Consider the following 144,179-nt stretch of genomic DNA (forward strand, 5'->3'; position numbering starts at 1 on the left):
CCACCATCCTATGGATAGCCTCCGCGATGTCGTCAACGCCATTTCCATTCCTTCTCCTGATGTTGGTAACCACATTTTTCAACTATTAAGAATCAGTTCACTTGGTTAAACAAAACCACCCACAATGAACTGATGCTTTTGTCTTAATTGAGAAGGAAAAAAAAATAAGGAGAAAAAAAAGTTAATATGAATGTCTTAGATCAACACAAGGAAGGTTTCTTGATAGTTTAAATGAATGTTGCAAAGTTTACTTTTATTTGTACAATAATATTTTAAGTTGTACATTGGAGGAATTACTTTTGCAAAGTGAAACATCCTAAACCAAAATGTTAATTGAGGAGGGATTACTATTACAACTCAAGAGTCCTAGAGTAAGAATACGTCTTTTCATAGACAAAATAGTAGAAACACGTCTTGATATAATGTATTTAATTGATTGTGTTACATTAAAATCTCCCTTAACAAAGAAGATTGATGGTAAGAAAATGGTGAATACTCTTACATTTCTAATTGTAGTAAAACTTGAGATGACTTGCATTCTATGTTCGAGGAATGACTTCTTCACTTAAGTTTCTAGCTAATATGCTCCATTATGTATGTTCTTGATGATTGAAATGGTCTTAGAAAATTCAATTGAAAATTTTCTTTAATCTTCTCTTTATGTACTTCGTTTTTTAATCATCGTATTAAGTCATGTTCATGGATATTTCTTGATTTGCGTTTTGAGTTATATTTGAGCAAATCTTTGTTTACATACATTTTCTTACCTAATATTTTAGCTAAAATACAAAATACAATTTTGTTGCATGCACTAGTCATTAAGGTTTAGGTCGAACATCTTTTATTGATAGTTTGACATCCAATTCGCATGTTTATAGGGAGTATGTTAGGTTGTCGATTGTGTAGTGCATTTGTATGTCCATAGTACTTGAAGTAACTCTTTAAACAAATTTCATTTGAACTTATTCGTTGGTTTGATGATATTCAACTAAGCTCATCATATGTCAAATATTGAGGCTTTGAAGCTCTTAAGATTTTTTTCATTTAATTTCCATTATCTATTATAATCATGTGAGGGACTTCAAATCAACATATGATCTTCCAAACAAACTTATGAACCTATTGATAGTATGTTTGGATTGTAGTTAAAAAAAAAGTAAATTTCTTTGAATGAAACAAAAAATCGCATTGAATGGAAAAGCATCATGATATTGCTTTGAAATCAATCGGCATTTTGTACTGAATGAAACATAAAAGAAAAATGTCAAACATTTGGTGTGACTTTCAATGATGTTTGGGTTTTGAAACGTGAAAACAAGTACACCTTGAGTTGCTATCATTGGAAGGGGTTCGATCTTGATCCACTTAATCAGTTAATCTATTATAACCACCAGGAGGAACCAACACTATCCTTTTGCTAAAGATAAGGAGCCAATGTCCCATGTGAGTGAAGGACCAATGTAAGATGATATAATGTAGTTCTTTTGATGTCGAGTGTGTGAGGTTCATGTTGTTGACAATTTAAGAATTTATTCACAAATTGCACACAATTTTTTCTCAAAGTTGGTTATTGAACTCTAATTATTTGAGAGACCATGGCTCCACCACTAAAGTGTAGACTACAAATCCCTTTTTGCAACTCTTGTAAGACGCATTCAACTTGATTGGTAGTTATACATTCGAAAACTCTTGTATACTCTCTTGTCACACCTCTAACAATTCCTTTAATAATGGATCCTATGATTACTATTTTTTTGTAGCATATGACAATTTAAAGCATATGAAATTTTCTTCCCACCAAAAGGATGTCTAGTGTTTCTCTCCTTCTCACTTTTTGTAGCTCATGAAGTCATTCTAGCACCATTAAAGTTACCAGGTATACACCAATTTTCAGTGTTAGAATTGTTTATTTTGATAATTAACTCCTCTCACATTATTTATCACTTTTCTGTTACCCATGAAGCATACACATATTGATTACGACTATCTTCTTAACTACTTTTTGTTACATTCTCTCAATCTCTACAAATCTCTTACATCGTTTATTCTAAGATAAATGTCCATTCTTTCCATATAAATAACTTTTTTCCAAAAACATATAAGTTAATTTCATACACTAATCAATTTATTTATCATCATATAAAATATAACACAATTCATATAATCAACTCTCTTAAATTTTTTAAATACATAAAAATTAAAGTTCATGATTTATCACTAAATATCAAATTCTTCCCTTTTAGCTTTTCCCAAATTCTCTCATATTATTAAAAAATAATTATATGTACTACATCATTATTTTTCTTTTTCTCACTTTTTCACTTTGCAATCTCTTCTTAATCTCTGTCTTCTAATGCCACGAATTTTCTAAATTTATTCTATCATGACCCAAAATTCCTTGCCAAATTCCATAACTTTTGCTTTTGGTTTCACATAATCACTAATATGGTAAGAAATCCTATCATTAACACACTTTCTAAACCAATACTAAGCATGGGTGTTGAAAGTAATTTTAAATCGATTGATGTAGAATGTGAATGCCATATACAACTTTTTGATATTTTATGCTGAAGCAGAACTATGTAAATTGGTTGCACTACAATTTTTTATATATTTTGATTCAGAATTAATGTTTTTTCTTTGTCAGCCATAATTAATGTTGATTCCCTTTGCTCTTTTTAAAATTTCTCACAAGACATTTTAATTTTAGATAAATTGTTATACGAATTTGATCTAGATATTTTTTAGAAAAAATTGTAACGTCCTATTTAATTATTAAGCGAAATTAAAGGAAAACGTCACACAATATAAGTACTGTAGCGTAGTCCTGGGGGCCTTAACGCAACCCCGACAAAATTCGGGTACACCACGATGCCAAGGAAAGTTGAATACGAATACAACGTAGAATGTAGCGTAGAAATACGGAAAGAGATACATGGGCCATAGCCCTAAATAAAACACAAGAAAAACTCCAGCCCAGATGGCTAAGCAGCGGAATCACCATTCGCTTGTTGACCATGAGAACCTCGCCCAACTGCTCCCATCAACCAAGTTGATGATCATCGCAAGGAAAAACGACCACATACAACACAAACATGTAACGAAACGGGTAAGCTAGAGCCAATCAACATATTCAACATGCAATCAAATATATTTTCCTCATCTCATCCACATAGCAACCAAACATATTATGACTCTTCATTCAATACACTACGACTCGACTCGACTCATCCGGATACGTATAACTCGGTCGGATTCAGCGGATGCTTGCACTTGTGGTGGATACCCCTGCTCGACCCTGAGCTGCTCGATCCTGAGCTATGTGATACCAGTGTTACAATGAATCAAAATCTCTCCCACCATAAGGTTAGCCCTTAGTGAGTTTCAGGCCTCCTGCTACTCCCACCACAAGAGTCAGTCCGCTCTAAGTGAGACTAACTGGCTCCTCGGAGCGTCAGGATGCAACCTTACCTTGAATCCTTACCTAGTTATACAGATGGGACACCACCATGAGCACCCACTAGCAGGGGCCATGGAATTACGTCCCGACCACTGAAGCGCGACCCCGGAGGTCTCACCTAGAGACCCCAAGGAATTACACGCTGACACGGACCAACGTTCATAAATCAGCAATAAGAGATTTTTGAATTATATTTTTCAATTCCATATCAACCCTTGAAGTTTAATCCTCATATCAATCACATCTCAAATCCATACCTCTGATCATCACCACCCCAATGAGTCTGGGGCCTAGTCTCATGTCAATATCATGTTCCTTTAATTTCAAACCACACATTCATTTCTCACGTTAAGCCTCATACCAACCCATTCATCCACAATTCATGAATCATGCCAAAAATATACTTCATGCTCCATTACATACATGTTCATCATCATACAATCATACTCAACCAACATGGATCACTCGGGAAGCATTAAACATCCAAATCACAGCACTGTCTCGCCCAGCATCTCGCTCAGGCTGAGGGGTCTCGCTCAGGCGAGACGTGCTCGCTCAGGCGAGCCTCCCCCTCGCCTAGGCGAGAGCGCCAAAAACTAGGGCATGGGCAACACGGGATCTCGCTTAAGCGAGATCCCTCTCGCTTGGGCGAGTTGCCTACTCGCTCAAAAATTGAGCGAGCCGCCCGGGCGACTTTTCGCGCAAAAAACTTAGGCGAGCTCCCTGTTTCATCTCGCCTAGGCGAGATGGACTCGCTTGGGCGAGATTAACAGGTCTCGCCACTGTTCTTCGCTGTACCGCCATGTTTTCCGGCCAAACAACACATGCAAGCTATTCACACGCATCAAAACAAAGGATCAAACCGTACAACCAACAGTAAAATCATACACAGATCAAAGGATGACTCAAAACTAGAAACTCTAGCTTCCCGTACCTGGACAAGCTAGCTGAAAACCTCGACACCCAAACTGTGGAGGACGAACTGCTTCTAGGAGCGAACTCAAAGCTGGAAAACAGTGCAAGAATGGGTCAGTTCGGAACCCCAACAACAGCTCACGAAAAACAGACCAAGGGAAGGAGACTACGAGTCCGAGGCACTTACGTGAGCTAGGAACGGCCAAACGGGAGGCGGACTGTCAACACGGTGGAACCCTAACGGGGAGAGTGCGGCTACGACGGCTGGTTCTGAAAGGAAAGCACAGACCTTCCATTAGGGCAACGTAGCAGGGCTTATATACACTGGGCCAACCCTTAGGCCCACTTAGGGGCAGCCCACTAACTTTAGGTCAGAAAAGAAATGGGGCCTTACAAAAATCACAATTTTTTTTTTGAGTTTTTTCTTTTAGTAAACAAATAATTTTATCTTCAAAAGTCAACGTTATAATATAAGGTGAACAAATTTTCTGACAATTTCAAAATATGATTTATAAAGCTTTTAAATGCCTAAAATTTAGATCAATGATATTTAAAAAAAAATCCGTGACAGTTTTATGGTCTATTTGTTTGTAAAAATTTAGCATGCAGACGAATTTAAGAGAACAGATTTACGAAGGTGAAGATTGTTGGTTTGCAAAGATTTATGAGTGAGTGAGACAGATAATTTGCGAGATTATGATTTCATCAAATTGAGTAAATTTGCAACGAAAAGTAATATTTTACCATAATATCTTATCTCCACACCACGTTCTCAATATATATATATATATATATATATATATATATATGATATTAAATAATATTAATAATAATAATATATCAATTCTTAATATAAAAACAATTTAGTAATTTTATATTTTAATTTATTAAAATTATTTTTTTTTATCTATCATATCAATTAAATCCTTTTCAAACTCTCACAAACTTTACTTCTAAATTCATTTACTTTCATCTCCAAATCCTTTCAAAAAAAATACACAAAATCATTTACTCAAATCCACTCATATCCATTTAAATTCATCCTCTCACTCTCTCTAAAATTCATCTTTTAAAGTGAACATAATCTTAAAGTTAAAAATATAGTAAAGCAAAACCAAACAATGAATTCACACATTATAATTTGAACACGACACCCTCCCAAAACGAAAAGATGAGATCATATTCGTGATGATTTTTAATTAAATAAAAATACACAAATTACACAATAAAAATGTGAATTGAATAGATGCATGGGACTGATTTTAAGTTCACATCATTAAATATTCAGAATTTTTATATCATTTATGCTAATGTTATCCATTTTAAAAGGGAAATTGTCTTTATTGCAGAAAAAACTAATTAAAACTTTAAAAATGTATAATAATATAAAAAATGGAGAAGAAAATGTTTCATTTGTAGAAGAGTATATAAGTGAGATATTATTTCTGATTGGGTGTTATGAAAAATGAAAAATGAAAAAGAAGGAAACACACATACCCTGGAAAATGGAAATTGCAGAGTGTTTGGAAGGAAGCAGACACAGTGGCCTCCATTATTGCAGAGTGTTATGAACGGTTAAGAATCAGTACATTTGGTTAAGCGAAACCACCCACACCTTTGCAATATTTAACACAATTACAGCAAACAAGCGGTAAGCTCACTACCCAAAAGTCCTAAAATATTTAAAATATTTTTAAAACTTTTGTTCTGATACCAACTGTAACATCTTGGTAGAATATTACTTATTTAAATAAAATAAACGATTTATCGAATAAGTTTCTCATTTATTATCAAATTAGTTCCCAAACACGCGAAAAATTTAAAACTTCAAACCTTAAGAATCATGATATAAGGTCCAAAATATTCAAAATCAGTCTTTACAACTCTAAAGTCAAAAGCAGTAAAAACCAATAATTAAATTACATGAAAATTTAATAAAATAAGTCTTTATAAATTTCCATGTAATCTGCTCCCACTCTCCGCCACTAAGCATTTACTGGCTCACATATAACATCATCTGCTCCCAAATAATAAGTTACCCGATCATCGTCACTACAAATAGATAGGGTGAGCTATGCACATAGATAAACAGGAATATGAAATAAACCCACCCAAAAATATCATAATGATTTATCTTTTTAAAATAGGGAAACACCCATTTTTCCACTCTCATGACCGTTATGAGATTATGCATGTATTCTTGATCATGGAACTTTCCCGTGCTTACACGAACCTCCTCGCTCGTGGTTCAACCTACGAGCCTATCCCGCTTGTAGTCCTGCTTCACGGACTCTCTCGCTCGTCATCCAAACTTCTCGCTCGGACTCGGCCCCGCATACCCGTCTTTCCTACTATGAACTCCCTCGCTCATAGCATTCTCAAGTTCGAGCATGAAATGAACTTCGTCGCTCACTCATCCCAAACAAAAGTACCTCTGGTGAACTGATCTATTCATATTCCGCATGCGGTCCATCCAATCACGAACTCCTCGCTCATGACTAAAATCAAACACATCCTAGATCACCTGTGGACTTAGTCCTTCAAGCCTGACATCATAAACATCAAAGAATCGTACAATCGCAGCCATAACCTCCTGGCATTACTAATGGGCCGCCGGGCAGAAGATCACACCTATTGCATGGTGCCACTTCAAGCATCACCAGGCGCCACGCCATAATTAGGGCCACTGTTTCACCTCTATCGTCTGGCGGAACCAACCCAACCGCCAAGCGCCACTCATGTAACATCCCGTCAGGATATTACTAATTTATAAATAAATAAATGGAATAAATAAAACCACATGTTTAATAATACCTCATTTTCCCAAAACGCGGGAAAATTTAAAGCTTTATTAATTGAGTTGATAAAAACTTAGAACGTCCATTACATAATTAAAATCCAATATTATTAAGTCACCCATCCGGGTTTACAAATATTTCCAAAATAGAGTAATACAAGTAAAAGTTTCCCCAAAACAATCCCCTCTCCGCGCCTAAGCTGCACCTGAGCCACCTGCATCACCAGCATCTGCTCCCGTGTACCGCGCACACGATCATCGCCACACACACACAGATAGGGTGAGCTTAGCAGATAAAACACATATATATACAAAGCTATAAACATATATATATAAATCAGTATTCATACCCATCACATCACTTAAATTAACCTTCCACATTGTCCTATATTTTTATTCCCTCAATTCAATTTCCAATACGTTTATTCGTGTTCTACTTCGTCTGTTAATTACTTCAAGGTGACTTGTTGCCATACCTATCGGCCACAACCGATAGAGCACGTGCGGGAATACATGCTACGGATCATACACCGCAACGCCAGGTAGAGTTCCCATATACGAACAAAGCCCGTATCGTCCCAAGACTACCAAACTCGTCAGCCAACAACTGAGGAGGGCAATCTATCTGGACCCATCCGTACTGGCCACAACCAGCACACTCACACCGGCCACACTCGCCAACCCGAGCCACAACTCAAAGGTTTCTCGTGTTCATCCGCCATCCCGAGCCACAACTCAAGAGATGCTATTCCGAGCCACAACTCAAGGAATACCACGTGCTTAACCCCTATCCCGAGCCACAACTCAAGGGATACGTTCCGAGCCACAACTCAAGGAACTCCAGCAACCTCACCTCTAAAGCACTACCAGAAACTTTGTAGAACACCCTACGAAGTCCATCAACTAGGACTCACAACAGCTAAATCGCCTAGCGGGGGACACGTACCGCTAGGCGCCACAGCTTCCAGACCGCCTGGCGGGTGTCGCGTACCGCCAGGCGCAAAGCGCCTCAATTATACAGACTTATCAGCTACCGCCTGGCGGGTCAAGCCACACCGCCAGGCGCCACCGCTTCATACCCACCACTGTTCTCACTACCGCCTGGCGGAATACCTCTCGCCGCCAAGCGCCTCCTGATAATCAGACCCACTGTACTGCTGCTACCGCCTGGCGGGTTGAATCCCGCCGCCAGGCGCCATCTCAGAACGTCGTCTCGTGCTGGTTTACCTGCACTCCACCCCTAGGTTATTCCCCTCACTTGCTCTGTACTACCTGAATCACCCGTTTTTGATGAATATGTTACCCCAATACTAGTTTTATTCATTCAAGTCCTCTCATCCTATCTTGCCTATGCATTACACTAATTAAGGTTATTTAGAAGATCCCCCCCTTCAACCACATATTATCCAAGTACACATTTTCCCCTAGTCTGACCACAACATGATTAATCCTTCCATTATGCTCACATGAAATCCTCCTCTATTTGGTACCCAGTCTGACCAAAAGCTCTCCCTTCCCTATGTATTTTTCAGCCTTAAGACCTATCTGTCAACATTCTCTTCTCATTGTCCACCCCATAATTGACCCCATCTTATTAGACATACTTAAGTCTACACTCTCCAAATTTTCCAATTCATCTCGTAGTTAAATTTGTTCACACCCAATATAGTATTACCCCACCGCACGAATTCCCACTCCTTCAGCCCGAACCAATCCAACCAAAACTTCAGTCTACCACTGCTGTAACGCTGCCGCCTGGCGGTAACTAATCTCCCGCCAGGCGATGTGCCAGACCCGAGAGCCATCCTGTTCTCTTTCGCCACTGTTAACCCTCACAACCATCACCTATCATATATCTCAATACAATTCCTCCTATTTTGGCATAACAACTCCAACAATTTCAGCCCCCCCATCTCACTACCACCCTACCTCGCAAGGATCACGACAATTTCATTCCAAGAGCACTCCGCTTTCATCTCCGTCACATTAAATCACTGTTTCATTCATTCCTACCTACTATCGCGTAAACTGCACACCATGTAATATCCAATTCATCTATTGTTAATCACCAACAGCTTTTCCACCGATTAGATTTAACCCAGAACTCCAGAAAACCCCAAATCAGGAAAAATGGCCTCGCGCTGCCTGGCGGTTCAACTAACCCCGCCAGGCGCTTCATCTGAAACCCAGAAATTTAGTGTAACTCCAAGCGTCGCCTGGCGGCCGGGAATGTGCCGCCAGGCGGTTCCCCTCCTAGAGTCCCCAAAACTCACATAAACAGATGAGTCGCCTGGCGGTGATTCATCACCCGCCAGGCGGTTTCTGGAAAATTTCCAGAAACGCAGAAATTCAAGCACACAACAGTAGATAGACATTCAATTATCAAACATCACATGTAATTATTCTTTTTCAAACAAAAATCGTGGAGTCCAGCTCCCCTAACCTGGTTCTCTTCTTAGGCTTTAACCCTTGAAACTTGAATAGTTCTCCTTTGCCCACTAGCCCTTCTTGGTTCCTCTCTTTTCAGCCTCTCAATCTCTCCCAACCTCACAAGCTTCCAGAATTTCCGTGCTCTCTATGTAAGTCAGATTTTTCAGATTACAAAACCCTTCTTTCTACCTCTCTAGAACCTTTTAAAGGTGCCCTAAAACTATGCTAATACTTTAAAAACAAAATTTACTTATTGAATGGAGTTTATTACCATTTACCACCCATTATGGCTCCCTTCCAGCCACCTCTCGGCTGCCTTACCATTAGGGCTTCTTCCCAACCCTTTCATATTCAAATCAGACCCAAAAATGCCCAAAAATATAAAAATTAATGTGAGCTCTCCAAACCTTGAACCCATAACCATGCAATTGCCAAATCAATATCAAACCATCATGCCAATTCATATTTCATGCTAGAAATCACAATTCAAGCATCATATCATAACAGAACATGCTTTCATAGATTGAAATAATAATAATAACACAAAAAGTATCATACATAGGACTCGAACCCTAGTCCTCACACACAATAAAGTACTCTCAACCACTTGAGCTAGTACTTTTTCATGTCATACCAATCATCATTTAATGTCATAATTATTACCCCTCCCGTATTTATTAATTAACTAATAATTTAATTAATTAAATTCTACGGGTCTTACAACTCACGTTCAGTGGTCACTGCCTCTGATTTAGGTATCTATCCCACATTCATTCAAGGGTTTATGCAATTTTCCCAACAATTAAGCAATTGCAAATAATAACACATCATACCAATCATACACTTATCATAGAAAACCAAATCCAAGCATCACAACATCGCTAAAATACCAAAATCCGAGAGAACTGGGCAAGCCAGCTTGTGTCGCCTGGAAAACAGCACCTAGCCACTAAGCGGTGTATAGAAAAACCCATAAAATTGGGTTCTGAACGCATGATTCGCCTAGCGGGCCTTCAAGGCCTGCTAGGCAGTTTTTGGAAATTCCCAGAAACACGACGTGACTTAGGCGAAAATGACATGCAATCGCACTCCTTTCATCAGAATTAACACGTAATCATACAAGTAATATGTAAAACACATAATAGAACTCCCTTAACCTGTATTCCTTGCAAAAATAGACAATGCTAGAGTTCTTTCAGCCCACTCTGTTGTTCTACCCCACCTTATACCCACTTAATGATCGCTCCTTCAGCTAGGGTTTCCTCTGTCCTTTCACATTCATGCCAAAACTATTTTAGCAAAAAGAAAGTTTAATTTGAAGCCACCAAGATTCGAATCAATACCCATGCCAATGACAATTCAATGCACAACCATTCAACCAATTCATGTTTCGTGATAATTCTTAAGATTCTAAGATTATATTATCACTCCACATGACCAAGCATATTATTAAAATACTAATAAATTAAATAACACATAAATGGCATACTTAAGACTTGAACTATTACTTTTTCACGTCACATCAATTAAATTTTAATGTTATAAAGGCTCTCACTACCCGTATTTATTAATTAATCATTTAATTAATTAATTAATTTTCACAGGTCACACAAGAGCTAATCTTCCAATGGCTACTTAGGAATAGGCAATTTTGCATGCACATTGATTCGCATCAAGACAACATGTTATCACAAATAATCTATTATGCAATTGGTGTTTTGTCAAAAACCTAATATTTCTCATTTAAGAATCTTTTGGTGTGGTGTATATGTTCCAATTTCCCCACCAAAAGGGATTAAGATGGGTCATCAAAGAGGATTAAGAGTATATGTTGGATATGATTCGCCATCAATAATAAAATATCTTGAACTATCAACATGAAACTTATTCATAGTTTGATTTGTCAATTATCATTTTGATGAATAAGTTTTTCCAATATTAGGGGGAGAAAGAAAACAATTCGAAAAAGATATTGATTGGAATGAATTATCATTATCTTGTCTTGATCCTCATACAAAAGAATGTGAACTGGAAGTTCAAAGGATAAATCATTTACAAAATTGGTCAATCAATTACCATATGTTTTTACTGAAAAAAAGGGTAACTAAATCATATATACTAGCTACTAATGTTAAAAGTAGAATTGATATTAATTCATAACACGCCTAAAGCGTGGTAGGACTGTTGGTTGCAAAGACATGCTTGAAGTGTGGTAGGCCTATTGGTTTCAAAGATACTAAAATGAGAAAAAAAGTTAAAATGCAAATTCTAAATGGATTTTTGAGCAAAAACAAAATGAGAATGGTGAAATCGTTAGATACAATGCACGGTTAATTGCTTAAGATTTTTTACAAAACCTGGTATTGATTTGTGAAGAGACTTATTCACTAGTATTGGATGCAACAACATTTTGATATTTTTACTTATCCTAATTGCACAAGAAGGTTTGCATTTACATCTAGTGGATGATGTTATAACCTATTTGTACAATTCTCTTGATAATGATATTTATATGAAAATCCATGAAGAATTTAATTTGCTTAACAAGGCAAATTCTAAAGAGGATTATTCAATAAAATTGAATAAGTCCCTTTATTGATTAAAGCAATCAAGATGTATGTGGTATATAGAAATGATCATATATGTCCTTGTATTTATAGAAAAATATTAGAAAATGAATTTGCCATAATTTTTGTTTATGTAAAGGACCATAAACATCGATGGAACTTCTAATGAGCTCATAAAGGCAATTGATTGCTTAAAGAAAGAATTTGAGATGAAGGATCTTGGAAGGACAAACTTTTGTTTGAGATTAGAAATTGAGTATTTAAATAAATTTTTTTTCATACATCAAGAGGCTTATATAGTGAAAGTGCTTAAAAGGTTCTAAATGGACAAGTCACATCCATTATGGAATCTAATGGTTGTGAGCATTAATGTATCTTGCTAATTATATTCGACATGATATTGCCTTTGTTGTAAATTTGTTAAGCATGATATAGTTCTTCACCTATAAGAAGACATTGGATTTGAGTAAAACATATACTTCCTTACCTTAAGGGTACCATGAATATGAAATTATTTTATCCAAATGATTCATAGTCAAATCTAATGGGTTATTCATATGCATGTTATTTATCAAATCTAAGTTTTTTACACGTGGTAGCACAATAATTTCATCGCAGACTATGAAACAAACCATAACAGTAACATCGTCAAATCATGTATAATTTTAGCATTACCTGAGCTAAGTCGTGAATATGTTTGGTTAAGGTCTATAATTCAACATGTGCGACAAACTTATGGTATATTCTTGAAAAAAATGGAATCAACAACCATATATAAAGACAATAGTGCATTGTTCAATTGAAAGGGTGATATAGAGATCCAAAAGACTTGTTCATATGAAAATTTGACAGATCTATTTACAAAGTCTTTTACCAAGGAGAATTTTTGAACAATTCACAAGATTGGACTTTGTCATCTTAATGATTTGAGTTTACATGAGGGGGAGAAATAGAATATGTGATTAACAATATTGTATTAAAAAATACAAAATGTATACTTTTTCCTTCACTAAGTTTTTATCCCAAAGGGTTTTTCGTACTAAGGTTTTAACTAGACTCATTCTCTTATCAATGGACACACAAGGGAGAATGTTATGAATTAATAGTCATCCATTGATTTGATATTGTTACTCATAATGGATATGATTTATTTAATTGCTCATATGATTAATTATTCTCTTATAAGGTTTAAATATTTGTATATTAATTATTTGATTTGTATCCTTTATGGGTTATATTTTGTATCTATTTTGTATCTATAAATATGACTCTTCTAAGTAATAAGACACACAAAAGTTACTTTTCATTCTCTCTTCTTCCTTTTTCTCTCTATTATTAGTTTTATTTTATAATAGTTTCATATTTTTTAATGGGCTAAATATGTTTTTCGTTTCTCATGAATTTAGTCATTCAAACCAAATTTTGTTGAGTTTATTTGGCATTTTAAATGTGTTTCATGATAGCATTTTAGTTGTTTACACTGTTTGGCACATTTTCGGTTCAGTGTTAGCTACGAAACACGTTGAAAACGTCAAGTGAACTTAACAAAATTTAATTAGAATGACTAAATTCACACATTTCTAAAGTTGAGAAACTAATTCCACTAATTCCAATTCTAACAACAAATTAAAGGATAAAAACAGATTTAATTCTTATTTATTAATTAAGCTTAAGATAAAAGTAATGACCAGCCAAATTGGTTTACATTGTCGATGACTCTAATCACTTTATACAAATATTTAACATTAAAACTGTAACGATAATAAAAGATAATAAAATAGAGAATGTACTCTAAAAGAATATTAAACATTAAAATTGCATGTATACTATTTTCACCTCAAATTATTGATGAAAAGTGACCCGTGATTAATTTTCCTAAAGTTATAGTATTTTTGATTTTGAATTGTTGTCCCATATTGATGTGACGTAGTGTGGGGTCCATGGGAAGCTATCCTTAGGAAGAAATTTGCAATAGCACACATGAATGTAGATATGAAAGAGGATGGTAAGCATGGATGGGAAGAAACTAGAAATGAGAAAGCAAAGGGGTAGAGTGCTGGGCATTGGGATGTTCATTTATCATTAGGCGAAGAAGGAGACAAAGCCTGAGGAGACAACAGTAGCCACAAGCCTTCACAAACAACCATCCAAGACAAGGAATGGACAGGTTTAATGAGTTCTTCAGCAGAAGCATGTGCCTCTGTAACTCCCACTTCACTTCTTTTTCATACAACCCTACGTGGTTAGGTTTGTGCCCTTTTGGGACAACAAACACAGCCCCATCTTCCTCTTGCTTAAAGCTTCTTTTTTTCACTGCCAAACTCCCAAATCAAAGTCAAGACCAAGAACCTTAATCCTTGCATTTGGTGGGGGTTGGCCAATTAAGACCAGTGAGATGTGCCAGTGGAATATAAAGACCTCTGATTAAGACATGGGCCATCACTCTCATTAAAAACAAAGTGAAAGAAAAGGGTGTGACCCACTTAGGATTGAAAAAAGTTTCCAAACTACGCTGTGGTACTATATGCTGCTTCTGCTGCTGCTTAGATAGCTCCCCACTTCTCTCAACCCCACCAACACCAAACCTTAGGTGCATAACATTATGCAAAAAAATATAGTATATACATGGTTTTGTTCGGTGTACATGATCCTGTCACTTTTTCTCTTGTTTCCCAAGGAACTCTCATAAAATTTCACAGTATCTAACTTTTAAATCGGTTTTATGGAGCTTATCATACTTAGAATCTACTTCTTATAACATTAACCAGAGTCATAGATTAGATTCTTTACTAAAGAAGTTTGTTTTTCGTTGATTTTATTGTTCCACTCATTATTATTCTGTCGTCTGAAAATGTATACCTATTGAGTTAAAGAGATTCATCTTACAAGTTAATTTTGTAAAACTAATTTAGACTTAAAAGAACCGGCTCATATGTGTATCAGTGGAGTGAGTACCGTAATTGATTAGAGTTGTTTTATGATTTTAACATTTGCTGCAATCCTGTCTGATGGTTTCTGATGGTTTAGGGATGTTTTTTGTTCGACCATTTTCATGAAGAGAAACCATGTAAAGGACTTTTGGATTATTATTTGATCATAGTTTGTTGATTACCTATGATTTCTGACTAGTTGATGGTAACTTTTTTGTACTGTATAGAAATTAAGCTCTGATATAACATGATGGACATTTGATGGTCACTGTGAAGGGCTTGAAATGCACATGCTTATTGCAGAAACGTATAGATTCAAAGTTGTACCCGCTATCCATCGCCCTATAATTGAGGAAAGAAAAAAAAAAAAAAAAGAAAGAAACGGAGGTATAGCAGTGTGTGAGAGTATGAATTATTGGATCTGCAACATGTCCTTGTTGTCATGCTACATTTGAGATCCAACCAGTTACGTTGGATGAAGCGTTACCATCAAGTAGTTAATGTAACCATCCTGTAACTAATTAAGGAACCAACCGATTAAGCCATTGTGGGGCACTGGTACTTGTTCCATCGTACTGTTCTCTCGTTGCGTTTTCTCAAATGGGCCCAACATTTTGATTAATTATCACGTCTTAAGGATGGAAATGGAGTTAGAATAGAATGATAGGTGAAAACAGAATGTAAAAATATTGATGATGAGGACAAAGTAGTATAAATACCTAACCTAACCATGTGAAGTGCGATTTGATGAGTGATGTATATGTCATGTTCATATCGGGTACTTGTGATACACATTGATGAGTGTAGTGTTGGAACACGTGGTTGACTTAGCTTTGGAAGACAGGGAGAGTAGAGAGTATTGAAACTGAGACACAGAGGACCCCAGAGTCTTGATACCTCCATATATATCCAGGTTTGTCATGGCATTTCCCAATCGGAAATATGAGCATCAAACCATTTTCATAGCAGTACTGAAACTGGACAAAATCCAACTTGTAGCTAGCTTGCTTCTGTGATTTCAAAACCACCCTAATCTATTTCTCAATTATCGTTATCCTTTGTCAGAAGAAAAACCAAATAATTTTCTTTTTATGACATTTTTAATATTTTATACATTCTTTTTGTTAGTATATTACAGAGGCATGGATTAATGGGATGAATTTCATACAATATGATGGATATTTCCCTGTTTTCACTGAGCTTTCGTTAAGGTTTGTTTGTAACAAGAGTTGCAAGCTATTTCCAAGTTGTCAAAAATAAAACCGAAGGTCCGGTCCGGTCCAAATGTGCAGCTCAAGGTCCAAAGATGCTGCACGCTAATATTAAATTGCAGCGTAGCGGCGCTCCACTACTGTTTGGCGACCTTGCTTTGTAGTTGTAGCACCAAATTAAGGGTAAGATCATTAATTAGCTTATCGTAAGACAACTTCCCCGATAAGCAAGCCCACATGCATAGCCAACAATTCATCCATGGCAGTTGCGTAACAAGCGACCGAATAAACAAAAACTGTGTTTTCTCTCTTCCTTTATTATGTTTTGGCACCTCATCTGATATGTTGCGTGCAAAGCAGCAACATTTCTATCCTTCAATGTTCAGTATTCAATGATCAACTACACATGACCGCCCGCACAACAGACCATATAATAACATGATAAAAAATTAATCCAACAATTCATTCATCTCTTTATCGAAGAAAGCCAAGGTCAGATTTGCCTAGATTTCAGATTTAAAATTCCTGATTTCGTCATTGACAGAGAGTAAAAGTAAAATCATAAAAAACGAAGCTAGAAAAGGAAAAAAAGATGCATAGCGCGCTAAAAATTTAAACAAAGCGTGCGACTCTTTTGCTCTTTTTTTTTTTGTTTGATGTTTGTGAATGGAATTCAAAAGAGGAGTTTCCTACGAAGCGCGGGTAGCTTGTCGCTGTTACAATGAGGAGAAAACGAAGCGAGTTCTCGAATGGTTTCGCCAACCAGATCTTTAAACACGAGACGTTCGATGTCTAACACCACATCCCCCATCTCCACCGCCCATTCTCCCCACCCCCGCATCTCCTCCGCCATGTCCTTCTTCAACACTCCGCATATAACCTTGAACAAGTCCTCCGACTCCGATTCTTCCCTCTCTCGGATCCTCCGAAACTCCGACCAGATCTTCTGCCTCTGCTCGCCGTACGACACCGCCTTCCACGGCGGCAACTGTTGGTTCCGCTCCAGGATCTCCTGGAGAGTGTCGAAGATCAACCGCCTCTGCAGCGTGGAAGCCTTTGAGGTATCCTTTCCTTTCAGGCATTGCTGCTTCTCCAGTAACAGAAAAATGTCGCTCTCTTCCGGCAAGTAACTGCACGCTCGAAGAATCTCCGATACGTACACGAAATCGCAATCCTCCGACGCTGCCTCCTCGCTGCTGCACAGTGCCGCACTCCACATATCATCTTCCGACTCCGCCGCTTGATCTGTAATGTAATTACACCGCATTATGTTATCATATCATTAACTAACAAACACCAGATTAATTTATTTAAAAAATGAAACGGATAAAAAGTGTGCACAGTGTATGTTAGATAAATAGTGGAATTAAAAAATTGAGAAGATTCTTTGGGACGGTGAGAGTGTGGAAGAGGCGAGGTGAGTCAGTCCCTCCCACGTGATAGTACGATTAAAAACAGGCACCGCACCGCACCGCAGTGCAGTTTTGAGGTAAGTGACTGAGCCAACTGAGTGATGCCATGTCAACATCCCTGGGATCAAATGATTGGTCCACATTGGTTGGGATTTTGGGAGAGCGAGAGGACAAACCATCTACTGTTCCCGTACTTGTAGTTGGAAACAAACCAAAGCAAAAACAAAACGGGAGCAGCTTAAAAAGTAAAAGACCTCGACAAACATTAGACATTTTCTTCCATTAAGTTACGTTAGGATCTTAGACATTAGACCTTCTACATGATGACATGCTCATACTTTGGATATGCACACACAAATAATACGTCACCACAAAATCTAATTCCATTCAGTAACCAATTGCAACACAAGCTAACCACTTACTTACCTTTGTAGTCAATGCAGCGTTTGGTTATCGGGGATGGTGAACACCAGTCGTCCTTGTCAAAGGAGGAGTCCAGAACCGATACTGGACTCGGTTGCAACTCGTTGGCTGCTGTTATTTCTGCTATGCTGTTCAGCAGCTTATCACACCTATCCAGCAGATCTTTCCCTTCCTTGTACTCTTCCAACCTGTACCTCTGCACCACACGCACCACACTTCAATCCAATCGAGACCAATCCCACAAACACCACTAATTAATTAACTCATTAAAAAGCTGCTTACGTACATACACACAAATTATACAACATAACGGTTTCTATTACTACTCACTGGTTTAGTATAGTATTCTACCTCTGTATCGGGATATGAAGAGGTGCTGAAGCTGTTCTCTGAAACTGTGGACAATTCATCCTCTGCTCCACCCAGCATTTTCAACTTACGCTCCACATTTCTTCTCATTCTAGGCGATCCACATGGCACCTGCTGATTGCCTACATTCCTTCTGGGGCTCGCCTTGGGAGAATGAACTGGAGAGACAGACACAGACCCCCTCCTCGAATCAACGCCCACTCTCCTCTGCGCTTCCACGTTTTGCTGCTTCCTCCTGTTTGGACTCGAGCTTAGTGCTCTGCTGCTTTGACTCATTGAACCCCGTTCGTTTTGTTCAATCCTCCGGGTCTCGTTCCCAACTCGGGGGCTCCGGCGAGGACTGGACCGGAGGGGAGGAGAATCGTTCCCGGTCCGGTTCACCGATCGGACAGGTTTCATAACGACAATGGGAGATTGGTTGGATTTGTCGTTGGAATGCAAAAGCCCCTTGAGCTGCAAGGCCTCGAGGATGTGTTTGAGAGTGTGGAGATCCTTGGATGGCTCGTTAATCCCTCGCATCCGCAACCTCCGCTCAATCTCCCCGTACACCGAAGCGGTGTGTTTGGGCTCAGGGAAGAAATCCGCCGAGTCGTAGAAACTCTTCTTGGCCCTTTGCCTGGGTGGATCTGCAGCTCTGCCATTGCTCAATCGGGCATCCATGGCAGCATTATTATTCTCGAGGACCACATTGGTGACCTGAACCGCGCTTGGGAAATTGTTTGTGTCCAGAAAACGACACTGTGGCAGTGGCAGAGGCAGAGACAGATCTCTGGACACTCTGGACTCCGAAGCGGATCTCTGCAGCTTTGCTATGGGCCCTGGCCCGGGTTCTGAATCGGGCAGAGGCTCCAGGCCCATGAGCTTGGCAATGACGCTGGTGGAACGACGCTGCTTGTCTCCATCGTTCTCCGAGGGGATCTCACGCCCGTGAAGGTGAAGCGTTCCTTTCGCATCCACCATGGCTCTGCTGTCCAGAGACAGTCTCGGAGCCTCTCGCGAGAACTTCCACGAGGATCGCGTGCCTTCTTTGAATTCCAGAACAGGGAGCGCAGGAGAACTCGCCTTGGGTTCGGATTGTACCACCTCCCTAGCCGGCGACTTCACGGAACGAGCCGGCGAGGCAGTGGCTTTGTCAGGCTCCGGTGAGGCCTGCGAAAGAGAAGAGAAAGTCGGTTAAGTGGTTGACAGCATGAAAGAGGAAGTTGTGGTAGAGAGCGAGAGACGTTACCGGAGGGAGACGTTTGGGGGAGTAAATGCGTTTTCCGGTGAGTATCTGGTGCCGATCGAAGATCTGAAGAAAACCCGCCATGCACCCCATCTGCTTGTGAATGTGTTTCTCCAGGTTCTGGTCGCGTACTATACCCGTCGTCATCTTTTTTTCTTTTACTTTGTTCAGTGTTTAGGATTGAGTTCTGGCACAGCTATGTCACTCTCTATGAGTGTGGCTTTGTGTTGATTGTGAAACTTGGTCCATGTTTTCTTTTTTCTTTGCTACCACTCCGACCACTGTCTCTCTACTCTCATGTTATGAGATGGGATGCTCTTTTCATCACACATTCCCTTCCTCGCGCTTTTCTGCTCTATAAAACGGGGTCGCCACAATTAAACGCCAACGAAACAGGACATAAGCCTATTTTCGTCCTTCCACTTTATCCTAAATGACTACCGTGTCCTTCGCCTTTCTTCTCTTTCCAACGCATCTCAATCAAGTTATATTACTATTCAACTAAATAATAATTTCTCAACACGTTTAAATCAATTATAATTTACTTGTTATTATTTAATTCAAAAACTAATTTCAAAAGTCCAATAGTATTATTTTTGAAATAGATTATGTAGAAAATTCTACCATTCAACTTACCTTTAGATCATTCATTCATCTGCTTTGATTTCGTATCTCAACACATTATAAGCTCCCATCAATCTTCTATAGTGTGATAGATGAATCTTATTTATTTAGAATAATAAATGTCCCACTTATCCTACCAGAGACTTTTTGTTTTATTAAAGTCTTTTAAATGTGAAAACAAAATGTGCAAAAATTAAGATTCTGTGCATGTTGTAACAAGATTCTTCTTTTATACAAAAATCATCATATTGATATTATAAACTTTAATTTTCTGTGCATAGTAGGCCATTCTTTTTATATTAATCTCTTCAAAAACAGTTTTTAAAGGAAGTTATACAGGAGATGAGTTAATTTTACTTACTTTTACTTACATGCTTATTTTATTTATATTTATAAATTCACAATATTATAATATTGAACTAATTGTCGTCGTATGTAAAATAACTTGTTAGGGACAGTATATCACTGACAGAAAGAGTTCAAACATAACACAACTCAATTTGAGATATTTTTATGCATTTTTATTTACTTATGCTAAACATATCACATAACTCAATCTCAATCAGAAATATATTATTTTGGTAATATTTTTTTTTCTCTATCTTACATATGATTGTTTAAAATAATATTATCTTTAAAGTGTGAGCACAATCTCCAATAGAAAAGATGTGAAAATAGTTATGTTTTTTTGACTGGGATGAGTTGATAGTTAATAGTAAAATGTGATTGTATGAATAAGGTAAGCATAAGACAGAAAAGTTTACAGTGGTTTGTTTTTTACAGTTAAGTAGTGGAGAAAAGGGTTTTACTGAAGGAAGCAGGTGCAGTGCACCATAGCCACCGTGGGCAATGCTCTCTGCCTGCGTGTCAGGTGCCAACTCCCTTGTTTTTTGCGCCTTTCCACCAAAGACTCTCTTTCAATTCCAACCCTGTCTCCTCTTTCTCTTCCCTATGCTCCCCCAACTACTTCTAACCATTCAATTCTTCCTTCCTCCAAACCTTCAATACTTCAATATTTCACTATGTCAATATTAGTTTAGTAAAATTTGATGAAAGCTTTCTAAACCATTTTTGTAGTCTCCATCATTTTGTTTGCGGTTGTGTTTATGATCAGTCATGAATAACATTTGTCCATGTTGTCCTCTAACGTTAACAGATGCACATGAACAGAGAGTTAATTAGGTTGGTTTTGAAAAGTTTGAAATGATAATGTTCTGTTCTGAACCTAACATCATCCTGGTGTTATGGTTATGGCACTACCATATTCATATTCTTCTCTCACCGCTTCTTCTTCTTCTTTCTATATTTTCTTTTTGCTTTCTGGTGCAAACTTTTTTCCAAACTTCAAGAAAGAAAAGCGGTGAATGAAGCCATCATAGCTTCTCCATTGTATACATGGATAACTGCAGAGGAGCCACTTTGTGAGAGCACTTGCACGATTTTGAAAGTATACACAACTACACTATTTTATGCTTGATTCCTTCTTCTTTTATCTTCTTATCAGATAACCTTTCTTAAAAAAAAGTTTGTGCAATTTCAGATTTTCTTCTTTATTTCGTCGGTAGAAAAATTGCAGATTAGCATTTTTATTATATGATTTGTGCAATATTCTTGGGACTCTTTAAAACTCTGAGAATAAACTATTTGAAGTATTACTCTTTTGTTGAATAGCTTTAAAGGGATAACATAACTTAACTGGTTAATGAAATATTAATATTGATTAGCTAGTCTTTAATTTCTAGTTAGTAAATTCTAGACATTTATCTGAAAAAAAAAAAAGTTAAGGGTTTACTTAATAAGACTTTGTTATAGCTCTGAAGCTACTTAAATGTTCCATGGAATTATTATATTTGTATGAATTGTGTCTCCTTTAAATTTTTTACTATTGAGATTTTTTTATAGTGTATTGATTATTCTAATTTAAAGAGGGTTTGCATTACTGATTTTCGTGTTTGTATAATAAATTCATTATACATAAACATGGGAGTTCTATAAGACATTGACTAAGTCAAACGGTAGTCAGAACACATAAATAAATTAAGATGAGAGTTTCAAAAATTATGGAGGTATGAGATTTATACAATAACTTCAAAATATATTATACAATCCACTCAAACAAAGTATAGACCTACTCTAGACATTTTCAGAGAATTGTTTGTTATCCCTTTTTATAAAATCCATTTTGTAATTCAATGATGCATTATTATTATTTTCTTAAAATATCCTTAATTAAATATTTAAAATGAATTAATTTTTTCTCAACTAGTTTAATTTGAAATATGTAAGGATAATTTTGAAATAATATAAATTATTGACAACTTATTTCTTACTAATTTTTGTAAAAGGATGTGAATTAGTTGAAATGATTTTATAAAAAAAGATGGAGGGAGTATAACTTTTGTTAGCACATTACTTAAAACACTTCTTGAGTAAACATGTTTGACAAAATTTTATTATAAAAAAAAGAGTGAACGTACATATTTAATTCATTTTTAACATATGTATTCTCACTAATGTTAATATATATATATATATATATATATATATATATATATATATATAACAATGAAAAATAAAATAAAATAAAAAATTTTATAAATATCTCAATAAATTTAAAAATTTACTATATTCCTTTGTTCAAAATAACAAACTTTAAATGAATTCTAAAAGTGAGTATTCGCTCGAAAACATAAAATATTTTAAAATTAAATTATATGAATTTGAAGTGAATAATCTAGAAAGTATTTTAGATTAAAAGTATTTTTTATAAGATATATCGATTATTTTATTATTATAAAGTTTAAGTTATAAATAGAAATCATTTTGAGTTTCGAGTTTCATTTTATAAGAATTATTATCTCTTCAAATAGGAAACTTTTCTTCTTCTATATATTCTCTTTCTAACTCTTGTATCTTAAATATCATAATATGTCATAGGATTCTTAACATCGAGGTCTATAATTCTGCATGATCGATTTCTTAAACGTAGTAAGTTTATCTTTTGTCTTCTTTGGAGTCTTTTTAGTAAATTTGTTGCATGCAGGGTATTGAGAGCTTGCATGTGTCATGTAAATGCTTAAAATGAATCTTTGTTCGACAAAGATTATTAGGGTGTGATCAGATATTTGGTTTGAGTTTTCTATGTGTAAATATTGTTTTTTGTGTGAGTAGGAATCCCTAGAAACAATGGAACTATAGTTTGAATGACTTATAATTTAGATAAAGGAAGCTAGTTAATTTAAATTATTGGTGTGGTTTTGTTGTGATGAGAAAATTGATTGATTTACGATATGTGTGATGAGATGATAAAGATAATTACTAGTTTTGTTATTCTTATGTTAAGTGTGCAATGATGTGAATGAATGATTGTTTAAAATTGACGAACCATGTGAGAAACATGTACCAGTTTGGGTTGAATTCATTCTTAGGTTTGATTTTGACTAATGAATATCTATTTGGTATAGAAATGAGATAAAAACTCTCTAGGAGTCATTTGGCACAAAGTGATATATTCTGCATGATTATGATTTTATGCAAACTTGTTAGATGAGTGAAATACATGTGTTAATGAAAATGAAAAATTGTGATTATAGTGAAAAAAAAAGGTGAGATTTTCGCTTTAGTGGAAGGTCGATGGGCAAGTAAGTTCTATGCTGAGCGAAAAGTTACTTTAGAAAATCCAGACAACTATAGGGGGAGTCAGTCATTTGGTGACCTAAAGACCCGTTGAGTGAGTATACCTCCTGGAGGTAGTCATTGAGTTAGTGATAAAGGCTGAGTGAACGTGTTATTTTATGAGGATAATGTTTACTCTCACTAGACAAGCTAGAGGGCTGCTTGGCGAAAGGTTGAGGATTTTGGAATGGAAATTGAGATATCTTTTGAAGAGAATAAGTGTGATGGCTAAGTCATAATCTATCATATTATTGAATAATGGTATGTATGTGATATGTATGAGGTATTTCCAAGGAGGAAATGCTCGTTTGACTTTAGGTGGTTCATTGAATAGAATGTTCATTATTACATTATTATCTAGACTCTACTAAATATTCTAACTCACATAGAAGAATATATTTGGACTGTGAAAGTCGATAGATATTTCTATAATGAGATTTTTTGTGAAAGAGAAACCATTATGGCGGACTATAGTAAATTAACCTTGTCATGTAAAGAGGATTTATGTCCAAATGTCTTTTGGGCAGGGTAAAGTCCTAGTGGTAGCGGCTAAAATTTTTGATGTTTGATTTAAGACACAAGTCTTTTGGAAGTAGCCATATGGTGTCAATTTATAAAAGTTTCATATTTTGGATATAGATGATGAATTGATTGATGTCTTTGGTGTAGGCTCTTAAATGTTTTAAATATATTTACTTACCTTAATTTTGTAATTGTTGTTTTTATTGCTATGATTATGTATTACACAAGAGCATATGATCTTATATGTGAAATAGTAATAACTTAGACAAAAAATGACAGAGTATATATATATATATATATATATATATATATATATATATATATATATATATATATAATATTTTTTTAAATGATTTTATTTTTATTTTATTTAAAAAATTTTACTTAGGAAAATGTAAACTAAATCTTATATTATCCATATTATGTGCTTTTGGTGTGGTTAAATTGCATGATTATTTTGAGATTTTTTTTAAAGGATTTAGGTATAATCATTGAGTTTTCATGACTTTTTTTTCTTTTCTTTATATTCAACATATTAGCTTTTAAATTTCTTAGAATTAGTTAAGGTTAATTTTTAATCCAATCCTTGTGCAAGTGATTTTTCCCCCCAACTTGCATTGTTACTAATAAGGTTTATTTTTGCCTAACTAATTAAGGTTAATAACTGGAAACAAACACTTGATCCACAAATAAATTAGAGACGAACTGTATTAGAAAATTGGATGCCAACTACAAAACTCAAACGAAATTTAAAAGAGAAAGAAATTTGCACTAAAAGAACTAAGAAGTTTTTTATATGTGAATTTTCTCTGAGCTAATTACTTGTGTTTGTTTTCCTTTTATGTTAAATAAAAAATCAGACACAGAATCAATAATTTGTTTCTTAATTTCTTACAACATGATAAATAATTGATATGTTTTTGGAATGTCAATACTACTACTTAAATGAATTTTTAAAAAAATAAAAAAAAATTATAATATTCTGTTTATGTTACATGTATAATTAGTACACACTTGTCATGTTGTGAATCATGCTTATAAATGCCACATGAATAATTCCATAACATTTAAAGCAGTGATAGAAAGTGACATGTTTACATTTTCTATAAAACGATAGAAGTAATATTGCAACCAGACACCTCATTTTGCACCTTAGAAATGATGCTCCCCAAACTCTGGGCAATTCTTTTGAACAAAAAATTAAAAAATGAATTAAATTAAACTGGCTTTTATGGAAGCCTAGACCATGATAGGACACAGATGTCTACCTCCAACAAATGCAGACACTGCTAAAATCTCTTTAACACATTCTTACACACATCTTTTCATTTCTCTCTGTCTCCATTACCAAATCTATATCCTCTGAACCATCACATTATTCCAAATTAACAAGTATTATTATAAACTTTGAACATCATTTCTCTGATCTAAATTCAAGATAAACACTTTGTTTTTTTATCAGAAAAATAAAAGGAATAATGGTTTGAGATGTTCTGGTGCAGGTACAGGCCATTGAATGAAGTTAGGAAATGAGAGAGTAATCCAATTAAAACCAAGTGAAGTGGGATGAGTTATTTCATTGCTGTCCTCATCACAATTATGACCTGTGCCCTATTCATAACAATTGATCCAGCTACAACTAGAAAGTGATAGTTCAAGTCCTGATGCTGCTGCTTATCAAATTTAATTTCATTTCTGAAAAATAAATTATGTTCTGAGCTCAGTGGACACTCCATTGAGTAGTCTTGTACCCAAGTCCAAAATTTTGGACTTACTTACATACTTTCCCACAATTGTATCATCAGTACTGGGTTTTGGTTTTTCTTTCTTATGGTTTTAGAGCAATGATTTAAGTTCTCATCTAACCAGCTTCCATTTTTGGAGCCTTTCAACTATTTCCTAATCAATGTCTTGTATCTACCAACATTAAATCATTTTAAATTAACATAAAAACTTGTGCACACATAATGTTTGTAAAAAGAGATTCAGTAGAACTGGTGCAATCTAAAATGCTATGCTATCATAACTCATAACATGATGTTATTCTGGCAAAATCTTAAGTACCCATCACATCTAAAATTGATCAACAGATGCTTGCAAATTGGATTCCTGTTTGGGAAGAGGAAAGTTGCGCACATCAATAATATTTGGCTTAACCTATACAAAAGGCTCGAGATACTAAGTCCTCAACTTGAGCACCTATATTTTTGTTTGCTGTGAAAAAGTTGTATTTGATTTGACTGAGGAAACCAAAAAATTGGTGTTGATATATATGCATACATTCACTCCAGTTTTTATGTATACAGCAAATAAAATTTAGAGATGTTGGTCGGTGTTTGCTCAAAAGAGAAACTTTATACATATTTTAAAATCCTGAAGCTACGATATGATGGAAATGTTATCTGGTGAGAGGAAGAAGAAGCCTTGATTGAGTTATGGTTATAGAGGGTGTTAAAATATTGATAAAGATAAGTGAAAGTGGTGACATTATTAATATTATTATTATTGTTGTTACAAGTAAATGCTGTCAAGCTGCCATCCCATGTGGTTTGTCCTATTGCAACTTTTCTGATTGATCCATGTGACTCTATATAAGTTCCCTATCTTTCACAGCTTCACCCTTATTGGTTACATTTATGGTTCACAGTAACAAAACACTAAATTGCATTGTTCTATTCATGTTCATAAAACATTGTAGAAAAAGACATCAAGTGTCTGTCTTTATCTTATTATTATAAAGACAGTGTTAATATGTGTAACCCCTTTTGCTTCACTTTTGGTCTTTTCAAAAGCACATTCAAAAGAAATGGATCTTCTCATTCAAACACCATTTCATTATCTGACTTATGGTATGAACATATGCAGGATTGGAGTGACAGACTCAGAGTTACCCTTCAAATGAAACGCGTGACTCTCTAACATAAGTGTGTTTTAGCCAAAGTAAAAAAAATATCTGTCACTGGAGTATTACACTGCTTAACACAAAAAGGGAAAAAATGGTTGTAAAAAAGAGAAGAAGAAGAGTGGTTTGAAGTTAAGAGAGAAAAAAATGAGGGGTCCCCATCATCCTCAATTTCCCATGCCATGGTTATATGAATGTGGTAACTGTTAAGAGAGCTCACTTCCCAATCATAAAACTCCCATGTTCTGTTTCACACACACCACCCTCTTCCAATGCACACATTTCCCTGCATTTCAAAATCCTCTTCTTACTATTTCCACTTTTCTTGAGGTGCCAAAACCGACTTTTCAAGCTCTATTTTGGATTATAATTTCTAAATCATCATCTGGGTTAATGAAAGTAATTAACTTTTCTGCCACTGCTTAAACTAGTCTTTGGGGATCCCAAATCATGTTCAAGCACAGAAATATAAAAATATTTTAGTTCCTGTTCAAAAATGCTCCTGAAGGCATCATGAATTTTCACTCACTTTAGTGTAAAATCCATAGAGTTTTGTATATAATGTAAATAATTATATTAACATGTTCTGATTAATAAAAATTACATTTTAAAACTAAAAATGGGACAGAGTATTTTTTTCTCGAGTATTAAAATAGCATTTTACTCGAGTATTATTTCACAAACTAAATAACCCTATAATTCCCTAATTATATTTCTCTTTCTGTTTCTTTTCTTCCTTTCTTTTTATATTCTACCACTTGAGCTCATTTAAAAAGACTTATTGCTCAAAGAACTATATAAATATGATTTATATATAGCCAGAATATTTAGTATTGTGAGATTTTTCATATAAATTTATGTAAAAATTTGTACGAAATGAATTTTTTACGTATTTTTTTTACAGATTTCATAAATTATCACAAAATATTAACATCATTGTTTTTCTTTAAAATGTGAGAACATTCTTTTAAGATACATATACCTACTCTTGACTTCTTTTCACCTATTCATATTTATGAAACAATTTTATGATGATTAAATAAATATCAAAGATGGCCATAAATTGATATTTTAATAGTTTATATTTGCATGTATTATTAAGTGAAAGTGATTTTAAGAAAATTAATTTCATTTGATGTTTAAAGGATTAATTTTTCACACTGTAAACTTAAGAGAATAGAATTAAACTATTCGTAATTCGTAATTCCGACTTCTATGTTTAAATGAAGTAACGAGGATAAATGAAAATGTAAGAATAAACTGAAAGTTTAAACTTTTGTATGATACTAATCCTATTGAGAGTGATTGATTGTATTAAAGGATTATGCATTTAAGAGGTAGGGTGTGTGGGTGTATTTTATTAGGAAAACAATACTGTAATTTTTAATTTTTAACTCTCATCTTTTATTACTATCTCATTTAATTCATAATGAGTCATTAATTTAAAAATAAACATTTTTTTAAAAACATTTATCATCTTTTTTTTTAAAAAAAATTAATGATTTATATTAAATTATGTCAAACTGAATCATTAATTTAAAAAAAAAAAACATTTTTTTTTCAAAAAAAAAAATATATCATTGTCTTTTTTAAAAAAAAAAAAATTAATGATCTATATTATGTTACGACAAAAAATAAAGAATAAAGAATGAGAAAAAAAATAGAAGGTATAACATCACTTTTCATTTTATTAATACATATATGTTAATTAAGAATATGATATATGATGGGAGGAATGATGATATATTAATATTGTATAAAAAGGTTATTGGGAGAAACGGATTATAGGAATGGCTGATGAATGATGAAGAAAAGATCGTGATTGTGATTCCTCTATCTTAGGCTCAGTACTTGGACCACTTCCAAACCTGTTATTCCCTCCCCACCCACATGGATTCTCTCTTTCTTTTTATCTACTATATATGCTTCTCCATTTTTGTTCTATTCATTTTCATTTCATTCACCTCTTTTGCAACCAATTCAAAATTCTCCATCTTCATTCAAAAACAGACATTCATTTCAGTAGGTTAATTATTCTACTTCATGTGTGAAATTAATGTGCATGCATATCCCTTCAAGTTTTAATTGGTTGGGATCATGATATATTAAATTATATATATATATATATATATATATATATATATATATATATATATATATATATATATATATATAACTTCACTCTAGTCAGTTTAACAATTATTCAACTTGTGATAAGTCTTTTCAGATCAGAGAATCCAGTGAATCCAGAACACAAATGAGGAGAATTATTGTGTGTAATAATTAAGGTGAAAGAAGTTGTAATGCAAGAGAGGAAAAAGTGCTTTTGTGTAGAAGCTCTTCTTCTTGTGCTGGAATACATGGCACCCTTGTCATGTAGTGAGAAGATTAGTTATCTTTGGCATGTGGAATTTGATTCTATTAATTACCCTATTCATGTTCCGACTGCTATAAGATATTTATATATATATATAGGAATATAAGCACGACCTAATCTAGAACAAGGGTCAAGTTTTTTATATCCCAAAAAGAGACCACTCCCCTAACATTCACATGCCATTGCTTTTCTGTTTACCTCTGACCAAAAAACGGGAAATCAAAGATCCCAAGTCCAAAAGAAGATGATGAGGGACGGAAAGAAGAAAAGATGAATCTATGCACATGATATGCGGGGAACAGTTTAGTGGCTTCTGCTATTGTTAGATCTTCTTCTCCACATAATTTCCTCGCAAACTTGTCACGCTTTACAACCAAGTTAGAGAAAAACTGTACAGATAAAAAAAAGTGAAAAAAGTTCACAGAAATGATAAACTTAGGTAATTTGTTTAGATTAATAGGTAGCTATAGACGAATGTTATGATTGGTCTAGTTGGGTAGATAGATCAGTTATTGATTAAGAAGAAAAAAATAAGATGCAGGAGAAGAAAGAAGAAAGGAGGGTGTTGTTGTTGGGTGTGGATGAGATCACATATAGTAGGGTTTTAGGTATAGGCATGACAGTAATAATGGAATAGAATTTGGTTTAATTATAGTATGATGCAGTAATGTATCTAAAGAAGGGTATGGTTTATTATTAGACCTTGACATGTGTGAATATTCTAGTTTTCCTTGAAGGAAAGGGAAGTAGCCAATAAGATGAAGGAGTGGGTTGGGTGGTTGTTCCAAGTAGTTGGTGCATTAAAAATAAGCAGATATAGAAAAAGAGTGTGAAGTTGGATTAATTAATCAAGCAAATGGGGGGAGGAGAAAGTGAAAGTGATTGGAGGAAATGAAAAGAAAATGATGTATAACGGTTCTTTTAGTGTGTGAGAGTATTGTTGGTTGCTACCGAGAGGGGGTATGTCTCCATCTTCATTTGCTTGGGACGCGTACCCATTTGCCAAATGCAGTGCCTTTTCTCATCGATAACGTAGCCATTCTCACATGCAACACCATATTTCATTGGAGGATTCAAAACATGGCTCCATGCTTCATGCACACTCCATAGTATGTGTGTGTATACTCAATACTCATACAAATACAACCACTCGTGATTATGGTCAAGTACTTTCCCTCTTACTATAATCATGCATTGAAGCTTTCCAAGAACTTTTATTCTAAAGTATTCTGAATTCAGAATGACATTTTTTTTTTTTTACTTCCAATGTACAGATGCTGACGACCATGATGCAACGGTCTCTTTATGGGTCATGTTTCTTGTACCAAATGGGATATTCATTCTCCTCTTCTTACTCTTTTCTTGTACAATTACAAAATACAAAGAAATGCCAACAATCTGTTCTCTACAAAACATGTTACCATCACCTGCAAGTGCCATTTGCAGACCATGTATTTATTTATTTATTTTTATTTGATGATCAAAACTTGATTAAATTGAAACAATTGATGAAGTGATTTTGTAATATTATTGTTTATTAAATGTGCAAAAGGGTTGGATTAAAATGAAAAATTTGAAGGCTAATTAGGTGGCGAGGTTGCCGGCCACTGCAACTTTATTTATTTGTCTGGTAGTGTTATGTTACATGCAGGCGAGGCGCACTAAGGTGTATAGATAATTGGAATGCAGAAGCAGCAATAGCTTAGGTTCAAGGACAGAGCGTGATGATGTTCTTTCTCTTTGCACACTTATGCACCCCACAATTATTGCTCACCTTTTACTTCATAGATTGACCAATATTTTTTTTTTTTTCATTTTTCACACACTCTGAATTCTATTATAAAGTTAAAATTATCTTTGTTATCTTGATGTATGATTTCTGTGGCAGCAGCAGGGAGTAATTGGTCAAACTTGCCTAGATTCTATTGCTAATTAAATTGCTGATTGAATTAATATATAACATTGTCAACTACGTTGCAGTTCGTCTTTAATATGTTTTGCTGAAAAAATAACACTTTTCTATGCATAAACTCACTGGGAAAAGACAACAGCATAGTCCAGGCGTTTCAAATTTTAAACTAACCTGGGATGTAATGTGTTTGAAAATATGTTAGAATTTAATGCGACCCAATTTTTCTTTTCTATAATCCACCAATGTATTTCCTTTTCTTTTCTGTAATGAGCTTGGAATGAATGAACCTAACCTAGATTTACATCCTGACCTTAATAATTAGGATTTTTTTACTAAGTTTTTAGTGTTTATATGTTTAAAAGTATATCTATATTTTAATGTTTTAAAATATTTTAATTTTTTTAAAAATAAAGTTCCGTAAAAAACAGGACAAAAACATCAGTAAGAAAATCTGGACTGGTGATTGGAATTTGGAAATACCAGTAAGTCCCCGTTTTCCCAGACACCAAAATTGGAAACAAGCTTTTTGGTTGATGTGGGTTTGCAAATTTTCATCACCAAACCAAACATATGTTTCGTAAATTGGTTCTAATTTCAATTAGAAAATTGAGCTTAGTAAACTTTGATGGAGTTGAAAAAAAAAAAAACCTCGTAACTTTGAAGTTTACCGAACTTTGAAGTAAATTTATTTTTTAATTAGATAAAAAGGTTAAAAATTTAAAAGTTAATTTAAGTGTTTGAACTAAAATTTAAACAGACCGTAAATAGTTAGTGTTAAACTTTGTTGGGACTGTAATTATATTTACATTTGAGAATGCAGACAATAAATTGAAATGACCCCTTTTAGATTATATTGCATTAAAAATGTTATTCTTGGTTTTAGACAAGACAGGTAGGCAAGAATTTAACAATGGAGCACAAAAAAATGTGTTTTCTCTGTGTAAGAAAATTATGTGTGGACTGTTACTACCTTGAGAGGCACTATTAGTGGCAGTGTGATTGACTATATGTCTTATTCCGTGGCTACTATTTGCCTTAAATCCCATTTCCATCACATGATGTCACCTCTGCAACACTCACATCGCTTCTATTGTGATGTGATTGTATGTCATTATATCTGCATGGACTTGGTCACACACAATTTTTGCCTAGTTAAAGAATTTGATCACTTTTCTTTTTTCATTTTCTTTCCAAACTGTGTTCAGGATCAATGAACAATGAAGCAGGTTCCAGTCAAAACGAGAAGTGAAGATTCATAATTACTATGCAATAGAACAGCTGCAAATTTACTGTGTTGTGCATGAAAGGAATAAAAGGTTAACATTTGGATCATAATAGCAGCTGAAATTCATCTGGAAGGGCTGCAGAGTGAGAGACAGTAAAAATAAAAGGACAAATAGATAAAGTATTGTTAACTTAAGATGGACAATTTCTTCCTGAGCCCCATGTTTTCCATATACACCCCATAAGTTTGAAATACCAAAATTACCCTGCGGTGATAGTTTTAGGGAATGGAAGTGTTTGAGTATTGTTATTGTGTTTTCTCAGTGGAAGTGGAGTATTTGAGATGATTGTTGTTGGTTGCCCGTGGTAGTCTTCGGTAATGGTGGGAGGTGACAGGTTGCATAGGTGAGGATTTTGGTTTAACTTTCCGATTGTGATCATGGAGATTTCTTGAATTATCCGAAAGTGTTTTTTCAATTTTACACATTTGTAAAATTGTTTATTCCGAAGTATAAATTTTGTAGTTTAGATAGTCCAGAATACAAATTTAGTTTTTAAAAGCTTTTAAAGATTTTATTTCTTTTTGTGCATGTCATGCATATTGAATTTAGAGATGGATTCTCAATATTGGAACATAATATGAAATAATAAAGTATGTGACAAGTGTAAATGAATTGGTTGGAAAAGATTGTGTTAGGCCTTTTATAACAAATGAAGCATATATAATTTCATTTATTTGAATAATAATTTCAATGCTTGATTTAATTATGTTGTGGTATATTTGTAGGTATTTAGTACACGCGATAACTTACTTTAGTGGGTTGGCTTTGTGCTTGAGATATTGAGGTTTTTCAAAATTAATGGACAACAAAAAAAGGAAGATATTTGTGTTATTAAGTTGTGAAAGGGATGGTAAACTATGAGAATGATTTGGAGAAAAATATAATTCGTATAAGAAAATGTGGTAATCTTTTTAAATTGTGAAGTAATCCTATTCACAATTGAGAAAGTTAGACATTGAAAGTAGCACGTTGCAATCATAATGAATTGGTTGAGTTGAGATATTAGTTCATCACCCCTGTACAAGTAAATTAAAATTAAATGAAATATTTTATGATTGTTGTCATGACAAAAAGTCTAATAAAGTCGACAAACATACTATAGTCACTCTCCAGTTCACAAAAGCAATAAGAAGAGGAACATTGCGTGGGAGGAAAGAAAAAAAAAAAAAAAGGTTGATTTAAATTTCCAGTATGGGCATTTTGATATTTTCACATCCACTATGGAAGTGCATTTAGAAAGCATGAGGTTGCAGTAAGAAACTGCCCTTAAGATGGCTTAGAAGTAAGATGTTAAACAATCTTATCCTAACAAATTTAACTGTGAATATTGCAAGCTTTCTTTGCTTTCTTAATTCTCCCAGTGATCAAAACTTAACCGAAGAGGCTGGTGCAAAGTAAAAGTTATGGCAGGGCACACTAAGAGTTTGACTAAGATTATTGGAAGCAGAAATAATAATAGTTCTCCGTTGATTACAGTTAATGAATGTGAGTAGACATTAACAGTATTCATCATAATGTAATGTAATGTGAAAGGAAGGAGCCGTAAAAGAATTAGTGAGCATTTTGTTCACTAGCAGAGTGACTTTAATGTAGTTACATGTGGCATGGCATGTCATGGCATCCTATTTGCAAGGCAATTCACACAGCTTTAAATCAAAGTATCCAACATCTACATGCTTGTGTATCTTGAGGCCCTTCAAACCATCTATCCCATAAGAGGTTTACAGGTCCATGGACTCTGTCAGTAGAGAAAATTCATGATGAGAACTCACTTCACTTACAACTCTACCACCAAAATTAAATTCAAAGTAAACATGTACGTAATATAGCCATTTACTCTGGGAGTAGTGGATCAGGCCTACTCTCCATGCTTTGTAGCAAGCTGCACTACGTCAAGTGAAATTGTTTAGGCTCAGTATATTGCAGCACACCACAAATAAGAGAAACATCTTAACATAGGCAAGTCCAACTACTCTGTTTCAAATTTTTTGCATACTTACAAAATTATACTACCATGACCTTTCATCAGGATATTATTCTTATCTCTTCTTTCACAAAGAATACAAACAAGTAATGAAACAGTACTTACTCCGTGCATATGGTGGATACATTTTCTGTTTTCTCAAGCTCTTCCAATTCTTCCTGCATAACATCCCAGGAAAGAGAATGAATCCAAATGAAATGAAATGACAAATGCAGGAAAATACTTGATTTTTCAAAAGGGGCTTGGCTTTGACTAAAAGAAAACATTCAGCTTGGTAATGTGCCATAACGTTGATTTAATAGATTTAGGGGGAAAATGTAACATAACCTCTCATGAAACATTCACAGATATAAGGAGAATGATGGGAACCATGAGCTTGTTTGGTTTGAGAAAACATTTGTGGTTTTTACAAATAATTACAAAACTGCTCACTTTAACTTTGTTTTCTTTCATAAACATTTTCATGGGAACAGTAAGTGATGCTTTATGTCAGGAACCTTATCAGATTGGGAAAACAATATGATTGACCATAGATTAAGGAAAGTGATAAGTATTACAGAGAATGAATTTAGTTTTATGTCAGGAAGGTCTACAGCAGAAGCTATTTTGTCATCTACATGGGCTAATGAAAAGATATGAAAGTAAAAAAAAAAAAGATACTTATGCTTGATTTTATTAACTAGGGAAAATAAATGATCGAGTTGAAAGTGTTGTATTATAATGCTTTGGAAAAGAAGGGTTATGACTTATATCTAAATTATACAAGATATACACGATAAGATAAGTAGCGTGAAAACTCTCAGAGAAGAGACTAAGAACTTTCCTGCAAAGTTTGTATTAGGCTTAGCCTTCTGTATTCAATCTAATCTAGGATGAGCTTACCAAGGAACATGCAAAATATTATCCCTTAATACATACTATTCATGCATGATATAGTTCAAATTTTAGAATCAAATGTTAACTTTAAACTCGAGCTTTCGGAACATACTTTTGGAATATAAGGATTTTCAGTACAATAAGAGTAAAACAAAGTATATGGATTGCAATTTTAAAAAAGACGAGTACAATTTACAAATAAAAGTGGGAGATGTCACATCACAAGTTTCTAAGTTTAAATGTCTAAATTCAATAATACAAAATGATATGGAGATTATTCAAGACGCCACACGCAAGATGCAAGTTAGGTGGTTGAAATGAAATAAGGTATTGAAGTTTTCTTGTACTGTTAAAAGTATAATCCACATGATCAAAGGGAAGTTTTCTTCTCTTATATATATACAACTGGCTATGTTTGTAGAGAATATTAGACACTATAAATACAAGTAAGAATGTTAAGATGAATGTATGGTTATACAAGAAAAGATAAAATATAGAACAACTGATGTTATTAAGGAATAGATAACAAAGAATTGATTAATGTGGTTTAGACATGTACAAAGAAAATATGCCTGAGGGGATAGTAAATTACATGGTTTCTAGATCCGGAAAAAAGGTTTGGCAATCAAGAAAGACAACTATAGCATATCTCACTAAGTAATTTAGGTAACATAAAACACATAACACCATTCGGCTAGGTTAGAGACCAAATCTTCACAAATATTATTTGTCATGAGATCCCTCATAAGAACCTCCTCCAGTGTCCTACCTGGCCTCTTTCTGCCCCTCATCACTAGACTAAAAATCACACAATGTACTCTACTCAATGATGCTTCTAATGATATTCTTTGTATATGAATAATATTCCTAAGAGTTTGGTTTTTTGACCAAGTTCAATAGTGTTGTGTGATCAATAGAACCAATCTCACTTGATAAGATAAGGTTATTGTTATTGTTGTTTGCAAGGGGGGTTCATAAATTCAACACATGACAAATAACTTTTTTTTACAACATGAGCTATTTTCATTTTAAGTTTTGTCATCTCCTTATAATTCTGAAAGAAACCAAAAAAAGGAAGCTGAAATTTCAATTAACTGCACACATTTCTCAGAAGAAAAGCTCATATTGTCATATCATTCTAGATATATTTTAACTATGAAAAAAATGTCATGGAAAGAACCCCAATATGATATCTATTAGAAGACACATACATTTTTCATCAAAATTGTGTTCTTCTCAACTTAAAAGCATATGTTGTTGTCAATTTTAAATACAACCGTGGTAACAAGGAGAACTGAAGATAATTTCAAATAGGGCAACAACTTTTAATTGCATCAAAATATGTTAAACCGAGGAACTGAATAATAAGGAAAAAAATATAAAAGATCAGAAACTAATTTTATAATTGCTATACTGCAATCTTCACCTGTAAATAACAAATGAAATGTTATTTAGGAACACCTCAACCATAGAATAGACAGCTGCCATTGCAGCCATTGCATAGGATCAAAATCCCTCTCTCAAAGTAAAAAAAAAACTTAACTAGAAAGGTTGACACACTAGAATCACCAAGAGAGAAACATAAAAAATTGAAAGTCTTTTGCACTAATTTATCAAGCATGAAATAGAACATAAAAAAAGCAACACGCAGATTCCTTATATCTAAACAGAGAATCTTCTAAAGTGGTCCCATTGAGTCCACAAATAACTTGAAATTTGAAATCTAAAAAACAAACTAGGGAGCAAACTGGGACTAAACGAATACCTATCTATTACCCTAGGAGAAAACAAAATCAGAAAAAATACACGCAAATCATCGAGAAGTAATCATTTTTTTAATTCTTCTTCAGTAAGCTGTTTTTCCTGTTTTGAATTTTTCAGCAGTGCACTAGCATGCACACTATAAACAAACCGCAGTGGGAAATTGTTAATTCTACAAAGTTTCCAGCACTAACTACATTTTCAAAATTGAAGAAAATTATAAAATAGAAGAGAGAACAAAGTGTACTAACTTGAAGAAATTTGGAGTCTTGGTCGAGACGCTTCAATTCAGCAAGAATCCGGTGTCTGCCTCTCTTATCAGTTCCTCCTGCACCAGCAGCTGGAACAGCAACTGCTTCTTCATCTGCGGACGACTCCGTTTCAGACGCCATAAGAAAGCGTCAGCTACCACATTCAGCAAAACACCCCACCTTGCTTGCAACCTCGTCTGTGCTTAATATGACACAGATCTGAAACACTACACAATAATAACAATATTAACAGTAACAATTATTCACATTATTGTTATTACAGAGAAAAAGGAACTCTTAACTCTTAAGGGCTTATGCTACTTTTCTCTAATCCTATTCCTCACGAAAGCCCTTTCTCTTTCTACATGTGCACCGCGCTCTCTTCAAAATCCAAATTATATACCCATCAAAAAGCGAGCCTTTTTTTCTCTCTCTTGCTGTCATTTTCATGCCCTTAAACTCTGCTTAAGTGATAACCATTAGGAAGACACTGTTGCAATCAAAGATGTTTTTTTTTTTTTTTCTTCACACTTGGATAACAATGATTAAGAACAAGTTCAATGCTTCTATTTATTCTTTATTCCCTTTATTTAATTATTATGCGAGTTTTTCGTTTCCTAATTCTATTTCTTAATTCTGTAACTGTTCAGATTTCAGACTCTGATGCTTTAATTTTATTTTGTTTTCTCTTTTCAATAAACTACCCTCTCTATCCCTGCATATTTTTTCATGCTTATCTATTAATGGGTGTAACACATAAAAGTACAATTTTTTTTTGTCTTCTATAGTTATAGAGAGAAGTAGAAACAAAACTTTGGAGGCTTGGTGTGGGTTCTGATGGAGAATGGGTCAATGGTTTTACAACAAACGTGGTCCACTTCAAATTCCTTCAGCTTCTGTTGCTGAGAAACTGTGCCGTGCAATGGAAATAAAGTTTATAGCATCTTGGTTCATCTTTGGAGTTTCGTGAAGAAGAGTTACTTCTTGATCCAAGTATGTTGTTTAGAATGCCAGTGTGGAAAATTCAGGAAGTGGAGATTATGTATGCGAGTCTGGTAATGTGTGTTTGGTTGTACAGTGACAGCGAAAATAACATTCTTTATGGAAAATTTAGATGTTAGAGAGAGTTATGGTGTTTTTAAAATTAAAAAAAAGTAATTTACTCTTTTAATCATACTACATATAACTAATCACAACACAAAAACATATTTTAAAAAATAGAATAAAATACTTTGTTGATTCTCCTTTTTGTAACAAAATTTCAATTTAGTCCTCGTATTTTTATTAGTCTCAATTAAATCCACATTTTTGTAAACCAGTACCAATTAGGTCTTTTCCGTTAGTATAAAACTAACACCGTTAAATATGTGCCACGTGTCAAATCCTCATTTTTTTGAATTTTTTTATTTTATTTTTTTTGAATTTTTTTTTCAAAAATTTAATTTTTAAAAAAAAAATATTTATGCCACATGTCACGTCTGTAGTGTGTCACGTGTCAATCTAATATGGCGACACGTGTCAAATTAGTGTATAAATCTCAATTTGGTCCTCATATTTGTTAATTTGATTTGATTTCAGTCCCAAACTTTTTAAAAACTTTCAATTTCAGGCGGTCCAAATTTAGACCAAATTTTACTTTTATATAAATATTATGATTATTTTTATTAAAATTAATATTTTATTAAATATTTTAATAATATTAATATTATTTAATATTAAAATTTTAAATATATTTATTTTAATTTTTTATAAAATTGTCTTAAAAAATTTTACATTTGAATTTATAAAATTGTTATTTTTAAGCCAATTCTAAAAAATTGTTGATATATAATGTTATACAAATATTTCGAATATAAATTTATAAATCTATATATTTATAATTTTAAAATAAAATTTAAATAAATTTTAATGTAAAATATAAATTTAAATAAATTAAATATTGTTAAAAATATGTAATAGAAATATCATTTGTAATAAAAGTATCATCATGACATTTATATAAAAAATAATTTTGGTCTAAATTTGGAGTGCTTGAAATTGAAAATTTTTAAAAAAATTTGGACTCAAATCAAATCAAATTAACGAATATGAGAACCAAATTGATATTCATACACTAATTTGACATGTGTCACCATATTAGATTGACACGTGACACACTATAGACATGACACATGACATAAATATTTTTGTAAAAAAATTTAAAAAATTTTGAAATAAAATAAAAATTCAAAAAAAAAATTCAAAAAAGCGAGGAGCTGACATGTGGCACCTACTTAATAGTATTAGTTCAATACTAACGGAAAGGACTTAATTGGTACTGATTTACAAAGATGTGTACCTAACTGAAACTAATAAAAATACAAGGACCAAATTGAGATTTTGGTAGAGAAAGGAAGATAAACGAAATATTTTAACCTAAAAAATATTCACTAATCTCACACTTAATCTATTTCTTTTCATCAAGTTTTCTCTTTCTTAAACTTCACCCTTTTCACCCTTTATTAACGATAAAAGTTATTAAGAATGTCAATTAAGCCTGAGTGCCTTGTAGAAGAGATTGTAAATGTATTTTCTGCTAATCTTGCTTCTTATTAAGTAAAGTAGGTGATCATTGAATACCCACTAAAATATTTCTAAACGTAGTTTTTTTTTTTAAAACAGAAACAAACATCTGCTTGCATAAATAATACTTCTTTCAAAATGTAAGAAAAATAAAAGTTTCAGTTCAAATATAATTAAATTTGATTTTTTTTTTCATTTTTTATTTTGTAATAAAAATATCTTTCATTTTTTAATATTTTATTTTCAACTATTCATTTAATTTTATCTTAAATTTTATGGAAAAACACCTGACAAAAAATTATTGTGTAAATATAATTATAGTACTAATCAATGGATATTAACTTTTTAGCATACAAATTAGTTAATTTTATAAAGTATTTGAGAAATACCTATAGAGAAGCTCCATCCTAAGACGGTACCCGATATACTTTATGGATTTCTTTGTGTTAACATTAAATTAAAAGAAGTTAGAAGGCAACCTACCCATACATTAAGCATGTGTTAGTTAGAAGTGATTTACTATTTAGAGAATTGAAAGCATCGATTTACACAATAATTTTTGTGTTTTTTTCTCTAAATTAAAGGACATAGGAAGCACGGAAATGCAAGATTTGTGCTTCAACCCATCTCACTTATTATGAAGATATTTGTAAATGAATTTTGTTATTTGTCAAAATTACCTTTCTTAGTCACATGCAGAACTTTTTTTTTATTCGGTGTTTTTGTTTTTGTTTCAACTATAATATTTGTTCTGAGATATTCCTAGACTACAATTTAGCTTTCTTTCTTACATAACTTTTACCATTAATCTATTCTTAGAGCTGTGGTGCTCATCTATTGGTGTTTATTTTGGTTTGTCAGTATTTGTTCAGGTAAGGGAAGCTAAGGTTTGCATGTTTTTACAATATGTTTCTTGTTTTAGTTTGGTTTTGTATTTGTGATGCTTAGATGTTACATGTGATGGTCTGAAAGTATACTGTTTGTGTTCTTGGCTGGGTTTCTGTTTGCATGCAGGAGGAGTAGGAGAGAACCTACTATTCTTGCCCAGGCGAGAGTCCTCTAGCCTAAGTGAGAATAGTAGAGAGATATCATTCGCCTCTGCACAAGACGTCGCCTAAGCGAGATTTCTCGCTCAAGCAAGAGCATCTCGTCCAAGCGAGAAGTTCTAGCTTAAGCGAGAACTCGAAATGCTGCATTACACCCTTTGTTCAAGTTTTCGCTCAGGCAAGGAGGGTCTAGCTTAAGCGAGGGAACCTTGTTGCTTGGAGACCTTTTAGCTTGAGCAAGAATGAGGCAGATTGGCTTCGTATGTGACTTTACTTATCGATAGATGTAATTACTCTTAAAAGCATGAATTTGTGTGATGTATGTTTCATGTGATGTTGACATGCTTGGTATGATTTGAAATAAGTGTAATGGGTTGGTTGGTTGGACATTGGCAATAGATTATAATGCTTGAGATGGCATGTGAAATGTTGTTGGTAAAAGAGTTTCATGGGAAACTCTTGGTGATGGTGTGGTTAGTGTATACCTTGATATAAGAGATGTCTAGATAAAAGAAGGTATCCTGAACTCTAATAGTCGTTCACACTCATATAGAGTAGAATGATTTATGGGGTGAGAGTGGTAGGAGGTCCCAATCTTTGGCAGGATAATGGCCTTAGATGATCATGAGATTAACCTTGGGGTGTGGTTGGGTGATAATCCCTTGTGTCTAGACTCTGCAGAGTTTAGAAACCAGCACATGTGCACACTTTCTTTAGAATTTTATATCAAGAGTATAATCCAAATATTTGAGTCAGAAGGTCTTGCATTTGTTTGCTATCACATGATTTGGGTGCTTACTGCTTTGTATGTTTATAACCTGATTTAACATTTACTTTCTCAATAACATCATTAAAAATCTTTTACTCTGGGTTACCCTTTCTTGTTGTGTTTGTTTCTTGCTTGGTTTTCCTTTTTGCGATGATCATCAAATCCTTGGTGTGAGCAGATGTGGAAATTTCTAGAGATCGTTCAAATGGTGGTGATGATGTTGTCCAATTTAGGGGCATTAGTTATGGCTCTCTTGAGCAACTTTTGAGGCGTTGATGCCTAGGTAGTTTCCTGCTTTGTGAGCAATTCTTTTGCCAAACAGTTTCTTTTAATCCCTGTTCGGGGCTTCTTATTGTGCTTTTGGGTATTGCTTTCAGTATACTATGAATAACTGTTATGGTTGATTCCATTATACTTTCTGTCGGTGCTCTATTTTATATTATAAACATATGACGTTTTATTTTATAGAATTATTCTTTTAAATTGGGACGTTTAATCAACAACAAAAAAATGTGACCAAATTCTTTTGTATAATAATCAATAATATATAAATATTTAATATCAATAAATAATAATAATAATAATAATAATAATAACAAATAATAATAATAAGGGTAAAAAAATTAATATTACATTTTAATCTATTAAAATATCTTTTTTATTCTATCACATCCATTAATTCTTTCACAAACTTCTATAAATTTTATCTCTAAATCCACTCACTTTACCCTCTAAATCTATTTAAAAAAATTTACACATATCCATCCACTCAAATCCACACAAATTCATTTTCATATTCTCTTCCAAATTCATGTTCTAAAGAAAACACAACCTAAATGAATAGCTTAGACTAGTCTGGGTGTGAAAAAGTGATGGAAAAAAATACCAATGGTGAGAAAGAGAAGCTTTTTTTAGGAAGATGATGAGAAGTTAGATGCAGTGGTATATATCAAAATCCCAAGCATGTGATGTTAAAGTTTTTTCTTTAATGTTAATTGAGATTGTTTGAAGTTGACGAGTACAATTATTTTAATACTCATCTTTAGTATTTTTTAACAAAAATGTTGTTTAAGATTCTTTTATCAATGGGTTGAAAATTTTTCCTAACTAACATTGGGACAAAAATCATAATTGATAATGATTAAAAGTGTTCTCAATCAACATAAGAAAACAAATTTTAACAAAGATAAAGAATATAATGTTTTGGCATAAAGCTTTAAATAGGAGAAGAAACAAAGACGGGATAGAATGATTCAAAATTAATGCTATTTAAACTAGAAAATTTCCTCTCTAAGAAGCTATCTTCTTATTTATGGTCTCTAAGATTTTACATAGTATATTTCTAAATTAAAAAGTATAATACTTATCCAAAAATATAATAATTATAAGATATCATATGTCTTATAAATTTTAATAACATGATAAAACAAAAACATTCTAGGAGCTTTGAATCCATTGGAACCAATAACTTTGTTGTATTTTCAAAACTCTCCAATAAACTTACATTGTGTTCACTTGTGAAGATTTACTATTCAAAGGAATTAGGGAGGCATGATTTGAGGATGGCAAGTGTGTTCACTTGTTAATATTTGAGAGTGAGAAAAATAAAGAAATATGAGGATTTCTATGTTCTCAACAATCCTTTAAATCATTCCCATTCTTGGCTCGATGATTCCTCATAATCCTATTAGAATGATAAAATTTCTTGCTTCCCTAGATTATCCTTTGACTAAGGAAAAAATTTGTGAAGAAACTTTTGAACAAGATCATCCCAAACAGTCAAGCTATTCTCAATGACAGAATGCAACCACACCTTCGCAATACTTGTTAAATAAAAAGGAAACAAACTTAGTCGAATAATTTCATCCGGTACCTGGTTAATTTTTACTGTGTTGCATATCTCCAAGAATATAGCCAAATTATTCTATGGATTTTCATGGGATAATCCATGAAACTGATTGTTTTGCACCAAATGCATAAGAGTAGACTTCATCTCCATATCTGTTGCAGTTACTATCGGCCTAACAATGCTATTGAAAGTTAGCAGCCCTATGTACGATGAATAATCCCATAAAGTGTGTTGCTTTTGACCTATTCTAGCCATTTCTACCTATTATTCTTGTTCTTATAGTTCAATGTGAGAGTATTATGAGAAACATGATATGCTTTCTGCTTCTTGTAATAAAACTTCACGTGCTTCTTTGAAAAGTGTTCTCCTTATACCATTGTTCCTCCGGATTGTTTGTTCAATCTAAAGATCTTATCGTAATTGATAAGTCAAAATCCTACCTCTCATGCACAATAAAAAAAACACTATGAAGTACAAGTTAAATAGTTAAAAAGAATACAAAGATTTTTTTATAATATAACCAAAAACAAATTAAACGGAACATAATTAACTAAACCAAACTTTAGTCTCCGCCAACAACACAAAAAGCTTGTTACGAGATTGGTAAATGTACTAAATCACACAATTAATAAAGTGGAAAGTGCGAGTACTGTTTTTCAAGAGACTAATGTGGTTTAAGAAAACTTATGTTTATTTACTAATGAAGCTTAAGAATTTTCAAAAGAGGAAACATATTAATGAATGTGAAATAATTCTAAAACTAGAAAGCATTACAATTCACATAATAAAAACAATTAATTTGATTTAAGAAAATATATGATAAAAGCTTCATTGGGATTGAGTTTCATGATTTAATTTAGAGCAAAAACACCAAACAATATACTTCAAATTCCTTCACTAGCATTCATACCTTTTGTAACAAGCCCTAATTTATTACCGACGAGTCTAAACTTGAATAATTAAAACTATGTCTAGCAATTTTTATTATAAGTTCACAATAATGATCAAGTTTATAATGTTATGAATGACTAAATGTTTCACATCTATGCCTAGCATGTGAAATCGATTAGCAGTCCTATCCAATCAAATTTTCCAAACTCTCTTTCAATCAGTAAGTACTCCCACATATGCAACCTTATGAATGAAGGAGTTAGTTACTCCTAATGCATGAAGAGTTTGGCTCGGTGAAGGTGATTCTATGGTGAGGGATGAATGATTTCTAGAAAGGTTGGGCAAATTTTGGAGGAAGGGGACTAGAGGAGATCCTGAGAGGAGCTATAACAAAGTGACTCTCAAGAAGAAGTTTTTTGGAGTGATCTCGACATAATTTCCTTATACATTTAAGAGTGATTTTACAAAGGGTGGAGACCTCATTATATAGGAGGGAGGTCTCCTTTTGGACGAGTAAAAAGGGAGGGAGAATTCAAATTGAATTCTCCCATGTGCTCTTTAATCTGTAGCCGCATTAGGTGGATCAAGTGCCATACGAGACTCATATTTTACATGTTTTGCAACATGTGCAAATTACTTTAAATGTGAGAGCTCTTTTAAGACAAGGTGGACGACCTAGGGTTGAATTTGGCTTTAGAAAGCACAATTAAAGCCTTAGGTGTTTTCACGTAATCCAAGCCCAAGACAAGTCCAATTATTCAAATCAAAACTCAAATACATGGCCCAAAATAAAGTTTATACTACTGGACCTAAATACAAGCCCATTAAAAAAATTAAATCTTGACATGTTCCTTGACCCATGTCATTAATAATTTGAGTCCATTGGGCCCACTAGCCTCAAAGTCTTTCCAACTTTATTTTATCTTCCTTGTCATGTTTCTAGTGATAGGACCTCTGACTAGACCTAAGTCATCAAATAATGATCAATTTTTTTACACTACTTACTCAAGTTGCAATCCACTTTTAGGAATATTTTGATCATTAAAATAGTTAAATTTTGTATTTGTTAAGAAAGAGCTAAATTCAAGAATAAAATAGTAGATGTAGAGTGTGTTTAAAAATTCATTGGGTATCAAAATACACTACAAGAATGTGATCGATTAGAGTCGAAAATGTGGCGTGAGTTTGGCATCAGACATTATTTGAGTCGGCTAACGTCGGTCTAGCCGACATAAAGGTAAAGTTTTTTATATAAAAAATTAATAAAAGTGTTAAAATCTATCTGGGAGAAGAAACAATGGCTATATTAAATTTTATAGTAAAAATGAAATACACAACTTAAATAGAAAAATAAAAAAACATTAAAATATTATGAAATCTAAATCAAAACTAAAAATAAAATCAATATTTTATCCTACCTTAGAGAAAAATGAATAAGACAATTTTTTTAAAATAGATTACTTTCCCTTTCCTCTTCTTTCAAAGACGCTTTTCACTTTACCCTTTTTCCAAACCCTCCCATTTTCTGAACCCCCTTCTTCTTCAATCGACCTTAGATCCAGTCCTTATTCTATTTTTTTTTCTTCAATTTGTCAAGCTAGAAACAAGTTCCAAGCAGGGCCCTACTGATCAATCCCTAAATGGCGACTTCTTCTCCTCGATTAGCTTTGTGTGCTGCTACTTCGGATTGGAGGAGTCACTGATGACAATGGTGGTGGTAGTGGGCGTCAATATGAGTAGCTCAGCTGTTTGAGATGGTAATATTAACGACGAGAGCGAAAGAATGAGAGGGCTCGTTTTCTTCATCATCGGTAGCCAAAACATCATCTTCTTCGATGTCTTAAATCAACGCTTTGTGTGGTGGAGTTACTGCAACACTAGGCCAGCGTTAACGCTTTGTATACCTCCTGCCATATATATGCAACAATGGGGATGATTCTCAAGCACTAATTTGGGATTTTCATATTCTTAGGATTTGATTATTCATCTTCTCTTGTTTTATGTTCTCTTGTGATTTGGAATTTTTAAATTTGGGGTTTGATTCTATCTCTATTTTGTTTTTGTTGAAATTGATTTTATCCTTGATGATTCTTGGCTTTTGAACTGGAGTAGTTTTATTTTAGCTTTAGTGTTATAATACTTGATGTATTTCTACTTAGTATATGAAACATCAATTTTTGCTTATGACATCAAGTGTGTTATGTGTTTGTTCTCCTATTTGTGGCTTGGATCTTGCTATTATTCTTTTAATTAAGTTGTATAGTTTAGAATGTAATGCAACTCTATGGAGACGATATATTAGTTCTTTCGTTATATATACTGAATAATTCTTCTTGGTTTGCGTACAAAATTTTAAATTTTATTGTGCATAGGCTAAGCCAACGCAATTTAAATTCATCATTATATTTCCTTTTTTCTTTGCGTCGGTCAAGCCGAAGATAATTAAGCAGCTACACTTCGTCCTCATTTAGTCGACGCAAGAAGGCTTTGCATCTAATTTTTTGGCATGATTCACGTTTCGTCTCTAGACCGACGTAATTTATTTATTTGCGTGGACTTCCGCTTTAGAGTGTCCCATTTTACCCAACACAATTTGCCAACATTCTTGTAGTGATAGAAGTACCACAAAATTAAAAAAAAAAAAAAAGAGGTGCAACTTTAATAAAAAAATTAATAAAAACTAAAAACAAAACAAAAAAAATATATATTTGAGTATATCATTCATTAAAAGAATAAAAAATAAACAAAAAATTATAAAAAAGCATGTTTGAGAACACTACTTGAGTATGGATAGTTTGATTGACACAAAAAAGAATCGTGTTTGAAAATTCTCTTACTTTATTTTAAAATCGTTTTTCGAGACACATTTTCAATTTTCCGATAAGTTTTAAAATTAATCCCTTTTAGTAAATTTGAAAACCATTGCACAAATTAATCCTATATTTTGAGCTTAGTTATATTTGATATGATTATCATTGAAAGTCTAAATCAAGTTGCTAAAGAAAAATACCTCACCTTTTCAAAATTGATAGAGTTGGTTAAAGATAACATGAATTGAATTGAATTTATCTAAAGAAAAATTACTTATACACCTTATACACCTAAAGTAATGATCAGCACTTGATACACATTTAAAAAAAGAAAAGATAAGAAGTCATGAGTTTATGGAATAAGATATATAATATAATAAATAGATATATATATCATATATCAAGGGAAATGTACAACGGAAGTCTTGCAACAACAACCATCAGAGGAATGAAATTCTCTTCCTAACACCCTTCACCTTATTTAAACATTTCCCTCTCAAACAATCACAAAATCACTCCATTTCTGCATCAGTGGAAGTTTTTACATCAACAGTAGGCCATTCATGATTCATCTCAAAACTCACAGCCTCAGTGGCAGTCTCAAGCCTCTCTCCATCACCCCACAATGCATACGCAACCTCACCATGCACCGCATCATCTCCAACTTCCAACTCATCTTCCTGCAACCTAAGTGGAACAATGGTCTTAACAACCAAACACACAATGCTGGTTGTGGTGACATTCAGAAGTGTTACAAACACAATGCCAAGAAGCTGAACCCCCATTTGCCTCAACCCTGCCTTAGGCCTCCCTCTGAATATGCCATAAACAAGGCCCGTGTAGTGCACCGAATCCTCTACCCCATAGAAGAGACGGCAAAGGTCAGGGTCAGCAAAGAAACCAGCCAGAATACCACCTAAGCAACCGGCCACTGCATGAGTGTGGAAAACCGCCATGGTATCATCCACCTGTTTCAGGAGCCTAATCTCTTTGTGAAGAACCATCATTGTGTACCACGGGATGCTTCCCGACATAATTCCCATTATCATTGCTGCCCAACCTTGCACCACACCTGAACTCAAACATATAAATCATGTTATGACAGTGTACTACGTAAAGGTTCACACTTTCATAAAATATGTGGTTTGGTTTGGTACCTGCCGCAGGGGTTATGCAGACCAAACCAGTGATCATTCCTTGAGTGGCACCAATCACTGAAGGTTTTCCAAAGAAGAGGATATCAAGGAAAAGCCATGTCAACAAACTCATGGCCGTGCAGACATGGGTGTTGAGAACGGCCAGAGATGCATCTATGCTGGCTGCGTATGGATCTCCACCGTTGAATCCGGTCCACCCCATCCATAGTAGACCAGCCCCAGCCAGCATCAGAAGTATGTTGTTTGGAGGAAACCTCTCTCTATCCTTCACTGTCCTTGGCCCTACCTGCATACAGAATCACGTTCTCCACTTCATTCACCATGTCTTATCATAAACTCTTGCTACATGGTTACGAGATAATGTATGAAAGATGAATTTTTTATACATACCCAAGATGCTGCGATGAAACCAGCAATCCCAGAAGAAAGGTGAATAACAAAGCCACCGGAGTAATCAATGAGGCCCATTTTGAACAACCATCCAGCGGGGCTCCATATACTGAAGGCGCAGACGGTGTAAGAGAAGGTGACCCAAAGGGGAACGAATAACATCCAAGCGTAGAAGTTCATTCTCCCGAGCAACGCCCCGGCGATGAGAATCAACGTGATGGCTGCAAAGACGACCTGAAAGTACACCATAGTGGCGTTGGGAAAATCGCCGGAAAAGGCTTTGTCCCGAAGGAATTGTTGGTCTAAAGCCACGTTTGGACGTCCCAGAAATGGAAGAATCCTTTCACCAAAGGACATTTGATAGCACCACCCAACCCAGCAAACAAGAACCACCGCGAAAGCGTAGAGGGCCATGAACGCAGAGTTCAAAGCCCATTTCTTCTTGACTATGCTGCCGTAGAGGATGACCAGGCCCGGAACACTTTGCAGGCCCACCAGAGTGCCCGCCGTTAACTGCCACATGTTGTCTCCCTTGTTCATCCATTCCGGGCTTCCTTCATCCGGCAACAGGTTCGACGGTAGGTGATTCATCGTTTCTAAACACGCACTCTTCTCACTCTTCTATCTGTATATTCTGATGACAGTGTTAACTTTGTACCTATTTTGCTGCGTTCATTGTTGCAACGGAGAATCCAATGCCTAATTTGTCATACCACTGGAAAGCCCGTGGATTCTTGTAACTGAAATCTTTGTAATGTTCGATGATGAGTTTTAACGATCTATATACCTCAAATGAGAAGGCTTAAGCATTTCTTAAACCATTACACATAATACACCATTAATATATTTTATTTCATTAGATGCAACTTATTAAAATTGGTATCTTTTATCTGTTTTGGGTTCATACGGAGAAAAATAATTAAGTTATTTTAAGAAGAATGTACAAGTTATATTATTTATTTGTATTTTGTACTATAGTTATTCTAATATATTGTAACTCACATTAAAATAATATAAGAATCAAAATTTTAGTTTTCAAATATAAGATGACAATTAAGATTAGAGCATCTTTATTTCAAAATATATTATATGAGATTTTAATTTATTTATTTTATTTGTTATATATAAAACTTCTCGTAAATTTTAATTAATATTAACGGCAGATATTTTTAAGATAAAAGTATATTTGTTTATTTTTATAACCTAAATTCTTAAATTTTATATTAACCCTACATAATTTTAGTAAAGAAAAATTTTAGATCTGAGCTTCTTTCTGTTATCCTTATAATTAATTGGTGTTTTATCGTAGTTTACCCAGGTTTTATATTTATATATAATATTAAAATTAGATTAATTAATTGTAAAAGTACATACCCTAATAATCACGATATATTTGGAAAATAACTTTTATATTTTTGTTTTTTTATCAAGAATATAGCGCGTCTTGCGCGGGCCGACGCACATAATGATCAATCATAATATACCGTTCGAATTAATATATATATATATATATATATATATATATATATATATATATATATATATATAAATTTTCGTGAATCTTTAATTATATTTTTTAATTTAAGTTTAATTCTCGTATTGTTATATTTTTCATTAAAATTAAAAATCAATAAACTCATTCGATGTTAATATAAAAAAATATTATTTACGAACTAGTATTTCTCTACAAGTTTAAAAGTATTTTTCTGCTTAAAAGTATTTTTATTTAATTTTTCTTTTTACATTGAACAAGTAATAAAGTATCTCACCTAAACATATCAATGGTTACAAAAAGAAGCATACACTATAAAATCATGGGTATTGATAATCCTCCCTGATTTGGTTTTGGTGTAATAATTGTTCTGAATTCTTACTAATTGGAGAGGATAAAAGTGTGATAAACTCAATTAAGTTAGTGAATTTGGTGTAGGTTTCCTTATGTAGTAGTAGTGAGTGGTTAGAAATGAATCTGATTTAATTTAATGGTACTATTTTGTGTGAGCCACACCAAATTCAACCGCCACATTAAGGTTACGCTTCCTCTTTTTGTTTCTTTCGCTTCCTTACCTAAGCTTGATAATCCCCACTTTCTCCCTTCATTTTTTCTGGATAACATCTCTGTTTCCATGATAAACTAAAGCTTCTTTTGAATTGAACTTTTTTGTGGTTTTTGTGTGTAGATTGGTTCAATGGCTTCGGTAATGCTCAGTGGAACTGAAAAGCTAACTCTGAGAACCCTAACCGGAAACGGGTTGGGTTTCACGGCTTCAGATTTGCACGGTAAGGCTTTTCCCAGAGTGAGTTTTGTTGCTACTAGCAGTGCTAGAATCCCCAACTCTAGGAGCATGGTGGTGCCCAAGTGTAGTGTCTCGGCTTCCAGGCCAACCTCGCAACCCAGGTTCATTCAGCACAAGAAAGAGGCGTTTTGGTTCTATAGGTTTCTCTCTATTGTGTATGACCATGTGATTAACCCTGGCCATTGGACCGAGGACATGAGGGATGAAGCCCTTGAACCCGCCGGTCTCAATGATCTCAATTCCAGGAATATGATTGTTGTTGATGTTGGTGGCGGCACGGGTTTCACCACTCTGGGTATTGTCAAGCACGTGGATGCCAAAAATGTCACCATTCTTGACCAGTCACCCCACCAGCTCGCAAAGGCCAAGCAGAAGGAACCACTCAAGGAATGCAAGATAATCGAAGGGGATGCTGAGGATCTCCCATTTCCAACTGATTATGCCGATAGATATGTATCTGCAGGAAGGTAAAGCTTGTCTTTAGCTGTCTTGTCTATGCTGTTTTAATTTGTTCTTATATGATGATATTGTGTGATGTCAAGTTTTCATTGCTGTGCTACAGTTGCATTGTCGTTATTGAAGAGTTCAGTTCATTCAGTGACCTAGATTGGAAATTAATTTACATTTTGGTCATTTTATGTGTGTATAGATGTATATTACTGTGTTTGGTTCCACATCTCAGATGTGATTTCTCATGTTTTTGGATGTGATTTTAAGAAGCAAATAGTTATAGCTTCCACATTCCAAATGTGATTTTTACTTCTCAATGGATTTCAAATGGTGGTTATCTGTAAAAGAGGTGATTTGCGTGCTTTTGTTTCTCAGTATTGAGTATTGGCCGGATCCGCAGCGTGGCATCAAGGAAGCTTACAGAGTTTTGAAACTTGGAGGCAAGGCGTGTCTAATTGGTCCTGTGTACCCAACATTTTGGTTGTCTCGTTTCTTTGCAGATGTTTGGATGCTCTTTCCCAAGGAGGAGGAGTATATTGACTGGTTTAAAAAGGCAGGGTTTAAGGACGTCCAACTGAAAAGGATTGGCCCAAAATGGTATCGCGGAGTTCGCCGTCATGGCTTGATTATGGGTTGTTCTGTGACCGGTGTTAAACCTGCATCTGGGGATTCTCCTTTGCAGGTATTTGTCTTCTTAGGTTTTCAATCTATATATTTGTCTTCGTTTGCCCTTGTTTTCTTCGGGGATTTGTTGGTCATATATTAACTTGAACTCCTAGATTATGTGCATCTGTTTTTGAAACGATACACCATTTTATGATTTACAAAACATAAACAAAGTAGACACTTAACATGGATAATTAGCTGATGTAATCATTTGCTGAGTATGATGATCAAACTAACAAGGTTGAATTTACTGCTTGCTTTCAGTTTTGATTTACATGCTTAGTTAGGTCAACAAGTTTCACACTTTCATTCATCGAATAAGTTGAAGTGTAATAATATAATAGTCTCTGTTTACAAAATTCTTGTACAGAGGCAAGCAAATGTTCTGGTTTTCTTTAACTGAATGTCATCTTTTATGTTCTTTGAGTAAATACCATGAATACTTTGGTTTAGAGTCTGGATTTCCAATTAAGGGCTAACCTACTTTACCTTTTTCCTATGCAAGACATAGTTTTCTTGGTTAGCTGCAAAATTTCCATTCAAAATAATATAGTTATAGGATTTAAGGTTTGATTGAATATGCGATTTGTTTTCAAAATGTTTACATTATTATCCCCTTGACTTTGCAAGATGGCAATGTATTAGTATATTTCAAAAGTATATTTCCATATTGTAGCTTAACTAGAGGAGTAAAATGCAAAATATTATGATTGACTCGGTTTCTTCAATTTGCTGCAGCTTGGTCCAAAGGCAGAAGATGTTGAAAAGCCCGTCAATCCATTCGTCTTTTTAATGCGCTTTGTTTTGGGTGCCTTGGCAGCTACATGGTTTGTGTTGGTTCCTATTTACATGTGGCTCAAAGATCAAATTGTTCCCAAAGGTCAGCCAATCTAAGAGATATTGGTAGTTAAACCTTTTGATACTCTTAATCAGTGTCTAGCTCAAAGTTTCATCCAATTTACGTGCAACTAAGAAACATCTATCAAACGTCAATTAGTTTCTTATGTAATTGAGCTCAATTTTTCTCGGTGCTCTTGCAAGCTATATGATAATTTTGGGTGTCAGCATATTAGTCAAAGCATATTAGTCAAAGTCTAAGAATTAGATGGCAGACTCATGAGATTCCACTGTTTCCAAAAATCATGTTCGTTCCACAGCAAATTATGATTGGAACAGTTTGAAATATGGGGGATCGTGGCTAAATTTTGAAAAAACAAAGAATTGTTTGGAGTTCTGTTCTGGGTCAAAGGTTTTTGTTTTCCTATTCGCATACAAATAAATTGCCTGAGTCTTCACCTCTTTCATTCATGTGAACCCATTTGCACAATGACTGATTTAGGATCTTTAGGGTTAGAACCTTGTAGGAAAATTGAAAACTAGTGAAAAACTGGATTGGAAAGTGGACAGAAATGAGTTTTTGAGAGTGAAGAAAGGGCAAGAGGTAAATATGAAAGGTGGAAGGAAAGAACCACTCTTTCTAAGGGATACAATACGCAAAAGGATAAGAAAGTCTTTTGATATAGCCTAGGGTTCTTGAATCATTCAAGAACTTGGGAAAATCATTTTCGATAAAAAAGATAAATTCTAATGTTTCTAAATAAAACTCAACTTGTTTTATTGATAAAAAATGATTGAACTTATATGGAAGCTTTAACTATGAGAATTACAAAAAGATTCCTTAATTGTAATTACAATCTACTTAAGCTAATAATGATCTCATTACTTAATGTTGATTAAGTTAATAATGATCTCATTACTTAATGTTGATTGTAATTGAAATTGTGGCAATTAAAAGCATCCAGCTATCTTGGTCTTTGATAGAAACTAGGAAAAACTGAAAAAGATAGTATGTATTATTCAGCAATTTATGGAGTAAAACAGTAATGGGCTATAATTCTGCAGCAACACAATAATTCCAGAGTCATAGACTCCTCCAGAGAATATCTCTCCTTCCACTCCAAAAGACTAACTAACTCCCCTCCACCACTCTCCTCTCTCTCATATACCCAAACCCACCAAAATAGAATCTTTTACACGTCAGCCCTGCTTCCTAACTAATTTCTCACTCCTTCCCCATTTGGCCCCACTTTCTTTCTTCTGGTATAAACATTCCATATCTTGGGCCTACTGTCAATAATTGTGCCTTGTTGAGTAACAGGCCCATGCTCCTTTCTCACTGTATGACTCTTATTTGGAGTCCTATCATTACCCTCCTCTGCAACTACAGCCTTGTCCTCAAGGCTGAATAAAGGAAATTGACTTTGCAATAGCACTTCATCTTTCCATGTTGTCTCTTCCTCGGTTCTTCCCTTCCACTTCACCAACCATTGCTTGATAATAGTACCCTCCTTTGAAATTTCCCGAACTGCTAACACTGCCTGGGGCTCTTCCATCCCTTCTTCCTCTATGCCCAATTCTGGTGGCAAAACAGATTCCACCACATGGTTCCCAATGGCCTTTTTCAGTTGAGAAATGTGAAAAATTGGGTGTACTCTGACTGATTCTGGCAGCTTCACCTTATACGACACTGCTCCAATTTTCTGAATTATTGGGAAAGGTCCATAATACCTAGGTGCCAACTTTTGATTAATACGGCGAGCTACGGTCTGCTGCCTATGTGGCCGCAATTTGACAAACACCCACTCTCCCACTTCCAATTGCATGAACCTACGTTTTTTGTCTGCAAATTTCTTCATCTGCTGTTGAGCTCGCAACAAGTGATATTTCAATTGTCGAATGGCCTCATCTCTATCAACCAAGTCAGCTGCTACTGTTTCCACTCGCGTTTCCCCTTGTGTAAAACGCACTAATGGAGGTGGTGTTCTACCATAAACCACTTCAAAAGGAGTTTTGCCAGTAGATCCATGAAACGTAGTATTATACCATAGCTCCGCCCACGGTACCCAATATGACCAGCTCTTAGGTTGTTCTGATACAAAACACCGCAAATAAGCTTCTAAACATCGGTTAACTACTTCCGTTTGACCATCAGTTTCCGGATGGTAAGCTGAACTCATTTTCAATGTTGTTCCCTACAACCGAAATAATTCTTGCCAAAATAGGCTCATGAAAATTGGGTCTCGATCACTAACAATTGATAGTGGAATACCATGAAGTCTCATAATCTCTTTAGCGAACAGTTCAGCAATCTTTCTTGCAGTGTAAGGATGTTTCAGCAAAATGAAATGACCATATTTAGACAATCGGTCCACCACCACCAATATCGCCTGAAACCCTTTTGATTTGGGCAATCCTATAATGAAATCCAGGGAAACATCTTCCCAAATCCTGTCCGGAATAGGTAAGGGTTGAAGTAATCCTGCTGGAGAAGTTGCCTCATACTTCTGGCGTTGGCAGACCTCACATGCCTTAACAAATTCTTGAACCATCCCCTTCATACCAGTCCAATAGACATTGCCTGCAATACGTTTATAGGTTCTTAGAAAACCCGAGTGACCCCCGGCTGGTGACGAATGAAACTCCGTTAAAATGGTTGGAATTAACGATGACTTTGCTGATAACACCAATCTGTTTTTGTAAAATAACACCCCTCGATGTATGCTGAAACACGCGATCGATGAGTCCCCTTGCTGCAACTTCTGCACCACTTGCTGCAAGAAAGGGTCCGATTTAACTTCCTTTTGGACATGTTGTTCCTGCAACCATATTGGAAAAGATTGAATCTCCTTCAATTCACCATCTTCAAACATTCTTGACAGTGAGTCGGCAGCCTTGTTATCCGGACCAGGTTTGTAAATCACCTCAAACTGATATCCCAACAGCTTTGCCAACCAATTTTCTTGAGCTGCAGTGGTGATCCTTTGATGTAAAAGGTGTCCCAAGCTTTTCTGGTCAGAATACACCTTGAAACTCCTTCCAATCAGATACGGTCTCCAATGTTGGACAGCTAAGACTAACGCCATTAACTCTTTTTCATAGGTTGATTTATTTAAATTGGTAGGTGACAAAGCTTTACTGAAATAAGCTATTGGGTGACCGTCTTGCATCAACACTGCCCCTATCCCTGCTCCGGAGGCATCACACTCGATTGCAAATGGCTTGGAAAAATTAGGCAAGGACAATAGAGGAGCGTGAGTCATTACCTTTTTTAATTCTTCAAAAGCCAACTCTGCTGCAGGACCCCAATGAAATCCGTCCTTCTTTGTCAATTCCGTGAGAGGTCTAGCAATCTTACCATAATTCGCAATAAATTTTCGGTAGTACCCCGTCAAGCCCAAAAAACCTCTTACACCCTTTACATTATGAGGAATAGGCCAATTCAACACACTTTTAATTTTTTCTGGGTCCACTGCCACTCCCTTTTCAGAAATTAAATGACCCAAATATTCCACTTGCCTACTCCCAAAAACACACTTCTTTCCATTTACCTTAAGGTCTTGTTCACGCAGCAACTTCAACACTATAGTTACGTGTTTCAAATGCTCCCCCCATCCTTTGCTGTACACTAGTATATCATCAAAGAATACTAGAACAAACTTTCGTAAATATGCCTTGAAAATATTATTCATGGTTGATTGAAAAGTGGCCGGGGCGCTAGTCAACCCAAAAGGCATCACCAAAAATTCGTAGTGACCCTCATGTGTCCTAAAAGCCGTTTTATGAACGTCTTCCTCCGTCATACGTATTTGATGATATCCCGATTTCAAGTCTAGTTTTGAGAAATAAATCGCTCCATGTAACTCATCTAATAACTCCTCTACAACTGGAATGGGATATTTATCAGGAATTGTGACCCTATTCAATTCCCTATAATCCACACACATGCGCCAAGATCCGTCCTTCTTAACAAGAATGACAGGGCTGGAAAACGCACTTGAACTATGTCTAATAATTCCCTGCTTCAACATCTCCCCAACCTGTTTTTCAATCTCCTCCTTATGGTGATATGGGTATCGGTAAGGACGCACACTAACCGGCCCCGTTGTAGGCTGCAATTCAATGGAATGAGTAACAGCCCTGCATGGTGGTAGTCCTTGTGGCTCGTGGAAGACAACCGCAAAATTTGCTAAAATTTGTCGAATATCTCCAACTTGTTTATCAGACAACCCTTGTTTCAAATTGGACTTTTCATCAAGACTATTCCCTTTAACCAAACTCTGGAGGGAAGTCACTGTTTGCCCTTGTTGTCCAGATTTCTTTTGTTTCTGACCATGTAACTCTATCTGTTTGCCATGCCAAACAAAACTCAAAGTCATCTCCTCCCAATCGAAAGTGACCTTCCCAAATCTCTGCAACCAAGCAACTCCTAAAATCATGTCTACATCTCCCAACTCTAACACATATGGCGCTACTACAGTAGAGAATTCTCCTAATTGAATTTCCAGCTCTTTACATTTTCCCACAGTTGACACCTTGTGCCCATCTCCCAAACGCACCCCCATCGATTTCCCTTTGTCGACTTTCAACTCCATTGCAACCACCACATGAGGAGAAATAAAATTGTGGCTAGCCCCACTGTCAATCAACACCCCCAAAGCTACTCCATGGAGACGGCCCTCTAAACGCAAGGTTGAAGGACGATTCCGACCCCCACACGATATTTCGACTTCCGCAAACAGCCCCATAGACCCACATTCCAAGGTACGATCAACTTCCTCCTCTCGCAGCTCAATCGCGATAACCTCCCCCTCTTCATTAATTGTTTCGTCATCTGCTAACACCACCAATCTCAACTGGCGCTCCGCACACTGGTGTAAAGGGTGGTATTTCTCACCACATCGGAAACAAAGCCCCTGAGCCTTCCTGTTCATCAGCTCAGAATACGGTAAGTGCTTCGTACCACGATTGCGATCGGTGGTCGGAGTGCGGTCCGCGGATACACGACTACCCTGCGGTGTCACAGATCTTGATTCGTGGGGACTCGAACTACTCACCGAAAATGATTTGGATTTTGTCCCTTGTGTTGGGTCTGGTCCAACTCCTAACCTCATTGGATATGGGCCTTGGCCTGACCCAGATCCAAACTTGTCCACTTGACCCGTACCCCAATCCCGATTACTTTTCCAAACACGTGTTCCTCCTCTTCTTTGAAATCCATCACCCTGTAATTCGATTTCCACATCTCTAGCCAGACGCATGGCTTGTAAACGGTTCACAGGGTTGAAAGTGCGAACCCTCCGTCGAATCTCTGATCGCAGTCCTCCAATAAAATAGCCCAGGTATTGCTCCTCTGGTAGCCGCGATACTTGAGACGATATGTATTCAAACTCTGCCAAATATTCTTCAACGCTACCCGTCTGCAACAAATCTTTTAATTCCTCAAAAGGATTATTGCTGGTACGACCCCCATAACGACCTATCAACTCTCGTTTCAGCTGGGCCCACGACAAGTCCTTCTCAGATTCTTGTAGAAGGTTGAACCAATGAATGGTTGCACCTTCCATGCTCAACTTGGCTAAACGAACCTTCACCTCCTCGGTCGAGCCTTGCACCTCAAAATATGTCTCTGCCCGTGTAATCCACCCCACAGGGTCAATGCCGTCAAAAGACGGCAACTCAACCTTCTTCGCCGACATCTTATACTCGGCTCCAGACTCCATTCCCAAAAATGGAGATGTTTGACGATCCTCACGCCGTTCTGTATGCAACTTAGCAAACTCCTCCAAAATGGATTGGCGAAATTCCGCCAATGACTGACGTACTGATACTTCCATTGCTGCCATTTTCTCCTCCAATGCTTCGACTCGGTCAGACATTTTTGGTGGCATGGACAACAATACTAGCTCCCCTCGTAATCCGGCAGGTCGGACCAATGATAGAAACTAGGAAAAACTGAAAAAGATAGTATGTATTATTCAGCAATTTATGGAGTAAAACAGTAATGGGCTATAATTCTGCAGCAACACAATAATTCCAGAGTCATAGACTCCTCCAGAGAATACCTCTCCTTCCACTCCAAAAGACTAACTAACTCCCCTCCACCACTCTCCTCTCTCTCATATACCTAAACCCACCAAAATAGAATCTTTTACACGTCAACCCTGCTTCCTAACTAATTTCTCACTCCTTCCCCATTTGGCCCCACTTTCTTTCTTCTGGTATAAACATTCCATATCTTGGACCTACTGTCAATAATTGTGCCTTGTTGAGTAACAGGCCCATGCTCCTTTCTCACTGTATGACTCTTATTTGGAGTCCTATCAGTCTTCCAAAGGTTGTTGTCGATTCGGTTCTTATTACAATTTAAAATAAACTAAACTAAAGTTCATTAATTAATTAACTCCAAACATAAATTTAGATAGTCAATTTTACAAATGATTGAGTTATTATTTAAGAAAACTAATTACTTAAAAACTGAAGCAAAGAAGAGTTCTCCGTCCGAGTCATGATGTAATTCATCACTTTCTTGATATTTTTTTTCTTGAAATATGGGTTTATATTCAAATAGTAAGGACAACACTTGATGAATAACTTATGTTTTTCTTGTTCTAGTTCTTGTTATAGTTCTAAATCCTTCAAATAGATTGTTACTCTTGCTCATGATCACACCTTGTTTATTGTCACATCCCATCATTCATTTTCAACAGGACTCTTCGTTCTATATTGGTGAGGACAGGTGTTTTGAGTGTTGTTCTTGTGCGGTGTGGTACCTAGTGTTGGTTTCCATTTCGTTTCTTCTGGGCATTTGCTTTTCATTTCCCGTGATTGATTTTATTTTAAGTATTTATATTATTTTCATATATATATATATATATATATATAATATTTTTGTAGAAAGTAAAATCTACTATATTTATTACAATCTCCTAAGATTTAAGATTTTTTTAGCTTTATATGGTTTTAGTGTATGATAATCCTGAACTTTCGACATTATTGGTTTTGGTTTTAGTTCTCATTCTCAATTTTTTTTTTATCAATTTGGTTCTAGCAATCTTACATAATGAAACAATGATTTACTCTTCATAAGGAAATGAATTGAAAATATAAAGAGCCAAATGGAATAATAATAAAAAGTGAGGAGAAGATAACTTTAAACTTTCCTTGCACATATGAGCTGATTTGGAAAACTGATTTGGAAGGAAACTCACGTATACAATTAAGGTAAAATTATATTCGATTGTATATTTTATTATTGTCTTTATAATTACTGGCATAAACACATGTGTATATATTTTTTTAAATATGAATGATAATATGTTAGTGATGATATTATAATATTATTAAATTAATATATAAAATAAAATTATATTTATTAAAATAAAGTGAAATAAAAAAAATTATAAAAAAATAATTATTGATGAATATAAAAGTAAAATGAGAAAAAATAGAAAATTTCATAGAAAACATTGTTAATCTTAAAAATTTAACAAGTTATTATATTGTCTGGATAAAATAAAAGTTATGAAATGTGAACATAAAGAATAGAATTCTATTTATAATATATAAATAATATATATATATATATATATATATATATATATATAGTTATATATATAGTTATCGTTTAGATAAATAAGTAAAATAAAATGAAACGAAAAAGTTATTTAAATGTTATAATTTTAAATTTTTTATTTTAATAAATTATTATTTTAAAAATCTTTTTATTTATTAAATTTTATAATAATTTATTTTAATATATTATCATTTTAAAGATGCTTTTTTTATGTATTAAAATTTTTAATAATCTATTTTCATTCTAATTTACATTTTTAAAATATTTTATATAAAATATTCTTAAAAAATATTTTTATTAAATATTTTCTAAATATTTATATGAAAAAAAATATCACCCCAAATCAAATAAATTTTAATTTTTCTCACCATTTTCGTTCACTCTAACATTCTTTCTCTTAATCTAAATACATCATTCAAACAAGTAATAATATAATACGACACATTAAATAACTTTAAAAAAATCAAAAAGCGGCTGTAACTATATGACTACAACTAAATATATTCATTCTCAACAAATTTTCGCATGTCATATGGTTTGCACCCTTTTTCCCTGACGTAGTAGAATTGAATTGGGAATGAATAAATTTGGGACATATTTAAATCTAGTTTCTTCTTATTCTTCACAACAATGTCTCAACAAGAGGTTTAGTTCTTTTTGTCTTCATTACTGGTGTGTTTGAGTTGAACTTGTTTATTTTCGGTTGATTAGATATGGTTTTCTTCACAATAGACACTAATATATGAGCATATTTGATTTATTCCTTTACGTGATTTGATCAATATTAGGGTTGTTAAAAAATAGTTGAATCAAACCAAATTAATATTGAATTGAGTTTAATTGTATAAAAATATGAATCATTTTTAAGAAAATTTCAATGAATTATTGTATTCATTTATTTTTAAAAACTTAATTGTTCCTAAATTAATGTGATTGAATTAAATTCAACTATAAATTATAAGATTTTTAAAAATAGGATGTTCACTAGTAATAATTAAAACAATTTATGCAGTTCAAGCAAATTAGAGAATTTCAATTTAGTTTATTCACTCAAATCATGGTTCATTTTAGTTCAATTCTCTCAAACCACTTTATAGTTTCCTTCAATTCTTGCATTTTGCTGAGTTGTTCCAGATTTGGTTTTTGTTAGCCTTCAAATTAACATTATTAGATGGAAAGGTGGGTTGTATTACACTTCATGAATGATTTTTTTTTCTTTTCTACTAAGCTTGTAATGATGTACACCTCCTCAATTTTCTGGGCCTTCTATGAGGTGTCTGATATAGTTGAGGAAGGATTTCTTGAGAATTTTTTTTTCAAAACTGTTGTTCATTTATTGGACAAAAGGAGACTTCATATGCACTCTTTTATAATATTTGTTACATAATCTTAGGTTTCTTTAACTTGTAGTCCGTTGCAATTACAATGTGTTTACAACGAATACATATTGAGACCCAAAAATAGCATGTCTGGTTAAATAAATGTTTTCATGCTATAAACATGAGTAACTTAAAACTTATTATACCTAAATCATATAATTATACAATTTTTACTTTTTTCAACTTCTCTTTCTAACTTTTTATTTTCTTATAAGATCCAATAAAGTTAATGATCAAGATAAAGACGTATTATTGTTAGGATGTGAAATGGGTAAAAAGTTAAGAAAAATACAAATATGATTTTTAACCTAGTATATCTGCCACAAGAAAATGCGGTTGTCCTTTTAAATTGAGAGAAAAACCAATTTCTAATGCAGATGAGTGAATATTGAAGGTAATGTTTGAATATCATAACCATGATTTGTCACAAACTTTAGTTGGTCACCCTTTGTTTCTAGGAGGTTAAAATCCACTGAACATTCATTGCTTGTTGATATGACTAAGAGTCAAGTGAAGCCTACAAACATTCTCCTTACCCTCAAAGAAAATAAGTGTAATGTGACAACAATCAAGCAAATATATAATGCAAGATACACTTACAAACGATCATTGAGTGATTTGAGAACTGAATTATAGCACCTGATGATTATGTTAGAACGTGACAAATACATCCACTTGAGTAGACGTGTAGACGAATATGAGGTTGTAAGTAATCTCTTTTGGACACATCTTGATGTAGTAAAATTGTTGAATACATTTAATATTGTTTTCTTAATGGATAACACCTATAAAACCAACAAATATCGGCTGCCACTACTTGAGATAGTAGGTGTGACGTCAACAAGGTTAACTTTCTCACATGCCTTTGTATTCTTATCAAGTGAACGACAAAATAATTTCACTTGGGTTCTAGAGAGGCTAAGAGGATTATTTATGACATGTGAGGGTCCATAAGTCATTGTTAGCGACAAAGACCTAAATTTCATGAATGTTATTGGCATTGTATTTCTTGAATGTTATCATATGCTATGTTTTTTCCACATTCAAAAAAATGTGCAAGCCAAGTGCAAAATGCTAGTCAATTTTTTTGGGGTATAGGATGTTGTCATGGAAACATGGGAAAATGTTGTGGATTGTGAACATGAATCCACCTTTAGTGATTGTGCTTATCACCTTCATGTTTGTATTTCATGGCCTTTATGCTTTGCATATGTCAATAATTCTTGGATCATTCCATATAAGAAATGCTTTGTAAAGACATGGACAAACTGACTAATGCATTTAGGAAACACAACATCAAACATGTATTTTTGCATCTTATTTTATATAGTTATTTTTGTTAGTTGTTTTATGATATTGGTCATGTCATTTGCATCAAGGTTGAATATCCTTACTAGAGGCTGAAGAATGTTGACAAAAGAAGAAGATTGATTAAAAGATTTGGATGATGATAAAGATATTGAAGAAAATACTTGAAGATATTGAAGACAATATATTTTATGTTTAAAGATTCTTATTGTAATAGACTTAACTTTTTCTAGTTAGGTGCAAGATTGTTAAAATAACAGCCACCTTGCAACTCCTCTAAGAGAAACTCAATTTTCACAAAAATCAGTATGGTAATCGATTACCAACTTATAATAATCGATTACCAACTCAAAAAATTCTATTTTTCAAAAACCCACTTAAGATAATTGATTACCACGAATGGTAATCGATTATCACTGGCAGTTATAACTTTGCTCTTGAAAAACGACTCGAAATAATTGATTACCATTTCTAGTAATCGATTACCACTGGCAGTTATAAAAATATTTGTTCAAATATGTACATGAGATAATTGATTACCATTTTGGGTAATCGATTAACACTGCAAAACTTTGTTTTCGAAAATCACTGAAATAATCGATTATCTTAAGTCGTAATCGATTATCCTTGGCAGTTTCAGTTAAACTCTTCATTTCTAACTCAACTTCTGAAAATCTCTTTAAATAGAACTCAGTTTCCAAACTTCAAACCACCTTTTTAAGATTCAGAGTTCTTGTTCTGTGACTGCAAAATGTTGCTCTGTGAGATTCTTAAAAATAGCTTTGAAAAGCCTAGTGTGAGTGAGTGATAACTTTTTCTAAGTAAGTTCTTAGAAGATTGAGTGTTATGTTGTTGCTAGGAAAGTTGTTCATCCTTTGTGTGATTCAGGGGGGGCTTTTGTTCATCTCTTGTGGTTGTTCAAGAGAGGTGTTTTCTAATCCTTACTCTTTTATAATCTGTTGTAATTTGATTATTATAGTGATTGAGTTAATCTCTTTGTTTAAGAGATTAACAACTGGACGTAGGGTCTTTTGATCCGAACTAGTATAAATATCAATGTGCATCTTCCTCCCTTAAACTCTTTATTTATCTGCACTTGCATTTAAAGTAACCGTGATTTTAAGTTAATCAATTAAATTTTCAGAAATTTTTTTAAAACTTTTTAAGACTTATAAAAATCCAATTCACCCCTCTCTTGGTTTTTGACCATTGTTTAGTCATTCCGCTACGCGATACCAACAGTTGGTATCAGAGCTTGATTTGATAGTTATTTAAATTTTTCGAAAATGGTAGGGCAAACCAAACTTTTGCTGAAAGTGCGTATATCAATAGACCTCCACTTTTCACTGGTGAAAACTACCCTTTCTGGAAAGTCAGAATGCAAATATTTTTAGAATTTGTTGATAGGGGTATTTGGGATGCTGTTTTGAATGGACCATTTGTTCCTGTTAACATTGTTAATGAAGTGCAAGAACCAAAGCCTTTTGCTCAATAGACTGTTGATGAAAATAGGCGAGCTCAATATGATGTTAAAGTCAAAAACATCATATCATCTACTCTAACTCTTGATGAGTTCTACAAAATTTCTGTTTGCATCAATGCACGCGAGATATGGGAAATCCTTCGAGTGACTCATGAAGGAACTGATGATGTCAAACGGGCTAGAAAGAACTCTTTGATTCAAGAATATGAAATGTTTTGCATGCAGTAGGGAGAAACCATCTATGATGTGCAGAAGCGGTTCACACACATCATCAACCATCTCAATGGGCTAGGTAAAAGCTTTGATAGTGATGAACTTAACATAAAAATTCCTAAATCCTTGAATAGGACTTGGCAGCCAAAGGTGATGGCCATCACGGTATCACAAAATCTTGCAACAATGACCATGGCAGCTCTCTTTGGAAAATTGAGAGAGCACAAGCTTGAACTGGGAAGATTGAATGATGAAGAAGATTAAGGAAGAAAGAAGAATATTGCATTCAAAACTGAAGTTGTCAAAGGTAAGAAACAAAAAGAGGAAGAAGATTTTGATGATGATGATAAGAATCTTAGTCTCATGATAAAGAAGTTCACAAAGTTCATGAAGGCCAAAGGCAGAAATCAATTCAAGAGTAATAAAAAGGAGAATCAAGGAACCTCCTCAAACTTTAAATGTTATGGATGTGGAGAAAATGGTCATGTAAAAGCAGACTGCCCAAATTCAAAAAGGAGTGATGAAAAGAAAAGCAGAAAATATTATAAGAAAAAGGGTTAAATATGTTTTTGGTCCCTCAAGTTTCAGCGAAATTTGGAATTAGTCCCTCATCAAAACTTTTGACCAATTTAGTCCTTCATCTTTCAAAATGTATGAATTTAGTCCTTTTAACCAAATTTTGTTAAGTTTATCTGACGTTTCAAGCGCATGTCATGATAGTATTTAAATTATTTACACTATTTGACACATTTTTGCTTCAATGTTAACTTAAATACTATCATGAAATGTGCTTGAAACGTCAGATAAACTTAACAAAAGTTGGTTAAAAGGACTAAATTCACGCATTTTGAAAGATGAAGGATTAAATTGGTATCAAGTTTTGATGAGGGACTAATTCCAAAATTCGCTGAAATTTAAGGGACCAAAAACATATTTAACCCTAAGAAAAAAGCATACATAGCGTGGGAAGATAATGCCTGAAGTTCATCCAACTTTGGTGGATCTGATGAGGAAGAAGCAAACTTTTGCTTAATAGCCAATAATGATCACTCTGATAGTGAGGTAAGCTCCTTTGACAATGAAAATGATTATGATTCTCTTTATGATGCCTTTCAAGAATTGCTTGCTAAATCTAGTAAACTAGATATTGCTCACAAAAATTAAAAAGTGATTTTAAAGAATTACAGAGCAATCTTGAAAAATCTCTTGAAGAAGAAAATGTTTTAAAAGATAAAATCTTAATTTTGGAAAATAGAGAAATTGAGACAGTTGAATGTGCATCTTGCAAACGCTATATGTTTGATTTAATGATTTTAGAAAATCAACTTAAAGATGCTTTAGAAAATAAATCTTTTGAAAAACATGTTATTGAGAAAAAGAATTTAAGTATAAAAAAATATATTCCTAAAAATAAAATTAAAAGGACTCGGAGAGTGTGGGTAGAAAAAGGAATTGGTCATTCTAAAAATACATGTATAGCTACCTGTTTTTATTGCATCAAATAAATGCAATATTAAACATTATGATGTTCCGAATGAGAAGTATACTTGGATGTCTATTGTTAGATAATTAGTATGTCTCTCTAACCCCAAGGACTCAATAAAGTTAATGGGGACCTAAAGAAATTATTTTTTCTTATTTTGTAGTTAACTTCCAAATCCAGAAAATCAATGTGGTACCTTGACAGTGGATGCTCAAGACACATGACTGGTGATAAGAGAAAGATCAAGAATCTCAAAAGAAAGGATCAATGATTTGTTACATATGGAGATAACAACAAAGGGAAAATAATTGGAACTAGAGATGTTGGTGGAGGGGATACCTTGGAGATCAAGGATGTGCTACTTGTAGAAGGACTCAAGCACAATCTCCTCACTATTAGTCAACTATGCGATAAAGGTCTCAAAGTCATCTTTGAAAGTGATTACTGCACTATTCACCAAAAGAATTCTAAGAAAATTGCTTTGAAAGGTATGAGACATAACAATATCTATTTAATTGATCTTGATTATGCATCATCTAGTAATATAATATGTCTTGTTGCAAAAGAAGAAAATCCTTGGTTATGGCATAAAAAGGCTGCTTATATTCACATGGAACACTTGAATAAATTGATTTCTAAGGATTTAGTAATTGGTTTACCAAAAATAAAGTTTGAAAAAGATAAATTATGTGCTGCTTGTCAAAAAGGAAAACAAGTAAGATCATCTATTCATTCAAAAAATATTATATCTACTTCAAAGCCATTAGAACTTTTGCATATGGATTTGTTTGGTCCCTCTAGGATTAAGAGTTATGGAGGAAATTATTATGCTCTTGTTATTGTTCATGATTACTCTAGGTTTACTTGGACATTCTTTCTTAGTTTAAAAAGTGAAGCCTTTAAAGCATTTAAAAAATTTGCAAAATTAGTTCAAAATGAAAAAGATTTGAAAATCAAGATTATAAGTAGTGATCATGGTGGGGAATTTCAAAATGAGTCATTTGAATATTTTTGTGATGAAAATGGAATTTTGCATAATTTCTCTGCATCTAGGACACCTCAACATAATGGAGTTGTAGAGAGGAAAAATAGGTCCTTAAAAGAACTAGCTAGAACAATGCTAAATGAATATAATGTGCCTAAGTATTTATGAGCTGATGCTATGAGTACTGCATGTTATGTTTTAAATAGAATGCTTATTAGGCCTATTTTAAAAATTACTCCTTATGAATTATTTAAAGATAGAAAGCCAAATGTTGCTCACCTTAAAATTTTTGGATGCACATGTTTTGGTTTAAATAATGGAAAAGAAAATTTAGTAAAATTTGATTCTAAAGCTGATGAGGCAATATTTCTAGGATACTCTCTCCCGAGTAAAGCATATAGAGTTTTTAATCGAAGAACTTTGAATGTTGAAGAATCCATGCATATTGTCTTTGATGAAGTTGTAGACCTCGAGGAGAATCCTCTTGAGTTAAATAAGAAAATTGCAGGTGATGAAGAATATATTCAGGAGGCTCTTGATGAAATGTATTTAAATGAGAATCCTCCTCCTCAACCTGAAGATCATGAACAATGCTGGAAGTCACCAAGAGGGATATCTCTAGACAACATCATTGGTGATATTTTAAAAGGGGTAATCACTAGAAATATGAATAATTTTTGTATGAATGTAGCTTTTGTTTCACAGATTGAACCAAAGAATGTTCAAGAAGCTCTTCAAGATGATCAATGGTGCATTGCAATGCAAGAGGAGCTCAATCAATTTGAAAGAAATGAAGTATGGGAGCTGATTCCAAGAAATGAATCATTTCAAGTGATTGGGACAAGATGGGTGTTCAGAAATAAGGTGGATGAAGATGGAAATATTACTAAGAATAAGGCTAGGCTTGTGGCAAAGGGATATCGACAAGAAAAAGGTATAGACTATGATGCAACCTATGCCCTTGTTGCAAGGTTAGAAGCTATACGTTTACTTCTTGATTATGCCTCTATTATGAAATTTAAATTATATCAAATGGATGTCAAAAGTGCTTTTCTAAATGGTTTTATCAAAGAAGATGTGTACGTGGAACAACCTCCTGGTTTTAAGGATTATAAATTTTCAAATCATATTTATAAATTAAAAAGGCACTTTATGGTTTAAAACAAGCACCTAGATCCTGGTATGAACGCTTAAGCACATTTTTGCTCGAAAATGATTTTGAAAGAGGTAAGATAGACTCAACTTTGTTTATTAAAAGGGTAGGTGAACACATTTTATTGGTTCAAGTTTATGTTGGTGATATAATTTTTGGATCAACTAGTAAATCTCTTTGTGAAGGTTTTGCAAGTATAATGCAAAGTGAGTTTGAAATGTTAATGATGGGAGAATTAACCTTCTTCCTTGGATTGCAAATTAAGCAAATGGAAAAAGGGACATTCATATCTCAATCTAAATACTTAAGGAAGTACTTAAAAATTTTGAAATGGATAATGCTAAAGCAGCAAGTACTTCTTACTATTTGGATAAAGACGAATCAGGTATTAAGGTAAATCAAACTATGTTTAGAGGTATGATAGGGTCTCTTTTATATCTTACTACAAGTAGACCTGATATTATGCAATATGTATGTGTTTGTGCTAGATTTCAAGCCAGTCCTAAGGAATCACATCTTATAGAAGTAAAAAGAACTTTAAAATATCTTAAAGGAACTATATCTTTTGGACTTTGGTATCCTTCTGGGGCCTCACTTAGTTTAATAGGGTACCTTGATGTTGATTATGGTGGCTGTAAAATAGATAGAAAAAGTACTAGTGGTACTTGTCACCTCTTAGGAAGCTTATTAGTTTCCTGGCACTCCAAGAAACAAGCTTGTGTGGCTTTGTTAATTACAAAGGTTGAATACATAGCTGCTGGAAATTTTTGTGCTCAAATTCTCTGGGTGAAACAACAATTAGAAGATTATAATATTTTTCTAAATCATATACCTTTGAAATGTGATAATACCAGTGCTATTAATTTAACCAAAAATCCATCATACACTCTAGGACAAAACACATTGAAATTAAACATCATTTTTTAAGGAATCACATAAGTAAGGGCAATTGTGAGATAGAATATGTAGATACAAAGCACCAATTAGCTAATATTTTTACCAAACCTTTAGCCAAAGATAGATTTTGAGAGATTTGGGAATTTTAGCAGTGTCTTAAAAATGCACCAAATTGAACCAAAATGCACAAATTCGCACTTTATAAAAATTTCGAAAAACAACGTCAATAATCGATTACCACTTATGGTAATCGATTACCAGGTCATCTTCCTATTTCTGGGTTCTTAGGTTATGAGCAAATAATCGATTACCACTTACGGTAATCGATTACCAAGCTTTTCTGAACATTTTATTTTTTAGATTATAAGCAAATAATCGATTACCACTTACAATCATCGACTACCCAACATTTATGAACATTTTATTTTCCAGATTATGAGCAAATAATCGATTATCACTTACGATAGTTGATTACCCACCTTCATTGCCCAATTTTGGACTATGAAATATGAGCAAATAATTGATTACCATGTTTGGTAATCGATTATCCTTCGTCGTTGTGCGTTAAACTTTCCTCAATTAGTTGTTGTAACAGCTAGATTCTCCATTAAATCACCAAATCAAACCAGTTTTCTTCTCTCTGTTATATAATTCTTCTTCCACAACCAACTATTCACTTAAAAACATCCAAAGTCACTTTCCCCCTTTTCAAAACCCTAAAACCCTAAAACCCCTTTTCTGCAAATATATGGCAGAACGCCGTAAGAAGATTCCCACTCATCGACGAGGTGCTCAACCTTCATCCTCTGTTGATTTTCCTCCGAGATATGCCTCCATTGATGGCTGGATCTCTGATAAAAATAGACGCCTAGAGTTTCTCACCCTCTTCAAAGAAAAACCACTACAAACACCCAAGTTTATCAACAATGGCTGGTTCCGAAACCAAGGATTCTCATGCCCTGATCTCTTCGAAGAACAAGGTATTCGATTCTTCATAGAAATACAAGGTGTTTACTATCCCGATCTTGTTCGTGTTTTCCATTACAACCTCAAATTCAGGGGAAACATTGGCTATACAAAAGTCAAAGGAGTAGAGATCATTCTTGATGATGATATCTGGACCAACGTAGCACGAATTCCTCCCTATATTGAACGCACATTCATCTTGTCTACCCACATCGACGACTTCAATAGAATTCTCACATACAGTCTCTTTTAAGGCAGCCTGATTTTCACATCAGCAAAAAATTATTGGCTGGCCCTCTCACAATTGAGGCAATGCTGCTTCACTATCTCATTGTCTGGATTTTGTGCCCACGTGGCACCAATCATGCTCAATGCAGTGAAGTCGGTCTATTAATCATCTATTGTTTAACGAATCATATTATGATTGATTGGTCAATGCTGTTTATGGAGACCATGCTTAAGGCAAGGGTGCTTACTCAATATCCTCTTCCGTACTCTCTTCTCATATCTCGCATTTGTGAGTACAAAAAGGTTCCAACCGAGGGGGAACTCTATCAAAGCACCTATCTTTCTAATGAAATCTCTAACTCTTCCCTTAAGCAAATGAAGATTGTGCAATTTGGAGGTGGATATGTTCATAAAGATGATGTTCCTAACTATGAAGATGATGAAGGAACTCCCTCCACATATCTTGTCCCTCGTCAAACCAATGATGGTTCTTCAAGCAAAGTTGCAACAAGATCATCCACCTCCTTAGAAGACCATAGTCTTGGTCTGAATCAAAGACTTGAAGATTTCTTCCTTCTATCTACATCTCGCCATGAAGAAGTTCTTAGGTCCATTGGAGAAGTCAATACTAGACTCTCCAATTTAGAAACAAAATTTGATGCATTCACTCATGATGATGACACGAGTGAAGAATTTTAGGAAAGCTAGTTGTTTAATTTACTGTTATTGCTTCTTGTGTTATGAATTTTTCTTTGAATAACAATTCTCTATGTTATAATTGTCTGGTGTATTCTTACTCTCCTTCATGAGCCCTTTTTTATCTTCTGATCAAAATAGGGGGAGAAAAATTTTAAAGGGTTGTCTCACTATTTCTTTCCCATAAGTTGTTTAAATGCAGGAATTTCAGAAACTTTAAACATATTATTGATCATCATAAAAAAGGGAGAGATTGTTGACAAAAGAAGAAGATTGATTAAAAGATTTTGATGATGATAAAGATGTTGAAGAAAATACTTGAAGATATTGAAGACAATATATTTTATGTTTAAAGATTCTTATTGTAATGAGCTTAACTTTTTCTAGTTAGGTGCAAGATTGTTAGAATAACATCCAGCTCGCAACTCCTCTAAGAGAAACTCAATTTTCACAAAAATCAGTATGATAATCGATTACCAACTTATAATAATCGATTACCAACTCAAAAAATTCTATTTTTCAAAAACCCACTTAAGATAATCGATTACCACGAATGGTAATCGATTATCACTGGCAGTTATAACTTCGCTCTTGAAAAACGACTCGAAATAATCGATTACCATTTCTAGTAATCGATTACCACTGGCAGTTATAAAAATATTTGTTCAAATATGTACATGAGATAATTGATTACCATTTTGGGTAATCGATTAACAATGCAAAACTTTGTTTTCGAAAATCACTGAAATAATCGATTATCTTAAGTCGTAATCGATTATTCTTGGCAGTTTTAGTTAAACTCTTCATTTCTAGCTCAACTTGCGAAAATCTCTTTAAATAGAACTAAGTTTCCAAACTTCAAACCACCTTTTTAAGATTCAGAGTTCTTGTACTGTGACTGCAAAGTGTTGCTCTGTGAGATTTTTAAAAATAGCTTTGAAAAACCTAGTGTGAGTGAGTGATAACTTTTTCTAAGTAAATTCTTAGAAGATTGAGTGTTGTGTTGTTGCTAGGAAAGCTGGTCATCCTCTGTGTGATTCAGGGAGAGCTTTTGTTCATCTCTTGTGGTTGTTCAAGAGAGGTGTTTTCTAATCCTTACTCTTTTATAATCTGTTGTAATTTGATTATTATAGTGATTGAGTTAATCTCTTTGTTTAAGAGATTAACAACTGGACGTAGGGCCTTTTGATCCGAATCAGTATAAATATCAGTGTGCATCTTCCTCAATTAAACTCTTTATTTATCTGTACTTGCATTTAAAGTAACTGTAATTTTAAGTTAATCAATTAAATTTTGAGAAATATTTTTAAAAACTGTTAAGACTTATAAAAATCCAATTCACCGCCTCTTGGTTTTTGACCATTGTTTAGTCATTCCGCTGCGCGATACCTACAAAGAAAGTATTAGGAAGTAGTATGTGAGTGTTCTGTTCTTGTTGGGATGCAATTCATAACATCATCATCCTACAAAAAATAAAGGCGCCGTTTGAAAAAATCTAAATCTTATCAATGACGCTTAAAAGATTGGTTGGATATGTATAAAGATATATTTTAGGACTCATTGTTGAGGAGTTTGATCAAGTTAAACATATGGGATTTGATAGTGAATGTTGTGGCTGCGTTTTGAGAGCAACATATTGTTTACTATGTGCTTGTCAATTAGCACAATATGACCTTATGATGAGTCCTCTATCTAACATTCATATCATGTGGACTAGATTGAGCTTTTTAACTATTTCATCAAATGAATCGCAAGCAGAGTTAGTTATGCATTGAAAAAGAACTAGATCTAGTTCTCAATCATTTCAAAGAAGTTGATATTGTTGGAAAAGTGATAATCAAACAAAAGTTACTTGAAATTTCTTGTCCTACTATGACATCAATGATACCTCCAATATATAAAGTTAAAACCAAGTGTGACAATCATTTCACCAACAGGGAGATGAAAAGTGTTTGTCTCTTTATGCCACCTCTCAATAAATGCCAATATCAACCGCTTATCAGTGTATTCGTAAGAAGTATCACGTAGAGGCATCAATCTAGAAATCATCACAAAATTTCGAACAACCACATGACATGCTCCAACGTTATTTAATTTTTTTTCATGGTAGACCAACTTATCTCCCTCAGTCGTAGATAAAATATTTCAACATAGAATTGAAACAAGTCATCAACCATCACAAGCAAAATAAATATTGAACTACTTTACTAACCCGACCCTCCCACAATCCAATGCAACATGATCGACATTTGTCATTAACAAAGAAGTATCTTATGGACCTTCAAGAAATCCACCTACTTCATGTTCTTCTTAAACAACATCCTCGTGTTGCTCGACAAGACCTCCTACTGCTCAATAAAATCCTCCTGCTGGTCATTAACATCAAAATGAGCTAATGGTACAACTTCTCCAACATCACCATGAGGACCCATTTTACAAGCAGATACCATAGGTCTTCTTCCAACTTCACCTTGTGCAAAACTTTCAGCCCAGTAGGTAGAGGCACTTTGTGTTCTAGCCTTGTCGATATGAAACAAATTCAAATAAACATTAAAAATAATACACCTAACAAATAACTAAATTTAAAAAGAATAAATATAAAGACAAGAACACATAAAATAAATAAAATTAAAAAAAAAATAACAAAACCATAAGCCATTTTAAAAAAAATTAAATGTGTGTGCGTCTGTGTGTGCGTGTGCCTATGCGTGTGTGCGTATGCGTGTGTGTTTGTGTGTGCGTGTGCGTGTGTGTGCCAGTTTCAAAATCCTTGAGAAGTCTTAACCGAATTTTAAAATTCAGTAGAAAACTTAATCAGATTTCGGATTCTAGTTAAGGTTTCTCTTGGATTTCATGTCAGTTTTTAAAATCCATGAGAAGTCTTAACCGAATTTCAAAATTCAGTAGAAAACTTAATTGGATGTTGAATTCCATTTAAGGCTTCTCTTGGATTTCGAAATCTAGTGCTTTCATTGACATGTTTTGAAATCTTGTATCCTGCTCTTAAATCAGATTTTAAAATTCAGTAGCCTCATAAACTGGATTTTGAAATTCGCGCTTTCTTTTTGAAATTCAGTTTTAACCCTCTGAAATCCTATAGCCTCCTAAGTTTTAACCCTATAAATCCGGTGCTTGGACAAATTTGACCTCGTACTTCTAAATTTATCAACCAAAACTAACCATTTAAACCCTATAATTTCAACTTCATCCCCAAAATATCAATAACAAAAGTAAAAAAAAAAAAAAAAACTTACTTCTGATTGTGCCAAGAAGAGATTACGTGGAGTAGGGTTGTGATTGTGGGGTGCAGAGAAAGGTTGAAAGGTTGGGATAGGTGGTATTGAGTCTTTTGTAGCGCAAATGAGGGGGTGAAGGTTGCTGGGGAAGAAATAAGAAGAGTTGCAACTAGGATAAATGTGAGAGAGTGAAGGTTGGTGAGGGAATAAATAAGGAGAAAAAGAGTGTTTTTACTTTGTCTGTCAATGTCAAAGGAGGCCATAATGGGATTTAGAAATTTGAGGGTTGTAGAAAGAAAAATTAGAGGTGCATGAAGAAGGCCCATGGAAGTCATATAATTTTAAGAAGGCCCATTGAAAATCTCAACCAAATGAACATAGAAGTCAAAGAAAAGTCAAAAAGAAAAAAAAAAGACAAGTGTGAAGAAGCATTAAAAACGTTACAAAACATGGAATGTATACACTCATTTTCTCGAACAAATAAGCTAGAATTTCCTTTATTTTATTTTGAATTTGGAAATTATGATCTATGTTAGTTTAAATTTTCTACCAAAGCTTATATGTTTATAAAATTTGAATTTACATGTAATTCTATACATAATTACATTTTAGGCTTTGGATTTTGGCACCTGAAGAATTTAAATAACTAACTATTTTTTTTATAAAATAATTGTTGGATGTTGAATGAAAATGAGAATTTTCTAGAGTTCTTTGAAAGAAATATTTTATCTTAAACCAAACCAATAAAAATTAAACTCTCACACATACCATCCCCTATCCACACAATAGTTTCGAATCTTTGTCAATTATTTCATTCTTAGGTTTTCACCATATTTTTACTACCCTTCATACTTAAATTATATAATTAATCCAAGTGCTCCAAAATAAGACCAACTATCACCATCCAACCCATTAATAACAAGTTCTTCACCTCCCTTGAAATGGAAGATTGATAAATTTATAGACTTTTCCATGTGATAAAAAGCCATAAAGAACACCATTTCCAACAATGAAACCATTCACCCATATAATGAACAAAACATCATATGAAAAATGGTTAAAATCTCTTAACAATCCCATCCCATATGAAACTCTCAAACAATGAAAACCCAACATTTATTATTGTGTGAACATTTATAACCAAACTCAATTCAAAGCTAAAAGAGTACTCCATTCACTAACAATGAGTCATTAAAATCCCTAATATATCTAGAAAAATAGAACAAATGAAAGAAATAGCTATAAAAAACAACATTAGGCACAACACATTACCTATGGAGCACTCTGCAATCTTCGAAAAGAAGAACAGAACCAAAGTGTAAACACATAAAAGACATTTCTCTCACAAGTTATTCACTCTTTAATGTTTTGTTTGCATTGGGGTGTAGGGGGAAAAGTATGGTTGGTTAGAACAAGAGAAAGTAAGTAAAAATGAGTGAAAATATTGTTGAAGATGTGATTGGTGTAACTAAAAAATAAAATAATGGTATTGTATAAATAATTATTAACATGCAATTGGGTGTATTTTATTAGGAATAAATATAAATTATATTTAAATGATGAATAATTACGAAAGAATAACTTTATGTAATGCAAAAGTTATTTAGAACTATTAATTTACATTTTGAATTATATATATATATATATATATATATATATATATATATATGAGTGTGTGTGTGTGTGTGATTATAATTGTTGATGATACAAGGCAAAGAGATAAACAGAGATAATGAAGAGGAGAAAATCATATTTGTCTCATCTTATTCAGGACCATGAGTGCCCATTATATACAATAAAGGAGGAAAGAGAGAAGGCATAACATAATGAAAGATATTGTGAGACCACTAACAAAATGTAAAAACAGAATACAAAATAGAATATAAAATATCCCAACAAAAAGGTATTGTAGCAGGATATTCACTAATAGTCCCCTGCAAACTCAAGGTTCATGAAAATAATCAAGAACTTTGAGTTTGTCACGCAATTGACAGAACATGTTTGAGAAAACGGTTTTGTGAGAATGTCGGCCACTTGATCACTTGAAGGAATGTGAGTGATAATTAGGGTTGATCTAGAACCTTTTCCTACACAAAGAAGATGTCCAATTCCATATTTGTGGTGCGGGAATGTAAAACAGGATTGTGGCTTAACGCAACCGTGCTTTGATTGTCATAGTATATGGTAGGAGTAGCACAATTAATATTAAGCTCTTTAAGAAGAGATTGCAGCCATAGTATTTCTGAAGTAGTGATAGCAAGATTGCGATATTCAGCCTTAGCAATGGATCGTGCAACAACTATTTGTTGCTTGGACCACCAGGAAATAAGATTGTTGCCAAAGAAGATACATGCACCAGAGGTGGATTTCCTGTCATCTATATCAGATGCCCAGACTGCATCACAAAAAGCAATGAGATTGTACTAATTAAATGAAGGAGCAGGCTGAAGATGCAAACCATAGGATATTGTCCCTTTGAGATAACGTAATATCTTTTTAACAAATTTCCCATGTTCAAGCAGTGGATGGGACATAAATTGGCAAAATTTATTCACACTATAACCAATCTCAGGTCTTATGATAGTAACATATTGCAAAGCACCAACAATGGAGCGATATAGAGTTGGGTCTTCCATATAAGCAGAGCCATATTTGGAGAGTTTTAAACCAATCTGAAGGGGAGTAGAAATACCTTTTGCTGTTGACATTCCAGCTTTGTCAAGCAAATCATGGATGTATTTACATTGAGAAAGAAGAAGAGAGCCATCATGGAAACGTTTGAGCTTTATTCCCAAAAAATAATCTAGAGAACCAAGCTGTTTGAGAACAAAAGTTGAATGTAACTAAGAGATGACAAATTGCAGCAACAACTCAGATGAACTAGTGAAAATGATGTCGTCTACATAAATAAGAACATAAAGGCAGTGGCCATCCTTGCGAAAAGTAAATAAAGAGGGATCACATTTGCTATGAACAAAACCAAAGCCAAGCAAAGTAGAAGTAAGGCGTTCATACCATGTCTACAGAGCCTGTTTTAATCCATAAAGAGATCTGTGAAGTTTGCAAACTAGAGTAAAGTTGGCAGATTCAAAGCTAGGAGGATGGGCCATATAAACATCTTCATGGAGAATGCCATTGAGGAAGGCATTGTTGATATCAATCTGTTCTATAGACCAGTTAATGGTAAGAGCTAAAGTAAGAACCAACTGAATAGTAACTAGCTTGACAACAAGAGAAAAGTCTCTAAATAATCACACCCAAATTTTTTTATGAAAGCCCTTGGCCATTAAACGAGCTTTGTACTTATTAATGGTGCCATCCGAATTTTCCTTAACACGAAAAACCCATTTACAATCAATGGTACTGCGTTCTGGAGGAAAAGTAGTGAGGGACCAGGTATAGTTAGTCATTAAAGCATCATATTCAGCTTGCATCGCTTGACGCCAATGAGTAGAAATTAAGGTTTGTTTGACAATTCGTGGTTCTGCAACCGTGAGAAGTAAGGTGGGGAAACAACGAGGTTTAACAATTCCATACTTAGATTGGGTTCACATAGGGTGAGTTGAGTGAGAAGATGAAGAATCACCATGAGCTGGAGGAAAAGACACAAGACTAATTACAGGCTGAGGGATAAGAAGTTGAGAAGCAAAGGTATTAGGTGGAGCAGGGTCATCAGGAAAAGTGTCAACAAGAAGCTGAGAAGTGTAGTTATGAGGTGAAGCAGGGTCATTGGAAAGAATGTCAACAAGGGATTTGTGAGTAGCATGCTAAGAGGGAGAGTCAACAACAAAGGGTGTGATGCCAAGAGGAACAATGCGAGAAGGAGAATTAGTGAGAACAGGAAACTACACTGAAGTAGAAAATGGAAAGGTGTTTTCATCAAAAACAACATCTTTAGAGATAAATATTTTGTCATGAGAATCAAGACACTTGTAACCTTTATGACAAGATGAGTAACCCAAGAATGTACAAGTAATGGAATGAAATGCATTTTATTGGTGTTGTAAGGCCGAGTATGAGGATAACAACACAACCAAAAGTTTTGAAAAACTTATAATTGATGTCGTGATGAAAAAGGGTGGAACAGGGAACAAAATGAGGTGCCGTAGAGGATGGAAGACGATTAATTATGTAAACAGCAGTGTGAAAAGCATGATCCCAAAAGGTCATAGGAAGAGAAGCATGGGAAGGAAGCGTGAGACCCATTTTAACTATATGACGGTGCTTTCTCTCAATAACACCATTTTGATGATGTGTGTGTGGACAAATGAGACAATGATGAATGCTGACGGAAGTAAGATATTTAGTGAAAGTCCTGAATTCTCCCCCTACCCCCTAAACTATTTGAAGTTCTTTAATATAATGATTAGGTTGAAGTTTAACAAAGGTTTTAAATTGCTTGAAAATGGTTAAGGTCTCAGACTTATGTTTTAAAACGTAAACCCAAGTATAGCGACTATAAGCATCAACAAAGGAAACGTAATACTTATAGCCCATGGAAGATTGAACATGAGAAGGACCCCAAAAATCATAAAAAAGTTGTAAAGGATGATTGTAATTAGTGAAAGAGGATTGAGAAGGAAATTGATGAGACTTTCCCATACAACATGCTACACAGAAATCCATAGTTGTATTAGGTGATGAAGAGATATTATATTGTTGAAGAATTTTATTTAAAACAGAAACAGAGGGTTGACATAATCTATTATGCCAAATAGAGCATATGGAAAAGGAGCGAGAGGTAGAAGGATGATTGGTGAAAACAGTGGAAGAGACAGTTGAAACAATAGGTGAATGTGAAGAACTGGAGCGTAGGGAGAGCAGAGGAAGAGAGGGAAATTGGTAGAGCCCATCGAGAACAACCTGAGACTTGACAAAACAAACAATGGGGTGAAATTCAAATTAAACATGATTATCATTGGCAGATTTACTAACACTAACTATTTTTTTGTTAATGGAAGGGACATGTAAGAGATTTTTAAGATGAAGGGTGAGATGTGTGTAAGACCCGGGAAAAATTAATTAATTAAATAATTAATTAATTAATAAATGCGGGTAGAAGACGCCTTTATGGCATTAATTTTTGTTTAATGTGACGTCGAAAAGTACTAGTTCAAGTGGTTGAGAGTACTTTGGTTGTGTGAGAGGACTTGGGTTCAAGTCCTAAGTATGTCAATTATGTGTGATTATTTTTTGATTTTTTTAAGGATATGTATGAGTATGTGATTAGTGTTGAAAAATATTGTTGATTTGTGAGTATCACCAAATGTGAATTGGCATAGTGGTTGTGCTTTGGCCTTATGAGTGGAAGGTTACGGGTTCAAACCTTGGTGGGCAAAGAATAAGCTTTATTTTTGCTAACTAATAGTTGTGGTATGAATGTGAAGGGGTAAAGAGAAGCCTAGCAGAATGGGATGCTTCTGGAGTTGTTGTGCCATTGGATTGTGTCGATCGTGTATCTGAAGCGTTTTGGTATTGGTTTTGGTGAATTGAGAGCGTGTACAGAGGCAAAACCCTGCAAGTCTCGCCCAAGTGAGTCCATCTCGCCTAAGCGAGAATTGCAGAGCTACGTTTCTGGTTTAGAGGACTTGTAGCTCGTCTAGGCGAGCTGTTTTAATGTTGAGCGAGTGATACCTCGCTTAGGCGATGAGATCAGGTGTGTTGAGCGCGATCTTCCGCCCAGGCGAGGGGGTTTTAAGGTTTGAGCGAACCCGAGTCTCGCCCAGGCGAGATGACCTCGCCTAAGCAAGATGTCTTGGTCCTGTGTGGTGTTGTGCTTGTATTTTAGCCCAGGCGAGATGAGAATGGATGTTTGGGCGAACGTGTGGCTCGCCCAGGCGAGAGGATCTCGCCTAAGCGAGATGGCGTGTTTTGGTTGTTGAGTTAAACTCGCTCAGGCGAGGTGGGCTAGCCTAAGCGAGATTGAGGGTCTAGCTTGAGCGAGGGGTCCCTAGCCTAAGCGAGTTTATGTGATTAACTATATTTTTATGTGCTTGTGAGTGTGTTTGGTTGTTATACCATGGTTAGATTGTATATGCATGTGTGGTGGTGTGTGGGCTTGAAGGGCTAAGTCCATTAGGGGTCTGGGATGTGCTCGGTGGTTGGACACATGATGGGCATGGAACTGGTTGAGTTTTTGTCAGCTATTAATGGGCGAGGAGTCCTTAGTATGGTGATTGCATGTGTCAGGCGCACGATGGGCAAGGAACTGTGATGTTCCCGTCGGCTACTATTGGGCGAGGAGTCCATAGTATGGTGATTGCGTGCGTGTCAGGGTCCAAGTGTGAGACTTGGATGTTTTTACTACAAACGAGGAGTCTGTAGGGCAGGACTATGAGCGGGATAGGCTCATAGGGTTGGACCATGAATGAGTCAGTTTCGTGGGAGCACAGGGAAGTTCCAGAACCTAGTTCATGCATATGACTCATGAAGGACTATGAGGTCATGGTTGGGTGTTTTGGAAATTTTGAGTTTTGTACTTATATTGTTTTGGGTGGGGAAGCATATTTACTTCATATATATCTGTTTATGTTTTATTGTGCATAGCTCACCCTATCTCTGTGTGTGTGGCGATGATCGGATAACTTGCTATTCGGGAGCAGATGATGTGACAGGTGGGCCAGGAGATGCGTAGACTCGGAGCGGGGGCTATCTTGGGATATTTTGTAGATACATATGTATATGTTTACTGTTTTGTTTTTAAGAATATTATGTAAATCTGGCTGGAGCCGTTGACTTTTATTTTAGTTTTTATGAATCATGGATTCCTGGATTTATGGATTTTAATTGTCAAAGTTTAAAAATTTCCCGTGTTTTTGGGAAATAGTTCATAATCAATGTGGAATTTAATGAAATTCGAATTTTAATTATTTTATATCAGTAATACTCTTTAGGGATGTTACAATATGGATGAGTAGAGGGGGAAAAGGTTGCAAAACCAGAGAAATGTATAGGCAAACCTTGGCCATTGCCTAATAAGACATGGTCATCTCTAGTAGTCGAAATAGGATGCATAAGATGTGTAACGTTAGTGGTGATATGATTAGTGACGCCATAGTCAATAAACCAGCTTTGAGACTGTTGAACAACGGGTGAGGGTGAGTGAGTAACATAGGCACGAGGTTGTGGAGAAGGCATGGGATGTTTATAAGGTGGTGCTGGTGAAGGAAATAAGGGGGGGCTAAGAAGTAGAGCCTGGATAGTGATAATGTTATGTCGGTTGGGGATGAAATTGGGAAACCATATAATTAGGGTCAAAGTGGTGGTAGCAGTGAGTAGCAATATGAGCAAATTTGTTGCAGACCTGACACTGAACCTGTCCTCGTCCAAAACAACCACCTCGACGACCACGTGAAAAATAATGACCTCGGGGAGAGGAAACTGGTGAAAAATTTTGCGAGGACTCAGATTGCGTGAGTGAGGTGAACGGTGGGTGCAACAACTATTTTAGAATTTGCATGAGTGAGATGAAGAGAAATAGTATCACCATCACGCTTGAACTTCTCAAGACGAGCTTCTTGAGCAACGAGAAGGGAGGCAATTTCATCTATCGAGAAGAGGTTAGACTTGCTGTGAATGAGTGAAAGAAAGGAGTCATACTCAGTTGAACGACCTTCAATCAAAACCTCAAGGTATTCATTGTCAGAAATTAGTTCATTAGTCGAAGCGAGAGAATCAATAAAGGCTTTAATTCATAACATAAAGTCATTAATCGAAAGATCCCCTTTCTTGAGAGTACGTAGCTTAGTCTGGAGTTGACGAGCCTTAGCTTTGGTTTGAGAAGTAAAATGTGTATGGATCTTTTCCCAAACTTGAAAAGAATGCTTACAACCAATAATGTGGGTTAGGAACGAGGCAGAAAGAGACGATTGCAACCATGAAAGAAGCAATTGATCTTGAGCCTCCAAGTTGGTGTAGTCGGGATTCTCAGTTCCTGTTTGACAATCGGAGAGGGAGAGAAACTGAGAAGGTATTTGAGGGCTGACGAGGAAACGATGGAGACGGTGGACTTTGATGACAGGCTCCACTTGTTGTTTCCATAGTAATAAGTTGGTGTCAGATAATTTCTTAGAAATAGAGTACGAGAAAATGATAGGAGGTGTCGAGCCATGAAAGAAAGAAGCTCAAGACCCTTAGCCATAAAAGGACGTGTCAAGCTCTTGGTACCATGTTGATGATACAAGGCAGAGAGATAAACAGAGATAATGAAGAGGAGAAAATCATATTTGTCTCATCTTATTCATGACCATGAGTGCCCATTATATACAATAAAGGAGGAAAGAGAAAAGGCATAATATAATGAAAGATACTGTGAGACCACTAACAAAATGTAAAAACAGAATACAAAATAGAATATAAAATATCCCAACAGAAAGATATTGTAACAGATATTGTAGCAGGATATTCACTAACAATAATGAATTGGAAGGTTAATGTTTTTTCTTCAAATGAATATGAAAATAAAAGTGTACTAAAAAATGTGAGATATTTTAATGTTATTTAATTAAAAAAATTGGTTTTATATAATTATTTCAATTTTTTAGATTTATGATGCGTTTGTTTACCAATGATGAAAATATATTAGTTTCTAAGCAATGATCAACAAAATTTGCACAAATTATAAGAAAGTAGTTACATACTTAACATCCATGAGATAAAAAGAAATTTAGAAAATGGAAAGTATCTTAAAAACTATTTGATAATTCAAATTCAATTATTTGGAGTGACATAATTGATCAAGGTAGTTTTCATAATCGATTATATACATTATATTAGTACAACTAATTACATTAACTAGCATAATCAATTATCACCTTCTGACATTGGTGCGAGTCAATGTCTCGACATGAAGGCCACTATCACAACTAAAATGTGTTGTTGAACCATAACTCGTATAAACTCAACAACATTATAATTATAATGCTCTAATATTATCATCGAAACAAAACTTTCCTTAACAAATTTTATGACAGTTTTATTTAGAAGTGGTATGAAGTTCAATAAATATAATGACAACTCCAACACTCTACAAGTTACACTACAACAATGTGAAAGACAAAGGTATAAAACGACATCATCACCTTTTTTTCTCCCTTTTTCATTTTTTCATCTTACAACAAGAAACAACTCTCCTTCACTTCACTGGTATCTCTTTCTTTTATTCCATTCACTTTAAAGTAATAAATCTAATGTGAACGATAAACACTTTTTTTACACTCTTCATAAACAACAAATGATGGAGTCGAAATATAATGTTAATCAAAATTAAAATAATAAATCATAATTTTTACCACTATCACAAAATGTTAGTTTATCAATGAAATTTTATTGATAAAAGAAATTGTTGGTAAAACAAAATTTATGGATGAATTTTATTAATGATTTTTAAAATTTTAATTACTATCAATATATCGACAATATCTGTCAGTAAATTAGAACTTTTATTAACAATGGAAATATCAATCACAAATTGATCTGTCAATAATTTATAGAACATATTATCAATGAATATTTTCATAGGTAATTTGGATGCCAAATTTTCTACTTTAAGATTTGATAATATCGTGGTAAAATCCATTGGAAGTAGATTTTATTTTAAATCTGGTGGAAAATTCATTGGTATTTAAATTTTTTAAAACTTTGTCGTTGAATTTATCAATAATTCAATTTTGTAAAATATGTCAATAATTGTATTATTTTTTTAAAAAATTATTAGTAAATCTCACAGTGAAATGGACAACAATTTTTTAATTAAATTTGAGAAAATATTTGGTATAAATTAATTGAAAGTTGGTGAGAAGAAGAAGATAAAAAAGAAGAGGAGCAAGAAAAGGAAGTAGCGACAGTTATGGAGATGATGGCAACAATAGTAACAACGAAACAGTGTAGACGGCGATTGTTTCTTATACATATTATTCGATTAAAAACATATGTCTTATGTGTATTTAAAGTAATTTAATGTTAAAGATATATAATAATATTACTTATACGGATGTGACTATCATGATTATTATATAAAAGTATAATAGTTAAATTAATAAAAAGTTTTGTATGGGAACAAAAATTAACATTTATGAAAATTTACTTTTTAGAAGTATCTACAAATAGTTTGAAAATTAAATTTTGAAACCTATTTTTCTCTACTTGAAGTATTAAAGTTTTGTACATCTTCAAAAATTAGTGTAAAAGTTTAATTTTTTTTGGTAATGAAACTTTTCTTATTATTATAACGACGTTATAACAGTAACATGTGTTGCTGTTGCAAACCACGTGTCTATAAACCACAAAAAGACAAAATGCATGCCAAAATTGAATCTTCTGGAAATACAAATTCACGCTTTTTATGATCTTACGAAAACAACTTCCGAAATTCTCGTACGTTAAAATTAATCTCCCGAATTAGTTATTTATTTTATAAATTAAGAATTTGTGTTTTAGGAAGAGGAATCCAACTATGTATCTAAAAATGTTGTCATTTAAATTTGTCAACCAAAAAACAAAACGTGCAAAATCAATTTGTTATCTCTTTTCGTAGTTTAGATAGTCACCTTTTTGTATCATTCATAAATATAAAACAGAGATCACAATCCAGATAGTGTCATTTGAATGCTTTCTTCTTAATAAACACCGTTTAGTGTGAAATAAGTAATTTAGTCACTAATTAATTTAAAGAAACTCATTGTAAACCTGGACATTAGCGTCTGTACATACTATAAAGTTTTTTAAATCGAGTAGAGTCAGTTTTTTTGGATAAAATAGTTCAATTGTAATGAATTTGTAATAACTAAATAATATTACTTGAAATTTAATAAATATGTAAAAGTCATTAAATAACAAACACTGTATTCATAATTTTATAAAAGTATAAACAAATATTAAAAAAGAAGCAATTAATATGTTTGAGAAAATGTAAACAAGATAATGGGGAAGGTGTGAATAAGAATAGTATGTAGAATATTCCAGAAAATGACTCCTATTCCAAGTGATATAATTAACAACTTTAGAAGCTACATCCTTATAATATAAATACGTGTGTATACTAAGGTATTCAAAGCTGAATTGATTATTAATTTGGTGAAAGTAGTTATATTTCGTAGTTCAATGTTTAAATGAACACAATGTTTCAGATAAAAATAATAAAAAAGTTCAAGTCCTACATGACTTTTTCTTCCTCCGTTTCTATATCTCATCTGGTCTCAAAAAAAAAGCGTAAAACCATAATTTGTCTATTTTTTTAATCATATTACATTTTACGCAATGAAAATTAATAACTATTAGAGCACAATTTGCTACCAAATTTTTAAAAAGTAAACATCACCTTTAAAGCAAATTGTATTTTTAAGGTTCATGTGAGAATATACACAAAAAGGGTTTAAAAGAGAAAATATAAATTTGTTAGTGAATCATAATTCAAATTGCGTGTCCGAACGATGAGGGTTTTAAAATAAATTATAACAGAAATAAGATAGAGAGAGTTCTAATAAAAAAAAAATACTTACGAATACAGACATTTACGGAATTTAAAATAGTAGCACCTAATTATAAAATAAAATATTAAAATTAAAAAACAGGTAATGCTTTATTTGAAAATATAAAAGAAAAATGATATTCACTAAATAGACTAAATATTTGCACAGATTGATATTATTTTCATCAAAACTTTGAAAGAACGTAAAATATTCGATTAAAAAAATAAATAAATAAAAGACACTGCATGTTAAATTCAAAGTAAACACCGCAATAAAATCAAGTATTCTAATATTGTGTTATAAATAATATTATCATACATTTTATTTGGATGTTTGAAAAAAGTTAGTGTCTCGTGTCATCCTTAATACCTATTACAAGAGAATCGTTAATTATTAACGAATAAAATTAACAGTAATAACAAAACTTTTTGGTGATTCAAACTTATAAAAAATTAGACTTAAATACTTTTTTGTCCTAATTTTCGTAAGTTTTGTCTTATTTGATCCTCATTTTTTCAAAATATTCTAAAAAGTCCTCATTTTTTTAATTTGTAGTTAATTTGGTCATTTTTGTATACGCCGTTTAAATCTTTAAGGGAAGGTGAAAAGTAACTGCCACGTGTTACTCTGTGGTTTTTTTAATTTTTTTCAAATTTTTTAATTTTAAAAATAATATCCATATGTCAAGTCAGCATTGTGACACGTGACAGTATCTTGTGGCTTATATTTAATTTGGTCCTAATTTCCATTAATTTTTTTAAATTTAATCCTAATTTTTGTTATTTTTGTTCAATTCAGTCCCAATTTTGTCTCTATCCAAAATTACCAAATTTATTTTTTATATAAATGTTATATTGAAAAATTTATTTTTATTAAAATTCACATTTATTTTAAATATTTCTTTCAATTTTTTTATACCAAACCTAACTATATTTTTGGAGGGAAATTATTATATATGTTTGATTTTTGGTACATGTAAAAATTAGGATTAAAGTTAGTTTAAGATTAGAGGAAAAATTCTTTATTGTTTTTAAAATTAGAAGGAAAATTCTTCATTATTTTTTAAATGATTCAATACAACATTTATATAGAAATTAAATTTGGTCAATTTGGAGAGGAGCAAAATTAGGAATGATTTGAACAAAATTAACGAAAATTGAGACTAAATTGAACAAAATTAACGAAAATTGGGACTAAATTGAATATAAGTCATGAGATACTACCATGTGTCACAATGTTGACTTGACACGTGGACAACATTTTTAATATTAAAAAAATTTACGAAAAATAAAATAAAATAAAAATAAAAAACCATGAATTGACACGTGGTAGTTACAGTTCACCTTCCGTTAACAATTTGAACGACGTCTGCAAGAAAGACTAAATTAACTACAAATTACAAAAATGAGAACCATTTAGAACATTTCGAAAAAAATGAAGACCAAACGAAACTAAGATCACGAAAATTAGGACCAAAAAAATATTTAAGCCAAAAAATTTTCAATAATTAAAAATCTGTTAGAAAAATTCTGGTCGAAAATTTTTATCAACAAATAAGAAAATTCATAAATAATTATTGACAACTAAAAATTTATTAGTAAATATCAATATTGACTATCTAAATCCATAAGTAAATATTCGTCCACAATTATCATTATTGGTCTTCTTCTTCTCCCTTCTTTTCTTTTTTTTTCCTTTTTCGTATCCCTCCTTTTTTTTCCTCTCCTTCGCCGCTACCACCATGTTCTCCTCTTCCTCATGTTCTTCTTCTTCTTTCTCCTATTCCTCCTTCTCTTTTCTCTCTCTTCCTCCACCCCCAACTCCTGCCTCTGCAATCGGTACTAGCACAAACTTTGAATTCTCCCCCTCCCCTTTTTCTTCCTCCTCATTCTTCTCTTTTTCTTTTCATTTTCTTCACACTCATCCCACTTGATTAATGAAAAATCTCATCAGACATAATAAAAAAATTGTCGCTCCTTTTACCAACAAATTAATTTATTGATAAAAAAAAAATTGATTTAAGTAACAACTATAAATTATAAATTATCGATGAATTTTAAGACATATAATTACCAACAAATTTTATATAAATATGTCAAAACCCAAATCAGGAAGTGTGTCACTCTTTTTATCGACAAAATTTATAAATAGACAAATCTGTCAATAATATCAATTATAAATTACCAATAGTATTTGTAGTCAAAAGTTACCAATGAAATTTACTCGCGGATACATTATTGAGAAAAGTATCTATCAATAATACAAATTTTAATTTATCAACAAATTTTAATGATAGATTTATGGAATGAATACTTTTGTCCACAATTGAAATTTTAAAATATGTCACTAAAATTAGCATGTAAACTTGATTTTACTATATTTTTTTTGCCAATAAAATTTAAGTAATAATTACAAGAAATCTTGAAATGACTATTTATTGTATTGTAAAATAATATTAAATATGTTTTTACTTCAAAAACTTTCACACAAAATAATAATTGGATCTTTTTTAAAAATTTATATTATTTGTTCTCTAATCTTAAAACTGAATGAATATATTTTTTTCATAAACGACGACATTAAAATTTTTTTAACATACCTGGGAATCGGTTTAACTTTGATGTACAAGGACTAAAAATATATTTAACATTTTAAAATATTAAATACCTGTTCTAAAATTGCAATTTAGTAAAACGTATAAATTACTAATATCATATCATACAAAATGATTTTTTATATAATTTGAAATTAATTTTTTAATTTATATGTGAATAAAAATAATCCGATTTTACGATTTTGCATATTTTAGAAATTAAATATTTCTTTATTCTTTGAAGACTAAATTAATGAAACCGTCTGACGACGCATTTAAGGATGAAATTGATTGAATTGTGTCTCATGTTTTAGAGTTTGAATTGTAATAATGTTACTTTGAATACGAAATAAATTAGGTTGAAAGTAAAATATCTAAATTGTGTTCCAAAGGTGTTACTCATTACAACCGACAATATATACATAATTAAAAAAATATCATTTATAATAATAATTTAAAACTATGATGCATTAATTGATCGAGAAAATCAATAAATAAATTTTACAAAAAAACAATTTTAATTTTGTTATTACTCTTGTCTACCTTTTCAGCGTAAATAATACTATCAATTTATCCTTCAATTATTTTTACGAGTATTGTTGAAAAAAAAATGAAGAATAAAATAAAATTATTGTTAAAATAAAAAAATGACCATTATTATAGAAAGGATGATTTTTTCTTCTAAATGGGTATACATAATGACACTAATCAAAGGTTGACCTAGAGAAGATAAATAAATACTAGTTATGTAGACATGGATTAATTAGAAGGCGCTGCAATTCCCCAACCGTACTTGCAAGTGTGCACATATATGATTCCTTCTGTAGTTGGGAGTTGGAACAAGAACGAAAGAAAGAAAACACACCATTTGAAACATTCATACATTCAATAGTCGATTTCTATCATCCTTCTCGAATAATTCTAGCCTTTTGAATTTGATATTTTGGTTGATCCAACGTGTTTTGACTATTTCAATCCACAAGAAAAAAAGGGCCCACAACACATCTATAAAACCAAAATCAAAATCATCCAACCTTATTGTAACACAAACATTGCATGCTCTTCCACCACCCTCCATTGCCAATAACCTATAAGCAAACTACTGTTACAACTTTCTGCTTAATTTTCACTTCGGTTCAGCCTACCCTGTTGCAGAAAAACAATGGCAAATGCATGGACAGAAGATCAAATTGCTATATTCCATGAAGCCTTTGATGTTGTTGACAAGGATTCTGATGGTGTGGTTTTTGCATCATTAACCTCTATATATATATACGTACATATTTCTGTGTCAGTTGTAACGTACATGGTTTACGAAAGCATTTTGAATTAACTTTGATTTCCAATGTCTAGGTTTCATTACTGTGGAAGAACTGATATCCATTGTTCAGTCATTAGAAGGAAACACAACAAAAGAAGAAATTCAAGAAATGATTAGTAAAGTCGATATGGATGGAAAAGGAAGTGTAAATTTTGAAGAGTTCTTGAACGTTATAGGAATGAGAATGAAGGTAAATTCTGGCATTGTTAACTTGTTTGTTCCTGAAAAAGGGAGTGAGAAAAATGTTTGTTTATTGATAATTGACTGCTATAAGTAAAGATCATGAAACCATTTTAATTGTCCTTTTGTAAGGAAAATCTGACCGAGGAGCTAAAAGACGCGTTCAAAGTGTTTGACAGAGATAATGATGGGTACATATCAGCTACTGAGGTAACATACCCATGCAACTTATAAATCTGCATTTCTTGCGTATTAGAATCACCTACAGTTTTTATTTTTCTCTTACTTGCAAACCCATTAGACTGTGAGTGAAAATGAGACATTTTTTCTTTTCTTTTTTTACAGTTGCGACATGTGATGATGAAATTGGGAGAGAGGCTAACAGAAGAAGAAGTTGAACAAATGATTAGAGAAGCAGATTTGGATGGAGATGGTCGAGTTAGCTATGAAGAATTTGTGAGATTTATGTCACTAAATTGATCCATTTCATTCGAAGATTTGGAAGTTTCTCAGGACAAAGTGACACCGTTGACTTTTCTTTAGACCATTCTATGTTCTTTTGTATTTATTATGACACTATTAATACCGTCAATATGTTGATCCTCTCCCTCTTTCAACCTTGACTCCGTCATCTATATAGCACGTGTCTTATGTCTCTATTTTTCAAACGTTTAGCAAAATGTGATGCACGTGTCACCTTTTCAACTCATAAATATAAAGTAATTAAGGTAACTTCCTAAGATAGGTGAATATATCATAAATTTTGGATACGAGAATTAGCGCTTGACTAGTATAAAATGACATTTTCAATTCTCTTATACGTGTTTACCATTTTCACCAAAAGATAATACGAATCAAACATGTAAAATTTATGTTAACGAAGTGTCATTGTCGGAATTACTTAGAACCCAGTTCTAACTTTCATTATGTTTTTTAATTAATCACTTTACAATTTTAATGTGAGAAGAGAAGTTTCACATAAAGGGAAACTTTGAAGCAAAATTACAGATCTCGATCACTTTAAAGATTAATTTACAAATTTGGATCAATTGACTGAAATATTACACTAGATGGATGAAGTTGTTATGGTGGGTAACGACACATAAAGTGAAATCGTTAGGAGTGGCACCGTCTGCTTTTAAAATTTTTAAAAAGCAAAAAATATTATAAATGGTCACAATTTCAGTAGTAGAAGTCGTTAGAATTAAAACCGATTTCAAGTAAAACCATTTTGGATCCTGACGGTTTTGGTTTTTAAATATTTTTCAGTTATATTTAAGTTTTTTTATTACATAGACGGTTTTGGTTTGTAGTTGGCTAGTCTTGACAAAACTATATATTATATTGTTAGAGTTTCTTTTAGGAAAAAACTAAAAAATGTAATACTTTCTTTTTATTTTGATAAAATATTTATGCAAATTTCTAATAAAAAAAATATAATAATTTCTTTTAGACCATTTCTACATAATAGCAAAATAAGTCGTTACCGATATAAAATAACGAGATTTGTTATATTAATTTTGTTTAATATTTAGTTTATTATTTTATTTTTAATATATTCTTAAGTTGATTAAATTATAATTATTCCTTGTAAGGCCCCTTTAAAAATTTTTTAATTCTTTTCTGCCCTAAAAATAGTGGGCTGCCCTTGTAAGTGGGCCTAAGGCCGGCCCAACAGATAAGGTCCCCAAGTCTGCCATAAACCTAACATTTCTCTCATTCTCAGAAACTGTCCCCAATCCTAAAGAGCCGCAACCGCACTTCTGCTAGGGTTTACCTCTTCACCGTTCCAAGTTCGATCAAGCTGTTCTCACTCCACGTAAGTTATCTTTCAGCTCACACTTCTTTTCCATGAGTGTTTGTTCGTTATACAGTAAGGTTTCACCGTGAGCTTAGTTCCTAACTCTGTTCCACTGCCTTGTTCAGCTCGCAAGTCCCCTCCTTGAGTTGTCGTGCTCCGTTGGTTAGAGTCGAGGCACCTTCTAGCTACTTCCAGGTAAGGGAAGCTAGACCCTCTTCATGTGGTGTATTTTGTCTTGTATCGTTGTGGTTTGTGGATTCCTTGAGATTGTGTACTGCTATGCGTGTTTGGACTGGCTGGAAATCTCTGTTGGGTGTGTGTATGCGTTGTGCAGGTGCAAACAGTGGCGGACACTGATAGTCTCGCCCAGGCGAGATGTGCAGGGGCTCGCCTAGGGCTTCCTGCGCGAGTGGTCACCCAGGCGACCAGAGTGTGATTTTTGAGCGAGCAGACAACTCGCCCAGGCGAGAGGGGTCTCGCCTAAGTGAGATCATGCGTTGTTCCTATTCCTGTTTTGGTGCCCTCGCATAGGCGGAGGGGAAACTCGCCTGAGCGAGACCTTTCAGCCTGAGCGAGGTGCTGGGCGAGACAGTGCAATGTGGGATTGTTTTCTTGGCTTTGTATGGATAATGATTGCTTGGTTTTGAGTATTGTGCTAAAGGTTTGATATGAATGAGTATGATTGAGTGATACAAGTCATGAATTATGAAAAATGGGTTGACATGAGTGTTGCATGAGATTGTAATGAAATGGTTGGTATGAAAGAGGCATGATAACGATATGATTTGGAAATCCTTGGTACATGGATGGTTTATGATGAGATGAAATGAGTTGGGCCTGGAACATGAAAGGCGTTGACTTTAAAGGTTGGTACAATTAACGTATACGTGCATGGTGAATATTATTTTGGCTGTGTGATTATGTTTTGTATGTGTCAGTGCATAATTCCTTGGGGTCTCTAGGTGAGACTTTCAAGGTCGCGCTTCAGTGGTCGGGACATAATTCCATGGCCTCTGTTAGTGGGTGTCCACGGTGGTGCCCCATCTGTATAACTAGGTAAGAATTCAAGGTAAAGTTGCATCCTGACACTCTAAGGGGTCAGTTAGTCTCACCTAGAGCGGACTGACTCCTATGGTGAGAGTAGCAGGAGGCCCGAAATTCATTAAGGGCTAATCTTGTGGTGAGGGAAAATTGATCCATCGTAACACTTGTAACACATAGCTCGGGGGTGAGCAGCTCGGGGGTGAGCAGAGGTATCCACCACAAGTGCGGGCATCTGCTGAATCTGACCAAGTTATACGTATCCGGATGAGTCGAGTCGAGTCGTAGTGTATTGATTGAAGAGTCATAATATGTTTGGTTGTTGTATGAATATTGGATGGTGAAAGTATATTTGATTGTATGATGAAAACATTGTTGGCTCTAGCTTACCCTGCTTGTTGTATGGTTGTCTTGTATGTGGTTCTTCTTTCTTGCGATGATCATCAATTTGATTAATGGGAGCAGATGGGCGAGGTTCTCGTGGTCAGCAAGGAAATGGTGATTCCGCTGCTTAGCCTTTTGGGCTGGATTTATCTTATTCATGTTTTCTTTAGGGCTATGGCCCATGTATCGCTTTATGCATTTCTACTATACACTCTTTGTTAGATTTGTATTCAATTTCCCTTTGGCATCGTGGTGTGCCCGGTTTTGTAGGGGTTGTGTTTAGAACCCCAGGACTACGCTACATTGTTATCTCTGTGTGACGTTTTCTTTAATTTTACGCATTAAATTAATTGGGGCGTTACATTCCTAAAGTATTCTATAAATAATAAAATGTGCAATATTTTTTATAAAATTAGAAATAGCAAGATGATACATTTAATTAGATAATGAAAAATTACAATCAGGATGTGAAATTCATCCTATACAAAAATCTAAAATTAGACTTAGCAAAAACTAACGACGATATGGACAATTTCTCCTGTGATGTCCTTCATTTGAAAGATCCCCTTTTCCTCAACCGCAACAAGGTGAAGATGGCAGTGAAGACGAGGATGAACAACACCAACCACCCAGACGACCGATCAAACCAAGAAGATGGCCTTTATGTGGCACTGAAAGTCATAGATGATGTATTTAAATATTATATTTCATCTTTAATATAAAACTATTTTATATTATTAATTTCCAAATTGTGTTTTTTTAATTAATTTTCTAACTTTTTTTAGTAAAAAATGTGCCTGCAAATTAAAAAAGCTTAAACATTAAAAAAATTAAAAATAATATCAATATTACATTTTTTAGTTTGAAACTCAAATAATATAATACTCCAAAAACATATTATTTTAGTAAAACGTGCCAATTACATTATTTTTTGAATGCTAATAAACTCATAAAATATAAAATTGTATGTAGTATTATTTAATGAATTTACCCTGTAATAAAAAAGTGAAAATATTAAAAAATAAATAAAAAACCAAAACCGTTAGGACCCAAAACGATTTCACGTGAAGCCGGTTTCTTTCCTAACGACTTCCATTCTTGATGTCGTTGCCCATTCCCAACGTTTTTTTCCTTTTAAAATTTTTAAAAGAAAACGGTGCCACTCCTAATGACTTCACATTATGTGTCGTTACCCATCATGACGACTTCACCTTTCCCGTGTAATATTTTAGTCAACTAACCCAGATTTGTAAATTAAACTTTAAAGTAACCAAATTTGTAATTTTGCTGAAACTTTAATCTTTACTTTTCATATTATAAAGTGAGTAGAGTATTTTCTTAGGAAAATATCTTCAAAACTCTTTTTTTTCTTTAGAGTTCGAGAGAAAATTAAGAGAGAAAAACAATTTCTTCTTTAAGGTTATTCTTATTATTGTCTTTCCTACTTTTAAGAGAGGGATCATCAGGAGAAATGGTACTATAATTTTATTTCTTTGTAGTAAAATTACATTATTGTCTCTTGTTTGTTATATTTTCGTATATTATTTTAGTTGGAAGTTCTTTTGTTATTGTTCTGGTACCCAACAACAATATCAGAGCTTAGTGAAATTAATTTTGGATTATCACTAAAAAAAATAGAATTGTTGAAGAGAAAAATTTGCCAATAATCATAAAAGCCCATGGTAAATCAAAATTATTAATGATAACAAATTCATAGTAAAATGCTCCTCAATAAATTTATGATAGAAAAAATTTGATAATTACCAACGGATCTCGATTTGGTTCTTCATTATCATCATCTTCTTCTTTTCCCTTCTCTTCTTTTCTTCTTCCATTTCTCTCATTCTTCACACTCAGATCCAATTATAATAAATATTTTGTCAAATTTGAAAGAAAATTTAGCATCCATTTTATAGATTGATTTATCCACAAATTTAAAAAATTTAAGGATTAATATATGATCCCTAAACGTTTTTGTCCTCAATTCAGTCCTCATCTCTTCCCTGAAATGCTCCTCATCTCTTCCCCGAAATGCTCCCCCACCATCGCTCCCTTCAACTCCCTGACCATCTGATGAGCGACGTTTCATGGAGAATCATCAGAATCATGATTCAATTTGTGAAAACCCTTCGTGAAGCTCCAAATCATCGATCTATCGGAGAAGATCAATGAATCTCGCAGCGGAAGACTTAGAAACTCTCTCGTTCCAACGGAGGAACCTCTCAAATACTCTCGGTGTTTTGAAAATCCTAGGAGGAGAAATCCTCAACTAGAAGTTGAGTATTTTAATAAAATGGAAAAACCCATAATCATTGATCAAAAGCTAAATATTACAGTGGTAGCTTGCCTCTTTATAAAGAAGATAAGAGGCTAGACTTGGAACACTAACGACTAATCCTAACGATAGGATAGTCGTGTACAAAGAAAGGGAAAGAAACATGACTAAACCTAGAAATGAATCTCATGTAAGAGATGGAAAACCTAACACGTTTAGAGGAGGAAGTTGCTTTCTTTAGAGAACTCGTTTCAGCAAACTAAAACCATCAATAGACTTTTGTTTCCACGCCAAGACATGGGATACTGCTAGTACATCCTCACGTGCTGAATGTGTTAGGCTTCTTAGCCCAAAAGGGAAACATGCTTAAACATTCTAAAAGGAGATAACGTTGAACTTTGTTTGGAAGCATAATGATCTTTGCTGAATTGGGTCACAAATCCAATATCAATGTTGGTCCAAATCCACAATGACTCTTGGCCCATTCAAGGATATTAGGCTTCTAGGAAACTATCTTTATGGCCCAAAAGAAAATACAAGAAAAGAAATGAAAAACAATTAAAGATGGGCCAAAATGCATAAAAACTAATTGGGCCAGACCATTGATCCATGATGAAAGCTTTTTTAAGGTGATCCTCATCACCATCGACGCAAAGAACTTTTTATCGTCTCCTTCAAACTCGGTATGACATTGATAGAACAATTATGATATTTGTTCGATGTCAATCCACCACTTTCACCGCATATCGAGGTCGTGAGGGATTTCGTGTTTTCATCTTTGTGAAATTCTAGGAAGTCATTTCATTTCTTGGAGTAAATGGCTAAAATTAAAGTTATAGTAGGGGGCAAGGTTAGGGTTAGGGCAATGGTTAATTTCTTCGTCATCTAAGAAATTTTTGCCGATTGGAGCCACGCTCCTCTAGATCTTCCAAGAGACTTCAAAGGTTGCTTGATTGTGCACACTCTTAAAGGAGAATTCCTTACTAGAACTAACCTTGTTGAGGATGTTCGCTACTTCTTCAACCTTTGAATCTTTTCCACTAACTAGTTCTTATTGATATCGAGTTGGAGCTTCAACTTGATTTGATTATAAAATAAAGCAGTGTCATTATGGTGAGAGGATCTTTGTTGAAATAATGGTAAGTGTAAAAAATCGTACAAGTTATAAAGTGGATAAGACCATATATCGTTTCCCACAAAGCCTTGCGTTGTTCACAAAAATTATGTTTATTAACTAATTAAGGTTAAGAACTTGAAAAGAATGAAAAATGTTGATGTGTATGAAATAAATCTAAAATTGAGAAAACAATATGAGGATAATTTTACATTGTAAAAACTAACATTTTGTGAAAGAGAAATTGTGGAGATGCAATTGGAGAAAGATCTATGGATATCACGGATCAAAGGTGGACAAAAATAAATTATAATGCTATTGCAATTTTCCACTTAACAATGACAAATGTGATTTTATTCAACAATTCATAGAAGGCTACAACGAAGGACATTTGTTATACTTTCATCAAGTTGCATGAGATTAAGTACACAAAAGTATTCTTGAAGAAAAAACTCTATACTCTTCGAATGAGTGAGTCTACATCAGTGATTTGACCACATGAACAATCTTAATACATTATTTGCCCCCCTTTTGAAAACAAATTTCAACGTAGTTGAAAATGAACATGTATAACTTCTACTTCAAAGTTTACTTGATTTGTATGATCAAGTTATCATTGACATAAAAAATAACAATATTGTTAAGCACCTACACTTTAAGGGTGTTGGATCTAGTTAGAGTCAAACTTATGGCATATATAGTCTCAAAGTAAGAAGCGTAGGAAGAATGAAGCAAAGAACTTTGAAGCACCAACCTCACAAGGTTATGTTACAAGTACCTTAGAAGACAATGATATTTTAGTGAGCAAAGCGTAAATTTACTATAATGGTGAAAGATAACAACATGATAGGTGGATAATGAATTTAGGTGCAACTTGACACATGACTTCCCACCAAGATTGGTTTTACACTTATAAATTTATCTCAAGTAGATTCGTGTTCATGGGTAATGATTATGCCTTGGAGATTGTTGGTGTTGGTGACTTATGAATCATCTTATATCTACAAGAGTAAGGTGAAGACCTACCATGACAAAGGGATTATGAAGAAGGATTTTAAGCCTAGCCAACAAGTCTAGATGTTAGTTAAATTATAGATTAAAATTATTTCCAGGAAAGTTGAGGTCTAAATGGTCAGGACCTTTCATTGTAAAAGGTGTGAAGTCATACAAAGTAATAGAAATAAAAGATCCTTCCAACAAGAGGAGCTGAGTGGTGAATGGTCAAAGGTTGAACAACTACTTAGGTGGTTATTTGAAAATTTTGCCACCATCACATATTTGGATGATCTTTGAAAGATACACAATATAGTAGATAACAATGCAATAGAAGAAGATTAGTCAAGTTCAATCTCAATATTCTTATCAATGTTAATAACTTCAATCATTATGCAAAGTTTTGTTTTTCGAATTTGTCTATTGTTATCACTATTTAATTGCAAACTCAAATAGATCATAAGTCATTGTTTTATCCAAACCAAATTACTCTGGATATAACATTGTTGTGCTAAAATAAAACTAGTGCACTTGTTGGAAAGGTTAGATCCATTATTGGACAATCAACAAAGACACCAATGTAGATGAGGAGTGACAAACCAACAGATTATTCTCATTACACGTATTTTGTTGTGTTGTGTAAGTGATATACAACACCCAAGAAGGAATAAAGTTGAATCCAAAATCTAGAAAAAGAATATTCTTGTGTTTCCCTAACAATGTGAAGAGGTATTGCTTGTGGGTTTCCACTACCCACAAGATTATTGTTAATAGTGATGTAGTAATGCTCTAACCAGATGGTTTTAAAGAATAAGAAAACATGGTTTTGTACGGTTTAAAGTAAGGACCTAGGTGTTTGTACAAGTGATTTTATTCCTTCATCATTAGCCTTAGTTACAATAGACTGAGATTAGATCATTGTACCTATTTTAATGGATTAAATCATTGTCATCTTATTTTTGTATGTGGATGACATGTGTGGCAATAGGCCCCAACAAAGTTTGAAGCAAATGTTAGTTTTGAAATGGTTGAAAAGCCAAGAAGGGGGGTTGAATTGGATAGTTAAAAATTTATGCTATCTTTGCAAGCTAAAAACCACCTTTAATTGAATCAAATAGATCACCAAGTTAGGATGAAAACAGTACTGAACTATACACTTTCAATCGATCAAAAATAGAGTTAACAGATTGATTTTACTAAACAGATTCTGTTCTTGTATAATCAATCGATTGAAACTGAAAAACAGTCAACTGAAATACTGGAAAAAATGCAAAAATGCGAATTTGAATTTTAAACCAGAAACAATGCTCAAGAATAATCAAGATCAGTTCCAAATGATTATACAAACATGCTCAATGCTTCAGATGCTATGAAAACATGCAAGAACATGAAAAAGATGATTAAAGCACAAGTTGAAACTTTAAAATGAAAATGCAAGAGAGAAAGGTTAGAGAAGAGAGGACACCACAAATTTTTATACTGGTTCACTTAAACCTAAGCTACATCCAGTTTGTCAAGGCAACCTTAACTTGACTTTGCACTATTTCAAAAGTTTTACAAAGTATCCACCCTTACACTTCCAAAATATGCAAAAACACCACAAAAGACTCTTGAATCACACAAGAATCACACCAGCACATCAAGAACCCTCTTGCAGACCTGGAAAACCACCAGGCACACACACAAAGCTTGAGAAAGATCAAACCTTAGTGGTAGCACAACCTTGCCTACCACAAACCACTTTCTCCAAGCTTCAAACCAAGCCAAAAGCTTCAAGAATTGATCCAAGATCAATCTTCAACAGCTGCAACACCTATGATCATGAAGGAGAGAGTTTCCACAAGTTTCCAGAACCAAATCGTGCTCTAAAATGATCAACAAACCTCTCTTTCGAAAATCACAGCTTTTATAGTCAAACTGTTACGAAATTCAACAGGTTGATTTTCAAATCAATTGGTTGATTTCACTTGACTTAAGTGAAATCTGTCGATTAAAAAATAAATCAACTGATTGTATTTGTTGCAGTTTAAGACTACTGCAACCAACCTTTTAACCTGTTGAAAAACCATTCAACAGACTAAAAGAGACATTTTAACCTGTTGAAAAACCATTCAACAGATTAAAAACACAACAAAGACCAAATTACATATAATTAATGCTTTAAGGTTTACAATGTAAGACCCGTGAAATTTAATTAATTAATAAATAAATGCGGGTGGGAGAATTAATTATGACATTAAATTATGAGTGGAATGACGTGGAAAAGTACTAGCTCAAGTGGTTGAGGATACTTTAATTGTGTGAGAGGATTTGGGTTCGAATCCCATGTATGCCATTTTGTGTTATTATTCATTATTATTTTAAATATATGATAATCATGTTGTGAAATAATATGACAATTGAATTATGATTGTTAGTATGAAATATGAATTTGTATGGAGTTGCTGGTGCGGGAAACCGCATAGCGGCACAAGATCTGTCGCCAGGTGCTGTCACAGAACCTTGGGTGTGTGTATGACTGCGGAAAGTTTGAGGTTTTGGGATTTTTGGAAAAAGCTGGGGTCCTATTACATGTTTGAGGATTATAGGTGAAAGTAGTTTTGTCATGGGGGTGGCGGTATTAGTAAAGATAATAAGGTTGTGAAACCTGGTGGTTGTGCTGCACGAATGGGGTAATAGGGAAACCTGTCATGAAAGGATGATTGTGAATGTTGGAACTACCTTCATGGTTACAATTAGAGCGTGAAATACCATTGCGATATTACTTTGACTGGAGACATTATAGGTAGCAAAGATTACCAATTAGCGAGACTCTGAATAGGGGGAAATGGAGTATAGACATTGCAAATGGTCCCTGAACCAGAACAGAATGGTTATTTTGAAAATACTGTCATGGCGCCTGGCGGTAATGTGCGAACCGCCTGGCGATAGTGTTAAACAAAGGGGGCTGCAAGTTAGTGGTGCCTGGCGGAGGGGAAAAGTCCCGCCAGGCGATAGCGACAAGAAAAGTAGCTCCTCGAGTAGCGTCCGCCTGGCGATGTGAACGGTCCCGCCAGGCGATGGTTGCAGACTTTGTGAGTTTTAAGGCGCTTGGCGCCTAACGGTACGTGTCTCCCGCCAGGCGGTTTGGAAGCGGATAGCGCCTAGGGGTACATGTCCCTCGCTAGGCGATTTGGCTGCTGTAAGTCCTAGTTATTGGACTTTGTAGGGTGTTCTACAAGGATTTTGATGGTGCTTTAAAGGTAAGATTGCTGGGTTCCTTGAGTTGAGCTCGGAACGTATCCCTTGAGTTGAGCTCGGGATAGGGGTTAAGCACGTACATTCCTCGAGTTGAGCTCAGAATGACATCCCTCGAGTTGAGCTCGGGATGGCGGATGAACACGAGGAACTCTTGAGTTGAGCTCGGGTTGGCGAGTGTTGCCATGTGAGTGTGCTGGTTGTGGCCAGTACGGATGGGTCCAGATAGATTGCCCTCCTCAGTTGTTGGCTGACGAGTTTGGTAGTCCTGGGACATTACGGACTATGTTCGTAATTGGGAACTCCACCTGGTGTTATGATGTATGATCCGTGGCATTGGTTCCCGCACGTGCTCTGTCGGTTGTGGCCGATAGGTTTGGCAACAAATTATCTTGGGGTAATCACTAGGAGAGGTAGAACACGAATGGTCTGGTTGTGGCCAGAAGTTAGAGAATTGAGTAAGCTATGGTATCTTGATTTTGGTAGAGTTTTCAGCTGTATAACTGGTTATTTGATTATTGTTATGATGTATGTTGTTTTCATAAGCTCACCCTATCTGCTTGTGTTTGGCGATGATCGTGTACGCGGTACACGTGAGCAGAGAATGTTGATGCAGGTGGAGTCGATAAGGCTTAGTCACGGAGCGTGGGAAATGCTTGGGAGTTTTATACATTTTTGTATTATTTGAGTTGGACTATTTTGTAAACTCTTATTAGAGGTTTTATTATGTTGTTTCAGTTTTATTAACTATGGATTTTGCTTTTATCCTCAGAAGTTAATAGAAATTAAATTTTCCGCGTTTTTGGGAAATGAGGTTTATTCATAAATGCAGTAGCTTTATAATTATAATAGTTTTATTTATTTAAATCAGTAATATCCTGACGGGATGTTACATACAACATGAATTACAAACTATAAGTACACTTTCTTAATGATGTAACTACATGGAGAGCGCACATTTCAACCTTGATCACCATGGATAACATCAAATCTCCTTTCCTTAATCAATGTAGGCTTCATTCCAATGTTTATGGCTTCAAGATAGTTCAAAAGAGCTTCATTCAATCTTCATCAAATCTTCAAGAAGCAAACCATCTTGGCTTCTCATGTCAACAGCAAAGAATTGAAGGCACGGATAGCTAGAGAGTTTGATATGAAGGAATTGGATTTTAAAAATAAGATTTTAGGGATGTAAATTCATCAAGACAGAAAGATAAGAAGAATTAGTAATCTCAGAAGAATTACATACTGAAAATCTTGTGACACTTCAACATTAAAGATAACAAGCCAATTTTACCCAATTTCCTATCAATTGTAAGTTATCCTTAAGTATGAATCCTAACAATGAATCGGAGAGGACAAAAATGTATCGAGTACCATATTACAAGGGGAGGCCTTTATGTATGTTATGATATGTACAAGACTAGACATTGTACAACTAATGGGAATGGTTAGTAGATTCATGACAAATCCGAATGGAGAACATTAAAATGTTTTTAAGAAGATTCTTATATACATGAACCTTGAGTGTTGCATTATGTTTTGAAGGATCATAGATTGTTGTCAAAGGTTATATTGATTTAGATTTTGCAGACAATATTGATAAGAGGCGATTTACTAACCTATGTTTTTACACTTGCAAAAATTGGTTATCCAAGTTATAGGATATAATAATTCTATCCACTACAAAAATTAAGTACTTAGTCCACTACAAAAATTTCAGTACTTGATCACTACTGAAACTTTTGATCACTACTGAAACTTGTAAAAAAACTATTTGGATTGAAAGATTAATGGAGAAACTTGACACAAGCAACAAAATCTTATATATTATAAACATTAGAGTCTCTTTCATATTATAAGGAATCCTACCTTTCATTCTTTCATTCCAAAACAATGAAAATAAGTTAATGTTACCACTTTATTTAAAAAGTGGCAGGGAAATGACATCTAATCAATGAAACCTAATGTTATGACCATGTCGATTAATAATATTGACAACTTTTGACATCAATCCTATTCTGGTTTGTGAAAAGAAATAAAAAATATCACAGCAATAATAAAATATGGTATGAAAATTTGATTGATTTCATAAAAAATATAAGAAAAAATATCACTTTAAGAAAAACTTACTTTAATATTCATTTTTCATTTTTCATGTTATAAAAAAACACTTTATTTTATTCTATTTATTTTAGTATATTATTTTAATTGAATTCTTGTGTTGTTTCTATGATAAAATAAATAAATAATATATAAATAACATATCTTGATAACCAAATATGATACAAAAACTAATCAATAAGATATTCATACTTCAAAGAAAGTTGTTCAAATATGATAAAAACTAACACTTAAGAAAAGATTATTAAAAATTCAAAATAAATTGAAAATCAAATTACTAAGATAAATAAATGACCATAAACTTATTATCTTCTTCTCTTACAAATTCATTCAAGACTCTTTGATACTAACATTCACGGAAAAGCTCACATTTAATTCCAGGCTAATTTTAGTGATCTATAGTAGGTTTTTTCAATAACTTGTAAAGTGAATGATTTGTTAGCTTTATGACGACTAAATTTTGTCAAGAAACTTCTACCACCAATGAAAGAAAAGAAAGTTGTGCAATGTTAACCCACTTAAATGGTTTTCCAATACCTTAGTCCCGAAAGAAAGACACCTTCCGGTGAATTTACTTTTACCATTCAAATTTCAGTTATTATGATAATAGAGTTGAAAAGTTGAACATTTTCGTCACTGCACACATCAGCTGCAAGGATTATGATGTTTGCTATATGTCGCGTTCAGGGACTATTTTTCAACTTCATTTAACTAGATTTAATTCCAAATTCCTCACTTCAAAATACAGTAATATATCACCTTATCACCTAATCCAATTAAGCTGATTCCTACTTTGCTGAATTATAGGAATGTATCAAAATAAAATACCTGTTCAACTAACATTTTAATAAACAATATATAAAAACTGGGATAACTTAAAAATACATCATGTGCCAAAAACAAAATTTATCATGTTATCCAATACCTATAAGATGATCATAGTATTTTAAACAAATCTGTAAAATATTCTTCCTTTAAATATTATTCAATAAAACATTTCCAATGCACGACACTGGTTATACGATAACCATTACATTAAATAGAACTAGCACAAAAATACATCAAGATACGATAATAGTTGAGGTAAAAAACAAACTAGAATATGAAACAACTTGAAAATAAATCTAACATCAGCAAATGCAAATAACCATCGTCCTTAATACAACATTTAGATTCTGTTCATTATACATCTCACATAATGTACATCACCGTCTGAAAAAGTGTCGACATCAACCAAATCTGAAGTATCATCTAATATCACTATATTAAATATGTATGTCGTAAAGAATAAGGGATTCACATACATAGTCCTGTGTTTCAAACACTAACCATATGCATACAAAGATATCCGATGGTATGATTTATAGTATAGTGGTTACAAGTGCCTTTGTATGCATAATACTCACTTTAGAACCTGCACTTCATTGTTCAGAGTTAACTTCACGAGGACAACTACAATGCATTCTGAAGACGGAAGCCAAGTTCAAGACAGTAAATCTTACTTGGGGCAGTCTCATTAAAAATAAAGAATTTCGTCTAACTCCTATAAATCTTTGAAACTGTCCAATTGGCAGAAGAAAAAGCTTTCAATTATTCTCTGAATTAATTATATTATCGTAATACATTTGTATACTCACACAATCACTGAAACGCTGAAAAATTGAAATTGCACAGAATCTGTTAACTGAGATTAATAGCTAACAGATTCACCACATGAACGTGAATTTCCAAAAACCGCACCGACAAAACTCCAGCTTACAATAAATAAAGTTATTTATCCCATGCAGTTTCAGATACCTCATCATATGGGTATATTTACAGTACCAAGAACGGAAAAATGTAATAACTTACAGCACAATAATGGCGTTTCAATATCTACTGAAGCAGCCTTTTCAAGAAAGCATTGTTACAGAAAGAGCTTAAGAATGTTCTAACCGATAATAGACTGAACTAGTAAGTCAAAATGTTCAAGGATGTCACACAAATGGTTGTACCCTTTTCCTATCACCATTTCTTGTCTTCTTGTTAAGATTTGCAACAGTTACAAGTTCACTGGCATTCAAATCATATGAAGACTGGGTTTCCTTAATCACTGTCAATATCTGAGTTAAAAGTTAAACCTTGATGTTGCTAACAAATTCCCAGAAAGTTCATACATCTACTTTATAGATGAATGAAACATTTCCAGATCCCAGCTACACGTTCTTTGTGCAGAAACGAACAATATTTAACTTGAGGCTGGAACCCTAATGCTAGGACCCAAAGATCTGCATCACAATTTTTGTAGCCAAGCAGGAAAAGCTAACCCTCAATGAAACCAACGAAAAGATTAAGAGATATAACAAAGTGAAAAACAAATGACAGGAAAAAAAGGGTGCTGAGCGTGCCTGCAATAACAGAAACGCGTAGAGAATATACCATTGCAGCTAACACAGGTAAATAAAGATTGTAAATAAAGATTTTAACAGTTATACTCACCTTCATTCCTTTAGATACGTATGAGTGAATGTTAAGGGTTTATTGGTCTCCAAAGAGGAAGGAGTGAGGCCAGCACAGCATGACCTAGTAAGGGTTAAGGGTTAGCAAACACGCACTGCCTCACACTAACCAAAGCTAGATCATGCTGGCAGCTTCACTTTTTCCCTTGTGATCTTTTTCACCACATCACTTCTCCGAGTTCAGCAGTAAGATGTGGTTATCATGTGCAGGAAAGAAACATTGTAACAAACATATGGAAAGCACAAAGGAATGTAATGTAAATCAAAAGCTTAGAAGATGGAGGAGAGGAACATGTTCAGTGAAACTGTAACATGCAATTAAAACAAGGCATGAAGGAGAATATTAGGGTGGAAAGAAAACAAGGAGGGGTGATTGAAGATATGAATAACATGAATAGGTAGAAAAGACACAGAAGGAAGAGGTAAAGGGTAGGGTATATATAGGAGAAATGAAAAAATGTAGAAGGAGAGAGAGTGTGTAACAGTGAATAAAAGAGAGATGAAAGATGCAGAGTGAAATTAAGAAGGGAAATTGAAGAGGAGAGAGAGAGATAGCAGAGGTGAGAAGATGCATGATGAGTTGTCTTGGTTGGCTAATGGGGTCAGAGGCATAGCTAGTTAGCTATTAGGGCGGCATGGCAGTGGAGGGATTCTGACTCTATCAGCCTTTTCTTCCTCTGTTGCACCTATTCCAATTGCCACCTCCAACAATATTTTAATAACTATTTCCTTTCTATTCCAACCATTTTTTTCTTCTTTAAATAAATACTTTTAAAAAATCAATTTAAATAATTATGTTTACAACAGTATTAATATTCGTTTTATACTAGTAAGAAAAGTAACTTTAAATTTCGCCTATACTTGGATGTGTGTAGGGTAGATTCATTCTGTTTTCTACATTTAAAAAAAAAATCAATAATATAACAATTAAGAACTGTGACAATCAATTTAAAATGTTCTTTAATCTGTAAACATATGTACAAGTTTAGAAAACACTGCAGAAGGTTATTTGAAGACATATTTGTTATGAAAGAAAATTTGAGAAAGAGAGATGCAGTAATTGAGTTGGAGAAGTTGAAAGTACAAAAGTTAAATTGTCTGTTATGTATCCCAACAACAAAAAATGTTTACCTTGTATCTATCATTCATTAATTACAAACTATGTAAGATATGAATGAACCCTTGCGCAATGACAGAGAATCTTTGGCAACATACTTTTGGTTTGAAAAACTAAGAGAAGAAAAAGTTGGTGAGGGTGTGAAATCATCCCCTGGTATATTTGGAAAAGAAACAAGACGATATTCAGAATAAAATGTTTAAATATATGTCTCCTGGTATGGTTAAAGTTTTTCAATTTTGTTTTGTTATGTGGTCCAACAAAACAAATCCTATAAAATGCATGAAGATTGGTTCTAGAAAGTTAAAAGTAATAAGGAGATAACTATGATTTCATATTCAAAGTTGATAATAGGTAATTTAGCAAGAACATAGGTTTACTATTATATAAAGTTGTGGATTGTATCAGTTTTGTCATATACCTAAACAATGTGAAGTATATAATAGCATTAAGATTGAAGAAATATTTTTTGTGAGTAGAGAAGAAGAATGGAATAAAAATGTTAGTGGTGATGTGCATGGCATGGGCAATTATGAATATAGATTCAGAGTAATAAATAGAGTGTTGGGGAGAGAGAAAAGGGCAGAGCCCCTACAAGAGCAAAAGAACACAACAATTATTGGGTTTGGGAAGAGAAGATGATGGTGTGGTTTAGAATTTCTATGCAAAATTTGGGTTTGGATGTGTCTTCTTCTCTCTCCCGCTGTTTATTCAACAAGTGTAGAGTGATCAACCTCACTTGTCAATTCATGTTTCGGGTTACTTCATTTCAATGTCGTTTTTCAGTTTCCACTTCTCACAAATCGAGAAAAGCAACCAACTTAATACACATATCCCTTTGTTACCATCATCATCATCACACCCCTCCATTTCCTCTCCATTTATAAATTCAATTAATACTTTTTTTCAGTTCTTCAGGGTTCAGATGTTTGGTGGGAGAGATGAGATTCAGATAAGAAAAACAAAATATATTTTACTATGATCATAATGGTAACTATAATTGTCATATTTAATGCTTTTTCTATTTGAAGAATGAGGCTATAGGCTTATAGGAATTGAGATTGCATTATGTGCATGCCTCGTTAAGAATTGAATTCAATTCAATTCAAGAATTGTGTTTGAGTTTTGTTTGTGACAGCTAAGTTCTGTGAACTCTGATCTATCTCTGGGTATAGCTTCATAGACCTGTAACAAATCGACAATCCAATTAATTATCTACTTCGCTCTCTCTTCTGTGTTGTGTTTGTGTTGGAGAACACAATTTATATGCATCTTCATCTTCTTATTATAATAAATACCACTTCTTCGTCCTTTTATAAAAGCCATTATTTTTTTCCAAGAAATTTAAGTTTAATTGATTATTTTTTTTTAAAACATTAAAGCATGGTACTCAAAAAGTAGAAAGTGTTCTATAGATGGAAACGCATACATGATATAAAGAAAAGATTGTGCATTGAGTCAATGAAAGTAATTAAAAATGAGAAAACAAAAAACTTGCATTAATATAAAAGTTGGGTGCAAACTAATATTTGAATCCATAGATGTGGTGATAGGCTTAGAAAGATGGGTGTAATAAGTGTTTGTAACTAAATGAAAGTGACCACATTATCTCTTATTTATATATTTCTTACTCTATCGGTCAAGCTAAAGAATTGTGACATATTTACAGTATTTTCTAACTCTATATCTATTATTTTGACATTTGTTTATCAAAAGTTTTCCCTAAACACTTATAATATAATAGTAATTATTGTTCAAAATAGTTCACTTTAGGGCATGTTTGAAAAATAGATTACTTTACTTATAATAATAATAATAACTCATCAACATATTATCATTTTTAAAGAAATGTTTTAGTATGTTTACTTTTTTTAATAATGCATAAAAATGATTTCTTCAAGATTTTACTTTAACACCTCAAAATAAATTGATGGTGAAGCCTTTCTCAAGGATTACAAATCCTGGTTTGACCCATAATTTGGAATGGATTGACCCACCTCGGGGATTGCACTAGTCCTGGTCTTTTCCTAGATGAAATAACCAATTTGTCCTTGAACATTTCACTTCTTTTCCCGTTTAAACATATTATTCCACAAATTATTTAATATTCTAATGAAACATTATTCAGAAATTAATTTCATGTTTCAATGAAAAAATTTATTCTGAAAATTTATTTACCTTCTTTTCATTTTTTTAATTTCTATTCACTTAAAAAGAGTGAATTGAATATTCAACTAATTACAAAAATAATGTTAAATTAAAATAATTCATTATATATTATGATTTATGTAAAAATTTGGAATTGATGAGAAAAAAGTAATGATAAACCTTCAAAAACTGAAGTTTATTAAGATTAAAGAGTGAGTTGGTGTGATATTTTAATCCTTTAATTCTATATAAATTATGTATTATGCTAAACTTTTAACTTTTGTTGTAAAGTCTTAATTTTGTGAAGAATATTTTGATAAATAAATAAAAGAAATTTAACAAAATATTTTGTTTTTTTTTTATTTTAAAATTTATATTGATCAAACTTATTTAATTTATCAATCGATAGTAAATAAAATATATTAATATTTTTTTAACTATATGTCAAATAAATCAAGTCGGTTCACCCTAATTATAAAATAGATTGAACCAAATATTAGAGTAAATTTATTTTCACTTACAATTATGATCTTCATGATAAAGTTATAAAGTAAGAAAGATCGGATGGGTCTTGATTGTTGTAAGGCCCACTTATATTTATACCTTATTTTAAAGGACCATTCCAAATCAGTTGGGTCTAGGGCTGATCAAAAGGATAAAACTCAACCCTAAGTCTGTCCTAATTTACTCATTCTATTTTTTCAGAAAATCTTAGAGCTGCAGTCGTCTCCCTCTTTGCTATGGTTTGGTGTCACCTTGGTCAAGCAAATTCGAACCAGTTCATTTCCTTCCACGTAAGTGTTCCCTCATCCGTGCTTGTTTTTCTGCTACTGTCATCCTGGGTAGCTTATGTTCCTATTGTCCCCTTTATTTTTTTCCAACTCCTTAAGTTGTTCCTGAGCTAACATCGGAGCTGCTGTGCTAGATAGCTTTGGTCTAGAAGTCTTCTGCTAGGTAAGGGAAGCTAGGGTTCGCTTGTTTATTTTGATATGTTGTTTGTTTTACTTCCGTTTCCTGATGGCCTGACTTGATTGATGACTTTAATGGATTGGAAACTTGTTTAAACATTATTTGGCCTGAATGCTTGTCTGTTGCACGCGAGAACTGTGGTGAGCACTGGTTTTCTCGCCCGAGCGAGCCTGTCTCGCCTAGGCGAGATTAATAGAGGCTCGCCCAGGCTATTCTATGCGAGTCGTCGCCCGGGCGACCAACTTTATTTTTGAGCGAGTGAACGTCTCGCTCAGGCGAGAGCGAGGAGAGTCTCGCCTAAGTGAGAATGCGTGTAAGGCCACTGTTCTGGAAGTCGAGCTCTCGCCTAGGCGAAAGGAACTCGCCTGAGCGAGAGTCCTTCTCGCCTGAGCGAGACCTTTCTGCCTAAGCGAGATGCTGGGCAAGAATGTGGTTGGCTCTGATGTTTCTTTTTTCCTAAATGATGACTTTGTGCTTGTATTGATATTACTTTTAAGGTATGAATTGAGTGATTTTGAATAAATAAGATGGATTATGAATTGTGATTCATAAGTTTTAACATGACGTGAACATGATGTACGTATGGGATGATTCATGGAATTAAAATGATGATTTTGGTATGGATTTGATATGAGACATGAGTGAAGGTTGGTTAATGAATATGGCATGGTATCGGTATGAAATACACTTCTACATTCATGATTTGGGAAAGGGTGAATGGAATGGAATTCAACATGGAATGTGAATGAGGAATTGGTTATAAAGGTTGGCATGAGAGTTCTGTGCATGATAAATATTACTTTATTGATTGAGTATGTTTGGTATGTGTTAGTGCGTAATTCCTTAAAATCTCTAGGTGAGATTTCAAGGTAGTGCTTTAGTGATCGGGACGTAATTCCATGGCCCCTGTTAGTGGGTGTCCATGGTGGTACCCCATCTATATAATTTGGTAAGGATTCAAGGTAAGATTGCATCCTGACACTCTAAGGAGTCAGTTAGTCTCACTTAGAGTGGACTGACTCTTGTGGTGAAAGTAGTAGGAGGCCTGAAACTCATTAAGGGCTAACCTTGTGTGTGGGGATTGAATCATTGTAACACTTGAAATACATAGCTCGGGGGTGAGCAACTCGGGGGTGAGCAAGGTAATCCACCATAAGTGCAAGCATTCGCTGAATCTGACCAGATTATATGTATCCGGATGAGTCGAGTCAGAGTCTAGTGTATTGTTTAAGAAGTCAGAACATGTTTGGATGATATATATATATATATATATATATATATATATAATGCTTTGATTGTGTAATGGCATGTAACTACTTGATGAACTGTTTTACTCTAGCTTACCCTGTTTGCTTGTCTGGTTGTCTTGTATGTGGTTTTTCTCTTTTTGCGATGATCATCAATTTATTGATGTGAGCAGATGCGAGAGGTTCTCGCAGTCAACAGGGAAACGGTGACTCAGCTGCTTAGCCCGCCTGGGCTGGATCCTGCTTAGTGGACTTTCTTTTAGGGCCACAACCCATGTATTGGCTGTCCTTTAAATTTCCTTTTTATCGCTACTAAACTTTTCTGTATCTGGTTAGTTTGGCATCGTTGTATGCATGGGATAACTGTAAGGAGTTATGTGGGAACTCCAAGACTGCGCTATTATATTTTTGGTGTGACGCTTCCTTTAATTACGTTATTAATTAAATGGGGTGTTACAATTGTTGGGATATTAGTAATTTATAAGTAATATAACATTCTCTTCTTAATATAGGAAAAACAAAGACTTTAGGCTCATCTTTTGGTTTTTTTACTCAAACCAATTGTAGTTGTGTATATGGATGTAGGTTCACCAACACCCTACTCCAATTTGAAAATAGTTTGGAAATATCTTTCTATCAACATTTTCTTCATGATTTTTTGTGCTTTTTTATCAGCAGAGGAAATATTTTATATAACTATACTAGAGTATTTGGAATAGTCTAACTTATATACACAAAATTTAGAGAGAATGATCTTCTTAAAAATCATTTCAAGCACTTATAACGAAGATCATTAGGAAAATATTTATAACCTTCTCAACAACAAATTCAAACAATAAAACCTTCCCAACAATAATTTCAAACACTTATTACCTTCCTAACAAAAAGAATTCCTATATGTTATGTTTTTTGTTTGCAACACAAAAGAGCATAATGATTTTTTTGTATTTATTAAAGATTCTCTTTCAATTTTGTCAATATAATATCTCTTTGTAGTAATTGAGTATGACCTAAAGTTGACCCTTGGTCACGAATTACTAGAAATCTCACATGTACAATAATAATTGTAATAGATCAAATTTTATAAAGTTTAGTTAAATTTAAAATTTACTTTCTCAAGATAATAGTCTTTCAAACCTATTATAGTCAAGTTTGTTAGGTAATGTTATAAATATTTTAATATAATTTAAAAAATAAATAATTAAAATAAAAACCTTACTATTACTCATGTGTTTATAGACCTTTAATTTATGGTTAAGGTTTTTTATGACTAACGGTTATATTCTTATTACAATTTACTTCTTTCTCTCCCTTTTCTACCTATAAATACCACCTAGGTGCATGGGGAAAAATACAATAACAGAGACAACAAACACTAGAGTTTTTCTTAAAAGTGTTCTTCTTTTCTTCTTTATATTATCTTAAAGCAGTGGTGTTCATAAGGTTTGGAGATCTTTCGTTGCACTTAATTGATCTAACAGGTTGTTGTATCTTTGGAGAGAAACACATATGATTTGAAACACTTATGATTGTGTATTTGTTTACCCTGTGCAGTAAGGGCGTTTTCTCTCTAAGGATAGTGCTATGCGTGTCTCATCCCAGGATATTTCTACTCATTTCCTTGTTTATTTTTTATTTATTATTGTTATTATAATTGTTGATCTTTGATTAATATTCATTGTTTTATATATATGTCTTAGTATTATTATTGATTTAATAATTATTATTATATCATTTTATATTTTTATTATTATTAGTATTATTTGAGTAATCATTTTCTAACATTCTTAGAGAGAAAAATTTCTTGTTATTTCTATTTTTGATTACTCATTTGTATTTATTTCTAAAATTAAAAACAATATAGAGCATAAGACTGAAAACATATTTTATAAACTAATGTGTTTCTTATGGTTATAATTAAATCAATTTCAACTAAGCCTATAAGCCTAAAACTTTATGTGTATAATTGTTTCTATTTCTATTGGTAACAGTAAATGAAATTATGGATAAATGAAATTCCTACTCATTGAATAATTTGTTGTGATGTCTAAAACTAATGTTTTTACTGTTATATTAATTTATGCTTTAATATTGTCTATTCTTACCATTGATAAAGATGTTCTATATCATGTATATATTTTAAGTGTTTTGTATGAAAATAATTATGAAATAATTTGTCATATTAAAACTACTATTGTGTTATGGAAAACACTTGAACTAAACTTTGCATTTGCAAAGGAAAAAAAAATTAGCTTGATATTTATATAAAAAAAATGACAAATAAATTATCAGATTTATGAATAAAAAGGAGTTTTTTATGTTTCTGAATTTAGAAACTTTCTTGTGCTCAATAAGATTATGAAGTGGTTTCTAAGTGCAATAAGATTATTAATTCAAGACATGTGTTTTAGTTGGTAAATGATATACTTGTGATGACTTGTTTGAGTTGAGTATTTTTTTATTGTAATAAAATATTTAGTAACTTTCTTTGATTATTACAAATGTTGAAAGCTATGTTATATGACATGCTATTATTATAATTGTTGAGAAATTCTGGTTAGAGATCATTAAAATTATAAAATTTTGAGGTGCAAAATTAATTAAATACAGAAGTGATGATACATGTCTTTACAAATGAGTGTTTTTATGTAAAATTCATGGTATAATTCATTAAGCAACATTTTCATACAGTGTTAATCTAATGATGTAGCGAAAGAAAGAAAGAAAAAAAATGTTTTGATATGGTAAATGTTATTCTACAAGTTCAAGCTTGTCTTTGCCTATAAAATTACATCGCGTGAAATTTTATATCCTGCTTACCATATTTTGAATACAACAGATTGTGATAAAACTTTTTATGAGTTATGAAAGAAAAAATAACCACATTAAAAATATTTCAAAGTGTAGGGGTGTCTTGTAAATAGGGATGGCAACGGGGCGGGGCGGGTACGGGTATCATGATCCCATCCCCATCCCCATAATAAAAATTCATCCCCATCCCCATCCCCAAACCCAACGGGTATACAACTTTTGACTCATCCCCATCCCCACCGGGTAACGGGTATTTTCTTATACCCATACCCATACCCATTTTTTTATTGTTCCATATATCAATTAAATATTTTTTATAAAAAAAATTTAAAAATCACACCAACGGAATCATGATACTATCAAAATATTCAATATTAAAATAACATACTCTTTTTGATTTTCATGATGTCAAATATTAAGAAAAATATTATAATAGTATAAATCTCAAATTAAAGTATCAAATAACAACTAAATAAAATTCAAATAATTATATAAAAGCTAAAAAATTACACATTACTAAAATTTTATAATAACCAAAATATTTATTAATTTTACAAATGATCAGTGGTTTCATTTGCATTCGATCCACCTACACATAGAAAAAAAATGAAAAATTAGATATGATATAATAATTGAAATTGAAAATTTTAATTACTAGAATATAATGTACCTTCTTCATCAGATTCATTTTCACTCATGAGAACATCTTTTCCTTTTAATTTTTTAACACCTACAAACATCAAATGTAGAATATTAGATGAGAATTCACAAAAAATACTAACAAAAAATATTAATAAATTTGAGTAACTTACCTAGATGGTTTGAGTTCCATATCCAACTTCTTGTACACATCAAAGCCTCTATAGTAAATAATTAAACATTATCATGAAACAAAAAATAAATAATAAATAAAATTATCATAAAGGACTAAAGATAATTAAATGTGTGACCCAAATTTGAGAATATCCATTTGAACATAACATAACGGAAAAAAAATGTATAATTAAGATTATGATAAAAGGAAAAGTACCTTGAAGATATGCTTAAACCTTAAAGAACAAGCCAAACAATTAAAAGAGAGTAAAAAAGTGTATAACCAAAGTAACAAGAAGAAGAGCTACAAAATAAGAGTCAAACATTTTCATGAAAATAAATAAATAAATAAAGATAATCAAATGTGTAACCTAAAAATTATTTCATAGAATGAAATTGAGGAACACCTATTTGAACATAACCATGTACAGAGAGTAAAAATTATGTAATAAGAAGAAGAAAAATTACCTTCAAAATTAAATCTTGAAAAACAAACCAGACAATTGAGAGAGTAAACAAAGTGTATAACAAAAAACAAAGAGAATGAGAAATATGTTATATATATATATATATATATATATATATATATATATATATATATATATTATATTATATATTATATTACTATGTATATATATATTATATGTGTGGATATCTTATGTTTATATATATATATATATATATAATTATTTATATATATTATATTATATTATATATTATATTATTATTACTATGTATATATATATTATATGTGTGGATATCTTATGTTTATATATATATATATATATATATATATATATATATATATTTATAGATATATATTTATTTTAAGTATATATTATATTATATTATATAATAATATAAATATAATAATATATATTATATTATTATGTATATATATTATATGTATATGCGTAGATATTTTATGCTTATATATATATATATATATATATATATATATATATATATATATATATATATATATTTCTTTTAAATTTTTATAAATTTGTCATGTTATAAATTTGTTTATAAAAGATCTCACTAGTTAAATGATTAATTTGTTTTATACGTATATATTATATATATTATATTATATTATTATGTATATATATTATATGTATATTATATTATATTATATTATATTATATTACATGTATATGTGTAAATATATATATATATATATATATATATATAAAAGTATATTTTATTTATATGTATATATACTATATTATATTATATTATATTATATTATATTATATTTTATGTGTAAATATATTATTTATTTATATATATTTTTTAGATTATTTAATAAATTATAAATAGTTTAGTAATTTAAGCGGGGACGGGTATTTGGGCGGGTATATATATATCCCCATCCCCATCCCCATCCCCAGTTGAAAATTTCGGGTATTACCCATACCCAGTCAAAGCGGGGATTCCCCGTCAAAACGGGGACGGGTTCGGGTGATACCCACGAGCACGGGTTTATTTGCCATCTCTACTTGTAAAGGTTAATATACCTTTTAATGAGAAAAAAAAATATTTGGTTATTTATTCTAATAAATTTCTTGAGATTATTGAATCATATATATTAATGTAAATTGGATATTGATTCCGGTGGCACAATATCAATTATTGGTCATGGTTATGTTTTAACCTTGGATGAAGATGTCATATCATGGAAATATGTTAAAAAGTTGTTATCATGATCTACTATGCAAGCATAAATTATTCCATTTGTTCAATGCATCCTGACAATCAAATTGTTATATTTAAAGTGTCTGGTAAAAATGTCAATGAAAAAATTGACATATAAGAATGAGAGACAAATGTATTAGAAACTTAATTACTCATGGTTATCTCTATTGGCTTTGTTAGGTTAAAAAGAAATATTGCAGATCTGTTTATCAAAAGGTTGATGCATCAACAACAAGTATTTGAGTCGTCGAAGGGAATGTGACTATAGCCCAGTAAATTAGTTGCAACAATGGACACCCATCTCCACATGAATGGTGATCCCATGGAATGGAGTTGAATGGGTAACAATGAAGTTGTTGTTGACTAAAGTACACTAAATAATTTGATTAAATTTTATGTTTCATTCTTATAGCGAGGTGTACTATAAATTGTGGCAATAATTAGGTTGAGGTATGTGCATTATTATGCTTATTTTATAAAATACCTCTTAATAAACCTAATGGTTGAGGTATGTGCATTATTATGCTTATTTTATAAAATACCTCTTAATAAACCCAATAACAATTATTGTAGGGGTGTGAGTCACAAACCACCCTTTGAGGGTTTACCTAGTGAGTGTGATGGCGGGATCGTCATTGTGAGACATGGGCAAGTCTCTAAGTGACACTTATGAAACAAGATACATGCACAAGACCGTAACGTGCAGCTACTGATTAGAACCTATAATAAACAACGATATTGTATGTGTTATTTAGTAAAACCTGGTCACAGGGGATGTAGCTCAAGACAATCAAGTCTCTGCATTTTCTCGGGTAGAAGTTTATAAGCACTAGGTGTAAGGGTCAGACCCGGAAGGTTCCTTACACTGAACTACAATATTTTGTTTTAAAAGATAATATATTTTTGTTTTATTTTATTTTTTTAAATTATGTGGGGGATTGTTAGAAATATTTTAATATAATTTAAAAAAATAAATAATTAAAATAAAAACCTTATTGTTACTCATGTGTTTATAGACCTTTAATTTATGGGTTAATGTTTTTTATGGCTAACGGTTATATTCTTATTACAATTTACTTCTTTCTCTCCCTTTTCTACCTATAAATACCACCTAGGTGCATGGGGAAAAATACAATAACAGATACAACAAACACTAGAGTTTTTCTTAAAAGTGTTCTTCTTTTCTTCTCTATATTATCTTAAAGTAGTGGTGTTCATAAGGTTCGGAGATCCTTCACTGCACTCGATTGATCTAACAGGTTATTGTATCTTAGGAGAGAAACACATGATTTAAAACACTTATGATTGTGTATTTGTTTAGCCCTGTGCAGTAAGGGCGTTTTCTCTCTAAGGATAGCGCTATGCGTGCCTCATCCCAGGATATTTCTACTCCTTTCCTTGTTTATTTTTTATTTATTATTGTTATTATAACTGTTGATCTTTGATTAATATTCATTGTTTTAGATACATGTCTTAGTATTATTATTGATTTAATAATAATTATTATTATATCATTTTATATTTTTATTATTATTAGTATTATTTGAGTAATCATTTTCTAACAGGTAACACTTGTAGTGTCGAACCTTAACGGTGATACGAAGGGGCTTTGGCCCCCTAATTTTTTTTTATATTTATATAATTTAAAATATTTTTTAAACTTGAATTTATTTTAAATATATTTTATATATTTGGCACCCCAAAAAGTTTTATAAATCTATATAAAGATTATGACATCCCCAACAAATGTGTTAAAGATCCGTCACTTGTCACTTGATTGAGATAGAGTCCTCGGTGTAAGGAAATGTGTTATAGTCTAACATTGACTATAGATATGGCAAAATAATAATAATAATAATAATAATAATAATAATAATAATAATAATAATAATGGTTAAATACGTTTTTGATCCCTCAACTTTGAGTGAAAATTAGAATTAGTCCATCTTCAAAACTTTGGTCCAATTTAGTCCCCCAACTTTATAATTGCGTGGATTTAGTCCTTTTAACCAAATTTTGTTAAGTTTATTTGACATTTCAAATGCATTCCGTGATAGTTTCTTAGCTAATATTGAAGTAAAATGTGTCAAATGGTGTAAACATTTCAAATGCTATCACGAAATGCATTTGAAATGTTAAATGAACTTTACAAAATTGGGTTGAAAGGACTACATTCATGCATTTCAAAAGTTGGAGATTAAATTGGGCCAAAGTACAAAGATGGATTAATTCCAATTTTCACTAAAAGTTGAGGGACCAAAAACATATTTAACCATAATAATAATAATAACAATAATAATAATAATAATAATAAGGGTTAAATATGTTTTTGATTCCTTAAATTTCAGTGAAAATTGGAATTAGTTCATCTTTGAAACTTTAGACCAATTTAGTCCCCCATCTTTAGAAATGTTTGGATTTAATCCTTTTAACTAAATCTTGTTAAGTTTATTTGATCTTTCAAACACATTTCATGATAACATTTGAGTTGTTTACATCATTTGACACATTTTTGCTTCAAAGTTAAGTCAAATATTATCATGAAATGCGTTTGAAACTTCAAATAAACTCAACAAAATGTTATTAAAATGACTAAATCCATCGTATCTAGAAGTTGAGGAACTAACTTGGATCAAAATTTCGGAGAGGGACTAAATCTAATTTTTACTACAACTTTGACCAAAAACATATTTAACCCTAATAATAATAATAATAATAATAATAATAATAATATGGGTTAAATATATGTGTATTCTATAAACTATGATGGGAAATGGAATTTTATTCCTATTTCAAACTTTGATATAATATGATCCTCAAACTTTAAAAAGGATTGGATGTAGTCCTCGTCAGTGGCGGAGCATTGTGGAGACCAGGGGGCATGGCCCCACCCAAAAATTTTGAATTTTTTTTTAATATTATAAATTAATAATAATTAACTTAAATATTTTTATTTCTTTTATAAAATACAACATTAAATGTTAGTAAATAATAAAATACAAAATCAAACATAATAAATAATAAATAATAAAAAGATTTATCAAGATATTTTTTATTTTTTCTTTAATTGTGTCTTTAGTTTGTCACAAATTATTCTCATCTCCCATTTTCATCTGTTTTCTTTTGTTTTTGAAGAGAAAAATATCTATTATTTTTGCTCTCATTTATCATTTTTTCTCTTCCATTCTTGAATAAAAAAAGAAGAAGGTAATTCTTATTTGTCTCACTTGATAGTGAAATATTAGTTTAATAATTTATTTCATGAGCCTCTTGTATATTAATTTTTTATTTTATAAACATAAAAGAAAAAGTATTGTATTGTGTGTTTTATAACTGGATTTTAATTATGGTTTGATTATCATCGAATTTTCTTTTAATAGCGTAAACACAGGCGCTATCGCATATGTGTATGCATTTTTTAAATATGCATAATATTATAATATTGTAATGTTATTAAGTTAATATATAAACTAAAATTATATTTATTAAAAATAAAGTGAAATATATCAGACTGATGAAAGAATAACCATTGATAAATAAATAAGAAGAGAAGAAGCAAAGATAACCGATTTTATAAAAAACTTGTAAAAGTAATGGTCATTTTTTAAAATTTTAATAAATTATTATATTTAAAGGTTAAAATTGATATTTTGAAATATGAACACAAAAAGGAGAATCTTTTATATATATATATATATATATATATATATATATATATATATATATATATATATATATTTCTTAGTTAGTTATAAAATTACTTTTTATATTAATATTATTCTTTGGTTAAAGTGCAACTAGACTTCTGCATTTGGTTGTCTAAAAAATGGAGACATTTAGACGTGGAAATAATAGACCTATTATTGTTTTTCACATCACATAACCATGACTATACCGACTTAAAAACCTTATAGGGTAATAGTTCCATATTTTTTAAAATCTTTATTTTTTGTCTAGTAAAATTTCGAAATAGAATTATAAAATTAAATGAAATAAATTATAATAGAAAAGTAGTAGACTTTTTTTTTTCAAATTGTATTTATTTTTCTTTTTTTATCCTTTATCAAAATATAAGAAATGTTAATTTTTTAATCTATAGGCATTTTTATAGAAAAAGTTCATGAAAAATTGTAGTGATGTTCTGTACTTATAATGTAATAGAAACATTTAAATTGTATAAAGATATCAAAGAAATAAAAAATAAGTTAAGAAACATACAAAATTAATAGGAAATAAAATTTTAAATACTTACATTTTTTCTCTTTATTTTATGTTTTTACAAGTAGTAATCTATTGGTTATATCTTTTTTCAATTTATATTTTTATATTATATATGTAGAATATATATATATATATATATATATATATATATATATATATATATATATATATATATATATATATATATATAATGGATTGAATACTCAAGTCAAAACTATCTAATATTAATTACAAAACATATTATACATTTTAATTTTAAAAGATTAAATATGTTTTTAGTGCCTTAACTTTCATACATTGGATTTAGTCTTTGTCTCAAACTTTAAATCATTTTCATCTAATGAATGAATGTAGCCTTTGTGACCAAACGGTGTTAAAGATTTGCTGATGTTGCAAATAGTGTTGTCACTTGTGTCTTCACGTGTTGACGTGGACACACATGTGTCAACACATGAATACACATGTGGCAACGTCGTTTATCAAGTCGACAAATCCTTAAACGTCTTTTGGTGATGATAATTATAGGGTTAAATCTGTTTTTGGTGATTCAATTTTTAGTGAAAATTGGAATTAGGCTCTTTTGGAAACTTTGAATCAATTTAGTTCCTCAACTTTGTAAATGCGTGGATTTAGTCCTTTTAACAAAATTTTATTAAGTTTATTTGACGTTTCAAACACATTTCATTATATTATTGTAGTTTGTTTACACTGTTTGACACATGTTCACTTCAATGTTAGTTGAGAAACACGTTTAAAATGTCAAATAAATTAAAAAAAATTGATTTAAAGGACTAAATCCACGCATTTCTAAAGATAAGAGACTAAATTAGTTCAAAGTTTTCAAGAGGGACTAATTTCAATTTTCACTACAAGTTGAAGGACCAAAACCATATTTAACCCATAATTATACATTCATTCATGTTAAAGTTTGGGACATAAACAAAATCCAATTTCCCATTATAGTTTAGAGACTAAAGTCATATTTAATCCAAATAATAATATACATGTGGGTGCAAACTTTACCGTAACAAACTAATTTTGTGAAGTTAAATTAGATTTAAATTCTAATTTATTTAGAGAAACATATGTCAAAATCTAGGGAAGATCTTGATTATACACCACCTTGAAATATGGGATACCAATATTAGTGTGATAGAAAGTATTGTACCAATATTTTTTCAAAGGAAGTAATTTTGCCTACTTTTTTGGATTTTAAAAGGTAAAACACCCAAGCCACATATCCAAAACATTTGTTCTTTATTTTAGATTGGCTATTAGATTAACTATCGTGAGGAATGGGATCTCCGAACCCGCTCTACTAAAAAAGTTTGCAACCAAGGGACATGCCGAACACCTACCTTTCCAACTAAGTCCAACGCGAGGACCCTTTAATTGACGTTGCATTCCGTCGTCAGCATACTACTGATAGATTTAGGGAGTTCCATTCAATTTGAACAAATGCTACCAAATTGGCTAGTAAAAACTTTATCTTTGTATGAGATGTATTGTAGAGTGAATCAATTGTCGCATGAGGTAAGTCAAATGAATTAAGTCATAATTAAATTGTGGTGTTTATTATGCTACACTCTTAAAAAAAAGTTGGGTCTTGACCAATTATAGTTACTGACCTAGTATCATATTTGGTCAAGAATAGATAGCAACTCAAGTAAACTTGATGGTATAAGGAATAGTAGTCTTGGTTATTGCAAAGTAAAACAATTTTGAAAATACTCTAGCATACTTATACATTCCTTGCTCATAAAATTGTGCAATAATTTAAGCCAACATTTTAGTACATCCAACATGACCAAATGGTACTTGTGGAACTCATGAAAGAGTTGTTAGATTAATGTAGGATCATTATGAATCACTAGTCTCCACTTTTAATACAATAGGTTATAACATCCATAATAATGTAGAGTAAAATGCGACTTAGATAAACATAATTCAAGGACGAATGTAGTTTAAAGTCAACAGCTACAATACATTGGTTCTCAACCTATGCACAATTTGAAAATAAGGTTAACACCATGTCAAATAAAAGGTTTTGGACATGGTTCAACATCAACCTTTTCCTTGCCAGGCTTATACTAAATGATAAAATTCTAGATGGTACCTTATTTAGCTAGTTTTATTGACTTGCCAAGCTTCTCAAGCTCTTTTGACCAATTTTGATGACAAATTGATGACCAGATACATTATGTTTGAACTTAAATTTTCTAATTTATTTTGATTGCTTGTGTAGTCTTAATAACAATTTATTAGGAAAAAAATAGGCCATGGTTGTTTATTTTAACTCAAAATTGCCCCTATATATTCTATTATGAAGCATTTATCTCCAAGGTAAAGGTTGGAAAATAAAATATAGTAAACTTAACACAAGAGCCTAAATAATAAATTTTTTTAGTTGTTCAAATGTTGCAACAACCTTGGAGTCTAAATTGAAATTGTCCCTTTTTAGTAAGTTGGTCAATGGCAAAGTTATAAACATATAAATTTTAATAAAATTTATATAGTGGTTAGTTAGGACAAGAAAATCTCTCAAATTGAGGTTGTTGTTTTGCTATACAAGGATTTGATGAATTCAACCCTATCAGTCATTTTGCCTTGAAGATCGAAGATCTGGATGTTAAGAAAGTGTAAATTTATATTTTTGTTTAGAGTATATCTTTGTTAAGTTTCTCTTTTGTAGTTTAATTTAATAAATAACTTTAGAAAGCTACTTGAAATTGTTTTAGATCTTAATTTGGTAACAAGAAATTTTAATTTATTCAAAAGATGTTTTTAATATGTTAAAACGTTCGTAATTGTTTGACATAGAACATTTTAATCGATTATATGTTCATTTTAATAAATTAAGGTTACTTAGAACCATGGTCATTTTTGAAAAAACTTTTTAATTTATAAAAACCATTTTTTAATGATTAACCTTTTCTATGGTTTCAAAAGTTTTAAACTATTTTATTTTAATTTGTTAAAACATAATTTCAATCCATTAATTTCACGATTACGTGAAGTTAATAGATAATATGAAACTTTAATATATTATAACAGAAAGATTAAAATCTATATAACTATCTCATTATGACTTCTTTTAGAACAAGTTTTTGAGCAAAATTTTTCAGAAATCTTCTTACTTTTGAGAGAGTTATACTTGAGAACAAACAAGTTTCTTGAAGCAATCTTAATGAGATTTTGAAGATCATACTACTGTCAAAGAAGAAGCTTAGCCTTCGCTCACCTGAAATTGTGTTTATCACTTGTTGTAATCATTGATTAGGAGATATTGTTCTATGTATTGTTTCTTTGATGATGTTTTGTTATTTTTGGATGGTGTTTCTAGTTATAGCTTAGTAATAGGGTGTTATTGGTGTCAATAACTCGTCTTGTAGAGTGCAAGATTTGTGTTCTTGTGTTTGTAAACATTGTTGTATAGTACAAACTTGGCTGGTATGGTTAGACAATTGAATGTATCTTTGAAAGAGTGAACCGGCATAAAATTGATTGTGCAATTTCTCTTTTGCCTTCTCTGCTAAATTAAAATTTGTTGAACACATTATCGTTCTTTTTTTATCTTTCTTGTTTTGGGCTTTACCAATCCTAAGATCACATCAAAGCACTCTAAGACAAGTGGTATTGCAACAAGGGATGAATCTCCTTTTTTTTGTTTTCTACCAGGAGGGTCAGGTAAGAGTCTCATAATATCATCCTCTTTCATTTGTAACGTAGTCTATTTTTCCTCAATTTTGTGCTTCATCAATTCATCGATAACAGCTTCAATTGTTTCAAACCATTTTAAATCATTTGTATTTCTAGCTTCCATAAGCTCCAAGATCCTTTTGACATTAGTAAAGAGAGTTCCTTTCGTGCATGTATTGTCACCTGTGAAAGCACTAATTTATAATGTTTATATATATAAGCATAAGAACAAAATTGTTCAAGAGCCAATTTTATGAAAAGTGAGTCAACAAGCAAATAATTAAATGGGAGGAATATTCAGAAAAAAAAAAATGTACAAATGAAAGGCAATGACCTTAGTTTCCTCGTTTTCTTTCAGGGGCTCAATAAAAGAAATCCCCAATGATGATATCATGGAAAAAGAATTCCTGAGAAAGGATTGCACACAACCCACAATCACACCCTCAAATTGGGCCTATAATTGCAATCACAATTCATTTCTCGACTAGCCGTTTACTATACAACTTAATTACACACTAGAATCACATATTTACATAAAAGAAAAAAGCGTAGACCTCTCTGGCAAAATCAAAAATATTCTCCGCCAGTCATCCAAAATACAAGACCGCGGGCAACATTTGCTTTCTCCTCTTCCACCTACAATCCATCTTTCTTCACAGATGCATCACCCACCAAGTGAATACATTGTACTCTTACACGAATTATGTTCTAGCTCTCTATACCCTGTGTTCTTATCTTTTTCCTTTTACAACCTTGTTAGCTCTTTCAATCTGGCCAGCATTGTTTTGCAATTCTCTCAAATTATGAACACGAATCCATCTTTCCACAATTGAGATCCACTAAGAAGCCAACGTTAGGATTCAACAATTAAAGGCTGGCCAAAAGCTGAAGTCGGCAGAACGAACCACCATTTACCAGTTTCACCCCCGATTTAATGAACCTCGTAGACTGTCTTCAGGCAACGTCCAGGAAAGCAAATGACCACCTGAATCCCCGCTCAATAACTGTTTTAGGTCAGTCGTGAGATGGAGGGCTGTAACAGGATGCTTATGGAACTTTAGTACTTTGCGCAAAATCAACTTGTATTCCGGTTCTTTTCCACCAAGATTTAACACTCCCGCCCCTCCAAAACCTGATTTGCTAAGGGAGCTATCTGGGTTGGAGCAGTGAACCATCTGCCACACCTTCACAGCTCCACTCTGATGACCTGTAGCATACCACTTTGTGTCCAACCAATCAGAAAATGTACTGCTTGTCACAGAAAGAATAGAATCAGATGGCAGTTGTGAAGTTTTTATCAGTGCCAGGCAATCCCCATTTATACTCCAAACAGCCAGAAGAATACCAGCTGCTGTGACAATCTCTCCAGTCAAGTCATTCACAAAGATTGCTGAAATTGGTGCTGGAAATTCTGGGAGCTGCCGTACAAATGACATGGAGCTTAGATCCCATATAATAACTGTGCAATCATCTGATCCGCTCACAATAAGCATGTAAGGCTGGCTAACTTGGAGGCATGTAATTTTGGCTGTGTGACCACAAAGTGCCTTCTCCAACTTCAAGCGTCGAAGTGAACGGGACCCAAACTTGCTCACTCTCCATACGTTAACCAGTCCGTCATCAGCACCAGTAACCAGAATTTGACCATCATGACTAGCACTAACACACTGAATTTGATTACCTCCATGTAAATTTTCATGTGTTGAAAGAAGCTTATCTTGTTCATAGCTCATAAATCTCAAGCTACGATCAGGAAAACCCCAAGCAACATATTTGGTATATGTTCTTGGTTTAAGTACATTATTGGTTCCAGCTATAAGAATTTTATCATGAAGAGTGACGATTTGTGTGATAGGGGAAGAGCTTTTGCGAATCTCATGTGCACCAAGATGACCGGAATATTTAAGGGGATGGGGAAGAAGTTTTCTGTCAGTACGTCTTTTCACATGGGGCTTGAGGAACAATTGTTTAGGGGTCTGCCCAAAATGGTTAATTTGGGCTAAAATGGATGCTTTCATGGCGGGATCTGTAACAGAGTCTATGTCCACACTTCCTTCATATGTATAATGATAGAACACATTAACTGCTTCCTCGGCAGCCTGCCATAGTAAAAACAAATTATATTATGTCTCTATAGCACATTTATTGAGAACATTTTTATTGACCCAATCATCAAGAGATGTCAGGTCTCAGTTTAACCATTGTAAATCTACGTCAAAAGGCACATAATGAAATTTCCAAAAGTTTTGGAGAAGGATAGTAATCTATTAAAAAGTAATAAAAACATTGGTGATCACAATAAAATCCTTGCTATCAAATCAAGTGTAAATGCATAATATTGCACAAATTAAATGCCGGTAATTAAGGTAACTCCATCTAATAGAGGCAAATAGGACTTGGAATTATACAGAAAGTAGTGAAGTGCTAGAAATAAAAGCATTGTTTTCCCATACATTTCATAACGAAACAAAATATAAGACATCTTTCGGGAGTCCATAATGGGCATGCCCTAAAACTACTCAGATGATACTGTCATTTATTACTTTTCTTGTACGGTAGTAGTCAGATAGTTTAGAAGGTCTTTCACAGCTGACTTCTCTAACTAACCTAGAGTTTGAGTTTGATAACAGCTTTTACAAGCTGTTGATTATATTCTTAGTAATATATAAACCTATTGTAACTCAGAAACACTTGAGCAATGAATTCATTTTTCACCGAACAGAGAAACTTCTCTTAAACTTTAATACATGTGAACGATTAAAGAAACTGACATTAGATTGTAGAACTAAGCCTTTAACAATGTAATAACACAATTTAAAAATTACAAGAACAAACATTAGTCATAGAGGATATACGGCAAAACAAGACACGACACCCACCTTCCCTCTTTGCTTATATCCAAAAATGAGGTCCATCCAGTGATGCAAATTTTCTGAGACATAATCCGATTCAAGAGCTTCCCTATGCTTACTGATGAATTCTCGAGTGCTACCTTTGGCCCATGGAGGAAGGATAACATCCCCAACCTGAAAAAACACCATAATAATTAAATTTACTAGTCAGTTCACTTGCATTTTTTATTCTTGGAGAATTTAGAAATAGCAAAGTATATATTCATAATACTAAACCTTCTCGCCAGACTGCTTCTCTCCCAAGTCAAGATTGAACCGATTCTCCAAGAACTCAGGCATGTAGAAAAATTCTGGAATCAATTCCTTCACATCAGATGTGTTTCCCTTCCCAGCAGCACTTAGCCAAGTGTCCCTTATGCTATTGAAAAGGCGATCAGCATGGTCAAACTGACCACCCTGAAGTTTTTGATTCTCTGTACTAAATGGTGGCAAGCGGAGAAGATAGAATAGGACAATTCCAGCACTAGAATAATGAGATCCATAGTGAAATTTTGGGACCTCCGGATCATCCCAGCTCTCGTATCTAAAAAAACAGTGATGAAGCTAATGGGCGTCAGAAGGAGAAAAAACTGATCTCTGTGATCATGTTCCACGGTCACAATTATCTTTGTACAATTTAATTATTATTATAATATCTTACTTTAGGGGTAAGTCTATCAACTATAAACAAATTTCTTGCAAAAACAAATAATGTCTTGCATATCCTTCCTGGTATTATAGTTCTAGAGTAAGCCCTATATTTCTAGTTCTTTTTCCGCGTGCTCTTGAAATCCCATAAAATATTTAGCAAAAATCCTCAGGCAATGGATGACTACAACACAACATACATAATCAAAGAAAATTTGCACATACGACAAAATCATAGATCACTAAAAGAGACCAACCTTTTTCTAAACTCATCTTCACCTTCGGGTGTCTGGCAACCCATTGGTTTATCAAGCCTGCGAAATGTTTTCGGATTGGACAAATCAAGATTTTCACTCTCATAATCTGCAAGTACCCATGGAAAAACTGGATATTGGGTAAGATCACTATATCCACGTCCCGCCAAGGTGTTTAGATGCATGAGGTACTGAAAATTACTAATTTCACCATTTTGCCACCTTTTAGAAAATGATTTTGCCATTATCTTGAAAAGACGGCCACCCTCGCTGCTTTCTTGTTTTGATGATCCTGAAATAGTTGTGTCCAACCTGATATACAAGCATTCAAATTACATTAAAAAATATATGAAACAGGTTAAGACATGCATCCACACACCTAAAAATGTACTATGAGGACCAAATTAGAAAACAAAAGCAAAGCTACAATATATGGTTCAATACTCCTTCCGTCTCTAGATATAAGGCATTGATAACTACTCCACACTTCTTAATAAAGTTGGCTAATTTAATAACAATAAATTTATCTTTCATTATGATATTTTTGCAAACTACCCTTAAAAAATTAATCTATGTAGGTAGATAGTAATAGTAGTGGAGTTTTATGTTTTAAAACTGAAATTTTCAATTCTCAAATCTTTGAGAAAGAAACAATTCATAGCATTTATTATTTATTAACTAAAATAATCAAGGGTATTTTGGTCAAAAAAAAAATAATGCAATGGACAATTCTAGAAGAGTCTTATAAAAAGGGGATTCAGCAAATTTCAAAACAATGTCTTATAATTATGGACAAAGAGTATTAGACAACTTAAAAGAAAAGCACCAGAATGATGGCATATTTTAAATCCTTGGTTTTTTTTATACTACAAACTCATCAATATCATAGCATAAATGCTACGATAAAAAAACTAGTAATAATTTCCAAAGATACGCTACTTGCAATTTGCTAATACGTTATGAAAAACATATAAAAGATCCCGTACCAAGCAGATTATTAAAGACAAGGACATAATTCTTACATGCTATTCCGAGGAAGATTTAAGGCAACTAGATTTTTAAAAACTTCTTCTCTCTCTTTTTTGTGGAAAACCAAGAGATCATTACAACCATCCATGCTAAATATTTCAATAGCAACAGGACGAAGTTGGTAATCACGTTTCAAAATCTCATGAACACTGTCAAACTTCCACATGCGCCAAGGATGAGGTAAGTTTCCACCGGTATGTACTTTCTCCTTACCCCATGCACCACCACTATACGCCCATGCTCTTCCCCCAACCAATGATTTAACTGGTGTGTTCCATGACGAAGTTGATTTGGATTGAAAATCCGCACTGCCAGTAACATCTTTCTTGACACCCAAAGCCTGATCAATAACTGAGAGCTCATCTTCATATTCCTTCTCACAAAAGCAACCAGAATCATCAATATAAAAGTTTTCAATCACATACAAACAGAATTCACCTATCAGGAAAATGCCATCATGTTTGTCAAGACCCATAACCCGTTCACAGTTGTATTTAAATCGGATTTTCTCAAAAGGTTCCAAAAAAGGTCTGATCAAGTATTCACCATTGTCGTGCAGTTCTTTATCAGATTTATCATCGACAATCTTAACATCATCAATTCTCATTGAAGAGGATTGCCTTGGAGAACCCATCTCAGATCTTCCGTGTGTGCTTCCTTCAATTGGGACAGATATTGCACTAGATTTAGCACCATGCTCAAGTGCAGAATGGAGGCTTGCTTCATTTATGCTGCTTGCTTTGTCATCATTCCACTCATTCTTACCATAAACACCATCTTTGACACTATCTAACTTATCAAAGAAAGGCTCATCAAACTGCTCACTGTCAGAACCATTCTGCTTGCTATCATCAGTCAGAAGTTGAAAATAAGGTTTTGAGTCTGATGCATCAGGACCATTTTCAATTTTTCCTCTAGAAAATTCTGCTTTCTCTAACTCAAACTGTCCCTCAAGAATATTCTGTATGGTATCAATTTTCAGTTTGCAGCATTCAAGTTTTTTCCTCATTCGATATGGACCTTCAATGGGACAAAGCTGCCATTCTGGCTCTTCTGTGAAAAAGGATTTACTTAATGGGAAAATACCACGTTCATGCACAAGTTGCTGTAGATGGCACTGCCACTCACTCTCTGCATGTAGAATCCATCCATACTTATCTTGCCTAACAACTCTCAACTCAGTGGACATTGCATCACGAACTAAATCCAGTGCATATCTTCTCTCATTTACCTGCTCCCAGTGCCTTAAATCCAATTTTGCAGCTTCTCGAGACTTCCTTGCCATTTCTTTCTTACGACGTCCTTCCATGCCTTTGATTCTCACTCCTGGAAACTTTGCTGATCCTGCAATATACTGCACCCACATAATTCCAGCACACTGCTCTAATACCTTATTTACAACCTGTTCAATATTTTGATACCACTCAAAAAACTCAGATAAACTTCTAGTCAATAATTTATCAAAACCACCATGGAGAACATCAAGTTGCTGCCCTTGATTAGGTCTAGAAACAAGCAAGTCTTCTAACGCGGCTCTCCTATGTACCAGAAGATACTTGAACACATCAATGGAAATATTTTGTACAATTTGTCTTTTATCACGAAGAAGAGATATCAGATTCACACATAAACAGCAATTAAGATCTGTATCAGTGTTGCTGGGACAGAATATAATTCTTCTATGAGCATCCAATAATTGTAAGACTGTACTAATGTCAATTCCTGATTCATCTTGAGAGGAAGTAGAGAACAATCTCTTTTTTGGTTCATTAAGCAAACCCAACCGCAGAAGAAGATCATCTTCCCCTATATTGACTAAGAATGATGGGAGAAAGCAATATAATATCATTCGATTAGTGTTCTTAAGAATTGAATGGATATAAGCCTCTAATTGCTTACTTCCTCTTGATATTGATAAGAGCCTCTTTCCACTAGGAGCAGCTTCTTCAATTCTACCATCTTTGTTTGCCAATTGCAGCATTGATAATAAGAACTCAAGAGTTTTCAGTACCGCTGAAGGCTGAGGGAAAGCACCCATGTATACCCGGTCCACAATCATTGAGCACAAAGCATCCAAATTTGAGGACCAGCGAATCTTATCCAATTTTTTCTCATCTTCTTCATCATCACGTAACAGTCGCCTTTCAAGGAAGTTTATAAACCTACTAAGGCATAGACCTTGGAAAACTAACACAGACTCACCATCAACATGTAAATGAACACTTTCCAGGATGCTCTCTATGAGCTGCGATGCTTTGATCTGTTCCGTCACAAAATCAGAAAGCACTTCTGCTATGAAATCCAACACAGCAGTAGCTCCAGCAGAACATGGACCACCGCCATATCCAGAATCATCTGTGTCCAAAAGCAGCCTTGAGGTAATAACAAAGTGAGCATTCACAGATGTCCCTTGAGAACTAGACTTTTGATTTGGAGATAAATCAAACTCCGTAGCAGACATGGCAGAGTCAAAAGAAGGAGTGGCAGTCAAGGGAGACTTAGCTTCATTATGGCTTCCACTTCCCAGCCAAGATGTCAATGCAACAACTGGTGCTGAAGAAGGTGTATGGGGAACTTTTGAACTGGACTTTTCCGATAATACGGGAGAATCCAGCGCAGCAAAGGAGACCGAACTCTGGGAATCTGGTGGTTGGAGTATGTCCAAATTTCCCTTCATGCTGTGAAAGCTGAATTCGTGGGCACTGGAAGCAACAGAACCTTGATCAGCATTGTCAGCATCCAAGCTCTGAACAGTTTGTATGTCTTCACGGACAGATTTATTTGACTCCAGCTCAGAGACAGTAATATTATTCGGTGATTTCTCACCAGCCATAGAGTTTGGTGGTGCAGTCATATCATCAGAACTTGAACTTACCAGTCCTTGAGGAAAACTTCCAAGACTGATGGAGGTTTTCATAGACTGGTCCTGATCCAGAGGCAAACTAGAAAATGTATTTTGGGAACTGCATGTATCATCACCGTCATTTAATGTTTTCTCTTCTGTCACTGCCGACAGTTCTTTGGCCATTTTAACAGCATGTGCAGCCCTGCAAAAGCAAAAAGGTTTAGTTCAACAACAAGGACTTAATTCAATTAAGATGATCATCAGGTTAAGTAGTCAACATATGATTAAAGAGGAAACAAAAGAATTAGAGAATACAAATAAATTCTATAAAAATAAAGGATATAGAGGTCATCTCATAACAAACCTCACACAAGAAAAATACAGATCTATGCAGCTTTCAAGAAATTCTGCACGTCTACAAACAGCAGTAAAGGGGGGACACATTTTAGCCAGATCAACCATAAATCTTAGAACGGCAGTTGCAGCAGCAGGGGCTGATGCCTCTCCACCCATAAGGCGAGCAGCATATGTCTTGTGCATCAGAGCTTCCCCCTGAAGCTCACCAGCCATGTCTGAATTTCCCTCTACAAGTTCAGCCACAAGGCTTGCACCAACCTGGGAAAGATTACCAGTTTGGTGGGCAAGCATTGCTTGCATGCTTACTCTATCAAAAGTTGTTTTTGCCATGGCAATTACAGAATCCAACAACTCTATAAACTTCAGTTCTGTTAAACTTCCATCATTTGGCATAAGGGCATGAAAGTCCAGCATTCGGACCTCTGGTAACCTTGGGTAAACTGGTTTGCCAAATATCAAACAAAATAAAATATAGTAGATGTCTGGGGAATCATAGAAACTGGGAAGCACCCGAACTAAACCTTGATAACCTCCACCTGTGCGAAATTTAATTGCAAATGTTGGAGAGGAAGTAAGACACACACCAAGTAGAGTCATGACCCATCTCATACTAGTGGGATGAACTGCTTCATCAAGAAAATACGTAATTAACTTAGAGGAAACAAGTTTATGCCACAGCTCAAGCAACTCTTCTGATCTAATAGTGACTTGTAGATCAATAAACATCTCTAGTAACATATTTCTGACAATTACATGTTTACCCATTGATTCTCTCATTATTGGACGCTGTGAAACCAACCCTGGGGGATCAAATGTCATTATCACAAATTTAACCACATTTTCAAGCTCAGAAGATAGAAAGCCATCCTCCAAAATGACCCCAAGCAGTACAACCAATTTTTCAAGGACGGGAACTTCAACATCACCCCTTTGCAATGTCACTAGTAAATGTTGAACAAGGTTAATTCGCCGCAAAATTGTAAGATTGTGATTTCTGTACCAATGCATGGACACTAAATTTTCAAGAAATCCAAGTAATGCAATTTGGATTGAAACTGAGGCAGTTACCCACAATGTCCAATCTAATAAAACATGTTCAACCATGTCTGCATTTGACAAGACAATGCAATTTGAAGTTTCAGCAGCAACATCAGTATTTTCAAGCTCTGAAATGTGACTGAATGAATCTTTTTGTGCAGAAAAATCATCCATGTCCCCAGGAGATCCAACTGAAGAATTCTCATCCGGAAACTTTGACAAAAAATTATCCTCAAGACCAGTTTCCAGCAGAGATGAAGAAGGAGACAGAGTAGTCTGAATAGTCTCCAACTTTTTTGGTTCAGAAAAAGAAGCTTCACATGCAGCAATTTGAAAGAAGATCTCAAGAGATTGCATGTCAAACAATGACATTTTACGACGCAGAAAAAGGGCAAGTAGATGGTAGCCCCTATAAGTTTGCATGTCCTTAAGATTCTGAGGATTTTGATGAAGTGCACATGCAAGGAGAGTTAGTGCCATATGCAGCATATCCCTAGTTTCTGCTGCTTCAACAAGAGCAAGAACAAGTTCCATCCCACCAATAGGGCAGATTGTCTCTCCAATCACACCTTGCTTACAGATATAACTATCTCCACCGAGACGTCCAAAACGTGGAATACCTGCAATCCCCAAAATTAAAATAAAACTGAGATTGAAGAAAGAAATCAAACAAGAGAAAGAAACATAATTTCTAACTTTTCTAAATTTATTTACACACCTCCAATTGGAGAGGCAGCAGCAGACATGGGATCTACCAGATTAAGCATTGAAAAGCTACCCGATGATCGAATGAATTCCGTGGTAGTTCCATCAAATGCAAAAATGAGTTTCTTTCCAGAAAGCTGTAAAGAAAGGTTTCCAAGTCTCTCCAAATCCCAGACAATTCCACTCCCATCTGCTTTTAAGTCTCCCTGCTTGCTTGTAGAATCCAGTCTCTGACCATTAGCAGCCAAAGTCAAATCAGTATCTAAAGAATCTAATATGGCCATACTACCACCACCACAGGCCTGATTAGGTACAAATTGTAGAAGATCTGTGTCCTGGAATAGTCCCCTGTATCCTCTACCAAGTATGTACATAAAACAAATACATCCTGGGGTAAGCACTTCCTCAAAAAGATAGCAAGAGCGCAGTTTCCATGTCAAGTCACTGACTCTAGCATTTCCAACTGATGTCCCAATAGTGACCTGCAATTGTTTACCAGGTGGAGATGGTGAATATCCTAATTTCCCAGTGTGTCTTAACTTTCCATTCAGATAAACATATGCAAAACTAGCTTGAAACAGCCCAGCAAGAGCATTTGGTTTGCTGTGAATGACTGCAAGGTGATGCCACCTTCCCTCTTCAAGTTCCAAACCAGAAAATGATAAGAAAGAAGAGTTGCTGGTTGCAAGGGTAAGAACACCATCCTCCTGGAGATATAATTCTGCATAGGTTGCAGTATCATTGTTAGTAGCACCAACAGAAAAAATTCTTAAGATATGTCGCTCATGCAATCCACTTGAACCAGAGCGCTTCTTGGAAGAGGCAGATTTTGAAATGTCAGTGTCTTTTGATTGTGATTTTAAAAAATTACGAAACTGGAACCAACAAACAAATGAATATCCAGCAGCTGGAGGCCATGATCTTTCACCCAAGGAAACATGAATGGCAGCGTGCCCAATCTTGCTCATATCCATCTCCACAAATGGTGCCAGGGAAATATTTTCTGAGGCCATGTCTTCCATCAGAATTAACTTTTCCATCATTTCAACAATAAAATGACCTGAATTTTTCATCCTCATTTGCAGAACATATCTAATGAGCATACGAAGTTCAGATGCAGATAGCCTAATCAAAAGAAACATGTTTTTATTCAAATATAAGTACAGTAGTAGATTAAAATGCCATAATTTTAGCACAACGGCAGTAAGCATACTCTCCGTACCTGTAAGAACCAAGGACTTCCACAATTTTCAATGCATAAGTGAGCAAAGAAGACGAACCCGAAAGAAAAGGTTGGACTGTGTCCAGCAAAAGTTCCACACAGCCTAAAATATAACCAAAATATCAAGTGAGCATTAAAGAATAACAAATAACAACAAACAATATAGTACACACCTGAAGACGTGAGGCTTTCCTGATTGAAGGGACCAGCATGGGCCAAATTTTCAATCAGGTCTAAGAGTTTTAACTGCACCATAGGAGTAAGCAGCAATAATGAACGAATCAGAACTCTAACAGCACTAGCATTGTATACCCGCTCTTTCTCAGGATTAATTGGGCCTGATGGAGTCAATAAAAGATTATGAGACGACTCATTCTCAATTGCATTTGATTTTGTTAAACCCTCTGATGCTAAGAAAGGAGGAATAACAATTTCTAGGGCGAGTTCCAACATCAACTGGATGACTTGTTTTTCATGTTCCACGCACAATAAGCCAGACTCACTAAGAAGATCAAAGAAAGTTTGTGATGATATAGTTGTGTGCAACTTCATTCTATTAACAGCATTGTCAGATACTCCAGCAGTTACAACACGCAACAAATACGTAAACACCTTAATGTAAACATTCAATGAAGATGGATCTGTGTCCCCTCCATCGCTTTGGAACCCATGTAGAGTTGTGAGTAAAAGGGAAAAACCAGTGGCATCACCAAAAACCTTCTGAGCAGAATTATTAACTCCCAGGATCCGCCATAGTGCTCCCATAGTGTCACACTTTGCATCAAGGGAAAGCCGGTATTGGGATCCTAAGGCACTGGTAACCATTCCACTTTTCAAAATTTCAATCAACGTGCCTAATTCATCAGGATGAGCCTGGCAAAAGTTACAATCAGAGTCATCATGATGATTTAAAGTGAAACAACACCTAAGTAATTTTGTACGCAGATGCATCCGCACACATTCAAGAATTACTGTATTGTGATTAACAACACTTATTATGAGCCAGTAACTGCACAAATCCACTCCAAATTTAGAGAATAGAATTTATTTTAGAGAACATGAACAAACCTGAGAGGTATCTTCAATTATAAGACATGACAATATCCTAAGGACCCCTGAACGATGTACATCAGACACCAGAAAAGGTAATATCACAGTCACACCACCAGATGAGCGGAATGAAGCTTGATTAGCCTCTGCTTTCTTCAATAAAGACACCATGCAGTCCCAGGCAATAGCAATTGTACCCTCTACATCAAAAATAGGAAACTTGCCAGAACCAGATTCCATAAGCTTGGGTGAGGTAATAATGCCATCCTTATTGTCCATATGTTTCTTGAAATTGTTTGAGCTATTTTTCCTCTCCAGCTGATGTGAGTTAACAGTCTGTTGATCAGGAGCCAAAATCTTGTGTTGCTTCAGATCATCTAACATAACTTCCAAAACACCAACTTCTCGCAAAACTTTCTTGTATTGTTGGTCAAAAGATAAGAGTTTTACAAAGAAAGAAAGAATTGTCTGCTTCAGCTCTGAGGTTATTGGTTGCTGCAACAAACAGCAAAGTGAAAGTAGCTCTTGCTCGGGAACACAATTTACTACAGTCACAGCATACTCCAGAATTTTCAAGATTATCTCTTGCAAATGAGAAGGAAAACCGGCCATATTTAGTATTAAAAGTGGAACAGTTCGTAATTGCTGACACAAGCTATAGTTCTCTATGTGGCCTGAAAATAATTTAAAAAGTCTATTTAATACTTCAGCCTGCAACTTCCAGGTATTAGCTTTGAGGAGAATGTCCTGTAACATCTGGACTGCTTCAAGGTCTTTAATTTTATCATTTTCCTTCTCCCAAAGTTCATCACCAAGCCAATCAGAAGATAAGGTACGACTTTTGCTGTGACCACCACCCCTGTTCTGAGTAGATTTAGAACTCTTGCCTACATTAGCACGTGGAGACTCATTTGGTCCGGTTTGAGCTAGACTAACAAGGACATCTAACAACCTAGACAATGTGGGCGAAAGATATTGACTGGAAGACTGTTCTTGTTCATTGAAATTTTGTTCTCTACTATTTTGGGATCCATCTAAAGCAATATTTTGCTCATCAAATGTATCTGAATGAGCAGATTGAAATCCCTGATTCTTTGTCATGTTGGACAGAGTTAGAGCAAATTGAACTAGGAATTGATATCCATGGGCATTATGTATATCCTCTCGAAGTCTGACATTAGCAGCCTCTGCAGAACCAATATAACAAATCAGAAATACACAACATTTCCTTTAAAAGTTAACTATAGAAAAGTATATTTAACCACATTTTAGCCAATGATATTGTTATGCGTATATGAACATTATCCACTGCTCTTCTGATAAAATTAAAAATTACCAGATCTATATGACAACTCTACACACTTGAGTAACAAATCAACAATGCCTACTGCATATGCAGCATCTCCACAATCAGGGTCAAAATCTTTCACAGCCAATAAAAGAACTTTTATCTGCATGGAGGACAAATAATCACAGGATTAATTTCAAAAACATATAATGAATCCTACGAACAATATGGATCAACATTAGTGCAATATTCTACAAAAATGTAACTGCACCAAAGCCACATGCACTAACTTCATAATTATAAGTGAGTTAAGGCATCATCCAACAGAGTCAGGGGACACAAACTTTCAAATTTAAAACAATAAGACATGATTTTTTAAGAAGTTTATTTATTTTACTTAGATGTGACTTGAGCACACCAGAACTATCAGTTCAATCACAACAATTTCATGAACTATATGACACTTTCAGAACCATATTTTGTTTCTACAAGTTCTAAACTGGTCAGTTACATATTTCACAGCAAATGCAGAACTAAGTCAATGTAAGTAGACTGATGCCCTTGTCATTTTCTATGAATAATCAAACTGATCAAGAAACCAAATCAACTATTCAAGAACAGTATTGACTGTTACTATAAATCCAACTACTTAAATTTGTTCCTAGTTTCTCCCCCCGTTCTAAATTATTAGCACCCCTGCCTCATGTCTATAATTTTTTTTCCTCGTCCGTCCCTTAAGCTTTGCAAGGAAGAGCCTGACATGACCTTACAGATTTTTTTGCAATTGATAACAAATCTGAATTTCTACTACAAAACACATTTTTCTCAAACCCACAACATATTTTGCAATTATGTAATTAGTACAAAGCATCATGTGATATAATGTTTTGTAAAGAGTAGAACATCTGATAGCAAGACCAGTTTTGCAACAGACCAGTTTGCTCCTCATTTTACATGAGATTGCAAGAGACCAAAAGGAGATCCTTTTGTCACAATAAATCTTAAAACTAACACCAACCCACCCCTTCATCAATTACTAAAAGCAAAATAACAACAACAACAACAACAATAGTAATAATAAATAATTTAAGCTTCTACTCTTGGAAACATAACATAATGATGTATCATTGCAAACTACCCCACAGATGTTGTTGAACATTGACATATGCCATCAAAGTGATAAAAATGAACAAAAACTGCATGGTAATAATATATAAAAAAGAAATATAATATCAGTTCTGAGGCAACTTCTTTGACAATAAAAGTGTTTAGTTTTCAAAGATAGATGACATACCAAATGATGCTTGCGGATGTACTTAGCCGTGCTTCCATAGTCATTTACCAAAAGAAGACTAAGTATCTAGAATTGCAAAAACATAAGTATTCAATATTCAACCATCAGAATAACATTATCAGTTCAAACTATTCATCATATGCAATATTTACATCAATTCCAATACTAACTTGACCGCAGACAAATGTGCCACAGTTTACCTGCATAGCATGTCGGTGAAGTTGTATGCTGTGCAATGGAACAAGTCCTTCCTTATAGCGAGAGAAAACAATCAGAGATCCCTTGGCAACCATTTGAAAAAGCAGCTGAAGTGAATCATCCTCTATCAAACTCTGTGCCGCTGATGGATGGCTTGCTAGAGCTTTCATGATATGCACTACACTTCCTTCCACCTGCATAAGCAAAATAGTTTAAAATGCAAACTAAGAAAATGCACAAAAGTGATTTTACAATATCCCAACTAGTTACTCATAACCAAGTTATTTTTTATAGTTTATGCTTTCAGGCTAAGGAAATATAGAGTTTACAAAACCACAACTAGACTAAATAGGGTGAACTCTTTAAAAATAAATGGTTTGCCCTACAATCATGTGTTAAAAATAAAAATGCATATTCAAGGCAAGTAGATCATGCAGAGAACAGAACCTCAAGCCGGCGGTTTTTCCCAACTTCACCATCATAATCATTTTGTAATATGAGGTTTTCTTCATGATCGATAGCACTATTTGACCTTTGAATGGTTGCATCAGGATCGAGAAGGGCATTCAGAGCTTGAATGAGACAGCAAAATATTCCAGAGTCAAGTAGAGATTGCTTGTCAATGGGCTACAAAAAAAGTATATACATAAAAACTTCTGCTTAAAGCTCAAGAAAATCTAGGAATATACGGTTACACAAACACAACGGGTCCCAGTAACACCAACCACCAGATTACCCCACTAAGCAACAAACCTAACACAATCATCTGTATTAATTACACAAATATTTCCATCCAAGCAAACAAAAACGCAGTTGCATATTTTCCTGTAAATAAATTAACATGTATTCTATATCTCCTAATAAAAACTGACTTGCCAAAAAAACTTTCCCAGAAGCATACCCCAGAGACAAGGATTTCCACTGAAGTTAATAAATTTGCCCCTGGACTGATTCCATCCTGCATGGAAAGGAATCTCTGTAAATTTAAAAAGCAAATAGAAAAGGATGAAAAAAAAAGGTATGCAGAAATGACTAAGAGAAACCTTTGTGACTTCTGAGAAAAACTTTAAAACTTGAACAGCACTCAAAGATCTTGTTTTACTGCTGATTTTTAACTTCTCTATATCTGTCACAAATGCTCTTCCCACAACAAATGAGAATATATGGGTTTCAACTAACCTGTTTACCATCAACATTACAAAAGCCAGTTAATAAACTCCAATCATCAAGATGAATAATACATTTTAACATTTCTAAGAAGATGCAATCTATATTTTTCAAAATCTTCAGAATGAAAATGGTAAGATATAAACCAACTCCCAAGGTCATTTAATAACAATGGTATCTAGACACATATTCATGGCAGAAGTTGTTAAGACTGTGGGAAAGGGCACTTTGTTAAAACAGTTAGGATATTGATCAGTTAGTTAAGGGGCTAATGAATTAAATAAATAGGAGGATGTAAGGAGAAAGGATTAATGCTCGTTTGTATCATTTGTAAATAGAGCATTAGCTCTTTGTGAAGGGGAAACCCTTAGAGGAGAGATTGCCCTTCTATTCATTTTTCTTTTAACCCTACAATATACAAAATCTTTCTTTTCTTTCTCATTCCTAATTTGCTGGTTTGCAACAGAATGAGACAAATTTTCACCTTCAACCGAAAAACAACATCAATAGTTTTAAAATATCTTGTAATCGTCTGAACCACAAGGTGCATCCACTAGATATTTAAATTTCACTTGATCACCAAGAACACTTCCACTTTAAGCCCACTTAAGTTACAAAAAACTTAGATATCACTGTTTTCGCCCTCATCAATGACTTCATTCCAAAGCACTAGAACATAATAAATAGCTAAGCACATGAGTAGCGCTACTGCACCATAAATAACCAAAGCAAATACATGCAAAAGAATGTTGCAACTTCCAACTGACAATGCAAAGTAGGTTTAGGCTCATCATTCTACAAATCCAATAACTCTATTACTTGAGGACAAAACATTTCCTACTACCACCTAATCAAAACGATGATGCTCATAGAGATTGAGTTATGGGTAGCAGTGCAATAAAGCTAAGGAAAAAGTGTTTCATTACATTGTAACTAACTGAGCTACATTAGCATGCTGCTTCACTAATCTACAAAAGGCATCTATGCTCAAATTCAAGGCCGCTTCTTTTTCCTGCAAGGAAATGAGAAAGCATAATCAACTCCTGCCTTATCATCATCAACTACAACATGTCAAATTTGCATGAGACTGTCAAAATAAAATAAGCATTGACAAAAACCTTCTCAGAGCTGGAAGATCGAAACTCTTCCCAGAATCTCTTGAAGTCCAATTCCAGTTCATGTTTGTCCCTGATTTAAAGATATAAAAGGTCAAAATATCATCTAACATCTTAATGAGAGTGTGTCATAATAAAAAACAGTCCATGAAAATCATTTCTAACCAATCATGAAACATTAGAATTTGAAATTTGGTGCGTTAAATAAAAGTATTTTAATATACAGTACAATTAATGCACTAATTCACAGAACCATGATATAATCTAATGCAGGAAATGTGCTGAAATATGTCAATGCTGCAATGTGGCAACAAAATCATGCATCAACTAACATGCTCAATGGATGTGTGAAACTAAGAACTGACATGTTTTCATCATTTTAAACAATTAGCTAGTCTTCAGTCTTGCAATCAATAAACATGAATGTTTTGGCAGCCACAAATAACTAAATAAGCATAAAAGCAAACACACCCAAAAATTCAAACTCCCATTTCGTAATTAAGGTACCCATGATGCTGAAATGACCTATCAAGCAGTTAAGCTCCAATAACTAACAAATAAACCACATGCACCAGTACAAAACTGGAACGTTAGCAGTGAAAAAAAGTCAACAAAATGGAGCTAGTTGCAGACTCCCACAAAGGGAAATAGATTTAGTAACCATGCGGACAAGTTAAAACTTATCATAAAAAACGGCAATCAATGTGCAACAAAAAATACAACTATCACATGTAAATCCACTGCAAATTCTACAAGGAAATTGATAAGATACGGAAAACACACAATTTTGAGCACCATACTTCAAGAACCAAGCTTTTCCCTGCCCAGCACTGTCCCTTTCATATACCGAAAACTGACCTCAGGACAATCCTTAGCTCCTTACAACTTAGCATCGACAACTCACACAAACAGCACTTCAAAAAAAAAATAGCAGCAAACAGAAAGTAATAGGATCTTACAACTGCACCTAACTCTAAGCTACGCGTTAACCATAATCTATTCCATCCTTCCACAGTTGAAAAGACACAAACTACAAGCACCTCTCTCTACCTTCTATTGTATCGTTTAATCTCTGTTCACGAGCAAATCAAAGCCAATGCAACACTCAAATCATCCCACTCTAACAACAATTTTTCATTCTTCAAACTTCACCATATAACTAAGAGCAGCATAAACCCAAAAGAGAAAATTAAAAAAAAAGGTATAAATATAAGGACCTGGAAGGGGACGAAGAAAAGGATTGCGAAGCTGAAAAGACATTGTTGTCGCGGGAAGAAGAAGAGGAGGGAGGAGAAGCAGAAAGAGCAGCAGAGGATGGCGATTGAGTGAGGCCAACCTTCTCTTTGAAGTCCTTAAGCAATGTTACCCATTTCATCGTTTTCCCTTTCGATCCTCGAAACATATAAACACCTCTATCATCCGATGACCATTCACCAGATCCACCAACTACCTATTTCCCTCCGAAAAGGGAAAAAACAAAACACCATTCAAACCAATCACCCAAACCAAACAATCTGCGATTCCAGCAGCAGCAAATGCGCCCCCTCCGTGCCGATCAAAAATGGCAGCAAGATCTACCAGATTGCGATTCCCAGGTTCTGCTTTCCGATTTCTGAATTCAGTTCTTCTCCTCCTATCCTTTTCCTAATCTTTTTTTTTTTTACTTTTTTTTAACTCGCTTCGATCAATCTATTTTTTCTAACTTTTCGGAAAATGTTTGGGTTGTTCGCAGCCCTAGAAAGCAGGGGGAGGTAACGAAAGATGAACAAAATATGAGTAGTGTTGTTCGGGAAGAGAAAGAAAAATAAATGCCAGTTACTAAGTTTCTTCAAAACAGAAATATTAAAATAAAAAAATTTAAAAAATGAAAATTTTGGAAATCTTTCGGACGGCCACTCGCACCGCGTTGCATCAACAAATCACGTTTCTCTCTCTTCTTCTTTCTTCTATTGCTAATATATAATCAAGTCTATCTCTCGAGTTTGAGTTTTCGCGCACACCCCTCCACCACGTCAGCGTCAGCGTGGGGTCCACGAATGGGAAGGCTCCACGTGGAATCCCGTGATTGAAGGCCAATACGTGAAACCCTC

The 144,179-nt window shown here is 33.6% G+C and overlaps 7 protein-coding genes across 9 annotated transcripts; 2 read left to right on the forward strand and 5 right to left on the reverse strand.

Moving 5' to 3' along the window:
• Positions 1-16,749: 16,749 nt before the first annotated feature.
• Positions 16,750-20,100, reverse strand: LOC114191769 (protein LONGIFOLIA 1). The gene is made up of 4 exons (XM_028081150.1): positions 19,743-20,100; positions 18,497-19,663; positions 18,149-18,341; positions 16,750-17,555 (listed from the first exon to the last, which is right to left on the reverse strand). The coding sequence occupies exons 1-4, from the start codon at positions 19,884-19,886 to the stop codon at positions 16,984-16,986; spliced, it is 2,076 nt and encodes a 691-aa protein (XP_027936951.1). The 5' UTR covers positions 19,887-20,100; the 3' UTR covers positions 16,750-16,983.
• A 14,338-nt stretch (positions 20,101-34,438) lies between these two features.
• Positions 34,439-38,375, reverse strand: LOC114190393 (guanine nucleotide-binding protein subunit gamma 1-like). Of its 3 annotated transcripts, none has more exons than XM_028079256.1 (4): positions 37,910-38,375; positions 35,127-35,179; positions 34,875-34,924; positions 34,439-34,775 (listed from the first exon to the last, which is right to left on the reverse strand). In XM_028079256.1, the coding sequence occupies exons 1-4, from the start codon at positions 38,048-38,050 to the stop codon at positions 34,759-34,761; spliced, it is 261 nt and encodes an 86-aa protein (XP_027935057.1). In that variant the 5' UTR covers positions 38,051-38,375; the 3' UTR covers positions 34,439-34,758. The 3 variants fall into 3 exon arrangements, with proteins under 3 accessions (XP_027935057.1, XP_027935055.1, XP_027935056.1); XM_028079254.1 differs by having other exon boundaries at positions 34,875-34,919; positions 37,910-38,353; XM_028079255.1 differs by lacking the exon at positions 34,875-34,924 and having other exon boundaries at positions 37,910-38,367.
• Positions 38,376-48,348: 9,973 nt separating this feature from the next.
• LOC114191268 (ammonium transporter 3 member 3-like) lies at positions 48,349-50,860 on the reverse strand. Its single transcript, XM_028080440.1, has 4 exons — positions 50,846-50,860; positions 49,384-50,004; positions 48,994-49,279; positions 48,349-48,908 (listed from the first exon to the last, which is right to left on the reverse strand). The coding sequence occupies exons 1-4, from the start codon at positions 50,858-50,860 to the stop codon at positions 48,349-48,351; spliced, it is 1,482 nt and encodes a 493-aa protein (XP_027936241.1).
• A 316-nt stretch (positions 50,861-51,176) lies between these two features.
• LOC114192009 (2-methyl-6-phytyl-1,4-hydroquinone methyltransferase, chloroplastic) lies at positions 51,177-53,874 on the forward strand. The gene is made up of 4 exons (XM_028081515.1): positions 51,177-51,413; positions 51,564-52,147; positions 52,506-52,812; positions 53,535-53,874. Exons 1-4 carry the CDS (start codon positions 51,366-51,368, stop codon positions 53,688-53,690), a joined length of 1,095 nt encoding a protein of 364 aa, XP_027937316.1. The 5' UTR covers positions 51,177-51,365; the 3' UTR covers positions 53,691-53,874.
• Positions 53,875-56,757: 2,883 nt separating this feature from the next.
• On the reverse strand, positions 56,758-59,512 carry LOC114191269. The gene is made up of 2 exons (XM_028080441.1): positions 56,900-59,512; positions 56,758-56,820 (listed from the first exon to the last, which is right to left on the reverse strand). Exons 1-2 carry the CDS (start codon positions 59,510-59,512, stop codon positions 56,815-56,817), a joined length of 2,619 nt encoding a protein of 872 aa, XP_027936242.1. The 3' UTR covers positions 56,758-56,814.
• Positions 59,513-90,391: 30,879 nt separating this feature from the next.
• Positions 90,392-91,410, forward strand: LOC114189590 (calmodulin-like protein 11). The gene is made up of 4 exons (XM_028078195.1): positions 90,392-90,535; positions 90,651-90,808; positions 90,931-91,008; positions 91,144-91,410. The coding sequence occupies exons 1-4, from the start codon at positions 90,460-90,462 to the stop codon at positions 91,276-91,278; spliced, it is 447 nt and encodes a 148-aa protein (XP_027933996.1). The 5' UTR covers positions 90,392-90,459; the 3' UTR covers positions 91,279-91,410.
• A 33,890-nt stretch (positions 91,411-125,300) lies between these two features.
• Positions 125,301-144,004, reverse strand: LOC114190693 (protein SPIRRIG). Its single transcript, XM_028079675.1, has 19 exons — positions 143,307-144,004; positions 142,093-142,162; positions 141,901-141,986; positions 140,851-140,986; positions 140,709-140,765; positions 140,255-140,434; positions 139,810-140,001; positions 139,610-139,675; positions 138,364-138,478; positions 137,046-138,214; positions 136,151-136,850; positions 135,978-136,080; positions 134,769-135,880; positions 133,020-134,670; positions 129,804-132,857; positions 128,785-129,093; positions 128,117-128,423; positions 127,868-128,014; positions 125,301-127,087 (listed from the first exon to the last, which is right to left on the reverse strand). The coding sequence occupies exons 1-19, from the start codon at positions 143,489-143,491 to the stop codon at positions 125,909-125,911; spliced, it is 10,818 nt and encodes a 3,605-aa protein (XP_027935476.1). The 5' UTR covers positions 143,492-144,004; the 3' UTR covers positions 125,301-125,908.
• Between the last annotated feature and the right edge of the window lie 175 nt (positions 144,005-144,179).

This window comes from Vigna unguiculata, chromosome 7 (assembly GCF_004118075.2).
Source record: "Vigna unguiculata cultivar IT97K-499-35 chromosome 7, ASM411807v1, whole genome shotgun sequence".
Classification (NCBI taxonomy): domain Eukaryota; kingdom Viridiplantae; phylum Streptophyta; class Magnoliopsida; order Fabales; family Fabaceae; genus Vigna; species Vigna unguiculata.

Excerpts from the sequence above, each read along its gene's own strand:
- LOC114191268 (XM_028080440.1), bottom strand. Across the intron at positions 49,280-49,383 it reads GTTTCATCGCAGCATCTTGG|GTAGGGCCAAGGACAGTGAA; the intron begins GTATGTATAAAA and ends TTCTGTATGCAG. Across the intron at positions 48,909-48,993 it reads CTGCATAACCCCTGCGGCAG|GTGTGGTGCAAGGTTGGGCA; the intron begins GTACCAAACCAA and ends GTTTGAGTTCAG.
- LOC114191269 (XM_028080441.1), bottom strand. The coding sequence starts at position 59,512 with ATGTCTGACCGAGTCGAAGCATTGGAGGAGAAAATGGCAGCAATGGAA.
- LOC114190693 (XM_028079675.1), bottom strand. The coding sequence starts at position 143,491 with ATGTTTCGAGGATCGAAAGGGAAAACGATGAAATGGGTAACATTGCTT. Across the intron at positions 140,002-140,254 it reads GGAAAAACCGCCGGCTTGAG|GTGGAAGGAAGTGTAGTGCA; the intron begins GTTCTGTTCTCT and ends TTGCTTATGCAG. Across the intron at positions 138,215-138,363 it reads AGAGTTGTCATATAGATCTG|AGGCTGCTAATGTCAGACTT; the intron begins GTAATTTTTAAT and ends TTGGTTCTGCAG.
- LOC114192009 (XM_028081515.1), top strand. The coding sequence starts at position 51,366 with ATGGTACTATTTTGTGTGAGCCACACCAAATTCAACCGCCACATTAAG. Across the intron at positions 51,414-51,563 it reads AATTCAACCGCCACATTAAG|ATTGGTTCAATGGCTTCGGT; the intron begins GTTACGCTTCCT and ends TTTTGTGTGTAG. Across the intron at positions 52,148-52,505 it reads AGATATGTATCTGCAGGAAG|TATTGAGTATTGGCCGGATC; the intron begins GTAAAGCTTGTC and ends TTTGTTTCTCAG.
- LOC114190393 (XM_028079254.1), bottom strand. The coding sequence starts at position 38,050 with ATGGCGTCTGAAACGGAGTCGTCCGCAGATGAAGAAGCAGTTGCTGTT. Across the intron at positions 35,180-37,909 it reads AAGACTCCAAATTTCTTCAA|GAAGAATTGGAAGAGCTTGA; the intron begins GTTAGTACACTT and ends GATGTTATGCAG. Across the intron at positions 34,776-34,874 it reads CCTGATCCACTACTCCCAGA|AGTCCATGGACCTGTAAACC; the intron begins GTAAATGGCTAT and ends CTCTACTGACAG.
- LOC114189590 (XM_028078195.1), top strand. The coding sequence starts at position 90,460 with ATGGCAAATGCATGGACAGAAGATCAAATTGCTATATTCCATGAAGCC. Across the intron at positions 90,809-90,930 it reads TTATAGGAATGAGAATGAAG|GAAAATCTGACCGAGGAGCT; the intron begins GTAAATTCTGGC and ends TCCTTTTGTAAG. Across the intron at positions 91,009-91,143 it reads GGTACATATCAGCTACTGAG|TTGCGACATGTGATGATGAA; the intron begins GTAACATACCCA and ends CTTTTTTTACAG.
- LOC114191769 (XM_028081150.1), bottom strand. The coding sequence starts at position 19,886 with ATGACGACGGGTATAGTACGCGACCAGAACCTGGAGAAACACATTCAC. Across the intron at positions 18,342-18,496 it reads CTTCATATCCCGATACAGAG|AGGTACAGGTTGGAAGAGTA; the intron begins GTAGAATACTAT and ends CGTGTGGTGCAG. Across the intron at positions 17,556-18,148 it reads ACGCTGCATTGACTACAAAG|ATCAAGCGGCGGAGTCGGAA; the intron begins GTAAGTAAGTGG and ends ATTACATTACAG.